This window comes from Danaus plexippus (assembly GCF_018135715.1).
Source record: "Danaus plexippus chromosome 9 unlocalized genomic scaffold, MEX_DaPlex mxdp_24, whole genome shotgun sequence".
NCBI lineage: Eukaryota > Metazoa > Arthropoda > Insecta > Lepidoptera > Nymphalidae > Danaus > Danaus plexippus.
Genome location: NW_026869847.1, coordinates 4,494,177 through 4,638,355, shown reverse-complemented (window position 1 = coordinate 4,638,355; position 144,179 = coordinate 4,494,177). Strand labels below are relative to the sequence as shown.

Sequence of the window (144,179 nt, the reverse complement as noted above, 5' to 3'; positions counted from 1 at the left end):
AGTGACTCGTATATTTTAAGTAAAGCAAACTTCTACTGACTAAGTTGTATTAATTTTGCCAAGTTATTATTAAGGATTGAATAACACTTTTATTTATAATTAAGGCAACTGTTTATTTATAAGCTATTAAATAATTTTTAATTTCCATTTTCTCAAGAGTTTTAATACAATAAATTTACACGTAAACCTCCTCTTAAACATCTCGAAGCAGTTGTAAATATAAAATGTTAATAATGCAATCAAAACGTTTATTACACGTGCAATAAAATGAATCGAACGAAGTAATCGATTATGTTTCGGAGCTTGGGAATCTGGATAGAATAATATTGGCAGCTTCCTAAATAATATCGATTAACCCGCAGCAGATGGCCGGCCGCGCCATCCCGGTCCGCAACCCCCGCCAGTGAACCTCTCCCCCGATTGAGATTTATACCGGAACGTCCCCTGCACAATACTAGATTATTCGTTTTATATTAAGTTTCCGCAGTTTTCATTTATATTGATGAAATATCAGGGCTAGTGAACATTTGTGCGACATGTCCTTTGTTAATACGTCGCTAGGGGAGAGTCATTAATAATAACAAAGACACATTAGATTCTAATACAAATCAACAGAATATACCATCTGTTGCTTTAGTACCTAATTAATTATAATGGTTTTTGGTATCAGTATATTCTCTAAGTATTAATTCGCTGAGTTTGTCTAAGATATTAATGTAAAACATCTCTTTGAGAGCAACGCAACGTTCTAATTAAGGCAATAAGAGTAATGCGATCTTGTTTTTCCCTCCTCGTTGAAACCCTTACATCACAAATAAACCAAAACAACCAATCGACAAGATAACGAGCATAACTGTTCGAAAATCACGTAACAGAATAAAACATATATTCCATATCAAAGAACGCAAAGCAAATTCTCTATTTGAATAGAGGCAAAATGAATCGAAATCGAAGAGGAACGTTAATGGAATTGAAAGGCTTTAATTTTTTTAAATAATCTTCGTCTAGACAGAAATTGGTCGAATGAGTCTCATTGGGTGTTATAATTGAAATTATTATCATATATTTTCACGGATTTCAACAGTTTTTAATTCCTCTGTATTTTTTCGAATTATATTCGTTACTAAATAGTTTCGTAGTAAAAGGAATTAGGTAATTCTTTTAGTTTTATATAAAATCTTCTTGAACAACCAGTTGTTGAATGAAATCAAAATATTTTACACATCTTTTCTACATATTTCTATACTTCATTACATAAGTAATTAAGAATTATAAATTAATAAATAAAATAAACAAGGAGCAATAGATATAAAACCTTTGCCAAGGGCAAGAAAGGATCTATCAAATTACTGAAAATCTTACCCCTGCTAAATAAGGTTTATCAGAACTTTTTAATATATATTTTCAACTCATTGATGAAATCGATTCATAGTTTTTTCAATATTAATACTGTTTTATTTGTTTTTGATATTTAGCTATCGCTGATACTCATTTTGTAGGCGTCCACATAAACAACACTAAGTTGCCTTTTGTGCACAATAAATTTCAATATCAATTACTTGAGAATAATTCAGTTACAAACTTCAAGATTCCATATAGATAGGTATTTTATATTGGAACAAAAATTACAAGTTAAATAAAAGCGTGAAAATGGGTCCAAACATAGTTAATTACACGAAATGTAACGGTCCAACGAACGAATTAATTGGCATACATTTCGCAGCTTACGAAGTAACTAAAATTTTTATAGGATTTTTTTTTTATATAGGCACTTTTTACATCACGTTACATCAAAAATATCTCATGTTTTATAGAAATAAGTGACTATCAGGACTTAAAATTCCAGTCGTGTTAGAAATCTTTTATAATAAACTTTGATAGCTGGAACTTAATTTACTGACATAAATCTATTCTCCGTATTAAAAAAAAATCTAAATATGGGTGGCGGCCGTGTTTCATATTTCATCATGTCAACGGCTCCTTCTGTTGATCTCTCATTAATTATAATTACAGCTAAATGTTTGAATTTCAAAGGCGGTCAACCCTTTGAATAAACGAAAATATGTTCACCAACATGATATACATTACGTTAATTAAATTTTATGTAGTCGTCAATATCTAATGTTAAAAACAAAGAAATGTGTGAGCAAAAATTTCATTTTACTTAGTACGAATCCCATAGGCATTGACATACTCGATTTCATGGTCCATCGCACAAAACTTTCTAACGTTATCAGTATCTAGATATGTAAACTTTATCAATAAATTTAATCACGTTTTGATATTCAATATGACGTACTGATATTAAAAGATTTTCATAGTAAGTAAATGTAAAATTACTTAAAATACTTTTGTGTAAGATATATTTTATTTATATTTAAAGAAAATGAAACAAATGCAACATGAATTATCAGCAAATAAAATGGTTCAGCTTTACTTACGCCGTATATTCATGTGTCGGACACATTTGGTAATCGTTTGGACTTCCGTTCAGCTCTCATGGTTTTTACATAGTGTTTATCGGATGAAATTCAAAGAATTAATTTAATTAAAACATTAAGGGCACAGCGAGTTCTTTTCATCAAGACTTGAATACTTCAGACTAAAGAAGTTAACTTTTAAACTCGTTTATGGTAGTGACATACTTGTTACTGCACTGAACAGTTTATGACTACATAATGATAGATTAAAATTAAATTATAGTTAGAAGCTATGTTTTAAAGCTCTCATTGAGTGTTTGATTGGTAACAATTAACTGTATGTTGGTATAATAAAATTAATCCCAAGAATTTCAATATTTCAAACAAACAACACATATATATACAAATAATGCATTTAGATAAAGATATTTTCGAATTCTTGTAAAACATCATACAATATATTTTATTAATGACTATCGTATTCTTGTTCACAAAAACATAACATTTATATCTTAAGTAAGAATGCTGTAACTAATTTATATAATAAACATCGGGCATGTTTTTATTTAAAAAAAACTCCACTACACTTCAATACTTGTCCCGTCAACTTTAATTACGTTTCTGATATTTCTCATCCTTCCACTACGCGAAGTACAAACAATGAGGTGGGAATGTAAATAACGCATACTAGCATAGGATGTACCGTAATCGAGTTAGGGTCATCGGCTCATGAAGATTCATGGATGCAGTAACATTTTAAAATATATAATAAAAGAAATATAGAAATTGTCACATTAACAAAAAACTATCAATGGTATGTCGCAGTGATGCAAAACATTTAAGTAAATTGCCAATAAATAGTCGCGAACAATATGCAAGTACCGCAAACACCTCCCGAATAGCAACTTCGCATGTCGTCGCAAAGCAGTTCTGAGCTCCCGCCATAAATTTTCTTCCTTGAAAGGCCAGCCTATAAAATTCCGATCTTCACTTTATCTTAAAATACCTATCCAATTAGAATTAAGTCGTCACCAAGCGATTTGGTTTGGCAGCATATTACGATGTTAGTCTTATTTCACCGTCGTTATAAGAATCGATTGATACGAAAAATATTACTGTAATAGCATGTTATGAATGCCATCTGCAGTGAGGTGTAAGTTTCTCATAACCTGCTCATCATTCAATCATAAAAGGTGATTTATCGCTAGACGCAGGGCTGCCTATTACCGCGTCACAATCAATAATCGCGGAGCGCTTGCACTCTGATGAGTTTCCTATTTCTTCCACAACACTATTACCATCGCCGGTCAGAAAATATCATTAAAATATAAGACTACTAATATTTACGCCTAACAAGTTTCCCCTTTTTAAAGTTAACTATTTACAGTGTGTCAAATAAAAATGGTTATTTATTAAGGAGGTCATATTTTTGTTTCTGCAAATAAGAGCGTCTTTTTGACATCTGAAGTGTACGTTAAAGTCTTATACAAGATATAGCATAACACAGAAATAAGTTTTTAAGATATGGCTTATGAACAAAGGCTCGAATAATCTTGCAATCACCAACTATAACTTCGTTTTTTTCATAAACTCTTTTTCTTTTTTATTTCTCTCGCTTCATAAGATGTGTCAGTATTTCTTTTAAAGTGCCATGGAGTAAGTCTTTGATTCGGGACGTCAGATAACATCAACATTATCGGATTGTCTATAGTTGAGTCTATCGAAAACTATTTTGTAACTTCGATAAGACCTTTCAAGTTCATCTGATCTACAACTCAATGAAAAAAAAATAGATTTATTATAACAAATATTACATAATAATGTAATTGTACGCTTCGATTACTTACTATATATGACATGGTAAAACTCGTAGCTGATCAATTAGGTAACATGTTCTGAGATAGTCAATCATTATTTGAGGAATTATATATAATACAACAAAATCTAATACAAATATTTTATATTAAGGAAAAGAATATCAAAGTAATAAAAGATGTTACAAACAAACAAGAAATTTATAAATAGCATTGATGAAAAAATGTTTGGACGATTGAATCCTACGAATATATTTTTTTCAATATTTTCACACAATAATTACTATATTTAGGCTTTTTTAACTTGAAGAGAAATATAGAACGTTTCCTGCAAAAGGAAAATCATTTTATAATTAAAAATTTATTGTCTGAATCTACCGGACATTCAAAAGAGCCTGCTCACTTTGATAAATGGATTATTACTAATCCTATTATAGACAGTACTTTTAAGAAGTGAATAGTTTAAAATATAAAGGAAAAATTCTTTTACCCAGGGAACTAATTGGTACATAAAACTTCCACACTATTTATTTATACATAAAACTAAATAAAATAAAATAGTTAAATCAAAATCTGAAATAGGTAGATCTAGTAATGAGTGGCAAGAAGTTTGAAAGAAAGACTTATACTTTCCTCAGCTTACGTATAGAAGTCGTCTTTGAAGGGAAGATAAGTGCTTTCCTCTTAGCTATTTGTTTACGCCTCGAAGCAGAAATGTACGCACTATTGTTTCAGTCTGCGGAGTAGAAAACATGCGTGACTACACATAAGTCATAGTTTAGATGACAGCTACTTGTATGAAGAAATTACAAGGATTCGTTAATTGTTGTACGTCATTTTTATCATAAACAATATTCCTTAATTATTAGTCCCCAATTATTAATTCATATCATTTCGAGTTGTTACTTAATTTGTTTTGTATAAAATCATTTGTTCTTAGTTTTATAATGTAATAGATCTAATAGAATTCTTTATTTGTCTAGTAGCTATTGATTCAACTCCATTTAAAGAATTAGGCTTTCGTCCGTGAATACTTTATGTACCCTGAGCATATATTTATATAGAAGTTCTCAGGAGGCTTGTGGTTATGTGCATTACCTACACATGTATGTGGTAGGCAGGTCAAGTGAACGGAGGTCTGTCTCAGCCGCCGGAACGTCTATTTGTCTTAACGCAATACTTGTCAATAGTCGACCCAAGTTCATTGGCATTCCCACTTTGGCGCAACATTGCGTACAATTATGCAGCCACTTCCACCATCTTTCATTAAATATGGACCCACCAAACTGGTACAAAGCACTGAAACATGATACCCAGAACGCCATTAGCTTGTTGGGGCATTAAACAATAAATAATTATACTCAACCCGAGCTACAACCCAAGAACTCAGATTTGATATTCCAAGTGGCTACCATAAATATGTGTGCTGACTGAAGCTATTTCATAACATCACATCCATTTCTAGCACAATGAAGTTTGAAATGATAAAAATAATTTGTAATCTCTTGTTCGCTTAGTTAGTTAGTTAGCTTAGTTATAGTTTAGATCGTTAGTTAATTTTATTCTTATTAAGATTATAATTTATAGAACAATCTTCTTTCACAATTTTAATTTTATAACACCGCTTCAGTCTATCTAGGAGTTCGGCGTCGTTACAAGTCAATATACGAGTAATTTGAAAGTTAGTGCTAAATAAAACTGTGTTCAATATTTTGTAACAAACAAGGGACAAAGGGCGTTACACTCTCAGTGTAAACATTAGGTCCGATGGTTCCAACTTTGGCGACACTCTTGCCGCCGTCAGCGAACATTAAATTATCACAAAGCAGACCACACGTATGTAGGAACAGCGCTAAACAGAGCTAACGAGTCCACAAAAATGTTTGACTTCATTAAACAATGAAATATAGCCACTTATGAGAGTCCGGTGACAATGTGTCAAACGATATATTTACAATTGGCTCTATTATCAATCTTGAACTAATAAAACTTTTGAACGACTTTTAATATATATTTTATATTAATGATTCGAAGAAAACGAAACATAATATACAGGACTTTTTACCTCATGGAAGGCCCCGTCGTTGAGTCATTAATTTCTTGTAAAATGTATTATAATCAGGAATAAACCGCATCATTTTAAGTATGATGTAGAGTTTATTAATAACAAATATGTAGTTTTGTAAATTCAACTGGTCGTTTTTTTAAAAGCACTAGTCCAACTCTGAAGAGGACAATTTTATACAAAATTAATGAAGACCCAACTTCATAGTAAAATGAAGTTACTGTATTTAGTTACTTATAACAAATTAATTGTCATCATAATAACATAATTTCTTTCTATTAATAAATAAATTTGGCTTAAATTTGACAATAAATAGTCATAAACATTGCATTGCTGGTTAATAAATAATAAAAATGTATATGCAATTAAAAATAAAACAATAAATGTATACGACTTATTATAATAAACTATCGATATACAAAACCATTACTTATACTTTTATATCTTTTAATAATTAATCAAATCGATCCCGTTGCACGGAAATAAATACTTTGTATGTATGAGATGCGATAACATTACTCTTATCTAACAAAATTAAAAAGCATGACGTATTATTAATTACACACATCTGAATTTCCTAATCACAAGTTTCCTATGTATGTGTTATTGATGGCACATTTTAAATGTGTCTGGTGTGGTCTTAACAAATTTTGCTCGTAAACATTAAAATATTGCGTAAAATATATAATAAATAAGGTTATGTTCAATGGTCTCCCCACATGGTCAATGTTTTTGTACATCTTTAGACTTATCTTTAGACGATTAATGCGATTAAAGAGTGATTTTTTTATGTCTCCAATTGAATTTTAATTGGCCAAATTTTGAATTAAAGAAACTTATACGATAACAACTTTTGATGAGATATAAAACCATTGTTAATTTCTATGCTGTAATTGACAGCAAATATTAAAGTTTTGATTAATAGCAATCGCATATGCAATGAGTTTCGGATAATCAGTACTAGGCATCAACAAAAGGTAAGCATGTTACAAACGTGAGCGACAGCTGAGGGCAAGTATTCTAAAAGGTTATTTAGAAAGACAATCTCTATGCTGGCATCTGAGTAAATAGTAAAAAAATCCTTTTAAAAAAAGTTTCATAATGGGTAATTACTGTTATCTCTATCATTAAAGGAAGAGGGGAAAATCTGGGTTTTGATATTGTGAAACAAAGGCACTTTTAAATTATTCAAATAATAAATGTGTTTCGCAGAGACAAAAGGATTCAAAATTTATTAATAAAATTTTTGTTTCTCTAAGTAAACAACGGTAATGAAATTTGTTTATTTGCTAGTTCTGTTAATTTTAAATATTTTCTACATTACCTACATTAACGTATATAAGTACGTGTATATGAATGCGTCAGACGGACTCTATAAAAACAACACAAGTGACGTAAGTTCATGGTCAAGTATGAAAATTACTACAATTGCTAAAGAAAAGTACACATAATTTTCATGAAACATACATTAAAATTTATGAATAATAAAGAAATTAAAAATTATCGAATCAAGATCGTTCATAATTTAACTGACAAATTTGTAATGTAATTGTCAATGATAATTTTAGTATAAATCGTACTTATTTTGGTAAAATTTTCATTATTTTTTTTTTATCACTAAAGCTTATATACATCATGTTTACTTTGTTGACATATAATTTACTTTAAACATTTAGAGGAGTATCTAAATATTTAGGAAAATCATTGGTTATAATTCATTACTTTTTCTCCTATATAGTACATTTCTTATTTACATCGAGATTAAAATTTTACTGTATCCGATTTGTAGTAACACAACCATTCTTTAATTTGATACCCAATCACATGATGCTTCGAAAGATTGATTATACAGCTCACAATAGTTTCAATTAAAACTTTCCTGATGATTTTTGTATTTGATTGGTCGTAACACACATTGATAATCTCTGTTAATCGTCTCGGTGCAATGTTAATTGATTAATCTGAACCTACCATCCATTCCAGGGGCAATTAATTATTATATAAAGTCATGATTTGAATTTATCAGCATTAAATGTGATAAACGTCAGCTTAAGATAAGGCTAATGAGAAGACCAGGTCTTAGATTTTGTGATTAAAGGTTGGATAAACAATAAAAGAACTTGAATTATGAATTTATTTATTATATAAAAAGCTTTAGTAACATTTCATACGTCCTTTACTTATAAGAACTTTGTGAACGGTATGCAAGCAAAGTTAAGAACTTAAGTCATGACCTGTTTTACAAATTTGCAATAGGATTATTATTGTCGATGATCTCACGAACACATCTGATAGAAACTTAAACCATAAAAAATATTCAATTATAATGAAAAAAAAAATTAATATAATAATCCTTTCGTATCCATCCATGTTTTTTTTTTATCAAAAATATATTCCAATTAAAAAATAATATTCAGCGTTTTAAACTATATTCGATAATTTTTCGATCAATTAAACAATTAAAGTTATTTGTTGGATAATTTTACTCAGTCTAGTTTAATGATTTCTTTTATAACAAAGTTACGGATATAAAATACTTAAGATTAAATGGAATACGGTTTAAATTTAAATATTATATTGTAATGATTCTATAAGATTGGATAATCTGTTGCATCTGTCTTGATACATAATGCATAATACCATTCAACATCCATTTAGATCACATATTTGAAATTTACAATCATTTTTAAGATATTATAGAAAAATATAAATTTTATTAAGATTATACATCTATATTATATGTCACTGTTTGCTTTTATTTAAGTTTTAAAGTCGCAAACATTTTTTGAACGAATAAAAAAAAAATTATAAATAAACTTCCATATTTATGGTATGAATTGATCACATTAATAGGTGGATGTTAAAAATATATTACGATGGAAAAACAAATTCTGTATTTAAAAAAAAAAAATAAGTCAGAAAGTCAAACAAGCCACAAATATTTAGTTCTAACTTCAGCCTTATATTTGGATCTATGGTCTGGTTCCTATGAAATATTAAGCGTTGTAATTTATAAATGAAATAATATGGTTAGCTTAATTGGTTATTTCGGGCGATCGGTAATTCGCCGTTCCGTGATTCGCGGTCAACGCTCTGCGTCCACAATTTTGAAGGTCGCCGTGCGGCCTTCTTTCGTCGGACCATCGTCTTAAATGTACTTTCAGACACCCTGTGTTTATTTCAATACGCCAACAGTTAGACGATCTTTCGTGTTAGATGTGGGTCACTTTTCTATGTCGATGAGAAATCTGGTCGAAACTTAAATTGAGCGAGAGATTCAATTACATTTCACTCTTGCGTGTACACTCTTGACATAATTATATCTAATCTGTCCTCAAGAGTAATAACACGGTTTATTTAAAATTATTTGATACTAACATAGCATTTTAACATTGTAACAATGACTTAATACAACTTTTTGTGGGAACCTAGGGACTGAGTCACATCACACGCAAAATGAGCTAACCATATCATTTAAAGTGACCCAAGTATAAAATGTTTAAGTGGATATAAATTCTAACAACGTCAATTAAGAGATGTTCGGTTTGGTGAAGGTCAAATGGGGACAATCTTTCTCATCCTTGACTTTATCAAAACATAGCCCACTGGTGTATTCATCCTATACAATATCATTGAAATAAATTGTGAAAGCAATCAAGCTTAATTCAAACATTTCATAGAATAACGACTATGATAATTCATAAATCATATGCAATAAATATGCTTTCAAATGTTATAAGTATGTAATAGGAACATTCCAAAATATAAAAAAGCATGTAACATGCTCCACTGCGACCTCAAAATGAAAAACACCGGCGACCGTTATAATAACGAGGTCATTTATCAACTTTGTATTTGTTTCTGTCTGTATGCGAGCATTAAGATAGAGATTAGATTATAGCTTTGATTCATACGGAGTTATTAACTTCGGTTATTGATAACTAAAGTCCGTATTAGTTGAATACATTCAATTATATGTTCGGTTCAAATGCACATGTAACTTATGTAGATATCCAATGGATATTGTTTTTCTTGATAGCTAAATGAGAGACGGTTATATGTCCGACGATATATCAATGTCGAAAAGCTAATAAACTTAGTTTGTCTAAAAAGGAAATACGTCACCTGCCAATCAGAATCCCGTGGTTGTGCTTTAACGGCTCGTTAACGCAAATGTTATGCATTAACTTTAAGGGCTTAATACTCTCTGATACTAAATAGTATTTTCTCTGTCATGTAAATAATATATTACGAACTGTTAACGTAACTCATATTAACGGTAAAGTTACTATCAGACGGTGTTAGATTTTATACTATCACAATAATTATGAATAAAACTATTACTATAACACTCAATCTTAAAATATTTATAAAACAATCACTTAAGTCGTTGTTTTTATTTATAGATTATTTAAAAATGTTCGGACGACGACGACAGTGACGGAGCACGATATATAAAGAAAAGCAAAGACGAAAAATTAGAATTGTGAAGAACTGGTGTGTAATAGAAGTAAGGACTGTTAGGATTTATAGGTGTAGGTTGTGGTAGGTAATCCAATTATCGCTTCGGATTGCTGTTTTTGGGTAATAAATTTGTATTATAGAAAAAAGATATCAGTATTCCAACGAAAAAAAAATATTAGCAACATCTTCACTATTTCAATAAATGTTATCATCTTTGATAAATACGAGTATGAGTTGAAAAAGAAATTGGAAACCCGTCAAGTCCCAATTATTCCGTAATATCCGAAAGCAAATATCATCATAATCAAGGAAAATACGTATAATTTATTTTTAACAAAATATTTTTTTCTGCTTGTGTATTTTAAGATTTTATTATTACTACAAGAATAGATTTTGGAAAGTACTAATCAATCGAACTGTTATTAATTTTTTTTAACGTATCAGATATAAATCCACTGGCATCCTAGACTTTCGCGACTATTCATTTAAATAAAACAAATATTTTGTATGTAAATGTACTATTTAAATGTACGCGTTTTTTATTATTTAAATGTACATACTCCCGACGTCACCTCGTTTGCCCGTGATCACGGTTGCTGTAAAGTAACCGAAACGTCAGGACTATCCTGTTTAAAATATCTAAAAACACCTTGAACATCAGAAAATATTAGTTTTTTTTAGAAATGTATTTTTCTTATCCAATTTCTATCGTTAGATTCATGCTGAAACCAAAAATTTTCTTGGGTTATGACTTTTTCGCAAGCGTACAATAAAATCGATATTTATTCCACCAAAAAAAGATAACATAAGGTACACATATAAGTCGATTATACGGTGTTTTAAGCATGCAAATAAATTTATAAACATACATATATTACTACATGTATATAGCTGAATATTTTAAGTGTCCAGCCATTATCATTACTGTAAATTTTCATGACCAGCATAGCTTAGACAGTTTATTTAGTAGTTTGTGTGAACATCAACAACCACTTCCATACCTGTAAGCTTCCATAGAATACATTACAACTTATTAAATGAATTAATAATTCCTAATATTTCACCGTCAGAATCGTTTGTTTCGCTTACTTGTGTTTCAACAAGGACAATCAGAGTCATGACTTACAAGAGGTTTATCGTGTACAAACCATTATTTATATTTCATTGATAGAATTATTTTCAAAACATTGAACAAATATTATTTTTTTTATAAACTTGAATACGATGAATGTCGTAATACTAACATTACTGAGCGTGCAACAACTCTTATGAAGACATAAATATTCTTAGCTAACAAGTTTTTAAATTCTTTTAAATCAATGGTATGTTTTATTTTAAATACATTGGTTTGTATATATGTGAACCTTTGGAAAATATAAATTTCGAAACTGTCTATGCTATAATCAGCACGGCTTACACGAGGTTTTGTATATTAACATTAAATTACACTCAGTTAAATCGCCGTCCTTGAGAAGGCCGATCATTTGCCTATTATTTATAGTTTACCGTATAAATTTAAAACCGTAGATACGTGACGTGACACTCCATTATGAAGACCTCTCTCACGAAGTATAAGGAAGTAACCTTTAACTCTTGACACACTGTAAATATACACAAATATTAGTATTTGAACATTAGTAACGCACGATTTCATTAAATTTAAAGGATAAATATTATAAAAATGTTTAGCAAAATTTTATTGTGTTAAAATATTTTTCAGCTATTAATTTAACAACTTAATTTGGTTGAGTGTTCAAATATAAACTAATTTATAATTTATAATTGCTTGACATGGTAACCGTCCGAAAAAAAAACTGTTATTCCCATTCAATAAGCAATATATCCATTAATATGTTTAACATTATTCCTGAAAATTTTATATAAAACCTCTGTTTACAAAAATACTATATTCCATCGCAATAATTATTAAAACAACAATAAATCTCCTTATCTCGCCTTATAAATCATGTTCTTACTAATCATCATTGATTATATACCTAAAGAAACTAATTTTATACACTTAAGGCAACCACAATCTATTGCAAAAGCTCGTATGACGACAACGAAATGACAAGGTATACTTAGAAAGCAGAATATAATGACATATTTTTTAATGCCCAAAAGGGATAAACGCGTTCTTAATTTAAATCGCCCACGATCTTCTGTTGGTTGACGTTTTGGGTATAAAAACTTTTCCATAACATTGAACTTCTATACAAATAAAATCCGACTCGCACTTGATAAATTTACTTGGACATTGCACAATACGAAATTGTTAACGGGAACCGGTCATCTACATTCGACTTTTTGTTTGTGAGCGGACTTAAACTGATAATGTTGGTAATTTGGCATCCGACAAGAGTGCCGTTGCTCGCTATGCTAATGAGTTTATAATGAACATAATGTTATATGATGATATATTTACTGAATCAATGTCTAGGTCGGTCATGTTTTTGATCGCTTCTTATCAAGTGTGTATAATACAAGACGCTGAACCGACGAGAGAAATAGGAGCTTGACACGCGAAGGGGCGAGATAACAAACTAAATTGCAAAATGTAGGTTGAATGACTTTGTTAAACGCTTATGTGAAGTGACCGTAATATTCCTTCAAACAATGTGAACATTTAAATTCGAGTACGAGCGAACACCGCAAGAAAGTGTGAATTATCGAGACTACAGTAAAGCGACTTCATAATAACGGAGTAACGTTGTTACTTACACATCCTCGTCATTCTTACAAGAGAACCGGTATATTTACCTATGTCTAAAATTATCACCTGAAACTTCTACATAACCCGCTGCTGGGAAACTAGATCCGGCCACAAAAAAGAAATCTCAGGCGACTCGTATCTTTTCCATACAAAAAAAAATCCTCTTACGCGTGCATTCCCTGGATAATGTTTTGCAACAAAGAATAATATGTTTGTCCTCGGCAAATGAGTAAACAAATGCCCCATTTAGTTTCTTAGAAATAAATTGTTCTACAAGAATAAAAATTATTACCCTCTCGGCGCCCAATAACAAATTATCCTTATTATGATGTCACATAGCAGACGATTTACTCATAGGTTTTATTGTAAATTCTAAAGCATAATTGTTTGTTGTTACAGCCGCGACATATTCAAAGAAATTATCATTTATTTTATATGTAAAACCGTCCACATTTGCTTCGAAGCATCTAAAAAATCTTAAATGTTTTTGATCTTAACACAGCTTCATAAAATCTAATTGCATAGATTGCTTTCATTATTTAAATAATAATATTCAATTTAATTATATATAGCTTTTATAAAGAATACTTTTTATACTCTTTATGCCAACTTACCGAATAGTAATACGTTTTGCATGTTTTTATTTTTTTTCATGGAATTGTTAAACGATAATAGCAATGCGAAACTTTTAATTACGTTGAAAACGAAATAAAATATTCCTTTATGATACCAAAAGTAAGAGTGAAAATACAAAGCGCTAAGTAACAGATAGTTAATTGAAAGTGAAGGAGCGCCACTTTCAGCAATACGCATTTTATCAACCGTTTAAAATTTAATTTATTAATTTGAATACTTGTTGATGTTGATATAAGTGAGGCTTTGCTGACGGCATAGTTCCTAGATCTTCCTTGTCCAATGACTCATCTCATTTTAGTTCGTGACCCAAACTGCGGATTTTGTTTTGTAGCCTCAAATAACCTTCGGGATGACTAACACTACTAGTTATTATTAATACTGAGAAATAAATTTATTAATTATGTAGGAAATGTTTCCATAAAATAAAATAACTTATCAGATCATAAACCTGACCGTTTTGATTATCTTATTACTATTAAGGTTTAAACTTAAATTCACTTCCTTTATTATAAGTATTTTACGACATATTAGAATTTAAGAAAAATAAGGAATTTTGAATTTTTTATTCAATTTCATTATAATACACCTGAATTTTCACATTAATTTCTTTTAAATAAAACTACATTAACGCCTGTATTATCTCGATTTTACAAGAAACATCCTTACATAAATTTCCATTTAAAACAATTAAAATTCTTCGATTCATAAAAGAAGATAAAGAAAGCGTCCTTCTTGAGACAAATATATTATTACGAAAAATGTTTTAAGTCTCGCCAGTCTAAGTCAAATCTAAACAAAACAATAATAATATATCTACTACAGAAAGCAAAATCGTATGAAAAATACAAATGAAAATGTTTCAAAATAACGAAAGACATAATTCTATCAAAATATAACCTAATACTTTATCTTTAAAAGAACAAAATATTTTTTTTTTGTAAATATTTTGTTTATTTTCATTAAGGATTTATTGATAAAAAAAACTTTTGACTTTGAATTATTCGACGAGTTTAACTATTGAACATTATGTATAAGTGCAGAAACGTGCACTAACTTATTTTAAGAGTAATATTTTACTTAACGTAAAACGCAAATAATGCTAAGAGCATCCGGCTGAGGCAGCCTTAAGATAATACCTGTTTCATACCTAATGTGCTTGTATTAAATTTCATTTTATTACTTTGTATTAACAGAACGTATTTAGGACTCAGGAGATTATTATATATCTAAGTGTTAATTATTGAAAAATAATAACTATTATATTATCTATTAAATCTAATGTAATTGCTAAACGAAATGAAAGTAAGGCTGGGCCGTAATATTAAATGTGAATAACGGAGAATATTTTTTTTAATTAAGCTTAATTCAATAAACTATAACTAGATCTTATCTTCAACTACATTTGAATCGAGTTTTTAAATTACATGTGGCATATGTATAAAATGATTATATACAAATAACTGGGCTATGAAAAGATAAAAAAATAAACTGAGAATTTTAATTGAATACACTTCTTTGACACGATTTCGTCTTGTTACAGAAAATGTAACCAAATGACTTATGTGAAAGTATTTAAACCAATCAAAAATAACGGTTCTATGTCTAACAATTTATTTTTCGACTATGAATTCTAATAAATGAAATTTTCTAGCGCATCCGTATTTCTGTTCAGTGAGCCGATGGTGATGTAATATTTAAACGAAATAAAGTACATTATCTGCGCCTCGCTCAGGTAACAACGTAAGTATATCGTGTTCAATAAATAATGAGGCATCCACTTGACTCACATACCAATAGTTGGAAGCAAATAACCTAATCGTGAGAACTAGGCTTTGGAGCTTCGGTGAAATTAAGCTATTATAATAAAGTAATGTAACAGTCTACAAAAAAAAGGGCAAAGGTTTTTGTGACACTAAGTCGACGACATACTATTCGTATATATTTTTTTTAATATAATTATTAATATTAAATATTCATATAATTAAGACTTAAAGTACTAATGTTTCAATATCGTAGTAACAATTTTATAACAGCCAACCTATATATAGACTAAATCTTTCCTGTCCGCGCTCCGTGCCTTCTGTATGTTAATACGCCTTTATATATAGAATTGATTATTATCGGGAATCATTTTAACCAAGTTACTGCGGTTCAATTAAATCTATTCTATAATAATATTACTGTATGATATCACATAAAGCAAACATTTTCAGTACGCAATTAGGCAGTTCTCATGGGATGATATGGCTTTTAACAAATTAGTAACATAAACAACGCGATTTGCATTTATGTACATCGATCCAATGACGTCAAGATGCCATTCTAATAAAGATGAATTGGTGCTGTGCAATAAACGGCGACCCGTCGATGTGGGCCGGTGACTATAGATCGGAGATCGTCGGATAAGTAACGGCACCCAACTAATTAACTATTAGCGGCAACAATGGTCTCACGTCTGCGGTCGGCGGCGCGGGTGCGGGCTCGGGCGCGGGGCTTCACGGGAGCCGTGCTAGCGGTTGCTTCACGCCTCCGATCACGTCTCAAGAGACCACAACTGACAGACATCACCACGTCAGTCGTTCATCTATATGGATTCCATTAAAGGCACACTCGCCACAACCCGCCGTAGACGCTATAACTCTACATTTAAACAGCTCTAATTATTTTATAACTGTTTATAAACACTTTATATTCCTTCCAAACGTCATTCAACTCTGTTGCCACTCGCCGTACCAGAAATAAATATTTGTTAAGTAATTTTATTTCTATCTATGTAAATTACTGGGGCTTTAAAATTCACAGCTTTATTTGTATTTGCGAGGCGTTCTGCGTAAAAACGCAAAGGTTTTACCTCGCCAAACAAGTACACTATCTGCGCGAGCTATTCCCAGGCAGCGTGTACAAATTCTGATCACACGGCGAGTGAGGCGTCGGGGAATGGCGTCTCACTTTATTGTTAACAATGTAGTCTACTTAAAATCGCTTTTTATACATTTGTACACGTGTATATGTCACTCTTTAATTTACATTTACACAACATTAGAGGCTATATTATACCGTAATTTGAAATGTGTCGACATTATTTTTTTACATTACTTCACTAAGTAGAACTTAAAGCCTCATAAAATGGCATTATTTTATGAATAAGTAATCATATTCATAATGGATTACCTTGAATAATATGAAAATTACATGAGTGGTGGCAGAACAAAGGAGAAAGGTGGGGCGTTTGTAGAGAAAGACTTATTTTTAACATAATTTCGCATTTTTACATCTAATTTCAAACAGGATTATTATTTATTGTCTACATAGTTTAGACGGACTTCTTTGGGATTTTGATTTTTTTTATATAATGAAAAAAAAAGTTTTATTACTACTACAGATATGCACTCACTTTATTTTAAATTGCAGTTCTCATATTTTTTTCTTAAATTAGATTTATGGTTTTAAAAATTCAGTTTTATTTCCAACTAATGTTACTATCCTTAAAAATAAATTCACTGAAGTTGATAAGATATCTTTTGTTTTCCTTTATTAAAATTCAAATCAAAAATATGAATGAGTATTGGAGGAGGTATGTTTAATTAAAACGTTGTTTCGTAATCATGACATCTACATAAGATGCAATAAATATGTCTTATAAGAACCTGACTAAAGTGGAATTTGTTGATCGATGGAAAGCCTCGCGAAACATAACTACTAGCCCACACAGACAGAAGAGTGGCCAGCGGTCAATACTCCCACAATTACAGGAATTTATTCCAAAGTACTGTATTTACAATGAAAACAATTATTATTAACATAGACTTGTCTCGTTCGGTAATTCGGCTTCGGAGACAAGACCTCATTTCTTGCTTAACTCTACATGCTTACCGTTATTATATAAAAATACGTCAACTTTAATAAATTAGGATCATTACTCTGTGTTATCTATCGATATGATTGAGAAGAACTATTACTTAGGATATCCATATTTAAGATAAACGACAGAATCGTTTTTAATATATTACAATAATAATTAATTGTATTTTAAACGTTTAATAAAGCTCGGTTTCTAAATGGGATCAGAGTATTCTCAAGCCTCCGACTGGTAACAAGATTCAAGCGCACACTCTAACGGGACTATGCCAACAGCTTTGCACACAAATTAATGGTTGGGTCTCAAGGCCGCCTACAAGCAATCGACATAGTTACATTAGTTTTTTGACTATGAGAACATGGCGCCTTCTAAACGTCGGACGTTCATGATTGAGGACGAGAAAGTGTCCGTAATGTAGGAACTCATCAACAACCTCACCTTTATACATCGTGTATTGCTATCAAATTTTTTTTCTTACACCTCAGCCGTAAAATGTTATGGAAATTCCCATTATGGTCGAAAGAATCATGAATTCATCTGTAGTTTTAGTAATGGCACCGCCGTTGCTTTTATTTATGGACTAGAAACTTGATTTACGTACCATCACGAAGACGATGTCCGCTTTTGCGGATGTACCATATATGCCTAATTAAATCCTTATCATAGCGCGGATGTAAATCGTGTCTTCGTTGTGATAGTCGAATCATTCAATCACCACTCTCAGGTAATTAATTTGAATGGCGGGGCACAAAAGTGACAGCGTATTTGTCGGCCGAATGCTCGGTTTTTGCCGTGCTTGGTGTACTGTTACTGTTAGCCGAGTTTCGTTTGCCAGCCAACAACTAACCTTGATATGTACTTTCAGTTACGATATCTATTTCGCACTTCTCTTGTTGCCGCCATCTTGCTGTCATCTTATTGTGGCCGAGTAACTGACAAAAAATATCAATCAAAATTCTAGCACATACGCCCGCGGCGCTTGCGCTACATCGTGTAAGCGCAGCCATTTTATGATACAAAATAATAAACAAAAAATAATTGCCTCAATGAAATTTGTAATTAATATTCAAAATAGGTTAAAAGAACATAAGATGCTTAGGTTATTGATATGTTTTTTGGACTCCTGATAGTTCTTTGTGCTTAAAATTAAGTTTTATTACATTCATTATAATGTATATTAAATCTATAAAGCACTTACTGAATGTTTATAGTAACTTTTTTCTGACTCGCAATTTATTCAGTAAGAATATTTTGTTAAATCATCATTATAGTTCTTTATTTCTATTCTGCTAAATGAATTATAAACTAATATCATTCCTAGATTTATTATTTAATAATTATAAGATTATGAAGAAACACGCAACTTAAGTTCAGTGACTTTACCCTCCTCGGCTCCTCGGACTCGACAGGAAGTTATATTCACATCTGTAGAACCTGTTTCTGCACCCTCATGTCACTCGCAAACAGTACTTTTTCGGCCACGGGTCACCGTACTGTAACGACAACATAATAAATATTTACATCAAGTTTAAACTTGGACCAATCCAAAAGTCATGCAAGTCTAAATTCGTATGAAATGCTCGCATTCGCTGTCTCAGTAAACAGTTAGTCCAGCCGTCGTTTTGCAGGACGGTCTGGTGATATACATAGATGAATAAATTTGTCGTTTAAATTCGTGTATCGAATATCTGGATGCTGTAATATTCTGTGTTACATAACAATTAGCAAGCTAGCGAGACGGGCTGCGACCGCGTGGGGTCATTGGCAAAGCGCTGCGAGCTGCCACTTAGGTTCAAGGGTATCTCGGCAGGAACTACATAAGATCTTAATGCACTGTACAATAATGTTTGTGATCTATGTCATAACTTTATACCGTGCGATATAAGTAACTGAAATGCGAGTCAACGATAATCTGTGTTATATTATGTTGTATTCTTTTAAATTAACACATGTACGTTTTATTATTCGATTTAATTCTTCTATTTTTAATTTTCTAATTTAGTTTTATTATATACATTTTTTTTTTAGTTTAATGTACATTACGCGAATATTATAAAAAGCCATCCATTTATCGATTTTTTTCTAGGAAGAAAGAAATTTTGAATTGGAAATATTCTCTCGTGTTTAACTAGTACGGTTCAACAACCTAATTCATGCAATATATTTGTCATACGATTATATTGTCCGGCGTCATGTGAGCCTTGTTTGACATCACAGTTCTTAGTCATTACCGCCGTCTCACGTCCACTGCATTTGCTATTTTGTCATCGCCCAGGGTGCTCTTATCTGACACGATGCTACTTTAAAACAATATCTTAAAATAGTACATATATTTATTTATGACGCCATGATCATCATTATGTTTATTTTAATAGCGTCTCAAAAGGATTTAAAATACCACTTTTAAATTCAGAACCAACGTTTTAAGAATGGGAACGGATATGCAAGACAAATAATTATATATATTTTATTCTGAAAATTAATTGTTCTAATGAGAAAATACTACAGTAAAAATAAAGTTTAAAGAGATAGATACAAATCTTTAACGCTTTTATTACGACTTGTAAACTCACAAACTTGTGACTTGTGAATGCAAAATTATATGTGTAATGAAAAAATTAAGAAAGTAGTCTAAACTAGCAAAAGCTCACACTGTTCCCTTTTTACTTGAAATTCAAACAATGTAATATTATTTAGAAGTTCTCTGAGGTTCTGAACCTCCGAACGCAAAAATGGTACTCTTAAAGATCACAAGGATGTCTGTAGCTAAGTACTTTTTTCTCTTCGTGAATCGAGACCCTACTCCAAGACTGTAATTTAGTTGTATAACTTAAAATATTATAAATAGCTTAAATTACCATCTAATTAAGAAGTGATAAAAAAAACCACCATTAAATCAAAGCTTATTTAAAGATCGGTAACTTTGTATTTTTTTTAAAGCCCTATTTATTTGAAATTGTCATAAAACGGCCATATCATATAACACGACAATAGAAAAAAACAAAAAATCTATGACAACAGACTAGTTTGGTAATTTAGATACTAGCAAAATAATATATAAATATGATTATTACGGAACCTTCGGATTATCAATCAGGCTCGAGTGAAACAAATTTTTTATTTGATAAAGTTTAACAAATAATTGTTTCAAACTACGAGGAGGATATCTTATTATAAATAGATATATTATATTTTTTCTGCTATAACAAATTACAATCCTTTAATATCGCTGTTGATTGACACGAAAATTTGGGTTAAGATGGTATCATCCTTCTTAGATTTCGGAGTTACTTAACGACTTCTACAAAATCCGTAAATAAATTCTACGTATCCATTACAATAAGGGATCAATGCGAATTGGGACTAATTTTTCTACTAAAAACTGCCATTATATAAATCTAATGTAAACAAGTAACAGAAAAAATAATTAAAATATATATGTATATGAAAGAAATAGATACAATATTTTACACACAATAGACTTTAATTCATAACTCTAACACAAACACTTCCAATACAGTTAGTTACTTCGAAGTAATTAATTTGAAAAAAATAATTAAACATTTAAAAGAAAATCCTTCCTTTACTTAATTAATTCCTAGCCCAGTTAAATTTTATTCGAATGTAACACTCTACATAGTTACTTAGTAAAACGGACGTCTCAAAACTAACTGTAACCGAGCTATCCATGAGAATATTTTTAAACAATACCTTAACGACTTTAATGACCGCAATCTCTGTATCATAAGATCTTATTTTACTGGCATAATTATCCTTCTCTTATTAATATTACACTCCAACACGCTATCACAACCAAACATAAATACCGAAAGATGTTGCAAGACTATGGACAGAGTAATATCGAATTTAAAAGTATAATTATATAAACATATATATAATGTATGAAATTTATCATACTAAAAACCAAGTGTCGTCAAATTATGCATAATTTCTTACTCAATACTGTATACACTTGCTTCTAAGACCATGTTTCACCTATAAATATCTATTACAAGACAGCGACCGCGAAAAGTAATCTCCGCAAGTGGTAGTTACTAGACCAAGGCTCATTTTATAACAAAACTCATTAAAAACGATGGCTGCTTTGACGGGGTTATGTATCCATATTCTAACAATATACTATCTTTTGCCTCAATATACATGTCCGTAAATCTATAAAAGTAGTTATAAAGAAATACAAAGAGCGATAATAAGCTCTGTATGATAATCATATCTGATGTATTTAAATCAATGATTAACAATGAACATATAAAGTGCAGTCACCTCTGTATGTTTAGATCTATTTTAGCGAAACTCATTTTCTTCGTAGTTAATTATCGTCTGGCGTTGATATCTAATGTACAGCGCGTAATACCAGCTCGTGACCGCCAATCGCTCTTATGAATGAACATAGAGCGACGAACGGTTGAATGAGTGGTTTAATTTAAAGATGAAGTTTGGCTTAGATTTACTTTAAGAAGCTTTTATATCTTAATATATATCAGTACTTCTTAATGCTTATCTGTATTTTTTTTTTTGTTATTTTCATTGAAGATATAATAAAAATGTCTTGAAATATATATATATTTTTGGTAATAAATTTCTTAAATATATCAAATATTTATTATTCCACCATTTATATCGCGATACTCTTTTCTAAGAGTATTAATTAAAACGAAACTAAATCAATCGTTCTAAATGTATATTATCATTGTAAAGTTTAAAAGTAATAAATTATAGAATTATTATAAAAATATTGTACTTAAAGTCTTATTCAAATGAGCGCGTTGATATTCACCAAAAGAAAAATGTATCTAATCATTCTCGAATAAGAGGACATTAAAAAGAAGTTTGCAGCCATAAACGGATTTTACACGATTACTTCTAACAGAAGAAGTGAGAAACTCTACAAGTAGAACTATTTAAAAATAAAAGTATTGTTATTCCCTGAATTTCAATGAAAAGTAATATTCAACAATAAACAAAAAAACAAGATGAAACTGCTGGTTATAATGAAAAAGGCTTAACCTTAATCTTTTATTAACAAGAATCAAATGGAAAATACAATCTAATTTATTTTTTGTCTGAGTTTAGAAAATCAACCAAAGTAACGAAAATTAATCTCTTCTTCATGGTTTATTTTTCTCGGAAAAACAATATGAAACTATTTTGCCCGAAATATAGAAATGATTTTTATTTCATAAATCATCCTTCCCGTTAAATGAGTAAATATCAAATAACTTTCTTGTCGAGAGTTATTCGTCACCAGTTATTTACCCACCTATAGACAACCTATTGTTTAGTATCAGAATGTATGAGGGTCTGTTCAAACAACATGTCATTTACAACATAATCACTCCAGATCAAAAACCTTTCATGACATTAATTACGATATAGATAATTATCGATTGTTATTACTTCTCCATATCCTGTCTTTTTTATTATAACTGTAAATTTATACGCTAATGAGTAGAAAATATATTTGTTAAATTGTAAAATCATGTTCTTTTTTTAGACTATAACCCTTACACAACCTTCTGTTATAATTCGATGAACTTAATTTTGTACATTCGAGTAGGCCATAACTAATTTGTATAAAAAGTTACTGCTTTAAATTAAATTTCCTGTCTGCATGTCTATACTCTAAACCATAAAAAGATCTTCAGGTTTCAAACTAATAAATGTATGTGTTTAGATGATACTTACGGACAGTTTTGACTTATTAACATTTATTTTTGAATTATTAACATTAACATATTACAGAATTTATTTTATCTATGACCCAATAAATGACGGCATCGTCAACAGCAGCTTGCAGGTCTGTAAAAAACTGAAATTAATTTTGGAAAACACGAGAGTTTTGAACGCTTTGTTTAATATATAACTGACCCAACAAGTTTCTTGGCAGATGTTTCAAGAAACTTAGAAAATACCACACAAACTTACCGCATATATCTAAAATTTAAATTATCCTGTTGATTTTACTTAAACAAGTTGAAATATATTATATTCTCGATATAAGACAAATTTTTGGAAGCATCACTTTCAAGTAGAATATATAAGACCAAAATCTTTAAATGAAAATTAAATTTGGAAAGCACAATTTTAGAAAAACTGATTTAATAGAAACCTACGTCGCATCTAAGGAATCAAATTATAATAATTAAAAAAATAGATGGTCTGAAATTGTTACAAGAAAACATAATTCAAATTAAAACTCAGAAAACTAAATTATAGAAATTAATAAATAAAATATTAGAAATTAATAAAATATTAGAATAATATATCAGAAAGATTTAAAAGCTTATTCTATTATAATTTCGCTTCACTTTTGGTCTCTTATTAAAAACATAAGCAATTTACGGCCACCATCATTAAAATTTCCTCTTCTGCCCAAATAAAAATGTTAAAAAGAAACTTAAATAATTTTTAATACATTTTTAAATCCGATAACTTTCTCCTGGCTTTCAGCTGGATGACAGCCATGTCAAATAATATATGTATATGTATATATATTTTTGTATATACATACATATATTTAAGATAGATTTAAGATGGAGAAAATTTATAAAAATAGGTCTATTAATATAATGTCTTGTTTAAATTCAATAGTTTATCGAAAAACGTGTATTTTAAATAAGATCGTTAAACGAAGTCTCAATCGTCTTTTACTGTTTATAGAAATAAACATTTGGTACATTGGTCATTTGCCCAATCCTATATAAAAAATATGTACAGCAAGAGTTATTTTCTTCAAACTATGCCTTAAAGATATTTAAATGAAAAACTTTGATGACATAGCTGTGACGTTCAACATGTTATTTAAAAAGGGCTCCCACCGTAATAGTAATGAAAGTATGTTACTTCGTACGAACTTATTAAATTCATTTTAAATATTTACAAGCGGAAACATCGTTTCATTTACGTCATAGAAAATGAAAAATTATCTAAGTTTAAAAAAAAAAGGTGATGAGAAAAAACAACCGAAAAAGACAGAATGTTGGCATTTTAATAAAAAAAAAATTGTTGTTTCAAGTTATAATCAAAATAATTAAGTTAACTTGACCGTATATGTAAACTCAGTTCGTACCATTACGAGTACAGAAAATACTTCACCAGCATGGAACCAAAGCTATAAAATCCATAATACACAGCTGGAAAAAATGCAAAGACCTTTAATAGGTTTCTATAATGACAATAAATAAACATGTATGAATATTATTTTGTTGACAATTGAGAAAATAATCAAATTATAAAATCAAATAATACAATCATAAGACTTGTTTGCCTAAAATCAATGAAATATCGCTGGTTAGTTTTTTCCGATTCAAACAAACATAACAACAAAAATAACTCATACATATAGTAAGTACACTATCCTAAACACACGAAATACCTCTTCTATTACTGGGCTATTTATATATTATAATTTATTGAACAACCTTGTTACAACAATGTCTTTGTATTTATACAAATTTTTCTTCACTTAAAAAACATAATGGTTTTAGCTACACTTAAAAAACATAATGGTTTTAGCTACAAGTGTACAAATTTTTAATTCTGTTTCATAGTTTTTGTTATTCATAAGCTGCAAGTAAAGTCTAAGAATTTTTAGTTTTCACGATATACTACAAAATATTATATTATTACGGGAAAAAAATATTGTCTTGCTTTCCCTTAATATTCAATTGATGTTCCGATTAAAGAAATAAATAAATATCGTTCGTAAATTCCGAATAATTTCTTACTTCATTTTGATTACAATAACAAATATTATATATATATGTGTAGATTATGTTAATTATAGAGAAAAGATAAGCGATGCTTATTTAATGGCGTTATTTGTATAGAATCGTGTTCCGCGAGGCCTTACTAACAACGGCTGCCATCACAAAAACCACCCAAATGCTTACCGGATGAGCTAACCCGCCCCGAATCATCGCACGATTCGATCATTACCTTGTAAAAAAAATTAATCATCGACAAAAATTAACGATTCTAGAGAAACCATTGGTATTTAAAATTAAGATAACTAATAAATGTAAAAATAACTGATATTAAGCTTAAAATAATATAGATGATTTGATTAATAAAATAGTGATGCCATCAAATGTTATTATTCATTATAATTTTTTATAACTTACTAAATAGATTGAATATTTTTATACAGTAGTAGTAAATTGAAATCAAAGTCATGTGGAACAAAAGTAAAATATGTAGGTACAAACATCAGTAGTAACTTTAAAATGATTGTAAATCAACGTCTTTGTGAGAAACAGGACAAAAGATGAAAAATATTGATACAATATTATCAAAACTGTTGAAAATCACATTTAATCGTACCATTGAATTTGCAAGAACAAATTTTTTAAAACCCCATTTCTAGGCCTCATTCAAAATTTCATATGGTAATCTAAAATGTTGATGAAACAATGAACCTTATCATATTTGATAACCCAATTTTAAAATGTTTCATCGAGTTATACCAGTTAACATGAACAAAGGGGACGTATGAATCACGTTAATGCAATTAATTTGACATTGGGGAGCGATAAACTCCGATAACGGAACTAACTTTTGAGCTGTGTGAAAACAATGGTTTAAGTTTGAGAGTTTTGTGAAATTATTAACATTTAGCCTTCACATACTATAACATATTTGGTTTAATTTTACAATATTCTCATCCGTGACTTTTTAAGTAATAATACGCTTCCATTCCCGTCTTTTCATAGAAAATTAATATGAGATCTAAAAAGTGTAAACTGACATATAATAAAAAAAATAGGATATAAAATTATTAGAAATACTGTTATGAAACCTATTTATATTTATGCAGGAATAGAGAGTACGTTTTAGGATATTTGTGTTAGGAGGAAAATATTAAGTTGAATAAAATAATAAAGTCATATTTTTTTCTAAAACATAGTATCCATAAAAAAAAACAACAAGATTATCCTCTAAAACTTGGACGAAAAACATCTAGCGGATATAAAAGCGAATCACCCTTTATCTTGTAATCTTGTACTCCTTCAAGATACACTCTCACTGTTTATTTTTACTGATTTAATTTTTATCTGAACTGCTTCGGCCTACCAAACAAAAAATAAATCATTTTTCTTGTTTAACTACTATTCTTAAAAAGATTTTGATCACAGAACACTCAAAATATTGCTTTTCATTAATAACTAGGTTTTCCCTGCGACTTCGTCAGCATCAGTTTTAGAATTAGAAATGTTTAGCTAATCGGCCGAATTCTGGTCCGTCTGTACATTACCAGATTTTGGAATTTATTAAGTTAATTTTTCTTTTTCAATCGAACAGGATAAAAAATATCCTATGTCTGGCTCCTAGTTCCAAGTTACCTCTTCACAAATTTTCAGCCAAATCGGTACAGCCATTCTTGAGTTATAAATGGTGTAAGTAACACGACTTTCTTTTATATACGAGTATACATAGATCTTACGTAACTGGAAGATGTCGCATATTGTTTTACCGTTAACACGACTACCTGTGGTAAAATAATCGAGCCAATTACTGTAATTGGAAAGTAAACCGTTAAAATTTGCTTTTTATTACAGTCTACTAGTTAAGAGCTTAGAGAACTCATTCGTATATATTTCACACGTAACGACAGGAAATTTGTTTTGCATAGATTAATATTTAAATGTGCCGTTAATGTTAACATACTAAAATTTTAATTTTTCGCATTTTACAAATGTTTACAGTAGTAAGCGTTAATCAACTGGACAACTTTGATAGCCTGGCTATAATTGTTTTGGCATTCAAACTGTTTCGATGTATATAAATGAGATTTGATGGGTCTATAGCATACGAAGAGTACCAGTTATTGTGCATAATATAGCGATATCAAGACGAGAGATAGGAGAGGAATTATTGTTATTGCTCATTTTACTGTGACTTGCCAAACATCATAAGTTGCAGGTGTCTCATTACTCACTTGCTTAAGAACATGCAAGAGCATGCATGTCGTATATAGCAGACAGCACCCATAAAAATTTTATACCATATATAAGTTTATAGACGATCATGGATCCAGTAGGATTCAAAAATCTTGAAGATGTTCCGTATAAATGAGAACCATTCAAATATTAAGTACCTGATAATCAAACGATGATGAAAAATTCAACTTATATTGATCATAAGATCGATGTTTTCAGAACAATCAACGATCGATGTTTTCAGAACAAATCTACAAAATTATACAGAAGGATTCACATGCATTACCGCAAATGATTATTAAAAGATTTTTATTGCACGAATAAACTTCTATTACTAATAAAATGTGTTAGTTTAGTAATGTTATATAAAACTATTAAAAATGTCCCGCACGGTAGTTTCCAAAGCAAGATTGGGTGGATAAAATTTGTGCCCGAAGCCTAGACTTTCTGACACTTATTATACCGATATTTTAATACCTTTATCACTGGAGTAAGGTCCAATACGTCTTTTAAAGCTAACGCCTAACTGAACTATCACTAAAGTCAAATAGTGCCAGATTTGTACTCCGTTAGGTAATTAATTGATAAGTTTCTTTAGATTTAGCTTAAATAAACAACGCGAAGTAAATTTTAAATAGAATTGATACGGCAGCACCCTGTGACAGTACAAACATTAATGTATTGAAATCAGATAATTAGGCGAAACGAATAAATGGAATAAGTTAAAGGCTATGGTGGCCGAATGGAAGTCGCTACTTAAGAAACCTAGCGCCCAGCATACCACATTAACGTAGACTTTATAGACAATGTGAAATTGAAATTGACAAAACAAATAAAACATCATGGAACCTATTGATTTAGCGGAAACATGCGAGAGGAACACGATTCCTGAACCTCTCAAATGATAGAGGTTCTGACCTGACTCAGATCCGTTCGGAAATACTTATGTCGTAACGACAAAGAGTAGGACTTTAGAGCATACATTATTTAGGCTCTAGAATGAAAATCAGTACCACTGACTTTGTGTAACGGTTCAATCTCGAAAAGAACTGAAAACTCGAGACAAAAAACTCAATTATTGTTCCACACCGCAGTGAGACGTTCGCGAAAACCCAGAGACCCTGGCTAAACTTTCATGCCTGAATGATAAGTGACACGGCAACCTGTCAGTGGCAGACCAGACGTAGGCAAAAAGTTCCAAAAAATCATTCATAATATATATTTTTAAATCCATACTAATATTATAAATGCGAAAGTAACTCTGTCCGTCTGTCTGTTACTCAATCACGCCTAAACTACTGAACCAATTTGCACGAAATTTGGTATGGAGATATTTTGATACCCGAGAAAGGATATAGGCTACTTTTTACCCCGGGAAAATGACGCATTCCCATGGGAAAATTCAGATGGGAAGATCGCTTTTACGCCTAAACTACTGAACAGATTTAAATGAAATTTGGTAAGGAGATAGTTTGAGACTTAAGAAAGGACATGAGTTACTTTTGACCGCGGGAAAACAACGCATTCCCATGGGAAAAATTAATTTTCTGGCCAAGGAAGGAAAAACAAAAAACATCGTATATAAAAATGTATTGCAGTAATCTATCTTTTTCTTAAAATGTATTAAACTAACCTAACCTTTCACAATCACACTTAGTATGGCCTCATCCCATCTCGGCACAATTCAAACATACGTACAAAAAAGTACAAGTCAAAAGTAGAAGTCACGGGTAAAAGCTATATATTACTAATTCTGAAATCTACGCGGACGAAGTCGCGGGCAAAAACTAGTCAACCTATAAAATTAAAAAGTTATTAGCTATCAGAAATTAGCAGATTCATTAAAAATTTATTTTTACATAAAAAAAAATTGGGAATGCCTTTGAAAAAATGAACTGGTACTTCTGGCGATACTAAGAGTTTTAAACTATAAAAAATTTATTCAATGACGACCCAGGTTTGATTATTAAAAAGCTTAATGATTACTCTATAATATTTGTAGTAAATTATTTCGGGCTAGCTTTTCTCTTAGGAAACCTTTTTCCATTTTAATAAAACTTTACGTGGGTATATTAACTGTGTTGTATTGAACTTTTATGAATGAAATATACAAACACGTGAGCATGTAATTATTATAGATAAAATATAAATATATAATTATTGATTACATACACAATATAATTTATAGATAATCGTGAAAATTATATCATTTTATCTCACAGTAAATATTTTTTCCTTATTGTTGGGTTTGAGTTGCTTACGTGACTAACACTTTTTAAAACATTTTCCATATACGCATACCTACTATTTGTCATGCTACATACCTTATAAATATGGTGTAACAAACATCTTTTTATTTTAAAATTCTTTCTTGAATTCAAAATAAATTGCGACTGCACACGGTTCAGGTATATATGTAAGTTCCTTGTCGTTATGACTCGACTCGGGAGTTTAAAATTTTACACTATCCTTCTACAACGAAAGTAGTATTAGATTATGATAAACAAAAGAGCATCTAGCTCCTACGGATCCAATTTATATATTTTGTTGGTACCGGAATGGATTAACGATATCGGACAATCTCAGAAATTTACTTAAATTATGGAAATCAAAGAAAAAAATAAGCCTATTATTTGTTGTAAGTGTAAGTTGTCGTGATGTAAGAAATGAAATTTATATATATTTTAGGATAAAAACACCCATAACTACAAATATACCTTATTCAAAAACACTATAATAAATAAAAAAAACAAAAGCAAATAAATATGGATAACAATTTTTTAAGAACTTTATTATTCTATAATACAGCAAGAATTAACTTCAAGTTTACTGTTAAGGGTACAATATTCATTGTATTTAGCTATATTTAACTTTACATATATAAAACAATGGTACTAAAATTACGTTCAATTGCATATAAAGTTTATATCTATTTTTCCCTATTTTAAATACACAGTGTTCCCATAAATCGTCAACCCTGGGAAGAAAATAAAAAAAAAAAAACAATGTGTTAAGGATAATCCTATAATATTGCCTCGATAAAACACATCTGACGTCAGTTTTATTACAGTATTTTTGCCTTTTTGGAAAAATAATATCGCGTGACACATATCGGAAAGCATGATATTAATTTTATATAAGATAGATAATAATTTAAATTTATAGAACGACAACTTTTACAGCTTCATGTTTTCGGAGTGATTAACATCCTAGTGTTATTTTATTCAGTAGTAGTGTAGTAGTGTAGAGGCATTTCATGATTATATTCAAAACGTTTAATTAAAATATAGCTCACTGAATATTGGGTTAGAATAAACAAATTAACATAATACAAATGCTGGAAAACGAAAATTTAAAGTTCACACATCTTATTGGATATTCTGACTAGATGTCTGGCAAGATGCTTTTAGAATAATGACTAAATAACGGACAAAACCTTGACAAGCCATTTGGCTCATAACTAAGTGTTCTATTTCCGAGCGGAGGGTTGCACAAACAATTAATTACATAGTAAAAAATACCACTTATGCGCAATTACTATTTAAAGTGATTCAATAATAAGGAAGCGAAACTGACATACTTATATAAAATATTTCCTATGTTGTTTTTCCAACCAAAGGTCAGAAGAGCATCATGTGTTACGTGTCAAATGTCAACAGTAGGTAAGTTGCACATTCTTTCTACGCATGAATACAGAAGATGAGTAAATAAAATATAAACATATAAACTTTGAAAACAATAGATTTAATACGCTATTATTATATACATAGTTAAACTAAAAGAGTCATAATTAGCGTTATAACGAAGTTGTCTTTAACGCTTTAGCTATATCCCAATTGTTTAAAAAATGTATTCGTCAAAGAGATAAAGAACATAATTTTAGCACGACTCGCATAAATTTGTATTATAATAAATGAATGCATATATCCTTTAATTAATTTTTTTCTAATATGTAGTCAATTAAAAATATTTATAAGATTGGATACTAATTTGTTGCAATTTTGTATCTGCTTTGAAAGAATTGATTATAGAAAATATTTATTATTACAAAACATGAATTATTTATAGGAAATCGATAAGCATCTTTATCGTCGTTATGACAATTCAAATAAAATCATAATCTGAATAAATACCAAAAAAGATAAATACATAAAAATTACATTGGCATAAAACAATTAACCGAAACATAAATAATCACTAGACCATTATCCAATTACTTAAAGTTTTTCATAAATATTTATAAATGGCAATATATAATTGGTGTTTCATTAAGGTTGATTCGTTTCCGCAAATAGGTAAAATGAATAAAGAACGCAGTATGATTTATACAGTTCGTGAATCGTGCGTTGAACCATGGACATGCGCTGGCGCATCAATTAAACAGACTTTAAGTTTTAAATGCATACACGTAAGTTTCCGAGTAATTACCTAATAAATGCACTGCCTTCTTCCTATTCATTACTTTAACAAACCATTTCATGAGGACTGACTCAATGGAACAAATAAATAATTTAAAAGCTTTCTCTGTAACCTCTACATACTTTAATGGAAAAAAATATATTTTTAGATTAAATTTTATTCAACCAAATCTTAAAAATAGAATATAAAAGAGGAAAATATTTTACAATAATTCATATTTGATAATATCCTAAATCCTAGAAAACTAACTGTATTAGTAAACCTGTGTTGAAAACTTAGAGAAATAACGCTGGATGTCTGAAGTAAACGGTAAGTCACGTTGAGTTTTAAGTAAAAGCAAATTTTTGGTCTCAATACGCCGGATATAAAGAACATATGTATATTGTATAGAATGTGTAAAAATTACTTTTCTCCCATTAAAAATAATTCAATATTTTTAAGTCAATGCATAAAATATAAATAATTCAAGCAGATGTTGTATCTTTTATCTCTAAACGGTACAAGAAACAGATACAATTTGGCATAGTTAGAGCCTGTTTTGAATTATGATCTGGGTTGGATAGGATGCTTGGTTTAGATTGAAATGAATAATACATATGTATATATACATTAAAGGGTTGCATAAAACACGTTGCTCAATTATTTTTCTTTTTTATATTAACAACAATGAATGTGGAAAAATGCATTGACGAAATTACTATGTGGAAAATTATGCTTGTTATGTTAAGGCTTAGGTAGGGATATATACAGTTTTTACAATAAATACTCCTTAGTTAAAAAATCTGATACATACATATAAGTTATGTTGTTTGGAGTACTTTATATTACTAGTCCAAATTGTTTCTACCTTTCATATTCTTTTTATGAATTATTTGAAATATATTTAATCTGTGAATTGATTATATAAATTGACAGTTCATTGCATGTATAAGTGACAAATAAATGTATTTCCGAAGTATTGTCGCTGTCCGGGCGTCGTGTCGTATATTATATTGTAAATAAGCTAAGTCAGAGCGAGATGCGCACAGCATATAAAAATAACGGTGCATTTACAACCTCCGCACCGGTGCGCTCGCCTCGCCTCGGAACATTGCCAATTCCCATTGCTCAATTCTTAACATCGGAATTTCTCACTCGTAAGACCATAAATAGATTTACTATTCATTTTCAGTATAGAAATGCATATTTAATAACACAGTGTTAGTCCTTTGAGAATGTTTTCGTGATCACCGATCTCTCAACCTTTACCTCATTCCGTGGTGTGCGTCTTATTTTATTTATTCAACAGCATCAATATTTTTCTTTAATTCTTTCAATGACCCGTCTCCGTTCTGACCTTTAATATAATGATGCATAGAAGCTAATTCGATAAAATTAGTCAATTATGTACTCGTTGTGTAATAACTTTACGTCGTTTTGCTTGCTGGGTGTTGCTAAATAAAAAACCTTTTGTGGATATATGTAAACGTAATGTGAGTATGGGGGAAGAGAGATTAGGTATATAAGAGGCGCTAGGGTGAGATAAGTAATAAAAGTCTGAGACGTCATCAGTGTTTATTAACATCATTATTAAGATAAAAAGTAACAGCATCAAATTTATTTCAAAAATGAAAAAAAAAATTCATTACAATATTCTCTATCGGTGTAATTATTTTATTTTGCAATTCATTTTATATAACTCTTTAATATTAAGGTGAAATATTTTCTTATTATGTAATGTACCGTCAAAATATCTTCTATACAACTAAAAAACGAAATAGAAGAATATGTATATATGTATATTTATATATTTATAAATATATATATATACATATAATATGAATACGTTACAAAAAAATAATTTCATTATTGATATTAAAAGTCTGTATATTTTTCTTTAAATATTTAACAAAAGTATATTTCTCGTATATATTTATAGTGAGATATAAAACCGTGATGGAAATATCTGTTTAGTGTCCTATTTATACAATGCTATAACGCAGTCCTCTTAATACAAAATTAAAATTTCATAATCTTCGGATGCTGGGAGCTTTGATGACAGAGAATTTCATACACTGACGAAATATAGTCACACGTCATGGTTTGAGAATATCAAACGTTAAAAAGCTAGCGTAAACAAGCCTGAGAGAAATATTAGTTCCGTCAATCACAATAGAATACTATTAAGTTATTAATCGGAGACAAAATTTACGATAAAAAGGAATAATGCATAGTTTAAAAATATCACCTAGTTTTAAAATATTAAGGTACACTTAACATATATAACAAAAAAAAAAGAGTACATAAAAAAAGCTCAGCGACACCTACCTGATAGTATAATCGAAATTAGGAAAATAATTAAAAAAAAATTACCGAAAAATATAATTCACAATGAAGAACGGCGCCCAGGAACACGAGGGTGGAATCCTAAAGCTCTTAAAAAAAAAAATGTTCAATCAACATTATATCTCTCTATTGGTGTATTAATTTTTACTTATTCTATTCAATTCCTATCCTAGAATTAAACGCATTCGATTAACGCCTCTGAGGATAAATCATAGCAACTAAACTGATTGTATGCTAAAACTACACCCGCGTTCACAATACATGCGCGTCTCGTCATAAGGGTTCCGTAGCTCCGTTCGGACCGCTGATTCGGACGCGCATGCTCTGGGAACGACGACCGCCTCGTCCCGTTACGAAATCACATCGAGTACAATTAATTAACTTCATAAATATGAGCTGAATGTGTTTTAAGTGCCTCTAACGTTAAACATCGGCACTGCGGGCGTCCGACTTGGGTTTCTGCAACAGAATTTTCATTTTATAACAAATGTATTAAATGTCATATTAATTTCACATAACAGGTGCGGTTAAGGTCGTCTGAAGCTCTATCCGTGTGAAATGAGATATGAAAGTAATTAAATTAAAAAAAATAAAATTCTAAGTGAACCGATTCGTGTTGTCTGTACATACTATTTATGTACATGTATCATAATGATTAAAACACAGTAAAACATATATTTTAGTAGTGAATTTCTCGTATAAATCGTCTTCAAGTAAATAAAAACTAAACAAAAATCAGTCTGAATTCGTTATACAAAGAAGTTAATTAATGGATATATTAATGGAATTAATATATGCTGTGTGAGCAATTTCAAGTGTATGAGACTTTAATTAACTTGTAAGTATACCGTATCAGCGTGCAGTCCCGCCCACTGCGCGAATGACAGCAGGTCCTTGGCTGGCAGGTCTGCCGACAAAGCCTTCACGCGCAGGTTGCGGTCGTCCGTCACCAACACCACCACGCGAACACAGCCGCCGTCCGCCCGGACCTCCGCTAATAACATACATACATACATTGATCTACTATATCAGGGATGAATATTATAACCACCAAAGGTGTGTCATTGATATATATATATATATATATATATATATATATATATATATACTCTATTATTTATTTCTATAAGTTAATTCCAAGAATACTTTTTTATACCAATCAGTATCAAACAAATATTGAGGTCTGGAGATGACGGATCGCTTACGACACATGAAAAAACCGTGATAGTTTTATATTTATAACAATTAATAAAATTGTGATCCCAAATCTTTTTCTCATAAGCATCTGAACGATTTATATTTTACTCGGTACCAGCCCCTGCTTCGCACGGGCTCTTTACAAAAAATATAAAATTGCCTATTTAATTTTGAGAATTATTAAACTTATATTATGATAACTTTCAAATGGTACGCCCGAATTAAATGATTTAAAAATTAATTTACAGATACTCATCTTCTCGTCAGACTTGAAAACGAAGTAATTTATTTTGATAAGACTTAATACCGTATTTATGTAAACAGCTTTCCAATAAACGCTTTAGGAATGCCAATTTTTTAAAGTAAGGTTTAGACATATGCCTTCGCGGACTTTTCTGTAGACCTATATAAAATACACAATTACACTATATATTATTTTGTTATTTATTATATATCTCAAAGACTTTAGGTAGCGTTTTCGCTAAAAGCTCTCAGACATCTTCAACAAATATCGTTAATGTCCACACAAGTAAATACAAAAACTTAACAAATTATATACTAAAACCTTCCTCGAGAACTGTTTGATAATCGATGCAGTAATTTTTCCTTTTATCGTGAACAGACAGACAGATATTGCGGTTTTTGCTTTATAGTATGTATTGATTTTATAGAGTAAGAAATATGGAATAAAAAAAAAATTGTAGTACTTTATAGCAATTCGATATTGCGCTAGCATTTGTTTGAGCAAAATAATTTAAAGACCCTTTGTTGACTTCATAACTTCAGTTTAATCAAAGCTCATAACTAAATTGTTGAAAGTCAACCAAAAACCATTTTTTTACATTGTATTATCAAACACTAAACACAGCTACAGACTCAATTTTTTATCCTTGAAGATGAGGGTAGTTACAGATTTGGTATGAGATACATAAGGCAATTCTGTTTCATTGTTATATATTTTATAGTTTTTTTTTTTTGTTATTGGTCTTACATAATCAAGCTATAACAAAAATCAAATCGCTTCCAATATTAAAAAGCCTAAATAAGGCTCATTATAATTTCTCGGGTACTCTAGACTGTTTTCAGAAAGGACTTACAGACAAATCAACGGATAGTTTTTTGTGAATAATTATTTGCATATCGGTTTTTTTTTCTGTATTACCGAATTGTTTTTTTAATATTTTTAACACCGACACTCGTTATATATAATATACTTAAGTTCAGAAGTTAGTATTTTATTCAAAATATAAAGTAACAAGTCTGTTATATTGTTTGTACAAATCGTCCCTATTTTTTTTATTATTCGTGATATATATATATTACAACAATAACAATATTGTATTCAGCAAACTTATTTATAGCATGTTTACATTTGATATAAAACTAGCCAATTATCTGAGACAAAACATTGCGTTCTTCATACTCGCCCAGAGATGGCGTTACATACGGATCGTTAAAATATTTCATTCATAAATCTTCATATATATGAATATAGTTTATTGAATACGAAACTCGAAACGCTACGTTTGTAGTGTGACGATGCGAACTTGTACTAAGCATACTTATTGACTTACACGTTCACATAACGTTTTTCTATCTCATAGATTTTTATTATGTCAACAAACTCTGTATTACCATTTCCCGTTCTTCTTTATTTTATGTTACGTGTATAATATCTTCAGCTTGATTTATTCGATAATTTGAGTAACTCGTTTTGATATATTTTGATAAACGCTCACTTTTATTATGTTATAAACATTAATATAATAATATATTGTAAGCTCTTATTTAATAAAACGTTATAAAATTTAATTTTTTTCTTGAATTGGAAAAGCAATTATTGAGAACTTAGTCAAAATATTAAATCGACATGAAAATCCAAGATTAATGTGTTTCTGTTATAAATTATTCAGCAGTTTAGAGAACAGTTCAGAAACCGTTAGCAGCAATCAGCGAAACCTCCAATAAAATATACTAATGTGATTACATTAAACCAGATGACGTCATCATCAACATTATTGAAATTTATAATCTGAGATAGGAATAATTTTCGTCTTGGTCATTCAACAAGTTTTTAATGGAACCGTTTAAAACTCAAAAATTATAATTTTTTTTTTTTGTATTTCAGACCACCATTAACCTTATTACATTTAAAAGTGATGAACAACTCAAATTGCATGCTTAAAAAAAATAAATTATCTCAATCTTAGTTGTTCTTATTATAAGTAAAACACAAAGCAAAAAAAATTTCCAAATTCATAGCACACTGCTCTAATAACCTCACTAAGTGGGAGACAACCCTAAAAACTGAATACAGATAACTTGCCTCGATACCTCTGAATGTTATTCTGTTGTCATTTTTGACAGTCTTGAATCCTCATATACCATACAAAAGTGTCAAAAAATATGTAATCATATTCACCTCCGTCAGCTGTGAGATTCGCCTGCAGGTTGAGAGCGGTGGCCAGCACGCGGTCGTCGTTGGTGGCTCTACCCTCGTCCTGTTCGGCCGTGAAAGTCCGTGACGTCAGCAGAGAGCCCCGGGCTGTAGCCAACCTAACAGTACCTCCTCCCGCACCCCCCGCACCACCACCGCACACCCAGGCCAGGGCGTCCCTCGCCTTAACCCCCAAACGAGAACACTTCTTCAAACCCTCGAGCTCCGTTACAACTGTGATAAAGGTCATTAATATATATATTCTTGTAACAAATAATTTCTTCGGACTTTGGACAGACGTAAAATTACTTCATTCACAGCGCTATTATATATTTGTGAATTTTTTTAATCGATAAGTCACATTGTGGAGGATAAAAAATATTATCTTTGTGATACCAAATGAACTAAGTGATTTAATAAAGATTACGTCATACCAACGAGCGGCACAGCGAGGTTGTAAGGCTGTGATGGTGCGCTGGCCACCGCTTGTAACAACGGCAGGTGGTCGATGAAGCAGTTGGTGTCGGGTACCAACCAACGCGGACGAACTTCCACCTCTACGCTCACCCATCCGGTGCTAAGCATCTCCTACATCAGAAAAAATCATATGCAAAAATTTTAATAACTTTTTCATTAACATGTACATATGTATATTGAAAATATATCAAGAACTATGTTTTTTTTTTTTTAAAGAACATCATAAATTTCACAGAAATGACTACCAGAGAAGTACTAAACACTGACACATCAAAAAACGCTATTATTACTAAACGACAATGTCTTCTAAACCAAAAGTTAGGAAATATGCCAACCCTATAATGGTTCTATAATATATATATATATATATATATATATATATATATATATATATATAAAAACGTGCTCCACCTGCATCCGTTGTCGTCGTTTCTCTATGGTAGCCCTCCTGTTCTCCAGAAGGTCCCTCCGTCTCAGCAGGTCCCTGGTGTCGTCGTCCGGGGCCTCCACAGCCTCGCTCAGACTCGTCGGACCGCTGGTCGTACTCACACTCTCGTCGACTTCCGAGTCTTCAGACTGTTGGTATATTATTATTGATATAGAACGCGAACGGCTTTTGTACATTTTATCAAATGGAAGTAGTAAGAGGTACATTTAGATGTTAAAGCAGTTTAAATAATCATCTTTTATTTATTAATTGGAGTCATAGCAGCAGATCAATGAGAATTTTTGATTTGTGAATCACGTCCTTATAAGATACTATAGACAAACCAAATAAATGAGTCTTAGTGTGCTGTTCATTTCTTAGACACAGGCCAGACGAGGACTCAGTTACTTTATTTGTTCATACAACCTTTTTAGATGTTAAACACAGGCATTGTAACCGCTATAACTTATTTAAAGCAAACTTTAATAGGTTTGATGGATGTGGACTATATATACATAAGTTCTAAGCGTCAAGGAACTGTTTTAATCGTAACGGCTTACAAGATGTTGTAATGGTGGGTAGTCTGCTTGTGCTCGCTGTACAGCACTCACATACCGCGGCTGTTCACCGACCGGGTACTCCAGCTTGAGCACCGGAGGCTCGACACCCACCAGGTATCTGCACAGTATCAACATATAGCACACTTAACTTCTACGATACAGATTTAGATTTTTAAAAAAATATACTCCACAATATAAATATCGTGAGAAACTAGACAATGTGACTAATATTTATGTATTTCGATCCTATTTTGCAAATAAATAAATTTTCAACGCTCTTACGCCGAAGCAATAACTTCGGGAAGCACTTGAACGATTAGTTTCAGACATCAAAGTGTTTGCGAGCATGCATGTGTATAATAATAAATTATGTAATAGATATAACATAACACATAAAATTGGTAAAAGACATGGTATTGTACAGACATTGTGTAGATTTGTTTTCCTTTTCAGTTTTATTGATACAATTTTTTTTTATACGCATATTGACAGATTTTAGAAAAAAAAATATATCTCGGAATAATACTTAGATAAATTAAAAAAAAACATACGTGCAGTTTTATGTTCTTTTATTATTTGTTAAACTTCTTTTCAAAACAATAATCAATAGAGAAATCCTGAATATGATTTATATATTAAATAGAGCAGGACTGTTCTACTAATATTATTGGTAATATATATTTCCAATAATCTAAAATTGGAACGCGAGTTATCTTCAATCTAACTCCTGCTCTCATACAAACATACTCACTCGGTTCCGAAGAACAGCAGCTTGCGCATGCGCAGCGCGTGTTCAGCGGCGTGAGGCGCGACGTGCGCGTGCGGCGCCACGTGCGCCAGCGCCGGCTCCATGTACATGAGCGGCGTGAACCCAGCGAGGGAAGCATCCTCCGGCAGCCTTACGGGGATATATCCTGAAGATAACATATATCTTTACACGCCTGTAGATATAAAAATGCAATTTCTATTTTTATGATGTTTAGATAATTCTTTGAGCTACAATGTTGTTATCTATTGTAACAAAATGAATCAAACAATTTAGATAATGTTTTCATGACGACTGTTGTTAAAGGGATGTTCATGAAATAATAAAATACAAAATAGGCTTGAATTACACTATATGAAGTACAAAACTACGTAACCTGTCTTATTATAAATAAAGAAAGAATTTTATAGTTGACTGAACCGCTGTTTAATTCCATTGTATAAAGGAAGTAAAAGGTTAATGTATTCATAAATTGAATGTTCACTGTAATTGCATAGTGCGTGAGGACTGGCTGGTGGAAGACGGGAATGAACACTTACAAGAACCATAACATGGAGAAGATTAGAGAAAAAATGTTCCCAACCAATATAAGTAAATTAAAACTCATTTTATTCATTACCTTCCTTCGGTTCGTTCTCAAATTCTAATGATTTGTCGTCAAGGGCTTCCAATATGTTCATAAGCTTCGCAAGCCAATCCCAAGGATCGTTTTCGCTTCTGTATTATAAATTATTACATTAATTAATATGCAAACTTAGTTCTTATTTGTGAAGATAGGAACAATACTCACTCTAATTCGAAATTGTCAAAACTAGGTGGCGGATTCCAAATACTGCTATGACATAACATCCAGTCCGACCACATCTGAAATATTCTCTTCAGTTAGTACCATGATATAATTAGCACTGCAATGCACTCACAAAATTTTTGAGATTTCATTTACTTGGCCGCAAATACGTAGAGGTAGTTCATTTAATGTAGTGTATAGATGGTGTTTCTTTAGCTTACCTTAATGGCTGGCAGAAGAAGCAATGCATCGGCGTGCTGCTGGGTGTGCTGCGGCTCGGGTAGCAGCGCGCAGCACCTCTCGAGCAGCGCACCGAACATTAGCAAGGATACACCTAAAGCGCATTCTAACCAAGCCGAGCGCTCCTCGCCGTTACTACCTGAATGATGATAACAACATACAATTACCACTCATATAAATATATCGCATGCTATAAAGTTCTTTATTTCTTTATTTCGCTCATAGTCATCAAGAATCATCAGCATGTTTAAAATATTTTCTATCTATCTAGGTAAAAAGTAAAACCTCTATTAAAACCTGTGGTACTGGAATTCCATGTAGGTAGGGACTGGACCACTGGTGGTGGTTCTATTAATAAATTTTATCATCTCATATCGACGATGGAGAAACCGCAATTATCCTTACAATTCTTAAAATAGATCACTGTGGAATATGAAAATAAAAGAACATAGCTCTGAGATAGCATTCCCAAACCTTTTTGTATTCCAGGATCGGTTGAAGGATAGAAATATGAGTATTTGTTTTACAATAAAAACCCTCCTGGGTTGATTTATAAGACGAATGAGCAGAATTAAATTGTCGTGGTGATAAGGCGCAATGGGATGAGTGAGATTAAATATATATATTGAAATTATATAAAAGGAGAGTGGTCCATACAACAACAATGAGGACCTCGAAGTTGACTGACAACATGTCAGAGTAATGGAGCCGGTTCGTTATTAATAGGAACGGATAAAAATACACGGCAGGGATTACACCTGTGTTTGTAGTACATACTAGTTAGGTGGCTATTAAAAAACGAGCTATTTATTATAAAATACATACACTCGAGCGTAATAGCAACCGTCCGGCGTATCCAGTTACGTACGTAAAATTAACGTGAATTATTTAAGCGACAGTTACATCACTTTTTATGGAGCTATTATGTATTAAGTTAAGGAATCTCGCATGGTAGCGATAATTAAATGTAGGAAATCAATCATTATAATATAGATGTTAATATTATTGATGATTGACACTCTATCTATAAGCCAACTATTTTAAATCTTACTATAATTCAAATATTACTAAAATGTACAAAACTGTTTTGGTGGAAAGACAAACAAAATATGTCTGAAAAAAGAAACGAAATTCTTAGCAAATATTATATTTATCAAAGTATGTAGGTAGATATTAGCGTATGAATCTTTGTTAGTCCAGCAGAAAGACTTTGTTGTACTGCTACAAATATGAAATTATATATAGAGTTATTTAACTATGTAGCAGAACAATATAATATAAATATAACATCCGAGTTCACTGAGATAATAATGACTCAAAACGTATTAAAATAATAATCTCATTTGTATTTTGACACAAATTTTATTCAACATCCATGTAACAATTGAAAAGGAGATGAATTAAAAGGAAAACCCTCGTTTTTTAACATTTCTTTGAATACTTCAGAATTAAATTAAATTTATATAATATGTGTGTATTTGTAATAAAAAAATCTATGCACCTTCATTATAACGAGTATAAATATTTTGGATATCAGAATTAAAGGGGAACAGATTAAGCCCACATCCTTATCGTCCGACTGGACGCAGACATAGTTAAAGATTACAGCCGCCTCTAACGTGGCTTTGCGATTGCTATCTCATGTCAATGACCTTGACTGGGGTTTTAACGAATCCTCCAAACTCGGATCATCTGACCTTGAGGTGACCACGTAGAGGGACTACTTTGTCTTTTATCATTTAGGTACTTAATATGGTCCGTAACAAAAAGCATTTATAGAGAATTTATTCATCCCAGTTAGGTAGTTACAATTTGTTACCTTTAAGCTCTTTGCAGTCGAGTCTTATGAAATTATTTAATTTTAGTCAATTAAATTCATTTACATATACAGTAATAATATGTATAACTGTATGTCATATCAAATCTAAATGTTTGTGTCTAGCCCTAAACAGAACATACAAACACAAGCATAGACTATAATTAATTAATTATAATTATTGTGTGTTTGTTCCTGTCACTTCACAGAGGCACAGGGCCCGCACAGGCTCCCCCTTACACATAAATTAATGTACATTAATTACTTTTTCATCTAGAAACATAATATCACTACATGTATATACTTACCGCCAGCAAAAGCCGGGCGAATCGGTGGTATTATATGATCATATTTTATGATATACTAGTTTTTGCTCGTGACCTATCCCGTGCGGACTTCGGAATTGTTGTTTTGCGAGAAATGTATAAAGTATATTAAAACAATGGGTATGATATCCAACCGGCAGCGACACGATAGTTTGTGTCACGTGACTTCATGTAAAATGCAAGGTGATGCCGTGACCACGAAAAGCACACGTAATTGAGAGATAAACTAGAGCTTATGTTTTTTCTAATGCCTAAGCTATGTACTGTTAGGTTCATCGAAATCATTAAAATAGTTCTTGATTAAAAGACACAGAAACAGATATTTGAATACACATATATACAAAACATCCATACATCTTTACAAACTTACGCATTTATAATTTATGTAAAGTAAGTAATGGAAATAATACATTTTCAAAAAATCTTTAAGAAACCTAAAGATGTATCGACAATGATTTTAAATTCAATTCATGCCATCTTCCAATGAATTCCAATTACTTTCGAAACACGGCGTTTTAAGAAACATTTCGTAAATATATTTCCTTCTTTATTAAGATTTCGTACATTCAGTGATTTTACTATTCCAGTTAATTAATTCCGTCGAATTATGATGAAGTTTACAAATGGGTAAGCATAGGTAATATCAACACGAGACTACGTAACGCCTTGAGGCCGGAGTCAGACGTCAACCTTGCGGTGCAACAACCTCAGAACGCAATTACAAAACTTTTATTGCAAACGGACGGGAAATAATTGACTTGCTTATATTACGTCAGTTATCTTATTTAAAGTTAAGATTGAAGACATAAAACCGAGGGTACTTATTACTTTGCAATTTTCACATATATTTATTCGCCCTCATAAAATGCTTTAGACTATTGCATGTTATATATATATCTTTTTTTCAAAGTAATAATAATGTATCGCTGCTATTGTATTCGTTTCGGTTCGCTTGCATGAGAAGGTCACAAAAACAAGGAACCCATGCAAAAAAAAAAACGAACGCGAGTAAAAACCAGCTTTCACGCCTTATGATCTCTAGTAATATTATGGAAGACGCGTAGTATATAATATACATACATTTGTTTATATTTTATTGTTCTAAATAAATTTATTAAAACTAGACGATATCATGATGATGAAAAATACCTACTGCTTAGCCTAGCACCAGGAAGGTGGTATAATTATGAAAGCCATCAAGAAAAGAACGTGCGTTAAGCATTTGAAAAATCAGTTCACTAAATCCATTTAAAATTTATTACCATTGAATGTAAACAAAAATAAATATTTAAGGCGCATGCGATGCAATTAATCAGAACTTTTTTTACGTCCCTCTTGTTCTGTCACAAGGTTCGGACATTTTACTTTATTTATGAGCATTAAATTCTTGTTACATTTAAAACACCTTAGAAATTTCGCTTTACAATAAATCACTTTTTCCAAATCAAATAAATATCTAATTGTTTAATATTAAACTAATATATTTTTCTCATTAAAACTTCAAGTATCATTAATTTTATTATTTTACAAGACAAAAAAAAACTTAATATTTTATTCGCAAAGCAATTCAAGTTTATACACCAATAAAGTAATTGTTATGGCATCTTGAAAAACAGTAGCCGTAACGATAAATTAAAAAAAAAGTCATTAACCCAAATGGTATTTTATTTGTATTCAAATAGTGTGAAGTTAAAAAAAAACACTTATTGGGAAAAATAAAATTATACGAAATTCTAAATATTTATCGTAATCTAAATTAGTGTTGTATTCCAAAAAGCTTTTCATGGTCAATGTTAGTTTTTTTTTCAAACTGGCAACAATTTAAACCAGTTTAATTAAATACCAACCCTTCATTATCACTGCCTCGAGACAGTATCGATTGTCTGTATAAAAATATAGAAGACATATTCGCAATACATAGTTCTAATTTCAAGGATGTCTTTTATGTTATTAATGGAAGATTTTATCCCACAATACACTTTAATAAAGTAATATAACGAATAATAGAATTGCGTTATATGATTTTATAATACAAAAGCGTATAATCAATACATTTTCATAATCTATTCAATGTATATTTGGCAACATGTGTCATATGAAGTATTTGATGTATTAATTTAACGATGTAAATTTCTTACTTATATTTTTTTCTAACTTTCAACGTGTAATCATCTTCGTACATGTAACATCGCCGGGGCAACATCGCTGTTTGGATAAAATATTATATTACCAGTGACGCCGCTGACTCCGCGGAACGAACACCAAGCCGTGTGAACCAGAAGATTCCTGATACCACACAAGCAATGGAATAGCATTGCTATCCTAACATCAGAGCAATCATTGTCTACGGTATAGGTTATAAGTTTTAATATGTAATTCTTATTATAATACACATACGTAAGTTTTGTAGTTTCCCTGGAACCTCTGGTTGCCACCCTACATAATTTACAACTAAACATTTCTGTTGCTAATATTAATATTAAAATGCAAAGACAGAGAGTTGGCTTTGATTACAAATAATCCGATAATTACACAAGAAAAAAATGTATATAAAAAATTAAAAACCTAAATACAAATAGAATACAATTTGGTTATTTAAACAAAAAAAACTGTAGGGTCAACAGCCTCAGACTTTAGATTATATGAGTAAAATTCATAACGATTTTATATAGATTGTCAAGCACTATCGTCTAGAAACAGACTATAAAACTTAATTTATGACTTTTTCTTCTAAATTTAAAAGTAAAATTAGAAAAAACAGAAATTAATAAAAATTTTAATGGTTCAAGTTCATTACTGATTACATAGAAAACATACGATTAAAATTATTTGATTTTACGGTTTTCTAAGTGTTCATGTTTACGCCGATTTTAATAATTCCTTCAGAATGTTATTTTTGTACTACCCATACCTAGCTCGAGAGTCTACTAGATATGTAGATGTAATCTTGAGGTAGATCTTAATTAACAGTTATTATTCGATGTCTGTGATAATAAACGGGACAGACGACTACAGATTCTCGTAAAACTAAGGAAATGTCTTTTACGTGTCAACATGCTTATTTAATTATTACACACAAAATGATAAGCTACAATTATGTAAAAGTTTTTACTATAAAAAATATAATTTTTATTTACCGTTATAAACATGTGGTTTTTTTACTTTTTTATTTCATATTTTTATGGATTCTATATGGAGAATATAAAATAAGACGTAATAATGTGAATTCATTGCTAACTTCGCAGTTTATGAAGAACTTACAAAACCAAAAATGACATAATGGAGTCATTGTTTCCAGCGTGTTAGAACCTATGACTTCCGAGCTATTTTATACTAGTCGCTTTATCAATTGAGCTATCTTGCTTTGCGTTAAGTCTATTCATAAAAATTATATCATTCATATTCAACCAATATGCCTTATAGTAATTTACATTTGGTTCGTCATTAAACCATTGTGATATTTCTTCTATATTATTTCTAAATACGTCTGAAATAAATCTTAAAATAGATATAAGGAATAAAAAAATTCTCCAAACGAGATTTATACCCACTGATTGCCATTCAACATGTTTCTCTCAAATCTCCGCAGATTTCAATAGCTTCTATTCAATAATGTATGAGGCACAAATAATTTAAATACTTTTTAATTAAAGGTCTTAATTAAAATCTTGTAGTTGATCCTTAATGTATAGGATCTTGTTATCTCCTCTTTGCTTCCTTTCAGGACCGAGAATTGGTTTTAGTGCTGATGTATATACCTTTTCTCTATACAGCTTCACAAAAAATTACATATTGCAGGACGTGTTACTTTAACTATCTTTAGATTTATTTTAACTTTAACATGATTTATCTTTAAAAATACGTAATAAAAGTGTCTGTGTTCGTATCTGAGATCTGACATCTTTAAGTTGACGTGTAGAGTACAATTGAAAAATATAAGGGGTTACATTACCCTCGATACTGCCAGCTCTACAAATGGAAAAATTATTATTTACTTAATATCAGTACATATATGTGTTATATGTGATGTTTATTAATTAAAAGTTTAATCTTTTTTGCGACTGGACATTGGCAGTCTCGTGCATATCATAGATGCAAATAAGCACTGCTTACCCTACCCATATAACAACTAAACCTATATTTTTTAATTCTTACTTACATACTTTTAATCATACATTGCAAAATACAAATGTTTACAGACATTTAAAATGACATCTGATTCACGATTTGATAAAACTGTTAAATGTGTCATCTATCAATGTAAAAACTAACATTTCCCATCAGCCGCTGCTAGCGGCTAGCGCCGCTTCCCAGCCGGAGCGGCCGTATGCAAAACTACTCGGTGCATATATTCCATACAATTTCAAGGACGATCTACAAATCTCTTGTTGTATCAGGAAACATTTGCATGTGTGTGTGCAAAAACTATATGTGTTATTGTTTGAGAGGCACTGCTTCTTTAACCCTACTCGTTAAAAAAGTCATAGAAACTGTCAAATGAAAAGGACTATTGAATTTGATAGTATACTGTTCAAATTTTTTTTTCGCCATTAGTTATTATTGTCTTTCAATGTTACTCGTTTTAATAAAAAGTATTATGATAGTTTTAATTAGCTAGCAGGTTGTTTACACACAAATAAGTTATTTTGTTTCCCTTGTTTGTTGTTTTTATATAATTATAAGAATGTTTATATCTCCACTGGATATTCTGATTTAAATAACTTTCATAACCTCATGTCATCATCATATCGTCTGCCCGTGATCACGGTTGCTGCGAAGTAACCGAAACGTCGGCTGTATGTAGTTTATTAAAAATAATAAAATACGCGTAGTAATCCGAAAATATTACTTTCATTTAAATGAATACTCGCGAAAGTCTTAGATCTCATTAACTTTCATAAAGCGGTGATGAACAGATCGTGATCGTTTTAAGGTTCTTGTTCTTTCGTGGCTCAGAGGTGGTTTATAAGTTTATAAAATATATAGATGTTAGTTCTGATCGGAGTGCTGTAACTTTATGTAAATGTTTTAGAGGAGGAAAATTGGTATTTTTTTTTTCAAACATATTCTGCTTATGTGTTACGTATGAGATATGTTAATTAAAAGTTTGTTTTTTGCGACTAAATAGTGCTTGACCATCATTCTGCCCGTTGGTAGGTGGATATTAAGTCACAGGTGGTGAACGCCTTATCTCAGGAAAAACATAAAATCCGTTCTTCATATCCGCAGTCATCCAAAGCCATTTCAAGTATACACACTGTATTATTATATTTGTTTACACCTGTATAGTTAGTATAGTAGTTAATTACCTTTGGCCTGTGCGGTCGTCTCCACAGCGAACATGTTGAGTGCTGTGAGCTGCAGCAGACGAGGCGCTGGCGTCGGCAGCGGCACTCGGTTGAGGAGGGAACGGAACTGACGAAGCATCTGACACGCGCACACGTGGAACGTCTCCATACTGATATACAGAAAGGTGACAAACTTAAATTGAGATAGATATACATATATATATAAATATATATATATATATATATATATATATATATATAATCTGTGATCCATACCTACAGTATATAACTGTTTTTAATTTTATAAGAATTTTTAGAGGTTTAATAGATGAAGAACAATGTATTGTTAAATATATATGATTCAACACTCACCCGATCTTAGTAATGAGCTTCCCGTGAACGTGCAAGTAGCTGGTGATGAAGGTTTTGTTTAACTGAAACAATTAACACGTCATAAACAAATAAAATCAGATAAAATTATCTATTTATAAAAATATATACACGTAATATAGAGTTGAATGTGGTATTTATTTTATGAATAAATAAAAAAACAGAATAAGAAATAATTATTTGCTTAAATAGAAATTATATGAATCTATGGCCAATAATGTTTGCAAGCGCACACCTCCTGCGATTTAAGTAGTTATAAGCTGAGTAATAAAAACACATATCTCTGGATTCAGCACCAGAGACTACCATAATGTCTTTGGCACATTGTCTAGCTGAATTTAAATTATAAAGGAATAATTGCTTCACCTGGATAATACAGAATATTATTATTTAAAATGTAAATCTATTGTTAAATTGTACCAAACGTTATATTCATTAAAAATACATATAAAATATCTAAGGAAATCTTCCGTTTTAAGGTCAGTTAAACACTATTAACCAACCTCGACGGGCGTGATGCTATTGAAGGAGTCCCGCCTCGCGTGGCTGAGTGTAGTGGTGCGGTGTCCGCTCGGTCGGACCCACACCTCGCGCCGCAATCCTCCCCTCACACCGGAGCCACCAGCGGCGCCTCGCAGTCCTCCCCTCACACCGGAGCCCCCCGCGGCACCGTCACCGCTATCACCAGCCTTGGACTCCGCGGCAGCACGGCGCTTCCGCTCCGCCGCCTCATACTACATACATATAATTTAATATAATCAGGTTGTTACATTAAGCAATTTAGAGCTAAGACTCAAATTAAAATTCGAACAGGATTCGAACCTGCGACCATGCAACCATTAAGGAAGATAAACGATTTCTACTGAAAATATACATAGAAATAATATAATAAAGAATATACAAAACAATTTTATTTATAATACATATTAGGTTTCTATTAAAAAAAAACTATTGTAACTATATACAATTGTGATAAATCACCTTTTTTCTGTTTTCGTCGAACAGGGATAGTAAACTCTCACGAGCTGATTGGAACGGATTCGAGGACATTAAGCTTCTCATATAATAATAGACTGCGTCTAATTTTCTTCTCTGCAAAAAGGAAATATATTTAATTAGTCACAATTGTTAGTGATTTCAATTTATATGTAAAATTATGTATTATTTAGGACAATGCTTACAGCGTATATTGCTAATATTGCCAGCTGATTGTATGGTCTGCCATTTTTTGGATTTATTTGCTGTGCTTTCGTGTACCATAATTTGCTTTTGGCGTAATTGTTAGTTTCGTTAACTTGTTCCTTGTATCTGGCTAAGTCTCCGAGAAAAACGTACAATTTCTGCACCGATATCAAAGCCAGCCCCACATAGCCGAGACCCTTGGGCGGCAACACGTGATTGTCGTTCAAATAGTCTTCGGTATTAAATTTATAAGTTTTCTCTAACATCTGTACAAGATTCTCAAAGAAGGTATTCCCTTCGTCTATAATGGTATTTATCAATTTGACAACTTCAGGTTTTTCTTCGGGCGTTACCGTAGCAATACTTTTCCTTAGATTCTCTATAAAATGATAGTATAGAATCTTCCAGAACTGCTGTTCTATGTTATCAGCCTGACAAAATTTCAGATCGGACATGAGCAGTCTCTGAAGAGCTCCTTGTAGAAACTTCCTATAAAAAATACAAAAAACAAATAGTATTACACATTGCAATTGCCATTAAAACTGAACATTTTTAAATAAATTCATCTATAGAATTCTAATAGTTGTTGGATAAAAGCAAACCACGATTTATTTACTACAATAGAGGAGGTATCTTATGAATTCCGTCATTTTTTAACCGACTTTAAAAAGGAGGGGCTTTCTCAATTAGACCTTATATTGCTTTTTTATATTGAAAGCGTTGATCATAATCATGTTACCTGGTATCCAACACGTCTGACCAGTTGGCCGCCAACGCCAGGGGTCCCTGAAGGGTGTGTGTCTTGAGTATAGCGTCCGCTCGATCCACTGTCTGTAGTAAAGCTGTGTGACGAGCACCACGCTCGCCCTCCGAACAACCGTACCGCGGAAACTCCTTCACACCTGAAATAAACATTACCAAGTATAACAATAACAGTCCTTTAACGACTGAAGTTATAATTTTTATAAATTTATATATTTTTTTATTAGTACTACAATACAGGATAATTTTATCCAGAAAAATTTGTCTAATCTCGAAGGATAACCAAATAACCTTTGAATATTTATTTTACCTATACTATAAAGTTCCACATACATGCCTATAAGCCAGTGATACCATATAAAAATACACTGTAATAAATTTAAATGGCACAATGCGTACAGTTGATTTTAGTAGTCAAATTTTAAATTTCACGATTTCTATCATTAAGTTTGGTACATAGTTTACTAACGCATATTTAAAATTTTGTATGTTCTGTTACCTCTTTCCATTCTCATGTCATGTTTTGACGGAGTGGTCTGTATGATAATAGGTTTTGACGGATTGTGATGATCAAATAATGTTTTTTGGGTTTCGTTTGGTGCTCCACGACTGTGAAAGAAAATTAATTGTTACATATACAAATATACATTATAACAATGGAACAGATACATAGAGGAAATAGTACATGATATTCTACTTACATATTTTGGTCTTTCTGAAAATGTGTCATTGAACTCTGTGGCAAGATAATTAATCCGGGCTGAGAACCGGTCTCTGTGACGGACTTTTCAGACAAAACGCTGTTCAGCCTATTTCTGTTATGAGTGCCTTCAGATCTGAAAATAATAAGAAAAAGTTAGAAAACTACAATTAAATAATGTGACATCTTACAGTGTAAAACAATAATTTGATTTAAAAAAAATATTTCTCGTGTAACGACATAGTAGGTCCAGAGGAAAATCCCAAGGTCCCGAGGAAGAACAACAAAATCCCGAAAACAATTTTTCTAACAATGCACATAGAATGCAAAAAAAAATAAAGAAACAATATTTCTCTTTTTTATCTCAAATGTGTTTTATCGATTATTTTATAATATTATTGTGTGTATAACCTGTCATGTTTCTTGGACTCAATGATTTCGTCCCTCCAGTTGATGTTTGCTGATGAGTTGTTTGCTGGCTGAGTGTTCTCTGCGTTCCTCCGTTTCCTCACGTATCTTTTCTTAGAGCGCCGGCCGCCGCCCTCGTGCTCTGGTGACTTACGCTCAGAGCTCCCAGCACGACCGTTCACAGGACCATTGCTCCTCTTCTGAACAAAGTAAGAAAATATATTCAGTCCCTTACATATTTTGATTTTGAATTGGACGTCCTTTCTTTGAAATCAAAGTTTATAGTGAAAATTTCACCCATATGTTACAAATACTAAATTAAACTATTAGACTATACAAGACCCTTTTAGGATCAACTCCCTTTAAAAGGGTTTGGTGTAACACAATAAAATTTTTATTTCAGAAGTATTCTTAATATTAATATTTGTTACTATTAGTATTACCTGGTTTGCTGTGGACCATGTTTTAGCGGTGTTGGTAGGAACCCTGAAACCTTCATTGTCTTTAGGGCTGGTAGCTCTGTTTGCAGACGTATCTCTGCTATTACACTGTGATACTATTCTCCTGAAATTAAAATATGCGAATTAAAATCTTAGTTAGATCCAAAACCACGGAATTTTTATATCTCATAAGATTCGCTCTGAATATAATTTCCCAGAAATACTAAAACAAAGAATTTCATATAGAAGTCATGATCAAACAATTTGATAATACTAATTACGCTAATATTTATTTTTACAAACAGTTTACGCAGAACAGCTGATTCAATACGACCCAAATGTAACACTTTATATGTATATGTAAAAATAAGAATATTATAATATACCTTTCAGAGCTGTGTTCCCGACTGTAGGACCTCAATGACCTCCACCTGTCAAGGTCATCTCTACTATTTCCTATGGTCGATGATCGATTGCTCCTGTGACTGTCCCTTCGTTCCCTCTCCCGCTGTTTGGGACCGTATGAAGCGTCGTACTGTATACTAACATTACTATCTTTTCGACTTCTCTCAGGTTCGTAAGCTATGCTTACATTGCTGTCTTTTCTATTCCGTTCTTTCTTTTCGGTGTTTTTGTGTCCTCTGCTTGAGCTCCTGTCAAACAGAATTTTAATATTTACTTAAAGGAATCATTTAATGAGCTATATAAATATATTACAACCTTCTGTCTCTGCGCCTCGACCTGGCACTCCGTTTCGATTCTCGCGGTTCGGCTTCTTTTACTTCTGGTTTATTGGTTGGTTTCTTCTGGGAGAAGCTTTCACTTTGTGAAAACGATGCTGATGAATTACATACATCATCAAGTTTTATATTTTTCTCAACCTCCTCAGTCCAATCCTAAAAAGAATATATTAATATAAAATAAGAGTCAACATCTTTAGCACAAAATGTATTCATTAATTTGTTTAGTGGAGACTTTTTTGTTGAAAATTCATTTATTTATTTATACATTATATTAGTGTTTATTTTTCATTCATAATCTTTTTTATGACTTTACCCGACTAATGATTTTAAATGTACGAGTTCAGAAGAAAGATAAACTTTCGCAATTTTTTGTACTGTTTGCTATTTCAATCAGAAAATTATGCAAAATGTTCAAACCTTAAGCACATAATCACAGCCATTACAAATTTAAGGCTCTAATAAAAATAAACGTAAACAAAAATTTTCAACCATGAACTGTTTGTAAAAATTGCAAAGAACCTTGCTTGCAGACGCGGATACAAATCCGAAGGTATAATGTACGACCTTCGTGAAAACACTACATCAGATGAAGTAAAGAAAAACAAATTGAATTTAAAAAATACATTATATATATATATTTTTTTTTAATTACTAACGAAAATTTTTCCAAATCAGGTAAAGTAAAATAATAAATGTATTGTCATTACATTCTAAATGTATTTGTGAAGACAAGTACATAAATTTTATGAAACATGACAAGAAAACGAAAAACTGTTTTTTAAGGAAAATTTACTTACAGACAATTTCTATTCCCATAAAAAACTACAAGACAACTTTCCTTAATTTAATATATTCTAGTGTTAAGCTAGTACATATAAGACATTAAATTAATGGAAAAAATATATATATGATTGACAATACTTCATTTACCAAATATTAATATCATAAAATTATAAGAAATTTTCAACGCAAATTAGGTCTCAGCTCGAAATGTAATAGTTTAAGATAACAAAGAGGAAAAATATCGAGATGAAATAAGAAATACATTATATGTAATATATAATACGAATTAATATATATTTTTCAATCTTACCAAATTTGTCATGTCGGAAAGATTTGTTGATAAGTGAGATAGTGATTCACTGTCGTTTTGGTTATCAGTACTTTCCACTTTATCCTCGGATTCCTTGTCGCTGTACTGGACTTCATTTGTGTTAATCCCACTTATTGTAGCTGAATCACAAAAATACCTTCAGTGAAATTATGATTTACATTTACAAATAGTTATAAAATATATATATTTATCCTTAGTTAACATCAACCAAGCAAGGCAGAAGAGTTACATCAAAACATTGCATATTGTGTGACAATGTTAACGAACATGTCAAAATGATTAACTTACCGCCATTATTTAAATTATTTTGGCTTTCATATTCAATGTTTAAGGAATCTAATTTTTCTGAAAGGCTTTTGCTTTCATTGACGGTAGTTTCATACAAATTAATGTACGAACTGCTCGGGGTTGACCTTCTTGAATTTTGTACTTCATAATTTTTTATGTATGTGTTTATAAATTTTTCCCTATCAAAACTTTCATTATCTCTTAAGCGACCCCGGCCTCTAGAGGGAAGGGTTTGAGACCAATTAGTGGTGTTTGAACTGTAAAACTGATTAGGGATATATTGGGACTGAGACATATCACTGCTGCCATATTGGTTTTTATTCAATTGGTCTACACTATCAAAACTTTGATGTCCAGTTGACTCTAAATATTTTTTTCTAAATCTAGGTGGTAAATTGTCTAAATTTATCATATGCTTTGGGCGAGGCTCAGAACAAAACCCTGCTGAATTCCTTCTTCCAGAAGGTGGTTTGCCACCTGAACTTGATTTATGCCTCCCAGCCCATGTCTCCATACTTCTGCTGTCTCTATTTCTATCTAAGGATTTCTGGTCATGTGCACCTTGCATGGGTGACATTGATCTAGCTTCTGAACCCTGTCTATAATGTCTATTATAATTTATGTCATTACTTCCATCCCTATGTTGAGAATCTCTTATTGATGAATCCTTATTATATGATCCTGAACTACCTGAACCATGATTTTCTTGTTTGTTTGATTTTTGTCTACTCCCATATTGACTAGAATTATCACACTTGAAAGATGATTTACCTCTTTTATCAATATCAGCACTTGAGTCTCCGGATCTTGGTACATATAGTTGTTGCTCAGGTTTTCTATAACGATTGCTTGCAGGCACATCTTCCCCATTTATAGACTGTTGGGAGCCATAATGAGATTTATCCCTTCCTCTGGTACTGTTCTCTATGTCAAATGATTCCATTTTGGCGTCCAGACCATACCTAGATCGCCTTAAAGGTCCACTACCAGGTTTGTATAGCTGTTGTTGTGGTTTAAGTTTCTTGTAATCCTTACAATCATCATCCATATCAAAATAGCATACAATGAAATTGTCTATAATACTAACATTTTTAAAACTACACTCCAATATATTTTGATTGTAATATATATACGCTACTTAAGCAGTTAACTAAACATGAAAAGGTTAGGTTAAATTTCCCTATTTAGGAAAACAATACGCATAAAGAGCTTAGCTTTCGGTAAATGATTTTTTTTATAGAATTTAATAATTCACTGTATTATATTTTTAATAATTAACAAAAATAAATATAATGAAAACAATGCATCAATTACTATACGTTTGTATTATTTGCACAGAAGCAAAACAGATTTCAAGTAGACATTTGGAGGCTCTGCAGATAATATTGAGCGCATAGAATATATACATGTATATAAATATATATTGGAGATATTGCATGATAAAATATGTAAGAATGAATAAAAGTAAATCTTGAATCTTGTGCATAAAAAAATATATACTATGTTTTCATTATAACTTGGTCAGTTTTAGAACCTAAATAAAGTTATATAATAATAATGTAATATAATAAATGCCTTTTTGTTATAGTCTGGAAATAACATGGGGAACAGAAATGTCATATTTAGAAAGTTGTCTAATCTATAATTATAGCACGACGAACTGTATTTGGTCTTTATAGTGTTATAGCAATTTAAGTAAAAAGTTGGCACAAGTATCAAAACTGTTAATTTTATCTATGTTTTCAACCATCAAATTGCAATGGGTTCCTAACCCGTAGCTGACGTATTTTATATTTATAAGAACCAGATATTGTACAGATTTGTAGTTTAAGTGAATTATCTGTGTTTGTGATTGAAATTTAGAATATATAATTGTTAATGATTAAGAAATAATGTCCTTCGAGTACTTGCCCGTGGCCGAAGATGAAAATGAAGAACCCATAGAACTTCCAATTGAAGAAGATGGGACTTTGATGTTAACAACTGTATCCGCGCAGTTTCCTGGCTGTTGTGGACTCAAGTATCGTCATCCTGAAACGAAAACGTTTAGAGGTATAAGATTACGAGATGGTAGGCTTTACCCACCACCAGAAGGTTGGGGAAATCAACTGTACATATGCAGTTTTCCGAAAGAAAATAAACGAAAATCTGGTGACAATTCTGAAACATCTTCGGTGAAAAGTAAACGGAATGATAATTTGTGCTCAGATTTAATAGTGTTGGGGTTACCATGGAAAGCAACAGAGCAAACCGTGCGGGAGTATTTCGAAAAGTTTGGCGAAGTGTTAATGGCTCAATTAAAACGTGATCCTAAAACCGGTATGTCAAAAGGCTTCGCTTTTATTAGATTTTCATCTTACACATCTCAGATGAGAGTCTTAGCTCAAAGACATATGATTGATGGACGTTGGTGTGATGTACGGATACCTAACTCAAAGGAAGGTTCTGTCACATCTATGCCTTGTAAAGTTTTTGTTGGCCGCTGTACAGAAGATTTAACAGCCAATGATTTAAGAGAATATTTTTCACAATTTGGTGAAGTAACGGATGTTTTTATTCCAAAGCCTTTTAGGGCATTCAGCTTTATAACATTTTTGGATCCTGAAGTTGCACAAAGCTTATGTGGTCAAGACCACATTATAAAAGGAGTATCTGTAAATGTGTCTAATGCATCACCTAAACAAAATAAAAGTGGTTCTAATCAACGAAACTTACCAAGTAGAAACTATGAAGAAGGACATCCACACAGTGCCTCAAACAATAATTCATGGAGTAGCCGTAATATGGATATGGTGAATATGCAAGCCTTAGGATTGTCTGGCCAACACGGTCAAACCGCCGTGGCCGGTGGTGGAGGGCAAGGCCAAGGTGGAAGTATGCCACTCGGCATGGGTGGTTTGCCAGTAAATCAAGCTCTAGTAGCTGCTGCACTAAATCAGGCAGCAGGCTGGGGTTTAATTAATAATATACCATCGGGGGGATCAGATCAAGGTGCCTTTGCTGGACCGGCTTCTTCTGCTCCACCAGCACCACCTAACTTCCTGTCATGGATGCAACAGGGCAATTCTGGACAAGGACCTTCTAGTCAGTGGGGACAGAGACACCAATCCCAAGGCCACTCCGTTTGATATAGTGTCTGATTTGATAAGCTCACAATAATCTCTGTGATTGTAGCAAGTTTTAGAGAATTTATTTGTCATTATCTACAATACAAATGGGTTGTTCTGTTGGTGGAAAGTGGTTTGCTGCTGATGTTATTAATTTATTTTGGAGTTGCTTGTGTTTTGTTGTTTTTTTTTTGGATCTATTGTTACAATTGCATGGTTAAAGTATCAGGTACATATGAAATAGTAGTGTGTAGCAAATATTGGGTTTGAATTATGAATTACCTTATGTTATTGTGCTTTGTTAAACATAAATATCATATTTTTAGTAATATCTAACAAACTAACAATTGAATTGATATTCTGCATTCATTAAACGCTTTTCAAGAACTTCACTACAATCGAAGACCATTGCTTTTGCTTACATCTATTTAATATTTTGATTTCAAAGTTAGAGTAATATCAAGAGTAAATTATAAATCACTTTATTCATTTCTGATCATCGTTTAACTACCAATTATTTCTTTATTAATGTGGTAATATCTTAATATCACTTCACCTTTAATTATTGGTTTATCATAGATATAATGAGTATATTCTGTTTTTTGGTCCCCCTTAGCTTTTTGTTATATGCAATTGTTATAAATAAAATACTAACATGGATACAAGTCACAGCCTGATAATAATTGACAAAATATTCAAATAATGTGTGGTAATAATATTGTCTGCTGTATTGGAGTTGATATGTATTTTTGATATATAAACACTTTAAACATTATTCCCCCCCTTCCCCCCAAAACTGAGTTGTACCTATAATAGAATAAGTGTACTGTGCTTTGTACGTTAATAGGTATATGTTTTTACAACAGACTGTTAAAAGTTCATACTTGTATAGAAAAGATAGAGGTCTATTGATTGTTATCATTGTTTATCAAATGATGTTGTTTATTATAAATTTATTGTGTGTTTCCTCAGTAAATGTGCAAAATGAGGGTATATGTCTATTTTTAACTAAATAAATGGCTAGATATTTTTGTGACTAAGCAATGTGGAATTGTTCATTGAATGGGATCCTAGCTGTAGATTTAGTGAATCCACTGGCATTGTGTAAAAAGTATGCACTAATGTAGGGCAAATCTAAATGATGTTGGTACAAATTTTAAGACTGTAAATAATTTCCAGTACATAATGTTGTAAACAATATAGATTAAAATTTCATTATATAATTAAACAAATTTGGTGCAAAAAGTTTATGAAACTAATGTCATATAGCTAAACATAGATGGTTAAAATATTTACAATATACTTAAAGATTTTTAAATATTTCTTGCTTTAAAATGAGTGAAGGTTTTTTCATTCACCTACAGACATACAGGAAAAGTCTATATCTGAAATATGTCGATAGTTTTATCAAATAATATGTGGAGCAGTATATAAAATCGAATTTCTTTGTGTAATATTAGTTTAATAATGCATGAATACCTCTAGTTATATCTGATAACTGGTGTGATTTGAGATCGCAACCGACATGTTTATATGCATTATTATTCTGACATATTAAATTATATAAACTAGAAAATCAGCCTTATTACTATATGAAACGAATATTTTTTCACTACACATATAAAAATCAATCATGTAGAGTGTTTTGTAATAATTAATTGGAATATTTAAAAGAAACTTTTATATGTGACTACTTGAATTGGTTTATATTTGTTTATGTTCGCTTTGAGTTGGTCAGTGGATATGTATTTATTTTAATGGGAGATATGGGATGTCTATGCAGTACCAATAACATTTTATATGTAACAACAGTTATGTGACAAAGTTATTTTAAAAGGGAGACAATTCTGTTGACATGAAATATTATCACTAGAACAACATTGTTTAGATAACTAACAGCTATTTATGTATCCACCAAATATCATTTGTAATTGTTTTGTTAAAATATTTTAAAAACATTGATATGTTTTTTTTTCTATTTCGTTTTGGTTTTGTTAATTTGTTTATTAACTTATTTAATGTGGACCAAATTTTTTTGGTTCTTAATTGTACCCGTATAAATATATGTATCGTCCAAATAATCACTTGCATACAATGACATTTTTTAACTATTTTTATGTCAATTTCATTTAATAATAGCTTGGATGTTACAACTGACATGACAGCTTCTTCTGTCGTTCGAAACTTTAATAATAATAAAAAAAATATATAAAAAAACGTGTTAGTGCAATATTCGATCTTGTAAGTCCTATTAGCCAATACTTGCTTATTGCAGTGCAACAAACTAAAATTATTTCGATTGTAACACAACAATCATCATGTGTGTCCTTAGTCATGGTTTGTATAATTATAAAAATGTACAATCCCACTGACTTCAATAGGATCAAACAAACAAGGTGCTAATTGCCGATAACAAACACGTTTTATTTAATTTTTATGACATCATCGCGTAGGGTATTTGGCTGTATGATTGAAACATCAATCTATGATAACATTCGTTGTGAGAACGTTATTATAATTATTTTAATAAACAAACACGCTATTCATTGTAAGCCATTTACATGTAATCATTTCGTTACACTTTAAAATAATCGATAAGAAAGAAAGTCGAATACCCATTTGAGGACTTTTCAAGATTTTTTAATATTTAGATACTCCAAATGCTGACATTTAGTTATTCCTTAGAACATTTCTGAATTGTAATAGTTACCTTATGCATCTACATATTATTTACCTTATTATTATATGGAGAAAATATATTTTAATAATAAAAAAAAAACAGTTATTCTTCATTTGAAAATTTGTGTCTTTATTAATGATATTTATGTACGCTATCATTTACATGTATATATTTCTATTATTGCTTTGTCTCCAATTACATTTTTTTTTTCAATGTTAGTTGAATGTCTTCCACCCTTATAAATTATTTTCATATGCCTATGTAATGGATAATGTATTTATATTTTTTCCTACATACTGTAGATGTTAATGTAGGTATTACTTTTTCCCTTTTAGCTTTTACTTAATGTGACTTTGTCTAAACACCGGTTTTATTGATTCTATTGAATTTGTTTTGTGTCTGCGTTGATTTAATAAAGTACTTAAAACATACAAATTGTGCATGGCATGATTTTACTTTAATTTCTCTATCACAAATATGTCCAACTTTTTAAATTATGACAACTTTATAATATTTTATTATAAAAAATGTGCTTTTGCTAGAGAAAATAGATATTAATGAAAAATTTTAATAAGTAACAATATTTTATACAAGCATTTTATTCTACTAAGGAGCAGTGGTTAGGACCAAAACAAATATTAGTCCAAGTGGATTATATTACACGAAATCCGACTTTTATATTTTTCAATAGCGTCATGAAGTGCCTACTGAAAGATAACATGCATGAAATTCAATTCCTGTATTATTGATACTAAGTATTTAAAAAAACAATCTATTTTTGTTCTTCAATCACAAAACAATTCTTTGTCTCAGGGTCCGTCTAGATTTCGAAATAATATCATAGCTCAAAAATATCTATAACAAGCGATAATAATTCTACGAAGTGGTTCGAATTTGATGGCTAGGGCGTAGCGTTATCATTGTTATATTATAAAAGTTTTTGATGCGCAATAAATAGTCAAACATAACGTGGAAAAACTTTACCAACAGTGATAACTGATAATGTTTGCAATCATACAAATGGGTAACCTGTTGAACTAGGAATTAGATAAACTTTGTATTTTTGATTTATTTAACAAACAAGGTACTTTCTGAAACAAAATATGACGAAGAATGGGACTAAATGATCTGTTGTATCTCACAAAGTACCCAGTACCATATTACGAAGTGATCCACAGTATAGACAAGAGCTGGGACGCCCATACCGCCAGCTCTTAATTCCAGGTTAGATCCCATTGGGATTATCTAAGCTACGTGACCCTGAAAGCCAGTGGGCCTAGCGGCGATTATCATATTCAGGACACCTCTATCCAAAACAAGCCCTCCGTCAAACAAACGTTGGTTTACCCAGGTTTGGGATATCGGTCGCTTGGATAAATAATACAGATAGATCAATACTTGAACACTTAAAACATAGTATACTTTATATTCAGAAGTTTCTAATTAAATTGGGTATAAAGCAGTGAGATAAAAATTCGATTATAATTGACATAACAGCTCCACTATAATTGTTGCGATTTCATTTTAGACGAATACAATTCTATACAGTAAACAAAAGATCTGACTATAAGTGAATGTTTCAATTATTAATAGTTTTATTACCAAACCTAAAACATTTACCTATTACTATTGTTGATTAAATATAACAGCGCAATTTATTTTGAAAAAAAATTCAAATTAATTATGTGAATAAATCAAGAAGACCAGATTTCCTGTTTCTGTATGGAGAATTTGATATATACATAGGTATTAACACAAGCAGCAAGAATGCAGTTTTGCAGCACGTTTTTATTAACATCTCGGTCTATTTTATTGCTTTGTTTAGGTACTTATTAGGTATAAACACTAAAATTTCCTGGACCTCAGAAATAACAAAAAATAGAACTGTTTTTTTTTATTTAAACCGTGTCTTCATCCACGCTGGAATTGTGGAATATTTAGCCAATGTCAACGTCCTTATTTGTAAATAGAAATGTAAATAAAAATTTTCTAGATAAGTTGTAAATTTGACAACATCGAGACGCAGCACATATTGAACTTAATATGAAGACATTTGCTTATCTGTAAAACATTGCACCCTAATGTCCTTGTATCAAATTGCGCTTACCGCTTCAGGAACTGAGGCGAAGGCGAAGACTATTACGAAGACGGTTTAACTTAAAAGAAATGAGCCATATTTCTGATTAGAAATAGCATTTTACAACAAAATATATTCTATCGGACAAACAAGCTTAGTTCTGCAGCATATATCATACGTAAAATTAAAACGGCTACCCGATGTATATTTTTAGTTATTTTGAAATCATCATCATCCAGATTTTATTATAGAATATCCCTGATGATTAATCTTAAAAACTTGTGCTAAAGTTTAGGTCTTAAAAAAATTCCAGAAAGATTATCTAAAAACAACATGTATGTTTACAGTAGTGAGTGATCCTTGATAAAAAGGAAACAAAAGGGATGTTACCATCTTGCTTCCTCTCCTCGATAGGCATTCCTATCGGCAGTCTCCCGTACAAGCAAAAGTATTCCAACGATGAAGATGCTTTAATAAAGGACCGCTAATATAAAAGCGGACCGAACCTACTACTTCAAAGATGCTTCTAGCTAGTACTTATTTCTACTATCTGAAGAGGTGTGACCCTCGAAATGAGTAAAATTTCAAGAATTTTATCCGTCTGATCCTAAATGTCACTAACCAATAGCTTTGACATTAATTAAGATCAACATTTTACAACCAAACGGTTCATTACAGCTTAAAAGGCCGTTTAGTATATAGGTAGATGCTGCCGAATTTCACCTTACAGCTTTGAACCTCGTGCAGAGACGCTCGAAAAGATTTATTGTTGTTCACAACTTCGCTAAAACCAATCTAGACAGTCTTTATACAATATTCAGTCAGCATAGGTGTAACATGTCCAGTCTCTCAGTATTATATAGGATACACTTTGGAAATTAGTGTTGGGAACGGTTGAAACATTTCTTGTGGGTACGGTTGAAACAGAATGTTTATTTTTTGTAGATGCCGAGAGTTCCAGTAAGGAAGACTTCCAGAGAGGAAATTAACTCGTCGAGCTATATATGAGGAGGTAAATGCTTGAGATCCTATCGTATCGCTAATGATAGTATCGTTTTACTCCGGAGGCAGTAAGACCATTACCAAAAGCGCCCCCAAGGAAATGTAATAAAGGGCGGAAAACTAGAAAATCAACTATTTATACTGATACTCGGAGAAAGAAGAGATAAGATAAGAGCATGAAGATGAATTAAACGGACCAAAGCGAAGTAAGTTAAGAAAAGATTAGATGGAAAAAAGGTAGAAAGAAGAACATAAAGAGAGCAGACCCGGAGAAAAGTTGATTGAATGTACTTCGTATAAACAGTGGGCTCATGAAGAATGCACATTCAGAATTCAAAAGAAGTTTTTTGTTTAGTATATACCAGATCTATTTCCACCGCCCGTAGCATGGGGGGACGGTTGAAAAAATCTGTTTTTTTTTTTATTTTATATATTTAAAACAAGAATAGCCCGAAAACTATAATGATACTGCCATATCGTAGCCAACACTTCACATTTGAATTTCATGTATCATAATCATCACTTGGTTTATAAACAACAAAATTATAAACGATAAAAGCTAAATTGTTTCAACCGTACTCAGTCTAGAGTCGCAGATAAGATGAATCAGACCGAAGTTAAAATATATAAGATTGAATTAACATGCTTGTATGACACATGTCAAGAATTTACCAATAATTTCAACAACTTATTCGTGAAACATTTTCAAACTATAATATTAACATTAACACCAACTTTAAGGAGTCGATAACTCTAGTCCAATTTGGAAAACTATTATGAGGGACACAAATTATATATAATGTTTTCTTTTGTAAATTGTAAAATATAAGCGCTGTATAAATAAATTTAAGAAATCAACCTTTTGTTGTAAACAATAAGTGAATATTTGTAGACAGTAATATTTCGTTTATCAAGTTTGTAGTTTGTTCTTTATTTAAATAAAAAAGCTTTAATAGAAAAAATAGAATAACACTGAATTATATTACAGCATCGTTCAGATAGGTATAGAAATTAAAAAATTGTTGGCTTAGTAAAAAGTTTCTACTGTTAGTGCAACTTAAATATTTTGACTATAAATGCTTCTTGCTTGCTTACGCTTAGATTCCAGTTAAAACCTATAAGGATTTTTAACTTCAACAGTGAACTGACACTCACTATCAATCTATTTAAAACTATCAATATATTCATGCTATTAAGGAAATTGTAACGTCTTGATTGTGAGGCTCATAATAAAGATAGTTTGTTGTGTAATCGAGTGAATTCTTATAAGTTAATACAGTTATATAAATACCAGAAAGAAATTCACCCATACATCCTTTAAATTACTTTTCCGCTGTATGACTGCCAAAAAAATACACATTTTGTTTACGGGAACAAAAAAATCATCTTACGTGCTTCCATTATAATCTATATATTTGGGTTATATTTATAATAACATAATCAAGATACTCATTCTACTAATATATTATTACAGATTTCTACTAACATTTTTAATATTTTATACTGTTACCGTCATGCTCAGTTTTATTTCAAATGATGATGATTATCTGATTGCACGAATTCAATCTATACATTTGATTACACTGTAAATTGTATAGTTATGCAATAATTTTAAATGTAAAATAATCAACAGATCATAAAAATGAGAAATAGAAGAAAATAAACTATTACGATACCTTTATTAATAAAGTTAATAGGTGAATGATGAAAATTAATATAGTCTAACTAATCGCGTTCAAATGAAATAACAATAAAACTATAGTGCCACTAAAAACAGTTATCCAATTCAGTAATTAAATAACTTTTGTGTCATTTAGTAATTTAAAAAGTTTCCTATCAGCTGAACGCCGTATCACTCTGTAAATTTGCGTTATGTAAGCTGTAACGCGTACTTGAGCCATATGTAACAGGGAGAAATGGCACTTCTATAGCGACTATTTTAACGGGTAGCGCAATAGTACAGTGAATAGTGAACTTAATGAATTGTTTTAGGACTCTGATATTTGTTTGACTTTTTATTCAAGGATCATCAGCAGTCGTTATACTCACTGTTAGCATATTCGTTCTTATGTCACATACAGACCAATAATTCAAGTTTCCTACATTAACTTAAAACTCATTCGGTCACAAATCATTCAATACGCGACAATCGGCAACGGTCGGCGTTCTTGTTCGAGCAGCCGAGGCGACCATTAAAACCAGAGGAAGTGCTGTTGGTTGATTCTCTGAGATACCTGTAATATTACTATCAACAAGTAACTGATTTGATTTCATCATGTTAATGTAAAATCTCTGTGGAAACGGCAATAAACACTTAGAAATGATTCTTGTCAAATATATTTGTTTGAATTTACTTGAATCCTCTCCTTTTGTACTTCTTATATAACATAACACACATCTAAAACTATTTATTAAAAAAATAAAAAGGTACCTTTATACTTCAAAATGTAGTTCAACGATTCAAGACGGCCACACGACGTATCATAACAAAATTCGGTTGAACAATGATTTTAAATTAAATAACAAAGAAATAAGCAATCTTGAAATAAAATAGAAGTTATGAAACTAACATTTACCAATATAATTAATGGATAAAAATAAGAGGTAATTATTAAATATTTTTGCACTAATGTTATAATATTAATGATAAGAATATCTCAAAATATTGTTAAATGTGTTTTAGCAGTGTAAATGTTTGAATTATGGTTCCTCTTATATAGTTAGAAAAATGTATGTTTTTAACATTATAAATATCTATAGAATGTTAAAAATAGCGATGAGTGTACGTATTCATTATAAATGATGAGTTTACGTATTCATTACAAGTTTTTACATATTTTTACAACAGGCGCATTTCATCCAATCTAGTAAAGAAGATCGCCAAGACTTACAAAAAAAATATCTTTAGTTTTACTTTGTAATTATTTTAAACACTTTCTAATTATATTAGTTTTTGATGGCAAACAAGTTTTTTTTGCATTGAACCGTTGGTATCTACTTGTTTGACTTTTTAAGCAACAACCTGTGTTCGTATAATTTGATTCTTCTCTTTTCACTTCGTTTTCAACAGAAAATGTTATTAGAATTAGTTGATGGTCTAAAATATTTAGTGAGTTACGAAAGATTCAAAAACTTCCTAAAAACGTTTTCTTCTGTGCTGAATATATATTTATAAAGAGTTTAAATTGAAGCCATATTTATAGTTGTATTCACAAAATAATATCCTCCTAAACGGCATCATCGCATTGTCAATGACAACACCATTCACCAGGTTTAGTCAACTCTTCCAGTTCTTGGTGATGAGGTCTAAAAGCGAATTTATTTTGTACACTGCAGATTTGTGACTTTAAAGAGATTAGAGGACATATTCACATTAAAAGATATTTGATGGTAGTACAAGCCGATAAATTTAAACACTTGCTTATCTAACGTTTGTGGTGCACATGGGTTATGCATGGGTATATTCGTGTTCAATTTGTCTGACGTACAAATTTATTTCAGTCATTATAATATGTACCGCTGCATAAGTTATACAATACAAGTCCATAAATGGATGCAACAACTTTTCTTGTGAATTTCGTTTATTTCCTGTGGAACAAGCCCAAATACGTCAATAGATATCCACCTTTTGTTTCTATGTAGCTACGATTTGCGGCAACAGATCTGGTTGAGGCGGCATTTAATGGTATCGTTAGAAAGTTCCGTTAAATATCAAAAAAATTAACTAAAAGTCCTCATTAACAATATCTGGAGAGAGAACTAAACTGGTTTAAATTCAGGAGCATCTATATCACCGGTAATATTTGGTTGGTGTATATCACCATCCTATTTCACAGTCTGGCCTGCCGTGCATCGCTATTGCTACCGTTCGAATCGGTACCATCATTACTCTAATTGAAATCACTTTCATACAGTATAAATTGCAAAAAAACACAGATAACTTAAAAACAATATTTCTACATTACGGCACGCGTGAAAGTGACGTCCAAAAATATTTGACACTGACTTGTTTGTAGATAAGTAATATATTATTTTAAGTTGTAACCACAATTTTTACAAATAAAGTGTATACAATTGATAAATAGTTATAGAAAATTTTCTAAAAAACTATAAGGATCATTAACGTGTATAGTCAAAAAGAACTCTCTTTGCTAAGCCATTTATTTTTGTTTGAGAGAAAGAATATCCACTTTCGGCTTTTTTGCAGACAGAGAAAGTATTACCGCTGGTGAATGAGGTTGGTTTATTAATTTTTTAAAGGGTTTATTACAAATTAATACTCCAGCAAAACGTTAGTTCTTCAACAGTTCGGAAATCTCGGAAAGTTATGTAATCTCTTTTAAGACTATCGCGATTGTATGTCTGTTGAATTTTAGTGAAAGTCTTTTGTGTTCGAATATTTTATTTAGGACTTTTCGAATTAGTATACACTAGCAAAAATTTTATAACTCTTCAATATTCTTTAGTTTTGTTTCGATTTCAATTTTATTTGGGAAGGCGTTACCAATCGTAATAAAAAGCAATTTCATAACTATATTTTGAATAGTTTAACCGATCTTCAGAGTTATCTTTGAAGCGCTTCCGCAATTTTAATACTAATATATTGAATAATCGGCCATCTACAACTTGGAAAACTACATATCTTTTTAGATGGGTGAGTTTCTAATATATTTAATTTGGACCTATTTATCTAATCAAAAATCTATCAAAATAATTTGCTCTTAAGATGTTATGGATGTAATCAAGTATAGATTTAGGGTTCTAGCGAACAATAGTATTCTACGACGTTTCTAAAAATAGCGAACCCTTTTTTAGAATGGTAGAGGAATCTTTTGTCCTATAATTATAATTCGTTGAAATTATAATTATAAGAAAAGAACAAAGTCCTTAACATGAAAGCTTTCTTTTTCTGTGATAGTTGTTAGGAATAGTGTCCAATAATTATTAGAGACGATCTTGCCCGTTCTGTAGCTATATATAGCCAGTTCAAGTATGTATATTATGCATCGGTATTTGTCTTTTAACTTCAAACAAAACTTCTAAGTCCTTAAGGACTACCTTTGCCAGAAATTTTTATACAACTTTAAGAGGAAAAATTTTTTTTCAAGTACTGGTATATCATTGTTAGTAATATATAAAATTTGTTTACTTTTATCTGTGTTTTTAGTGTTTACGTCAAATTATAAATTTTTGTGAGACATTTACCTTAAATGTATTTAAATTAAAATAATGAATTTAACAAAATGGATCCACAGAGGAAAGTTACTGCTGGACCTATGGCCCCGTCCAGCCTAAAAACAGCACGTAAAAGCTTTGCTGTAACCAAGACATATGTGAAAGATATGAGCCCTCAAAAGGAAATTATAACCGTCCACACAAGCACACCTAACATTGAACATAGATCGTTTCACAGTGAACAAAATCAAATTTATCAAGGAGAGGTGAATGTGCTGTCTATAATGTAAATTTATTTTTCAAATAATATACTTTTAAGATTCTTTATATCATAATTAAGAACCATATAATAATGTTTTCATTTCAATGTTATGATAAATAAAAAAAACCCTTAATACAAAACAACGGTTCCGTTTCCTCTTATGCGTGCAAATTTCGTTTAAATATATATTTTTGATGTTAATTGACATCAAAGGATCAAGTATGCACCTATAAGTATAAGGTGGTAGAGCCTCGCTGTAGTCAAGTAACTTCAGCTCGAACGATGATCCACGTGAAACAGCCTTCAATGGCTTTATTTCGTCCGGTGAATGAGAGCGCCGGTTACCCTTTCACTGTTTCCATCCTTTCCCTTTTCCCACTCTTTCCTCTGCCTTTTCCTCAATCCAGGGAAAAACACATCCGCAAAACTATGTTGCAGATGACCATGAACGACGGTTACTACCTCTGTCAGGTATGCCGTCTACTCGTTTGTTCCCTTTAGCATAAAAAAAGTCTGTTACTACCCATTCGGTATCACACCATATTTAAATGTAGATATATATTTTAATAGAACCTTCGAGATATGTATCGAAAACAAAATAAAAATGTTTTTAGAGATACAAATAAAGAAATAATGTGTTGTAAATATACTGAGGACGTTAAAGACATTGCTGCTGGTTTTATCGACGGCACTATCAGACTGTTCGATTGTAACAATGGAGACTGCAAACATATCCTTGTGGACGATGAGTGTAGAGCTTACCCCGGTCCGGTGACTTCTATAAAACACAGGCCGGTTAGCAAAGCCCATCCTATCACAAATATGCTTCTGTCATCTTGTACGTAAGCATTTCTAAACCGATCGCCATCTTTGATATATAGTTTAAAAATAAAATGGATACATATTAACAAAAAACTTGAGTTATTGCAGATGTTAACGGATGTATAAAATGCTGGAAATATAAATATGAACAATGTTTATACACAATAAGAGAGAAACGACAGACATTAGGATTGTGTTATCATCCACGTTACAGCAAATTCGTAACATATGGAGATGACGCTAAGCTAAATATGTACGACGAGGAAGCACAGACGCAAGAGAGGGCATTCTACTCAAGGTAAGTTGGTTTCTACATCTATAATAGAATACATAGCTTATGGTAAGAACAAATCTTTAGTAGGAAACTTAAGTATTTTAAGTAAAATTAAAAGTATAACATTAGTTTCTTATATACATTGGATATTTATATGAACAGAATAAGATTTTAATGTCGAAAAAATTGTTGCAGTCAGCGAAAAAATATAAGAGATGGTCATACTTCAAGGATATTTTCATGTGTTTTTAATCCTAAATCTCACCACGAACTTATATCTGGTGGATGGGACGACACGATCATGTGCTGGGACGACAGGCAACCTTATTCAACGAGGTATTTCTCCGGAGTACACATGTGCGGGGAAGGTTTGGACTTTGATAAACCAGGGAAGCAAGTAAATACATATAAGATTTAATGTACTGTTACTAAGTACTAGTAGAATAGTAGTAGTAGTGGCTATAGTTTATATAATCTTTACCTCAAATACCCACGAAGAAAAGTAGTAACTCCAGTTTGTTTCACAATAACGGTCTTTGTTTGTTTCTACATAAAAAACAGGAACAATCGTTTCGTTTATAACAATTTATTTTAAATTTAAACACAGTTTTATTACCCATAATCTTGCCCACATATTTATAATTAATCTTCAATTTTGACGGTTATGCCCATTAAAATGTGATTACATATGTAATCCTAGACAACAAATAATTTTGTCAAATAACGTCTTTTAAAAAATAAAAATTTACGTTACCGCTATATGAAAGCACATACATTATTATGTAGCAATTGTATCTTGTACTCATAAATTTAATTTAATGTACATAAGTACACGAAAATAGACATTAGTGATTAGTGACTTTCCATTTTGGATTTGGGTTAGATTAATAGGGTATAATATACTCACTTTTAAAAGCGTATCCATAGCTCTATATAATATACAGACTTTCATAAATATTCAAATATAACTTGTGTCAAGACCAAGCTATATTTTAGTGTATTAAACTTTTTTATAAAAAACATTTTTTTAGATAAAGTTGTAAAAATAATCTTTAAATCTTTTAGTATCCTCAGTCAATTCATTAATTAAAGAACAATACTACGTGAAGGCAAAGAAGGTACTGGGTGCAATTTTGAATCGTCCGCCATTTTGGATTTAGACTGACGTCACTTATCTAGGCTTATATTACGTTTAGAAATATGAGCGAATTTTTAACAACTCTTTTTACTATACATATTGTATTGTTATAATACTGATTTAATTTTTTTTAAGATTCTAACATGTTCATGGCAAGAAAAAGATACTATTCAAATTTGGGATTATGGATCCTGTAAACTCATAGAGACGATAGAGCCAGATAATCATCACTCAAAACTGTATTGTGGAAAAATGGTTCCACAGACAGGTTTAATTATCTGCGGTGGCACTGAACTAAACATACTAAGAGTTGTTGATATTAATATGAAGATTGTAAGTATATTTCATATATGTACATACATATAAGAACTACTTACTGTTCTTTATATTTGATAACCGGAGGTGTTTTTGATGGTTACACTATCTTTTGTTTTTGTTTCAGACGGAATGTTCTATACGTAACAATCCAGGTGCTATATACGCATTCGATTTTGGCACGATAAGGAGAAAACAAACCAAAATCCCAGACACATACAAAAAAATAAGCGAAATACAAAATTGTCCACGTGTCGCATTCGTTACTGGAAAGAGATTACAAACTGTAGACTTTGGTTGAAATGGTAATCATATTTGTTATTTAATAAGAAAATACAATAAAAAGATATTTTAAAAGTTGTACATCCGTTGTATCGAATTTATTCTCTTTTAAAATCACAATCTCTACTCACAAACAGCCGTTTAATACAATTTTATGTGATAGACAAATACGCCGTGATTTCATTTTGTAAATAGTATATAAAACTCTAGAAAGATAAAATATCCAGTTTGGCAAGAATTCATAATAAATAAAAGTAATAACTACTACATAGTATTATACACAGGATTCGAACACCTATTATTCGACCGGTTCAAGTTGAGCCTCGTCAACGGATGGGTTTTCCCATGCTGTAATTGTTTTTTATTTTGAGCTTTCGACATCACAGTTGATACCACTACATTAGAGTAGTCGAGGGGAGCGAGCGCGACCACCGTCGGCACCACGGGCGGCCTCTCGCCCCCGGCGCCGCCCGCCAGACCCGCGCAGTACGAGTTGCGCATACGAGCCCGGCTGTCGACCTCAGACGCCAACTTGCACTTCTTGGATACAGACTCTTGAGGCGCTTTCACTCGAATCGGTTCCGCCGCGGATTCGGAACGCGTCCGGCCGGGTTGGTCGTAGCGGTCCACGAGCACGCGCACCGACAAATCCTCAATTTGCGGTTGTCTCGTGCGAGACCCCGAACGCCGGGGGACCTCCGACTCGGAACGAGCCTCGAACTCCTTTTTGAGGTTGCTGACGAGGCCCAGCGCTGGCGGCGGAGGCGGACCGGCGGGCGCGGCTCGTGGCAGGTCTCCGTGCGAAGACGCAGCTAGGCGACGGCGGCGCGGACCGGCGCGCAGCCACGTGTCGGCGGGCGCGGAGGCGGACAGCCGGCCGCCCCAGGTGCAAGCGCCAGAGCGCGCGGCCGCCAGCTCCTTCAGTATGGCACAGGTCTCGTAGAACTTCCTCTCGTTGGCGGCTATGTTCGAAAGAGGGCGGGTGCGCTCGGTATGCTCCCTTATGACTGCCAGGTCTGCGGGAGGCGCAGGCTCCTCTCGGACCTCTCGCGGGCCCACCGGTGGTCTCGCTCCGCGTGTATCGTATGACCCCCACGACGAATGTCGAGACAGGTCAGCGACCACTGCGCTGTCGAACGAGCTCCACGAACTCTGCCTGCTGGGTGGCGGCGCGTCCTCCTCGCCGCCCCTCCTCTCCTCCAACTCTACGTTGCGTTCTAACGAATTGTATATAATGTCACTCAATTTAATTTTGTCTATGATACCACTGTCACTCTTAACTATATAATCACTGTCCGAGACTGTCCGGACCTCCTCGCAACGCGACCAAGCGGTCTCCCCCGGATCCCAGGTGTGAATTTTCTCCACGTCTAGGTCGGGCTGGTTTAATGTATTCTGTATTGGAGATGATTGATTTTTGCCACTAGATTCCACAGGACCGGAGCTCTCTGATGATCGACCAGAAATAACGTCCCCGGAATTTCCGAAATTCAACCTGTGGTTTCTTTTGGGGATATCTTTTCTGTCGCTCGAGGCGGCACTCTCGATTTCGTTAACGATGTGTTTGACTGAAGGTGCGCCTTCCTCCTTGAGCCGTATTATCTGGTTGGGCGAGACGCTGTAGGAGCCGCTGGCGCACGGCATGAGCATGTGTCTAGTCTCGGAGGCGAGATTCTCCAGCGACACGGAAGTAGGCGGCAGTAACTCGGCAGCCAGCTTAGTGTCGGGAGACCAGGACCGCGGCCGGCCCGAGTAGGACCCCGTCAGTGCCAGCACCAACGGCGTCGGCTCCATATTTTTGTTTTCACTCTTTGATGATGAGATCGGAGCTTTTAAGTTAGTTTCAGATTTAGAACGCTGTAACTTCTCCTTGTTCTTCATGGCGTCCAGTATGCCCTGGTAGGTCTCCAGCTGACTGAGGAAATTTATGTTCGGTTTGATACAACTCCTCTTAGTCTTCACGTGCTTCAAAGCCTTATCGAAATTCCAGTTGAAAGCCTTCATGGCGTAAGCGATAACGACTGAAGCCGACCTACTTATTCCCATCTTGCAATGCACGAGAACCTTAGAACCTTCATTTCTAGCTTTGTTTATGTACTTAAATGTGTTATCCCAATGTTTTAGTAGATCAGTCTTTTCGTCGTCATAAACTCTAATATTTAGGTAATCAAACATACCCGGAAAAAAATTATCTATTTCTCTTGTCACGTTGAGTATATGGCGAACTCTGAAATATAGTTTTGACATTGAACTTGATCTGAATAAAATAAGTACACGATATCATCGAAATCGATTATAACCTCACCCGTTTCTTTGCAATTCCTCCAAATTGCTGGCGTTCCACTCGGAACCCAGGTACACGTGGTCGAATATTTCCGTCGGCGCGTCCATTTGTCCTAGTATCGTAAGCATCTCTTGGTCTATGAACGACTTGAACTCCGTCAGGTCCATGTCTAATTCTTCCTCGAGCCGTCCTCTGATAGCTTTGCTTGTAACTTCGTCAAGATCCACACTCATCATAATTTCCTTGAGGGTGCATCTGATCACTCGTTCCGTTTCATCACGCTCTCGCGGCCTGTAAATGTAGTGATATATTATATATATATATATATATATTTACATTCAATTAATATCGCAATAAAATATGTCATAGATATGATTGAGAAAATATAAAATTTAAATATTTGTTGCCTCATAACTAAAAACGGATATCTACATCGCATTTTCAACCAAGTTGTAGAATCATGATATTGAATAATAAAGGAATCATTTCGGTGGAGAAAATATAAAATGTATACATGCAGAAAAAAAAATTTATCAATGTGAAATATAATCTCCTTGATTTCAACACACTGAAATTTCCAGTGCCAAGTCCATTGTTTAAACATTAAAAATATACTACAAGAGCTTGAGAATTGTACAAAGATGATTATTGAAATTTGCATAGTAAATAATTACATATTAATTCGAACAGAGAACATTTATAAGCCTAATTAATTTTGTTTTGCATTTTGCACATATCTAATGCTTTTAATTAACGCATTTGCCAACATCCGATACAATTCTAGGTCAAGAAATGAGGTCTAGGTACTGTACGCGCTCAATATCGCAATTAAGGTTTTCAGTTCGTTATATTTTTGGAGGCTCGCGAATTGGAAGAAGTGATAATAGTGGCCTAGGTCGCAATGACCGCTGTGTAAGAAATATCTTTTCTATTTACTCCGTCGTCTCAGAAACAGAATTATACGAACTAGACTAAGGTTACTTTCTAAGTGTCAAGTGATGACTAAAATTAAGAAGTATATACAAATATGACCCAGATTTTGATTTGCCAATTTCATAATCGATTTTCATCTTTAAATAAAACTGTATTTTGGTATATGAGTCACGTTTATTCTCGTCTTGAAAATTTTTACCTGACAAGATCACAAACAAAAACAAATATGTATCCTACCTCACCTGAGCAATTATTCGTCAGTCTAAAGAATCCTCGATACCTAACCTATATACTTAAGTCTGAAGATCAAACTTTTTGAAGATAAAGTATCTGGGTGAAAGTATATGACTGAATGATAATTAGTGTTCCTGTGTAATTTTGAGAAATTATTCTACTCTCTTCTAAATCCTGAGCATTATTATCTAATCTAATAGGGTATCTACCCTAGATTATCACCAGACTTTTTATCCGTCATGAAAGCCTAACCGTCAAATAGTTTTGATATTTTGACTTCTACGTATGCATAATGAAGAATTTATCAGGACCAATTATTGTGACCTCTTCAATCGTATCATACCTATGCCTGAGCGAGTCAGGTGACGGTGGTCGCCTCGACTCGATACTGTCCATGGCGTGCCACTCGTTGAGGCAGGAGCGGTCGGAGTCCACAGCCCTCTCGTAGTGGGAACACCAGCCGTGGGACGAACCACCAGCGAAATGGTTCAACTCCCGGGCCCGGGCGCTCGCACGGTGAAGCGTTTGTAACGCTGACCTGATCATATGCACATACCTTCAGACACTAAGCGAGATACTAAAATTTGATAGTTATACCTATCGTAAAGTTTGAAGACATTCTGTATGCGAAGACTTTGCTTGCATCGTCACACTACACAAAGCGTTTTACGTTTCTCATTCAAACTATGCGTGACGATGCCAACTTAGACTAAGCATACGGATCATGTAGCATAGGTAATACACAGACAATTTTTTGTTCGCAGGTCTCATACTTACATCATAGCTTTATAAACATTTTGTGATAATAATAATAAAATAAAACTATGTCAAGCGTAATTCAAATTTCCAGTGATCGGTCGCTTAATGCCTTAATACACGCGTGTGTAAAATGTGATAAACTATCAGTAAATACATACCACATGGCCTGAACGGACACTGGTTTGAATATGTGCTGTTGATTGCATACACAAACGCTGAAACCGCTGTGGACAATGAAACATTAATTAGATATTGTTTCTGTACCAGCTGGGGAGTCTGTTACTGGTGGTAAAGCCTCAAAAAAAACTTAACAATTCGATTAACCTTAACTAACACTAAAGAGATTGTGAAAACGACGTTATCCGATACGAAAATTCGTGCTCGTCGATTGGAGTAGGTATTATGCTAGAATGGTATTTAAATGAGACGAAGCTTACGCGGAGAAGGCGACACTAACTTAACGTATATATCAAGGGCGTTCCTATAACTTGCTTACGGCTTGAGCACACTTACTTTAGTCATCATAACGTAATTTTTACGTATGTTATGCTCGTTTATACAAAACATATTGTGGCAGATAGAAATTTATGTCACATCAACTTTCTGCACTAACGGTAAAAAGTTTTTAATTCTATTTTTTCTCAAGAGAAATATTTATGATCACAGTCCGAAACCAAATCTACAGAATTTGAGCATTATCAATGTGATAGTTTGGGGGAAAAAACGTATTATTGAAATAAACATGTCTTTAATGTAACACGAACCCATCACCATCGAGTTTGATGGAGGTATCGGCCAGTACCCTCAGCACCAGTCCCACGGTGGTGCGCTCGTTACAATCTATCCCAAGCAGCGCTGCCTCATCACATCGACAAACCACCACCAGGTAACGAGTACGACCAGCGTGGGCGCTCTCCAGCTTCACCGCCTTAAAAACATCATGTTGAGGAATTCATGAGAATTATTCATAGAGATTATGTTTATTCCTTATTCATGAGAATGTTGTAGTGCAAATCTAATACAAGAATATAATGAACTTTAACTAGATAAGTTACGAACAGACAATTAAGGGATTAATAGACAAATGTAATAGGAGCGATACATATATGTCGTGATTGGTTCTTGTAACAAAATTTCCAGAGTTAGTTAAAGTTTTCCTGAAACCCAAAAAAGCTCCTAAAGGTGATCGTCTGATTCTTATCAGTAAAGATGTTCCATTATTTTACTTTATAACTGTACCATTTTGAGCGTCTCCTCCGGGCGCACCAGATAAAACATGGACTGTAGGTGGTGATGTATGTCGGGCTGCGGGTGCACACGGGCGGGAGACGCGCGCCGGTCTGCGCAACCCTGCTCCGTACTACCGAGCACCAACGCCGCGCCTTTGTTAGCGAAGTAACACTCATTGAGACTGGAAACATGTATGAAATTAAATTTCTCTACATCAAGGAAGCATAGTCGCAATAGCATTAACTAAACTGTTAACAGACTATATAAATCTTAATATTATTTAACTAATAGTACGAGAAAATATCAATAACAACTGCATGTCTTTACATAATACCCAAACCAATTATTTGAAATAATATCCGGAGGTCTTATTATAATCAATAATCCTTCCAATCATACTGATATTATAAACGTGAAACTTTAAACGATGAATGGATGAATATGTCTGGATGTTATTACTCTTGTCACGCAAAAACAACTGTATACCTGGTCCGAGTTTACATCGTCCCAATACATACACCGCGATTCCTTTTTCTCATTCAATAAACTACGTCAAAACTATAATGTGCGAAGAGTTAGGAATGAAAAATTGTTAAAGCTTCGTATAAAAAATAATTAACTTAGATTAAGCGTAATGTTAATGACGTTAATAAGAAAAAAAACAACAAACATTGCCTGTTGAAGTAACACGACACAGACGATCGATGACGCTGATGGTTTGTTAGCATTTGAATTTATTTTAAGCACGCAATATTTTTTTCTCTCTGAACGGGTACAAGTTACTAGCAAAATCTAGTTATATATTAACAAAACACTAAATTGTAATATTTAAGATAAATTGTTCCGTACATCCGAACAATTTCCCTCCTTCTTAGTTATAGGCTCCTTTAGCTACATGCCACTATTAATAAAACTTGTAGAACAAGAATCCATTTTATCCTAACGAAAAAAGTAGCAGCGCCGGATAATGGCATTGACATTCGTTGAAAATATGGCAACCTAAATTGTAAAGTATAAAAAAATTATAACAAAATATCTAGCGTGAACAAGTTGAGAAATTGTACGTTCCAAGTATCATCGCCACGGAGTCTTGACTAGCTGCAACACGGTGCCCTTGAAGGAAGTCGCGATACGTACATAAGTTTTTTCGACCGTAATCACTTTTTAAAATAATGCAACCGCGAAGCGTATGAATGACGCCATTTTTTTGTGAGGTGCTGCAATCCATCTCGGCTGGTCGTTTTACCTTCCTTTCACCGAACGCAACTAAGCCGAGACGCGTCTGACGCGCTGGCTGGCCCTTGAGCCGTGGGCTCGCCGTGTTATGTATAACAGTGATTACTCATTCAACTTCACTGTCGATTTACGATAAAAATACACCTTGCAATCTAACAGTCGCTATATTAGTACTTCCATTTTACGTCTCATATTATACTTGAATATAACAGCACTGATTAACACTGTTAACATACATCTAGTGATTGTATAGATTCAGTTTTTTTTTTTGTATAGAAATTTATAAATATGTAAATTGCTTCAACCTGGCGTATATTAGCTCGTTTGATTAAACTTTATTAAGATCAAAAAGATGTCAATTTAAGCTGTTCATTGAATAGCATCAAATTTACATTGTCACTACCACTACAGAGGCAAGGGCGGATGCCTCAAGGTTCGTTAAAAATAGAGCGGCGGCGCGCTGCCAAAGGCGCGTTCACCGCTTATAGTTGCGCGTGTATTATACCGCCACATCTGCATCGCTTCTTCATACCGCTTTACCCAATTTAGGGCAACGCTCGTCTCCGAAATATGGCGTGACGTGATGGCTCAGAACAGTACATGGGTGTTGTGCCCTAGCGATTAAATATGACAATAAATATAACCACGGCAATTATTAGTTAGTTTAACGTACGGGTCGAACATAGTATTTTAACTGATGTTAGGATTAGGGAACCAATGAAATCATTGTAATATTAATTGCGATTTGTCAAAATATATTGTGAAACGTACTAAAAAAAGAAAATAGAATACATAATAAGATGTCCTTAAATTTTTATTGACAAGCAATATATTGAGTTAGTTATATTAGTCGCAGAGGATTCGATTGTAGTTTGCATGAACCGAACAAATTATCTGAATACGCAAAGGTCTACAGGTATAAAGTTCATCAAAAATTCCGACACGAGAAACAGATAACAAAAGGTTGAATATTTCATTTTCAAAGGTCCCATAGATAGATATTATATTAATTTTGAATCTGTCTTTATATAAAATAAATTTTAAACATGTGTTATTTACTTCCAAACAATTCTAAATAGAGGAAAATTTAGATTAAGTATTGATTGCATACATAATATTTGGAGTACAACACTTGCTTTGCGTGAGCGAAGCAAATCGGAAGCTAGTAATTAATACATGTAATCAGGTTAATTTATTTCATTAAATCGGTTATTTATCATACGTTAAATTACATTATAGAAGAATCAATGAGCTTCTGCAATAATTATCTCTCATTAGCTTCTTGTTTCTATTTCATCTATTCAACTTAATGTAGGCGATTGAGATAACCAAAAATACAATACCATTTACAAAGAAATTCATTATCTTTATATTGGAATTTCGTAACGGTAAGTATTAGTCACACAATAACTGTTAGTTGTAATTATTACAAAATCTGTTTTAAATTATCCTATCTAACTATCGATCGTGAGGAATGTTTTTACATTACGCTTAGAAATGTCATTGCGTCCGCTCGCTTGTTTCAAAATAACACAAAAATGTTCAGCTTTTGCGGTTTAAAATCTATACAGCTAACAGCTATACGATCTATAATTTAGTATGAAATTCATTTATGTACATTCAAAACAAAAATATTTAATTAAAAAGTTCACGACGATAATATTTAAATTAAAAATAATTATGTAAATATTGTTAATCCAAAAACTACGTACTATAATGATATAAAATTAAAAAAAAACAACAGGTACGTACATACTGACACAAATAAATCGTAATCATTTTTGAATTCTTTAAGTAAATATATTATTTAACAATGAATGTCAACAAATACATCTGGTGAGAGAAAACACATAAATCACTTTTAACGGTCACTAGCAACGATGTTGACGGCATGTCAACAATTAGCCGATAACTTTATCAACAGGCTAATGCAGTACAACATTACCTGAATGCCACCATTTCCGAGACAAAGGAAACTTATTCGACACAACACTATCACTAATTATGTCACTTTTATAACTAGAATTAGTTTTTTATATATTAATGAGTTTTTTTAGCGGCATATAAGCCGAAGCGCGCACTACGAGCACCATCCGTCGCTGTCTGATACACAATACAACACGCGGTCTGATCACGGAACGTAGTGAGACTGGCATCAGTTCGATATCCCGGCTTCCCTCGCACCGACCAGTGTAAATATAGACGCGACTCTGAACAGGAACTACGATCGAGCCCGATCAAGAACACGATCGGCTCCATGAGATCTGTTGCGTTCTGAATGCGTGCTATATGGCAATGTGACTTGAGTGAGTTGCAATACTAAAATAGTGTTACGAAATTAGATTAAAAACATAACCGATTTTACGAAAACTATTTTCTGCTAAATTAATTGGACTTAGTAAAGGCTGGTGTGTACGGAATTGCAACCGTTCGCTATAAACTTTAACACTACCAAATGAGCGTTAAGAATATAAGAATATTTTACCAACATTCCAAAAATATTTCGTATCGGACTAGTAAAAATTATAAATATATCATTCACTGCTGGTCGAGCTTTTATTGATTTATTATGATTGCTTTTACGTCAAAGAAATGCGTCATTGTCAGATTTCTTGAAAACTATTCTGGCAGTTGGAGGTAATGAAATAAAATGCGCAGTATATAATTTTCACTTAGCATATGACTTACAAGAAAAATTATAAGTTAGGCAAATTATACATTAGTAATAAGCTATTATTTCTCAACACAAAAAGTTTTTAATCTGAAGATATCGATTAAGTATTCACCTCTAAATAATAATAATAAAAAAAATGGCCCATTATAATTTAACCCCAATTACTCTTATTTACTTGTATAAGTATGTGTTGATTGGGAGGACAATTCCGTTCTATTTCAATTAAATGTTATTGAAGAAATAATGCGCCTTTCAAATCGATAAGAACAATTTGTTCATGATTAATGACTGAAACGCTGTCGACTACTAAATGAGGGTAAAATGTGGATTTTCCATAGAAAATAGTAGTATTAATAATAATTAAGGGCTACGTCTTAAATAGAAAAATAATATTGCTTAAGTGATTATACCCTACGAGGGTGACAACACCTAAATCTGAAAGGATTTGCCTTCCATGCTCTTTAGCTACCAACGGCCTTGGAAGGCGAGAGATAATATATATATTTCACATTGAGCTGCTTTTAGTTTTTCTCTTGCCTCAATTACGTAAATATACATACAGGTCATAGATCATTCATATCATAGTGCTATTTTATCGATCTATTTAAATGAATTTCTCAAATTAAAAATATTGCTTAAAATTTTTTTACTATACATTTTGTGAATTAATGTGTAAAAAGTACATTTTCCATAATTTTTGTAACGACGTCTTAGTGTACTTCTCAAATGTAAATCCACCTGTTTTATAACTAAGTAACTAAGATAAGTCTTCGTTGGATGATACTCATATACTATGTGTACTATAGCAGGGTTATGTACTAGGTATATGTATATTTTTTATATCTTTTGTGGAGCAGCCGATGCTAGACCACAGCAGAATCGCCTTGTAGGTCCTGTGGTTTAGCAGAAGAGTCGCGCGTGGGAGACCCGTGGGGTTTCAGTCGGTAGTGCGTCCTTTTCAGGGCGAATGTCCGACATAATTTGTTTTCTTCCTCCCCAAGCAAAGGAGTATGTATAAAGCATTTCCCCATGCACAAAAAAAACGGTATCTGTATATTTATACTATGTGCATAATGTTGGTTTATCTAATTCGTGGTTCATCCCTAGTTTTAGTCCAAAATCATTGACAAGCCTATTATTACTTCTAAATAAGAGCGACCGCTACTCGGAGTACACAATGTACATGTAGTCATAAACACTTAGTACTACATAAACTTCGCGATGAGATCTTTTATCTATAATCTACCAATTAAAGCTAAATGTAGCACAAAAATATTACAACATACAAATAACAAGACCACATTTTACATAATATTATATAAAAAAATCATTAAAATCCAAAATATACCGTTTTTTTACGATTTCATTGATATACATATATACATCGGCCACATTACAAAACGCCTAGGAATTTATAAAATACGATGATATACGATAATTATTTAAAAAAAAAAAGATAAATTTTTTGTTTTTCTTAGTCCATATATAGGCTAAATGATGGGCCATAAATGTGAGGTATGCTAAAGTAACTGGCATTGAAGACGCGATGTGTTGCTATGTTATAATGAATATAGCAATATTGAAAAGAAATCATCAAAGAATATTGAATAAGTGAATCGATCAATTAATCAAACACGTTACATGCAAATTAAATATGTATGAAATTAACTGATGTTGAAGACTTTATATAATAGTATAACATTATTGAATAACATCCTTTATAATGTCAAATTTATGATCATATAACTTGCGTTATTACCTCTTACTGGTTCGATTCCCGACATCCTCTTCTGTGACTTCAGCTGACTTTTCTTCCTCATCCTGTGAATAAAGAAAAATGCTAATGAAATTCTCTAATTATTAATTAACATAACATAGTATGAAAGACAGATTTTTGTATTCAATAAACTATACGTAATGAGTAATTAGTAAATAATATTATTGCTTTTAAATACGTTATGTGTAAATAAGTATATAGTATTTCATATATGTATATAGTTTCTGAAAATGATTTCCATATTATTAACTCCGCTTATTCTACCTATCAGATTCAAAATGTCATCTATATTTAAATTTAATAAGGGCACTTGAAGCCAAGGTCAAAGTTCATCTATAAATTATTAACCTCTTATCGCTTAATTTATAAATTTTTGTTATTTTCCTGTTGTAATACAAGGAACTATCGTTTAATGTAGGGACGTCACATTGTCTCGTTCGCGTTACATATAAATAACAGAGATCATAAGAAAACCAAGCGAGATGAAATAGATCTTATATATTCTTTATTAGATACATTTTCTCTTTTTCTGTTCCAGATAAAGGAGAAGTTTAATAAAACAATACTATTATGGACAATTGACAACGACATGAATAGAGAAGTATTGCACATAAATGACATTTCCGTTCAGGAGTTTAAAAGGAAAGAAATATTTATAACTAATTAAACAAAACAATTTCAATCAAACTAAAAGCTTTGGGTATTGAGTTATCGCCAATACAAGGAAATAAAGCAATACTATTTCAAATATCGCATGTGTATATCTGGACGCTTAGCATAAGTTTGCATTATCACACTATATACGAAGCGTTTCCGTTTTCTCGTTCAATAACACAAGTTAAAACTTATGTGTGAAGATTTAAAGATTAAAAACGTAAACGTATACAATGTATCAGTTATTTTGTAAAGTTAATAAAAGTGTTATTATTTTTTCAATACTATCAAAAGTTTTTAATTCTTAACACCAATAAAATATACATATAACAAAACAATTTAACCCTTACATTAATTAACGCATAAGATTTATTTGTCCCCATATATCTAATGTACGTAAAAGCAAAAACATATCTGTCGCGTCCTCCCTCGTCCTGACGCTCACATATCTCAGGAGGTGATTAACATTATCACGAAGACTAAACCAAAATAGTGGAATAAAGGTTGCTAAGAAAAGAAAAAATATCTGTCCCCCTATTTAAGGTACTCCTATTGAGTTTAATACCTGTTATAAAATACGAAAATACGACTTATCGTCTTAATACAAAACTATATTTATTTTTGTAACCTCATTGGATATTCTTAATATATTCTAAGAACATCTCTATTAATGGAGATATATTAAATAAAGCAATCAAAAGTAGACCTGAATCAGAAAACACTACAAATCATAAAGCTTTCAGAACTTTAGCAAAACATATGCTACCTTCAATTACTTTAGTAACTAACTACACCTTGGTTTACCATATTAGGAATAAAACTATTTTCAACTCAAATATTATTAATTGTCCCCAAAATACGAGTCCTTAAACTGTTACTCCAAAAAAATTTCAAGAGCACAACAAAAAAAATGCACTTTACTAAATTTAAATTCGATATTCATGTCAATCAATATATGTTATATCATTAATTTAGAATTCACCAATAATGAATATAATTTAAACGGACTTTCAAGTAAAACAATATTTAAAATATTAGTTACTGACTTGCCTTAGCTTCTCAACACAAATATTTTAATCATTAAATAACTTTAAAAGTATACAAGATAAAATTTGGCAGATGTTGCCCGATAACCATTAATACGAAAAATGTAATAAAAAATTTTTTTTAATCAGTTGTACTCCAGACTAGATAGATTGACATTATTTTTTTTTTAGTATGAAAAATTATTACATTTCAAGAATTATCAACTTGATATTTCTAATTTGCAGGTATCTTTATTTCAAATGGTGTAAGGGTATCCTATGTCGATTATTAATTCTGACAGGAAATTTCTGCTTTCGTAATGTTGTCCTTATAAAAACTATATCTGATACTCCGCATTTATTTAAGATAATAACAATTTTAAAATTAAAATGACATTTAAAAGTTTCTCACAATAATAAAAAAAATTCTAATAACCAATAGGCTATGATCTTGTACATGAATTAAACATATATAGGAAAAATTTAAAAGCTATTTATTATGGAATTTTATATTTCATCAATTGTTAGTACTGTATATTATCAATCAACATTTATATAGGTTTCAATTGCTTCTCATTGATGCAATTGCTGAAAAAATTTTGGCAATTTGAAACAATAACAATTAACAAGCAGTATAGACTTGTAGCTTATTGGCAAAGATTTTTTTCTTCATAGGTCTGGGGACAATGGTGGGAGTCTCAAGATATTCTAATCGCAGCTTAGAAGATAGTCAATCATAGTATAGATACTATGATGACCGTTTGTTAAACCAGCACTCAGATAGAGCAATTGACCAGCCTTTATTGTTAAATGATTCCTACATGATTTGCAATTGTTAGTGATACAATGTTGCAATATCATTAAGGCAGCGAGTTTAAGACACAAGTATAAAACCTCAGCACTGTTCCACCAAAACTTAAAGTACCTTTTTCTGAAGGCAGCAATTGGCCCGAGGTTCACATAGGTTCAATCACCATCATCATCATCATCATTTCAAATCCATTTATTATGAAATAAATCAAAATTCCCTTATTACTATAATGAGGAATTAATGTTACGGAACACTATTAATTTCATGCAGTTCCCATTGCTCAAGTTTTTCACCTTTCTAATTGTTTTCAGTGTCACAATCATAAGGAGTGGGTTATGTAATATCTTTATTTATATAAAAGGAATAAACTCCAATAAAACATTTCAATAAAAGAAAAACAAATGGCTCCAAGACACTTCAATGACTAACTTAAAAATGCACAAGTTATAATTTTTTGAATTTATAGTGCAATTTTTAATGAAATGCCATATTGCATAAAATCAAAGAGATCAATTTGATGACAGAAGCAATTTTTATAAGTAATTAATGCAGGAGCTGGAAAAAAAAATAAGTTCTTTTTAATAATCTGTTTGGTTAACAAGTAACACACAGCCCACAAGCCAAATAGTTTATCCTTTAAGGAACTACATATCAAGACATAGATAACTGAAAATAATGTAGGCATATTCGATGATTTGACTGAAGCCACAGACACTGTAAACCTTAATTTCACTGGGAAAGCTGGAGTAATATGGGATTACATTTATTAACCTTATCATTTTTAGAAAAATCTTTCTGAGGGTTCAGCCTTAATTTACAAGATAAATTTATGCCTGACATTTTAATTCTTTCATATCTCATATCTCATAAAAAAACTGTCAATAAACAAGTGTGCCAAAGTGCATTGAGATAATGGAAAATTGTATTGTATACTTAATCAAATAATCCTATGCCAAAATTGCATTACATCATTTTAGGTGAGCTGATATTAAAAAAACAGCTGAGATCCACCACTGGCTGTTTGAGAGTTATGATGCCAAAGACAGACACACACAGACACTGACATCAAATTTATTATATCTTAAATAAAATATTTATAACCTTATTTTACCACTCTTTGTGCCTTGATATTTTGTACAGGTTTTTTTATTATTATTATGTTAAATAATTTGCCTGTGTTATTGGAACCCAAATCTGACTTAGATTAAATAAGGTTCTTTACTTTTGGTGATACAAAAAATAATTGTCAAACAACAACAAAATTTATGTCATATATATGTTCTATAAATTTGTCAATCTTATGTATTTCATTAAGCTATACTGGAGTTATGAGCTCCCGATGTGAGAGGTCTTTGATGTAACAAGATCTTTTTTGGTGACTCGTTCAGGTTTTTATCGAAAGACATATGCAAACTAAATTTTACTTTGGAAGGATAACATTTTAAGTGAATATTTACAGTCAAAACTAACAATGACCTAGAGAATGTTTACAATATCATTTGGGAATATTTTTTTATAAAGCAGGTATAATTTATTTACTTAAATGTGGTTATTTTTACAGATTTATGTTTTATCCGAAGACAGAACATGGTTTAATATATTAAATATTCTAAACAGACAATATAGTAGTAGCTCATATCTTGTGGTTACAATACCATGATTTATTTCATGATAACTCTGAATAATAACTAATCGACACACCTGTAACAGTCCCGAAAAGTAGAATATTGTTAGCAAACAATTAACAAAAGTAAAAATAATTAATATTTTTTGTAATCAACACCAAAAACATGACATATAATGTCGGAAATAACATATATTTGTTCAAATTAAAATTTCTCAGTAATAGAATGATAGCAATTAACAGCAGAATAACACTACCATATGGTAACCATAGAGCTTCCAAGAAATATTATTACAACAATTCAATGAGAAATATTACTGAATGGAAGATAATTATGGAAATCTTATTTCAATATTATTATTATTATTAAACATATAGCAATATTATTTATTTTGCAGTATTAAAAACATTATCAAATATGACATTATATATATATACTTACATATTCATTACCATATATGAGACAATACCTGATATCTTGATGTAAAAGTAATAATATTCTCTTAAAATATTTTATATAGATTCATGGTTATCACAGTTAGGGATATCCAAAGGAAAAGTATTTAAAATGTCTAAGATTATAAAAACAGGAGATTTTGGAGTAAAGTATAAAGTTAAACATGTCTTTCACACATAATACTGTGTGCTATTTAATGAAATACAAGTGTTGTTTAGAAAAGATAAAAGACTTAGAGACTCGAATTATATGAAGAACTGCACAATCACAAACATTATATATATAAAAATATTGAGTCAACTAAAAAATAACTCATTATAAGGAATAACAAGAAACATTCACTTTGTAATGAAAGGTACCCATAAAGTTTAATGTCACAATAACAAAAACTATAACGTTAATTAAAGACTTCTCCTGAATCCTGCTGCTTAGTATGTGTGCTAAATTATTGACCTAACTTTACACATCCGCTATTGTTACTCACCGCTTTCTTTGGTGTTTGAACACTCGGAGTACGACGAATTGTTACAAGTGCCATACCACATTAGTCCTAACCAATCATTATCGAAGTAATACACAATCACAAACATAAAGTGAATTAATATCGACTTATCATAATACTAATCTTCAGATGAATCATAAATATAATGTAAAAGCTATCTAATTTACTGTACACTCGTGTAGCACTCACGACATATTGAATATGCTTAAACAATTTTGTTATTATTTAACGTTTCAAGCACTTTTACGAACGCGGAACATCGAAAATACTCACTTGCATTTGCAATGAAAATTGAAATGCAATGGACAGACAATTATTAAGATAAAATAAATTATCTTAATATAGATACAAAATATTATCCTTTAAATGCCAAATTCGGCCCTGCAGACGCGGCTACCTAAAATGTGTAAACAAATAATATGCAGCTTTTAGTTGTCAGGAAATTAAAAACTAAACAGTAGTAATAATTTTATAAAGTTACTTTTAATAATATGAATTAATCCTATTATTAAGAGTGTTTATATTATATTTCTAAAAATATAAATTCCTGTAAAACATTGTATTGCTTTTGTTTCTTTTTTCTTCTTTTATTAAACTTTGTATTTATTTCATTGAGTGAAATTGAAATATATATAATTTTACAGCAAATTTTTTTAATCAGCTTTTTATGGTTTTACATAAACTTATATGAATATATATATTTTTTGGGTAATGAAATATATTGTTTATAATTTATGGATCCTTTCCTGAGGAATTTTTTTTTATTATTATAACCAAAAATATATTTAGAATGACAACCTTAAAATAGCTTCTAAAATCAGGATGATTTTTTTGTCTGTATAATTGAAAAAATAAATTAAAATTAAAATTTTAATTTCAAATCGGAGTTGAAAGAAAAAAATATATATGAAATTACATTTTGCAATTATACCTAATAAGATTTAAAAATATTACTTTAAAAATTTTATTTGTCTATCACTTCGATGAATATCATCATTTAGAACTTATGCACTTCAATATGTTGTACAATTTGCAATATAAAATTAAATATCATAAGTTTCTTAAGAAAAATAATTGATTTAACTGCAAAAATATACAACTGCTGCTTATGCTATGTAAATGTACGTTATTTTCAAAATTCTAGTTTACATTGTAGGTACTTCTCACCACTGATGCTGTTTTCTTTTATTCAATGCTTTGGCATAAAAAAACAAGTTACTGTATAATGTAATTTTTTTAATAAGTGTGTAAAACTTACTTTGGTAACTTTTAAATCGTGTTTTTTTGTTCTTATGGCAAAGTTAACAAAGGCAACTAGTTAATTTACTATTCCATTACGAGCGTCCACCTTTTATACAATACCGCTGTTTATTCAGTGCTCATGTTGCCTTGCAATTATTTATTTAACTCAATAAAAAACTTCAAAACATAATTTCCCTAGTTTTTCCTTGCAGCCAAATAAATGGTTTAAACAATAGAAGCTAAACTCTACTATTATTAATATTGTACACTTACTTAATAATTAAATTAGGTTTTCATAAAAAAAAAAGAATTATTTATTGGCGATGGGCTATAATTTGTACTCTTCTAAAACTAAACACTACTAAAAATTACTTTATAAATAACATTAAATTATTTTCATAAAAATTATAATTAATTATCATCACTGCTATTTTTAAAGAATATTATTTTCGCTTTTTGCTCGACTGGAACAGGAAGTTGTACGATGAAATGATCCAAAATTATACAATGGTGTATTGAAATGAGGTTCAGATCCTTGCATTGAGGGGGTTACACTGTGAGTTGCGCTTGTGGGTTGAACTGGTCTTTTCCCAATTATAAGAGGAAAACATTCATCTGGAATACATGATAAAGCACTTTGTATCCTATTCAACCTATTAGAACATTCCTCAAAATGGTCAGTTAAATATTTTAGTTCTGGAACAAATTTTGCATTTTGGTAAGTTTTTAAATTTTTGTCTATGACTTTTAAACCTTCTGTAGATGTAAATGTAACTTTTTCGTTGTTATAAAAAAACATTTCAATATCTGTGCCATTTTCCATTAGTTGACATTTAGCTAGAGGAGTATAAAGAGTTATTTTGGGTGTCTTTGCTTTCACTAGTTCCACAAAACGAGCTGCATATAAATATTTTTTCCAATGTTTCTGGGGTAAATTGTGATATGTAAACACTTCATTAGGATTGGGGTTGTGTTCGGTTATAAAAGCTTTATCCCTTTCTTTGTCTACTGAGTAAATTACTATTTTCATACCATCTTTTGATATTTTACAAACTTCAGCTACTCTTTCCTCTCTTTCTTTGCCTTTTCGTTTAAGGAATTCAACAGTTACTTCAGATGAATCAATTTTTAAAATAGCATTTCTTGTCCTGTGTGAGATAGTGGGCAGTCTATCTGCACAAAGCGGGGGAACACTTAAAACATTTGAAGTGATTTTACATGACTTTGGCTCTGTTCTTTTGTCTCTGTTAATTTCACTTGAACTACTCTCTTCAGGTTTGACACCTTTAATGTCCAAGTTGTTCTTAGATGGAATCTCAGTAGGTTCACATGAATTTACATAGTTTTGACTAGTTATTTGTGGCTGTACATTTTGAATACTTAACAGTTTCAGAGGTTCACAAGCGGAGGAAGCACAGTTGCTCTGTGGTTCAAATACATTGTATGAATTATGTTCAAAACATTTACTTGATAATAAGTTCTCCTTATTATATTCTTTGTTAAAGTTGTTAGGTTCATTAAATAAGTAATCCAAATTGGATTTTCCTTCAATTCTTGGTTTCTGGCTATGTTGAGTGCTATGCAATGTGGTCAGAAATCCCGAATCCCTTGATAACTCATGTTTGGGAATGCTGGTATAACTGCTATTTAAAAAAGGATGTTCCATAATGCCTTTCAAAGTAATCCTTTTTGAAGGATCTTTACATAAAAGCTTTTGTAACAAGTCCTGAGCTGGCATCGATATCTCAGATGGTATTTTGTAATCAGCATTAATTACTTTATTTAAAGTAGTTTTTACATGTTGTGTATGAAACGGTGGGCTACCCACTAAAAGTGTATATAGCATACAACCTAGACCCCAAACATCAGCTGGAAGACCATGCATAGCTCTCGATGCAACCTCAGGAGATATGTAATTAGGTGTTCCACACATAGTAACATGTTTTTCGTCTGGAGCATTCAATTGAGTTGCTAAACCAAAGTCAGCGATTTTCACATTCAAATCTTTAGTCAACAACAAATTGTTTAGAGATAAGTCTCTATGAATAATATTATGAGCATGAAGGTATAAAACTCCACTCACAACTTGTCTAAATATATCAGCAGCAGCCTTTTCTGAAAGGCCCCTCGTACCCAATTTGAAATGTTTAGCTAATTCACCATTATGTGCTAGTTCTAAAACTAAATAAACGTAATGTACATCTTCAAAGAATGTGTACAACTCTAATATAGCTGGATGTTTTAAGCGAGAGTGTATTGTAACCTCTTGTCGAACTCTTCCAATCATACCAGCACTAGCCATTAAAGCTTTATCTATCATCTTGATGGCAACAAAAATTCCGGTCTTTCGACATTTTGCTCTATATACATGAGCAAATCCACCTTTGCCGAGATGCTCAAGCAGTTCATATTCTTCTATTCTATCTCCAAACATATTTCTTAATTATAATATTTGTTTATAATAATATATATAATACTTTTTATGTAATTTAATAAAATTTATTTTTACAGGTTTTTCCATTATTTCTTTGTATACTGAAAATAAAACAAAATCACATGTTATATTAAATAGCAATTCTAGCAAAATCTTTAGTAAACAATGATTATATTTTGTTTATTAACCTTAGCTACAATCCACTTAGCATCCTCAACACTTTTTTGTATTATATCCTTAATTCTTTCGGGATCAGATTCAGTTTTATGCTGCTTATAACTCTGTAATTATAGAAGTCTTTAGAATATCATTATCAAAAATATTTTCTAATAAAAACATCTATTTTACCTGTTTGACAGCAAATTTATAATGTTTACATGCATCCGGCGGCAACTTTTCACACTCTCTTAACAAGAATTTATACAATAGTCGAGATGTCATAACAGCTTTTGAATCGGAGAATTGTCTAATTATTCGACCAATCATTACAACTTTCTGATTCCGGATTGTTATATTTATAAATTACATAATATTCTCAGCATCAAGCAGTTATGAACATTAACTTGACATGCATGACGCATCTTATGTACGGACTACAGACGATACATGTAAACATCAAATGATATACAAATCTTCCAGATCATTACAAATTAATACAAAAACAGTGACAATCAAACAAAGTATACTTCCTACTTTATAATTTAAATTCTTAAAATTCCATGAAAACTAAAATGTAGTTTTTTTGTTACAATTATATAACAGGTATGGGAAAAATATGTCATATGCAGAATTCAGTAAAAATGTGATATATTACTTACATACCAATAAAAATTTATTCAATTTTCAAATTTCTACATATTACAACAAACGTTTTCATGGCTATTACGGTTTTTATATTATGATACCGATATAGTTAGACTTCATGTTATTGTCTATGGAAAACTTGAAGATTAAAAATATTTTGTGCATGTGTCAAAATTTTTCATCTGGCAATTAGGACTAGTCTCCATCTTTTTGTCACGATGCCTCCTAAGAAGCAACCAGAGAAATCCGGTATGTTATATATTTTCTAAAAGATTTTCTCTGAGAAAGTGTTCGTTTTAAGTTTTTAAGCAATAAATAAGCATCTGATTATATAGATTACTGATAGATCATGTAAGTTAATATTTACCAATGAAATTCCTTGTACTGTGGTATTCTGTAAGCCACGCGGTATGGACAAAATATATCAATAGTGTCAAGTGTACATTTTCACTTAAAAGTTATTCTTGGTTAGATATTTACAATTCTATACATTCTACTTTATTTTTATAAATAAGGTCAATAAAATGTAATGTATAAAATTATATTGATTTTAGTTGAGGTTAGGTCGACGACATAGGTTTGATGTTTTATTTTTTTTTCATTTATCAATCGAAGTTATAATGCCTGCTTTTTATTATTTAGCCTAATAATTAATTATCGAATATATCTTTAGGGGCGCCAGGGGCTAAGCCCGCTGAAAAGAAACCCGCTTCCGCTAAAACTCCAGCGGCGGCACCCAAGGCTGCATCTGCAAGTAGTAGCGCTGCTAAACCAGCATCCGCTAAAACACCTGCACCTGCGCCGAAAGCTGCAGCACCTAAAGCTGCATCTGCTGCCAAGGCTGCACCAGCTAAAGCGGCTCCCGCTGCCAAGCCTGCTGAAAAGAAACCAGCATCTGCACCCTCCGCTAAGCCAGGCTCTGCTAAGGCAGCAGCTCTTAAGGCTAAGTCTAGTGCAAAGCCCTCTGTGAAGAAGGCTGCATCCAAAGCAGTCAAGCCCAAACCAGCAGCGGCTAAACTTAAGATTGCACCCAAGCCTAAGAAGACTGGCATCAAGGGACAGAAGAAAGTTGTTAAACCAGTTGTAAAAGCCCTTAAAGTTCAACGTAAGGTATGAGACCAACTGACTCTAAATAATTGTAGTAATACTTGAATATAACTTCTATCAAATTTTGGATTGTTCATCAATGTGTGTATTGTATAAAGGATGACATTACTAAATTAACTTTTCAGGTTGTCAAAGGTGAACATGGAAAGCGTGTACGTAAGATCCGCACATCTGTGCACTTCCGCAGACCCAAGACTTTTGAACCTCCAAGGAATCCTAAATACCCAAGGAAGTCATTACCGAAGAGGAATCGGTGAGTTGTTTATTTGTTTTATTTACTATTTAAATGAAAGGTTAACAATGAATTCTCCTCCTTGCATATGGAAATATTTTATTTAAATTATTTTCTTCTGTCTAAAATAGCAAATGTATTGCTTTTCAGTATGGATGCATACAACATTATTAAATATCCGTTGACATCTGAAGCCGCCATGAAGAAGATTGAGGACAACAATACCTTGGTATTCATTGTTCACACCAGCTCCAACAAGCACCACATCAAAGCAGCTGTGAAGAAGCTTTATGACATCAATGTGGCTAAAGTGAACACCCTGATCCGGTAAGATTATTTTACAATATATTTATATTACAACTTTATAAAAAATATTACAATTACAATAATTTTAGTATTCATATTAAATAGTTTTGCAAAAATTATATTAGGTAAACTGATTTTTTTCCTTAATATAACACATTTAAAGTATTTATTAGTACTTTTTCATGTAATTTAATTTTTTTTTGTAACAAAAAAATATTTTTTGACTAGTTTTGAGTATTCTTATATCAGTGTGATTTACAAATCCATAATATAACCTAATATTATGAAATGACAATTGTTTTGGTTTTGATGATACATGAGAAGTAATATGTGAATGGAATATAAAATTTATATTGTCTATTTTGAGTGACTTTAATGTGTATGACAACTGCTTTAAAACAAAAATATTATGATGATATGTTATTGTGGGAATCTCTTTGATTGAGGATGAAATCAACAAATACAAATTTCTGAATTACAATTACTCATAAACACAAGTGTCTGAATTGTAGAACTATTCTAAATCGTCTGTTTTTTTCTTTTTAGACCTGATGGCAAAAAGAAGGCGTATGTACGACTCGCAAGAGACTACGACGCGTTAGACGTTGCCAATAAGATTGGAATCATATAAGCATATGTACAATATTTTCTAAGAATAAAAAAAAATAATAAAAGATAAATTGTTTTATTAAAACACTTGTTTCAGCCTGAAGCTTAAAATGTGCTAATTCAGGTATGTTTTATTTTTTAAGTTAAATAGTAATTTTATAAAATTATAGCCGTTGTAGCAAACAAAAAGAGTTATTGGTAGACAACTAAGGAATCTACATAGCCTGCCGAGGAGTCTGGAATACAGAAGACCTTGTCGTGCACCTGTAATGAACCTAAGATACACATATTTAAGATTGTATTAAGTAACTTGCACCACCATTGATGTTTTTTTTATTGGTTTTATTGTTTTGGTTCCAATGAAGTTGCAAATTATTATTTTTCTACTTATATTGTTTTAAATTTAACCTTACTCTTTCATTGACAATTCATACAAAATAATGAGGTTCTATACACTTTCAGCATGCAGTAATTATAGATGTAAAGCGACATATATGTACCTACATTTAACGCCTCGGTATTTATTTTTCAGAATAGTTCCAACAACCAGGGAGGAATATGTCACACAAATAAACCTTGTTTGGTAAGAATCAATTTATTTTACATTGTTATTAAGTTATAAAGTACTCTGAATTATTTTCATATGTTACTTAACAATTTTAGTTTAATAAAAATACTATGATGACATGTTTTTGTGGGAATCTCTTTGATTGAGGATGAAATCAGCAATACACACTTCTGAATTGTGATTACTTGTACTGTACACAATGGACATATGTATTCAACAAACTATAAAATCCTTTTTTCTTTTTTAGGTATGGTGATGTAAATGGCTGTATATGGTTCATCTCCATGACGTGATTAAAAAATTTAATAAAATATATGTATTTAATAACTTTTATAAAATATAAAAGAAACAATTGATTTTTTTAGTTTATTTTAACTACACCAACAGTTTAAGAAATTCAGCCAAATATAAATTTTTTCATAACTTCAGTTTTTTATTGGACCCTAAAAATAGAGCTTAATTCTGCTCTAAATTTATGCAATTGTCTTTTTCTACAAATAAAGATTTTTCAAGAATTATGTAATTTAAGTAAAATAACACCGATATCCATAATTACATACGGAGACATTGAAAATTAAAATCTCGCAGTTTTGTTTTTGCATTGTTTAATAATGAGCCCTTTTGCTCTAATCTCTAGTATCAACAGTTGTCATTAGACTTATTCGCTTTGAGAACGTCACAGGGGAAGGATCCAAAAGGATCTACCCTCGAGATACGGGCTTAGAGCCTAGAGGATCCGAAGGGGTACACTCTTTCCTAAGGGTACCTTAATGAAGAAGGGTGACTACTCGCAACATAATTCTGCCAACGACAGTGGTGATTACGTAGTCGGACCTTGTCTTCGCCAGCGTAGGCGATGTGGGTATGTTGTGGTGTCATTTTGGGGCATTCGTGTCTGTGATGTCAGTCGTTATTTCACCATAAAGATCTAAGAATATCGTAAAGAGACCTCCTTCCTACCGGGGAGTAATCGGACGCTACCACCTACATCTGGCATGCTTGTGAACACACGATAGATCTCTATGTGATATGTCCCGCCAGGCGAAACTTCGAAATGTTAACGGTTTGTGTTGGGTTAAAATCTGTCTTAATTAGTGTTAAGCTTATTCCAAATCAGTTCTATTGGGTTGAAGTATGAGGCTGATATCTGATCACTGTAATTTTTTTAAAGCCTATCCCCTAAAGGTACCCATTCATGATATTTGCGACGTCTGTTTGTGACTTTAATCCACTCCAATCATTACAAGTAAACCCTTCAAAGCGCACAACATATTCTTTAAATTGTTTAATCTGGTCGTTTTTAGCGTTATGCATGATTCCCAATTATGAAAGAGCAACAAAGATACTGTCACTCCATATCATTATTAAACCTCTGCAAAGACTCATCGTTGGAGAACCTACCAGTAATCATTGTATATTCTCACACATTGCTTTTCGGGTGCATTTCCAGCAATCCTACACTCTTCTTGCATTTTAATTCCTTTCACATGTCTCGCAAATTATTTCTTATTAATATACAACTTAAAAGCTAACTACCACTTGAAGAATCACTTGAAATTTACGGATATACTATGTCAATTTACGGATATAGGCGTAATAATGACACGAAAGGCTCAAAGATGATTCCAAAATTACCTATGATGAAGTCTTTTTCAGGAAATAGTATAATAATTTATTTTTCAAAGTGTAAACTTAATAAACATTTAAAAAGGAAGAAACGTTGAGTTAATTAGTTATTAACGATTTAGAATTCCATTTTTAATAATAATAATAAAGTAAATAAGTTATTCAAATTACTTGTCGAAAAACAATTTCAAAAAAAAGAATTACTAAAATAATAACGATGCTATCTAGTGGCCTTCAACTTACAGGTTGTACAGAAATAGTTAATAGAAAACATTATATTACAAAGGCTTTCTCAAATGTTCAGATAAACACAAACATTCAATTTTATTCTTAGTTGCTATGTAATAAATGTAATGACTAACTATAATAGATGATATGGAAAAGTTGAACTAATTAATACGACGAACCTGAAAATTTAAAAGACCTTTATGGTTTATTGCTAGAACATTTATAGGTAAATTTTTGAATGATACTTTTTAAGCTCACTAGTTGAAATGTGGTCGTTGTACATATAGGAGAACCCTTAACTTTTAAAAGACTGTGTCCCAAGCCTCTAATACAAGAAAAGGGCCATTTTAATTATAAATTAAATCTAATAAGTTCACAAAACAGTGACATCTGCAATAAAAAATTCACTTGATTTGTTGAAGTTATCGGCTCACTTTCCAGCTTTACGATATGTTTGAACATATTGTTATAGTTATCTAATGAAAACTTTTTTTCATAATATATACATATATTTCCTAAAAATACCTTTCGAGATAAAGAGGTCCAAAAAACTATTTTCTTAAAATGCACAGTTCCTACCGTTCCATGACAGTAAAGATCATACAGTAGATTTATTTCGGGATTCGTTTTATAAAATTCCATAGACTGAACTTTGTCATCTCGTTTTAGGGAGGATTAAGTCTTACGGGAATAACAATTTTTTAGAAACCAAAAGCTTGTAGAAGTCATAAGTATTCTACGTAGATGCACTTTCGATAAATTAGAATTTCGGAAGTCTTAGATCCCATAAATCACTAGCTGGACTGTCTTCACGCTCCGGTATTTGTCGAGTGGTCACATTAATTTGATTTTGTAAAGAGATTCCTTAACATGTCCATTCCAATTATATTAATATCACTAATTCCATTCTTGTAAAATATCTGCCCCGTGCCCTTCCTATTCATCACAAAGTGAATTTTTAAATAATAAATTAAAACAAGTACTTCAGAACAGGAAACACGGCTTACCATACCTGCTATTTAAATAAATTATATTGCGACAATATTATCTTGTGCTTTACATGGCATGACCTCCATTTAGTACAAGTGCGAGTTAGTACATGACTACTCGCTGTTAATAAAAATGGGACATTATTTCTTTCTCAATTACTTGCTATAAAATTTTCCCTTAAAACTTTTTATTACGCTTATCTTTTTGAAACCACATTCTACTTTTAATCTATGTAAATTATTCTAGTTTTTAGTAAGTACGTGTTAGACAAATAGTTTAGCTTGTTTACGTGAGCTATTTATCCACTGTACTTATAAAAATGAAGAATGTCTAGCTAAAAGCGGACGAAGACAATTTTTCATTTATAAAAAAAATGATTATCTTAGTGTTACCAGGTTGGGGAGACAAAAGAGCTGTTTCGCGACACTCCCCACCGGCCCTCACCTTGAGTGTCTGACCCCTATTGCGTCATCCACTTACACATTAATATTAAGTGCTCTCATAGTATCTACATGTTATATTTGACATAAGGAATTTTTTAATAACATTAAGTGTTAAATTGCTTGCGAGGAAAACAACAAACTTTTACAATTTTAAAAATCAATTCATAGAAATCAGTATCTAATTGTTCTAAAGTCTTAAATTAAAGCATTTACTAACTAAACTTCTTTAAAATAATAATATGAAAAAATGTCTTAAGATTTCAAATAGGTGTTTGTGGCGGGACACACTTCTGTTATTTGATGCAGACTTACGTATATCTGATATAATATATCGATTGACTATAATTGCCTTAGTTATAAGAAATATTCTAAACTAACTCATTATACCTAGTTAGGTGATGTTAAAGTTTTCACAAACGGCACAAGTAATTCACTAGAATGATAATTAATAAATTGCGCAACAACTTTACTAGAAGTGTCGGTTAACTTCATGAGTAGCCTTCCATGACACGTGTGTAGTTCTTCTTGCGTTATTTGTAAAACTTAAAGTGTATTAACAACGACGCGGGAGGGCTCACGTTCTATTCGCCTGTTCGTTCGATGCTCGTTAGTCGTTATGTCCGCCGAAGAATGACGTCGTCGATGTGATAGCTTGTTCTCGCTCACTCAGTTCGACGTTATTCGGTCACGACATCAGATAATACGTTGCAGGCAGATACCGCCGCTAGGAACACCAGTTTTATTTGGCTTGTGTTAACAGTAAGTCGTGTGGTCAATGTGTGGGTTAAGTTAATAAATTTCGTGGCGGTTCTATACACTTTATAGTCACATTTTATGTAACTAATGTCCATATAGAAACAAATCAAACCGACGCCATAACAATGTCAGACAATACTCAGGATATCCTCAAGGAAGCAGCAGCAGCGGCTGCTGTTGGTGGATCTTTGTTTAGTACATTTGATATAATTATGCTTATATTTCTATTCGGAGCGGCTCTTTGGTGGCTTTACAGTTCCAGAAAGGAGAATAAAAAGGATGATTTACTTCTTAGCAAATATTCAATTCAGTAAGTATTTTTAAAATAATTTCAAATGTATGTATTCTTTATTTTATATACAAGCATGACTTCTGCATTCGCAAATCACGGTTTAGTCTATACATGTCGTTCCTTGACAGATTGAAAGTGTTGTCATATTTTAAATATTATCTCTGACTTATAACAACAGGATCTGGAATGTAAACCATATAACTTTAATAAATATTTTTTGAATTTATATTTTACCCTTTATTAATTAAATAGATAAGAACAAACATTGCCATTAAAGAAAACATTATTTGTTAAACACCATCTAGAACACGTTTATTCCAAAATAACATTAATATTCATTTTAGGTCCCCACCTCTAATAAAACTTTTCATAGTTACTTCTCGATAAATTAGAGCTTGGGTAAAAATAGCAGAATTTAATTATCATTATGCTCTATGGAACTATGGATGTTAGTTGATTATAAATAGTTATCAGATTTGAGTAAATTAAAACAATATTACTATCTCAGAGTACCTACCTAGTATAGAGTACCTAGGTTCTTATTAGCAGTAAAATTGATATTTTTATCATAAATAACACTTTACAGTAAATGAATTTAATACAAGCATAGTAACTGAATTTTTACACAGAAACTCGCCATTAAGGTGTGTTACATACTTTTCAATATATCTATGCAAAATGTAACTTATTTTTTATACAGCAGGAGACGTCGTACCTATCAAATTTATTTATGACTACAGCAATTTGTGTACTCGACTACGCGCACAGTCAGCTTCCCCCTGTCAATTGTTGGATCATTAAATTAGGCTGAATTAGGTTTTTTTTGATTCGAATTCTTTTAGTAACATTATTTTGGCTAATCATTATTTTTGATCTATGATTTATTGATTGCTTAATTAAAATAATATAAAATAATGCAAATTCCTAGTCTAAATAAGCTTTTCATTCGTCACTTCTGGAATATTCTATTCCAACTTCTTTCCTTATGTGCCTTTTGTGTTCTTACATAAGTATGTGAAATGAGAATTCTATATACCTATTTTACTGATATCATGTAGCAGCCGCTGTGACGCGATATCCCGGAATTCTTATACGATTTTTTGTCGTGTCTGAAGATTTTAATTATTGATTACAATTTAAGTAATAATAACTAGTTATATGACAGAAATACAACAATAGAAATAGCAGGTCCGTAATTGGCATTTTGCGTTCGGAAATTCACAGAAATTTAGTGCTTATGATGTAATTAGATGTATTGTGTTACAGAAATGTATGCAGTTTTCTTAAAATTTCCATCATGTTGAAAAATAAATTTGAAAGCTTATATTAGTGATTCAAATAATTTTGCTTTACTTTGTTATTGCTAATGTAGTAAACATTAACGTCATCCTAATTAGGAAGAAAGTCAATTATTTTTATCAATCTGCTAATACTGAGAAGATTCTTCGCATTATTTGTTCTTTTATCAACAATTTATTTTTATACTTATTGTTATTAATTGAAGTAATTACATTAAAGTGTTTTTTTTTTGTAACATAACATCATTTTCTTAATCAAAAGAAACAAAACAATCAACAAGCTGAGTTAATAAAAAAACTTTCATTTAAAATCTCGTTACATTCCCTGTCTACTCACCTACATACTTATATATATGAAATCATTTTGTATCTCTTAATACATATATCTTAAATTTCGTAACTTAAAGAATTTTTTTTGGTTTCTGAAATAAATGTTGCAAATCTGCATAGATTAATGTAAGCGGATATAGATATGATTTCTGTCTAAGAGCTCTTATATCTTTAGTTCCGTTTCAGATATTCAATCCAAATACACTCGATTCAATAGTTTTATTATTGTTATTAGTTATATTCTTAATGATAACATTTTTGTTCAAGTAATAGGAAATAAGCATAGTAAATAAGAAAGATAATAATAATTTGATGATTAAAACATGTCACTGACGGTTAAATACAGAAAAAAAAAACTTTTTTGTATATTTATTTCAAAGTTCAGTCTCGATTCGATCACTAGGCCTACTTTATTATATTATGGGTATGATTTTCACCTTTGGTTTGTGAAAAAAAAAAATACTTGGCACCGCGAAAAAAAATATTTTAGTAAATACAAACAGATTTTTGTAATTTATGTTTTAAATGTTCTTTTTATTACCTGACTGCAACCTTATTTGAAAATTTATGGAGGACTGCCTACTTGATACATTAATGCTGGTCTATTGAATAGATTCTATTCGGGAGTACATTAATATTTCAAAATTTCCGTATTGTTTAAGAATATTTAGACTAAAATGTCGTGTCTTAAGGAATTAACCGTATTTCTATTTTACATTTATCAAAACTTTTAGTTTTGTTTAGAAATAATATGAAATAAGTTGGTTATAGAAATCTTTGTTTATAGGTTTTTGTGGGAAGATTTATATCAATTGGAAGAGCAATTAAAGTTTTTTCACCATCATCACACCAACTTTGGGAATGCCCACAGCTGGATGTAGACTTTCCCCAATTTCTATCACGATCTCGTTCTTGTGTCTTCATAATCCACCGAGATTCCTTTTTACTTACTTGATCGTCGGTCCCTCTGATGGGTAATGAAGTTGGATTTACGTATCTGAATGGTTTGGTCAAGGTAGATGTATACGTCATCAATTTCGAGGACAGAACTTTCTAACAGCAACTAAATGTGAACCTGACCTTACTATTGTCCATAATAATTTTCGATTGTCAGGCCTTTTCATTCAATAGGTTTGCTGACTTGTTTTATGAATACGATATCATCAGCGAATTGAATCGAGAGAAGATTATAAACATTGCTTAAATTCGTACCGGGTCTGTAGGACTTAAAATTTAAATTCATTATTATCATACGTTTACACAACAAGGCACCACGTTTCTTACTCCATCATTGAGGGCTTCTTCTTTTGAGAACGACTCAGTTGAATAGTATTTTAAAGATATTGAGTTTTTCACCACAGTAATGTTGTGCTGTAACTGCATAAAGCTTTAACAAACAGTTTTGTTGGTCGTTATTTTGCTTCGACCACCTATAGTTAAACCTTCAGATATATTGTCTTCGTGTGGTTTAGTGTCATTTAAGAAAAAATGTATTGTCGTAAAAGAGGAAGAGACCTGATTTCAGATTTCCGGTATTTAGGGCAATGATAAAATTAAAGAATACTCAAATAGCTACAAAATAGAACTTTTTTGTACTATAAATTATATAACTATATCGCAGAATTGTTTCAAATACACTCACATTAATTACAACAAGGCATTTTCAACATAAACAAAAAAAACATGTTCCTTATTTCTTTATAATTTTTCTTTACTGAGCAGCTGTGCTTTTTTCTTTCTATGATTCAATGAATTCACAAATGGATTTTTAATTTAAAGACATGAAGTAAATATTATATTTCTTCTTTATAGTTTAAAATCGACTCACACAGGGATATCAAATACGTTATATTAAATTTACGAACACGTCAAGTACAATTACCACAAAATTTGAGGTGTAGGAAATGGCCACAATAACAATTTTAACATTATTTTTCAAAAGAATTATATTTATTTCAAGAGATGTCTTTTTCGTCTATTTTATAGCTACTATTTTTATTATAACGAATTTATTATTTATAATAAGATATGAGATTATCGACGTCGTAATTCTTTTGCAATTTCAAACTCTCTTCCGTATATCCAAAGGTGTGTAATCACTTCTTTATTAATTTCCATAATCTTTAGCAACAGTTAAATTGTAATGTTTTTTAAATAAAAGAACAGAAACCACAACGTCTTGCATTGCTTATTCACATAGAAATAATATTAGATTTATTAGTAAAAATGCCACTTTTACACTGTTTTCGGATAAATCTAAAAGTTGAAATTAAAAAATAAATATTTATTAATAGATCAATAATAACTAAATAAGTAAAAAAGTAAGTCATACTTGTTCCATTAATTAATACATCGGCTAATTCTTCGAAGGTTGAAAGGTTGACTGAAATTTCTAGAAAGTTGAAGAATTTACTAACTGCAACAGAATTTCTTGCTGGACACGATGGAAAAGTTGCAACATAAAAATTATTCTTATTCATAATATTTCATTAGTGACTACACTCCTCTGAATTAATATAACGAAAACCACAAATTTTAGTGTGTAGTGTAATAAAATTATTTTAAGATTAGACCTGGTTATTGTTTTGACGCTTTTTATTTTTAAATTTAAATTACTTTGCTCATTATGTTTATTTTATTTATGGTGTGGCTTCGTTCGATCTGGCTTTATTCATACTGATATGAATTTGTGGAATACTTTGCCAATGTCATGCTTTGTCATTATATATCAAATTAAAGCACGGCTGTCATTATTCTTGAAATATTCTTTACCAATTATTATTGCTATTTAATAATAAATGCTGTAATATTTGTAATATAAAGTTTAAAACTACATATAATGTTGAATGAATTGCGCAACACCATATTCCGTTTTCAATTCAACATTGAAAAGACAACCTTGTTAATAATACATTTTTAAACTCGGCTTGCAAATTCTATACCGCAAAAAATTTTATTATAGGTTTTATAACATATGGGTATTAATTTTAATTTTAGTCCTTATTTTTTCGGTTAGCCATTTATTCCAAATTTATTTTATATAAAAGATGACTGCTATGGTATTTTATATATTTTTTGTGTGTTTGTTTTAATACACAGTTTTTTGCCCGTTGCTCGAACTGCGTAAATGTAATTCGAATAAATAAATGATTTACTTCCTTAAGGAGTATCATGATAAAATTGTTTTAGAATTTATTATTGAATGAGCCAATGTATGCAAATAAATTATAGGAAAAAAATATATTATAAAAAATCCTTTACATAAACATATCTTCGATTATGTTCTAGATTCTTTTTAGTGCAAACAAATATAATTATAAAAAAAACTAATGTTCAAGGAGATTCCAGTGAAACATATCTGCGTCAGGCATAGACAAGTATTTAAATGGTTGTTAACCTAAACTTATAAAACCTGTTTGCAATGAATAAGTAAAATTTCCATCTCGTAAAATATTACGTGATGCATGGAATCATGAAATACTTTTGCTTATGCATTGTATATACGACTCTCTTGGATATATATATGATTTTTTTCTTCATTTATTTGAATTTTTCCAACCATAAGGAAGCATCCGTGTGACCTAAGAAACAAGATTCATGGACAAGGAAGTAAGACGACCTTCGAAATAATAGATTTCCGATTTTATTTTATAGCCTTAGAACAGTTCCTTGCATAGTTTCTTTTAAATCTACAAATGAGATTCGTATTTTATCGATAGCTATGATAACAAACATTTTAGTGAGATTATGATGTTTAAAATACAACTTTTGAATGATATCAATAATTCTCTTATAAATTCCTTATTAGATTAACATTGTCTTTTCCTGGTAATCAACCCTCTCTTTTACACAAATCACAATCAACATATTTCAGATTACTTATTGCATCCGAATACTATATATTACAGGAATAGTGTCTATTAATCCATAAAAGTAGAAAACCTAATATCCAAAACAATAAATTTAAAATTGTTTAAAGAAATAGGGTTTCTGTATAATTTTTAATTTCAGAAGCAACCATTTCTTTCTTGATAAAAACAAATGTAGAACTATGAAAATAAGAACGTCCTATTAACATTCAACATAACTGAGATAATATCAATTAGAAGCGTCCTTGTGGATATATCCGTGATAGAATCTGTTGAATCAAATGAGTTTAGATTGCATATCATCTAGTCCAAATGTTACCTACCAACACTTTTTAAATTCGTTTTTTTTCAAATTCAATTAGATTACATTATTACACCGTTTTGTGCCTTAATTGCTGTCATTACGACCATAATAAACTAATATAAAAACTAAGTTAGTTAAAGGTTTTTCATATATGTACTATACATCTCACAGCTCACACCATCGTGATCACACTCCTCTAGAAAAACCATCTTAACATCTATTCCCTCGTCCTTAGTCTGTATAACATTGCTTTGTAACCGATGGTCTATCATCACCATCCACTGCTTTTTTATAATATAAATTTTTTATCCTGCCCAATATTGTCCAAGGTTCTCAATAACTTCTTCTTGCTTGACTCTACATGAGGTCCAGTGTAGTTATGTTGATTTAATTGTATTAGCATTCAGTATAAAAAGCTAATCGCCATATAATCCCTCATTTCCCTTAACCATCTTGTTATAAATGCCATTTTGAAATGATGATTGTTTCTTGGCTTTCGGTTTTGGGCTTTAAAAATTGTTTCTTAAAAATTTGGCTTGTGTGATTTTGATCCTACTTTTTTTCCACATAGAAGATCTATTAGCTATTTAAATATCCCTCCCGAAAATTCTATATTTACTCGAAATTTCTTGTCCTCAGCATATGTGAATGTTGTTAAAGACTGAGGTAAACAACCCTAAAGCGTACATGTAATATAATTTTTAATTTGTTATTCAAACCATAGCATCGACACAAAAGCAAGATAAGCTTTGTGATGACTTAACATGATTTCAAATAACACGTGTCATGTATCGCAATAGCTTTATTTATAAGATAATAGTATTATAATTTCATCCCCATATTACGATTAAACAAAGTCAAAATCAGCTATAATTTGAAAATAATATTAAATATTTTCCTGAGAGTAAAGAATAGAGAAATATTAAATTAAAATGTTTTTACTATTTAGTATTGTATTTGTGAATTGTAACTAAACAAAAACCATTGAAAGGTTGCATATTATTACAAAATAATTGTATGTTTTATTTTCCCCTTAGGCCAGCCGGTTCTATACAAATTACAGAAAATTCTTTTATTAAGAAATTGCAATCATCTGGAAGAAGTCTAGTGGTATTTTATGGGTCTCAAACAGGTACCGGGGAAGAGTTCGCAGGGCGATTAGCCAAAGAGGGTATACGTTACAAAATGAAAGGAATGGTAGCCGACCCTGAAGAGTGTGATATGGTAAATTGAGTTATTTTTCTTAAAACGGTTTTTTATACTATTTATTGAATATTGTAATTCTCATTTAATTTATTTTTCTTTAAAGGAGGAATTAACAAAGCTGAGAGATATCGAAAACTCCTTAGCAGTATTTTGTTTAGCAACATATGGTGAAGGAGACCCTACAGATAACGCTATGGACTTCTATGAATGGTTAAAAAGTGGTGATCCGGACCTAACAGGACTAAATTACGCGGTGAGTACCATTAAAGTATCTAACTAAATTCAAGTGATTGTAATTTTTATATAAATTGTATTTACTCGGTGTATAATGTAGAATTTATTTTATTTAAATGAATTAATTTTATCTTTCTTATTAATAAAGTGATAACATGACGTATTACATAAAATGTAAATATATGATTAATGTTTCAATTGTAAATGTTTAAAACTTAGTGGAATTTTTCCACTAAATCTTTTTAATTTTAATAGAGATGAAAAAATATAATAAATTTAATTCCAAACTTACTTCAAGTGTGAGCGTAGGACACAACATCGATAATAAAAGAGTATCTAGTGTCAATGGTCGCTGTCTATGATAAGTTGACTGTAGCTGTCAATGTCAACAACATTTAGATTTAGTTCCATCTGATTCAGTAAAATGAAACCAAAGATTAGCTGTTATAATACAGCTAAAGACATTTTTAATAATGTGATTTGCTGTGAATAAACTCAAATATATATTTTTTTTATTAAGTACTATGTATATACTTAACCAATATTGCATATGTATTTTAAGTTTTCAAATATAAGCGTCAAAGTTGTAATTTGTAATAATGTTTTCATCGTTTATAAGTCTTTCTTTAAAAAATATACCCAGTTATGTCATCAGGAGTATATATAGGAAAAGAATTATATCACCTCTATTGAAATTACAGCACATGGTACGAAAGCTATTATTTGGTAATTGAGATATTCTGTTTTAACCTGTTGCAGGTCTTGCTTTAATTTTAAAAAAGTTAGGAAAGCAAGTATATTAGTAATATTAGTATTTTTTATTATTCTATTATGTCTTTTAACCTTCTATAACTTTTAAAAACAATTGTTTTATATTTATTACTAATGCTCATAGGTATTTGGCCTGGGTAATAAGACATATGAACATTTTAACTCAGTCGCGATCTATGTAGACAAGCGTCTAGAAGAACTTGGAGCTACAAGGGTATTTGAACTTGGTCTCGGAGATGATGATGCTAAGTAAGTCATACCATTACATAGCTACATTTGCTTTTTACTTAAAGTGTAATAAATTTATTAAACTGTATTTTAGTATTGAAGATGATTTCATCACTTGGAAGGAAAAGTTCTGGCCGGCTGTTTGTGAAAAGTATAATATTGAAAATACGGGTGAAGAGGAGCTGACACGCCAATTCCGACTCGTAACACACGCTCCTGATGAAATAACTCCCAATGAAGTTTTTACTGGAGAAATTGCTCGGTTACATTCCTTCCAGAATCAGAGAGTGTGAGTACAATTGTTTTATATAACATTTTATTAAACATTTGTTATTTTGTTCATGTAACTATGACAGGTGTTCAACAATTAATTAAATATGTTAATATTGAACTTTGAACTTTATTTGTAATACTATTAAATTCATTTCCATTTGACAGGCCATTTGATGCTAAAAATCCTTTCTTAGCTCAAATAATTGTGAATAAAGAATTGCACAAAGGTGGTGATAGGTCGTGTCTGCACATTGAATTGGATATTTCAAACTCAAAGATGAGATATGAAGCAGGTAATATATTATATTATATATTTTTTTTATGTGAGAGGTGGAAAACAAGCAGGCGGCCTACTTGATTGGTAGTAGTCACTGTCGCCCATGGACATCTGCAATATCTCTGTTGCCTAGCTTGGTTGTTTAGGAAAAGGGAGGGATGGGAATAAGAAAATGGTAGGAAAGGGCAACTGGCTCTCTTACTTATCGGATAAAATGCAGCCATTAAATTTGCTTTACTCCCACCTTCTGTGAGAGGGTGGTACTTCCCCGGTCGAGCCAGCCCCTGTTCGAGCTGTAGTTACTTGACCACAGCTAGTCTATACAACATGTTCTTAATTATTGAATTTTATTAAACTGTTTCAAGTATATAAGTATTATGCAGTGTGTTATTTATTACTTATACTTTCTTGATTTTTTTATATATTAATATGATGGCAAGCGTATTGTGGGTAAATCATTTTGCTATATTAGTTTCTGTCATTCAGTCTTGCTACTTAACACAATACAAACATACATACGGATTTAATATAGTTTCATAAGATAATACAGTCTGAAACTGTTGTTGGTACATAATTTTAATTATTTTATTTATCAGGTGATCATGTGGCTGTGTATCCGATTAACGATAGAGGTCTAGTAGAACGTCTCGGGGTTTTAACGGGTGCTGATCTAGATGAAGTGTTCTCTCTAATCAACACCGACCAGGAAAGCACTAAGAAGAATCCATTCCCATGCCCCACATCATACCGAACTGCACTATCACATTACATTGAAATAACAGCATTGCCGAGGACCCATATTTTAAGGGAGCTTGCTGAATACTGTATGGAAGATGAGGTTAAATTTTAATTCTTTATATATTAATATATGTCTTTAAAGCACATAAAAATTATATATATTTTGCTTATATAGGATAAGAATAAGTTACTATTGATGGCGACCAACTCTCAAGAGGGGAAGGCTCTGTATCAGTCATTTATAGTGGACTCGTGTAGGAATATAGTTCATATTCTGGAAGACCTGAAGTCCTGCAAGCCACCGCTGGACCACCTCTGTGAACTGCTGCCTCGCCTCCAACCTAGATATTATTCAATTTCATCAAGTCCCAAGGTATTTTCTATATTTTATAACATATCTTTTCTTTAAGATAGTGTTTCAACGTCTTTGTATGTACGAATAATCACTTATCTATAGTTAAACAACAGCTTACGATTTTCGTTTCTACAAAATAGAATTTTAATGGAAACCTCTTAAAATCTGCGGATAAACTAAATTTATTGGATAATGTTGTATAAGAAGCTTTTAAAAGGAAATTTTTTCAATATAGAAAATCTTTAAAAATTTAAACACCAAAACCATTTTTTTGATAGCGCCTAGTGACTGAATAGAAATTAATGGTTCTGAATTGGAAGTATGGTTACACGTTCATATGAAAAAAATAATTATTCAATAGACATTTAACATATATAACCTCATTTCAACAACACAATACATTAAGATATTGAATGTATTCCGATAACGGGATCTAGCACGATGACTTTTAACTTTTCAGCTCGCGTAACACAAGTTTTACAACGTCACACTACGTACGAGGCGTTTCTCGCTTGTGATTCAATAATCCACGTACATACTACATTTTATAATAATTTGTGAATCGATAACTGTTAACGCTCCGTATGTAGTGTGAACGTGCGGACTTATAGTAATGGTGATAAATGTCGTTTGACTTTGAGACTTCGGTCTCAGTATAGCTTGGAATTCTATTTCTGTGATAGAACACTAAGAAAATCGCGTGTCAATGGACACTTTGTTTTATTTATATGTAAAAATTATAATTCATATAAAAAAAATTTAATACAAATCATTTATTAATATCAATTAAAACAATATTAATACTTATATATAATTATAATAGCGCGGTCACTAGATCGTGTTTTCAATATAGAAGCTTGTTTTAGTGACATCGGTGTCTGAATATTTTTGCAACCGACTTCGAAAAATGAGGAGGTTATTGATATCTATATATCTAGTAGTTAAATACATTTTTGTAAATTCTTTTACTCTTAAAATTATTATTCAGGTTATCGTTGATGTTTGATAATGTAAATACTTTTTCGGCTACACTCCATAGTTACCCCGAATATTTGAGCCTATATAGAAAAAAACATTTATGAATGAACGAATGGTGTCTGTTTATTTTTAAACGTAGTCAAAACATTCCAAAAAAATTGTGTTATGTTTTCAAACGTAGCGTCACGTTTTTGTTCTCGGTGTTACATAATAATGGTTACAATTAATACGCTAATTTATAATAACCTCGCAACTTTATGTGATAAATCTTATCTATTCGAGATATAATTACAACAATAATGTCAAGACAAAATGGTCTTAATGGCAGCGGTGCTTAAAATTCAAATTAAATCAATTGTAAATCGTTTTTTTATATTAAATAAAATAAAGATTACTCGATTTTCACCCGATTTTCTAACTAAAACTATTTTGTTTCGTATTTGTATCCTTAATGATTTTGCGTGTATATAGATTTAATGTAGCCTGCATTTGATACCAAATTTTCTAGGGCGATATTATTAGTCCTTCGTAAGTCATTATTAAATTTAAACAGACAGAACTACAAATCTCAGTAATATTTTTTGTAATATAGGTAGGTATTTAAAAAATGAACCAATAGTAATTTTTCTTTTTAAACACCAGTAGCTTCTTTAATAGTAAGAATCGTTATACCGAATAACACCAAGGTGCAAATTTAAAATCTTAAATCATTGGATACAGTAAATGCAATATAATAAAACGTACGAAGGACGATAGAAATTGTTTCTGTTAGTGACTGTTATCATTTTTCTCAAAAAACTTTCCACGTGTCGGATTTGTATATACATTTTTTTTTTAACCTAAATTAAATCTGCATATGTGACATAACTTATACTGTCTTCTGTTATACGCACTTTATGATTATGTTACAATCAACATCGGAGTCGTATTGATTATCAAATTACAATCTTAGTTGTACCCGGAGACTGTTCACGTGACGGCAGTGGTCGTTAAGTACGAGACTCCGACGGGAAGGCTGAATAAGGGAGTCACCACCACGTGGCTGGCGGAAAACAAACCCGAACCAGGGAAGCCCTTCCCCAGGGTGCCCATCTACATAAGGAAGTCGCAGTTCAGGTAAACAACGCGCTAACAAACACTAACATAATGTATACGCAATGTGACCAACAGTAACATCGTAATGTTATAATTGAACCAAAAAAAAAATTATCACTTAGCCTCGTGAAATGTGATATTTTCGTTATATTAATTGCTTGTTTATTTAAAGTAAGTAATACTAAATGTAAGATTAGAACACGCATATATATTATGAAATATAGATAAGTTTATACAGAAACGTGCATTTAGTGTCGATAGAGTTGGAATAGCAATTTAATACCGTATGTGAAATATATTCCACTCGTATTTAGGAAAGGTCGACTGGTTCTATATGAAACACGTGTATTGTTAAAATTTTGTCAAAAAAAAAAAAGAAATTTGCGAATTGAGTTCAATTATTTTATCTTAAGGTAACACCAATTATTCAAAGTCTCAAAATCTACAACAGGTTTATCGTGCCTGTTAGTTATTACACAACTGTAACCCAGTTTTTGCTTAAAAAATTTATTTAATTTAATCGTTAATTACAAGGCCGTACTTAAATAAAATATTTTAACTTTAAACACCTACGTCTCAGGGTGATAGTTCTTTTTTTTAGTAATCACAAAATAATGTATTGTAATGTTGCGATAACTATATCTTATCTGAATCAGTTTATGATTTCATATTGTCAAAGCACCTGACACGTCCTGCCAACGTGTAACGTATGTTATCTTAGAGTATCCCTAGTATGCGTTTATATCGTTCACCAAAATACTTACAGTTTAGACGTTCATATATCTAGAAGACGAATACATTGAAACAATGATTTATATGAACTATGAGTGTCGTGCTAAGGTTATATTAAGTAAAAAATAATGTTTGAGCGACGCAAACTTAATATTTATCATGACAAATTGATGTTACCACATTAATATGTAATGGCTAGTGTTACAACTGTAAGCAGTTTTAACAAAAATGCTGAATAACTGTAATTGATGACAGCCTCCATAGACAAATACGAAAAAGATAATTTTTTTTTATCACAAAACTAGTTTAAGACTGTATGAAAAAAAAAACAAGCTATAACCTTCACAGTAACTTGAAAAATTATTTCTTTAATATCCTTTTACGACTACAGGACATTTACTCCATGTATATTTGTTTTTTTTTTAGTTAATTACCCAAATTCGCATGATCTGTAATTAAAAAATATCCTTTACTCAATTTTTTTTAACTGCATATTTTTTATTTTGCAAAATTTTCACGAAACCTAAAATATAAATTCGTCACATTGACATTCATGCAAATTATTAATTAATATTTATACGGAACCAGTGGCATACGTAACCAATTATGTACATAATAGATTAAGTTATATCTATATTTATTTAAAACGTAATTATAATACTGTACATAAAACAACAACCTAATGACACCTAATAATGAAAAAAGATTAATGACGTTGTTTTTTTTTCCGGACAAAAATTACGTGTTATTTACTCGGCGGCTTAGTTTCATGGGATGTACAAATGTTGTGTAATTATTGTAATTGAAATATGAGATAGTAACGTGGAAGCTTGTTAAAGGCTGCCCCTCCAGACCCAGACGCCGGTGCTGATGGTGGGTCCGGGAACGGGGTTGGCTCCCTTCAGAGGTTTTCTACAAGAGCGATCCCACGCTAGAATCAATGGCAAAGAAGTCGGTGACACTATATTATACTTCGGATGCAGGCATCGCGACCAGGATTACATCTACCAAGAGGTATTATATAAAAAATATATATATAAATCTATATAAATATTGTGAAATTATTATTTTTTGGACAATTTAAGCTCCGACGTTTAATTTATTTGTCAAGGTCACAATTCAATGTCGACGCCGTCTCGTGTTATTATAAATTATAATTTATATCAAAAACATTATTTTTGTGTGTAATAAAATGTGTTATCACCAGGAACTGGAAGAGTTCGAGAGGAACGGAGACGTCACGTTACACGTGGCCTTCTCACGCGACCAGCCTAAGAAGGTCTACGTGACGCATTTGCTGGAGAACAACTTGGAACAGATATGGGACGTGATCGGCAATAGGAACGGACACTTCTATATTTGCGGGTTAGTTTTTTATATTAAGAACGTAGGTTATCTATTGGCATACAGAAATTTAAGACGTTTTTGTTCATAACAAGCGCTCCAGCCGCCAAATGTCATATTTACGACGTAAAAATGATTACCTTTATAAAATATAGTGGTTATAATAATAGAAAATTGATATTATAATGATAATGTATTGGCTGAATAGTTTATTATATCCACCTTTATGGTTGTACCAAAAAAAAAAAACTAGCAGCGTTTCAATAAGTTGAGACCTTCAAGACATAAATGGAGACATATAGACAGTGTTCGTCTTAAACTATTACCGTGACAGCATTTTCCTCTATGTACACTATGTACGTCTAAAGTTAGAAATGATGTCCTTTGGAACGAATTAAAATGCTGGAGACATTTCTTAAACGACATTCCAACCAAACAGATAATACTTTACATTAACTTACATTCGACAAAACTGAATGTAGGTTACATATTTTATATCACCCGTGAGCGGTGACCTTGTGGAAACAAAGTACATTTTATGTATTTTAAATTTACAGCGACGCTAAGAACATGGCGGTGGACGTCCGCAACATTGTCATCAAGGCCGTCCAAGAAAAGGGAGGTCGCTCTGAAGCCGAGGCGGTGCAGTTCCTTAAGAAACTGGAATCCATGAAGAAATATTCAGCCGACGTGTGGAGTTAAAACTACTCGGATGCGTTTGATGGAAGTGACGGATTAAATAGCAGTACTATCAATTGGCGGGTCGCCACCACAAGCCAGACGTTTATATTCCGACTCCTCGGCGTGTTCGCTAAGTCCTACGTCATGCGACCAGATTCATTATCGGGGCCATCGCGTTAAGCGTCGGTGTTAATCAATTACATTTGACCCTTACATTATTATAATTCGTGAAACTTGCATCGAATAGTTTATGTTAAGAAGAATTGTAATCTGTTTTTAAAAGAATTTATGATAAATTAAAGGAAATGTTTTTTTTTTCTTTGAAGTTATTTATATGATAAATTATATAAACCCGTGTGTGAGATGCAGACGACGGGGATACGGCAGCAGCTCGAGCGAGTCACTCATGACTTTTGCACTTCGTTATGTTACGAATATTTTTTTCTTTTACTACCCGTCACGTTGTCAATCTCACACTATGGCCATTGTTATTTGTAAATCTACTAAATTATATACAAATATGTCACAAAAATAAAAAAGTGACAAGTCTCTAAAACGAGATGTTTGTATCGGGAAGTCATTTTATCTAAACGTGTTATTGTTGTGTGTAAATTTCGAAATGTTAGTGATTAAATATTATATAATATAAGCGGACTGGGATATATAAGAACACAGTAATACATAATATTTGAATAAATGTTTTATATTTAAAAGTACTTTTTATTATTTTAACCTTTATGTTAACGAAGCAAAGGTCGCTTTAAACGTAACGAATAAATAAGAATTTTAAACGATTGTTCCAATTTATTTATTTTTTATATAAAAAAAACTTGAACTGCTCTTAAATACTTGCTGACAAACTTTCCTACTTGGCGGCTGTGACTAAAATCAAACTAGGAAATTTTATATAAAAAATGTAATTTATTAAAGCTTCAATATTTTTTTAACAGTCGTAAAAAATACTTCAAAAAGAAAATAAATTATGTACGTTCATTAACAGTTAACCAAATATATAGAACTAAGTAAACAATAGTAATATGTTAATATATTCACACATTAATTATACTTGACGCATTTCCAATTAGTTTTTTTAGAGATAAAAATATTACTAAAAGTTATTTACTTCGAAGTTATCATTGAACCGTATTGTGTATTCACAGGTAAAGTGTATACACAGGAAAAGTGTATACACGGGAAAAGTGTATACACAGAAAAAGTGTATACACAAGAAAAGTTTAGGTGTTACGTCATACTTCATTTTATCCGGTATTTTCATTAAAATTTATTCGAATACAAATATTTCAAAAAACTTTAAAATTTTGTTTAGTTAATACCCGAATGATACAGCAGTCTTACTTATTAATAAGTAGAAAAAAAAATTATTTAGCAGAAAAAATATTTTATTCAAATTACTAATCCATTGTTTTTGTTTTTAAACAGTCAAGTTCCAATCGACATCCAGAACGGTGAGTTGAACGCTGAGCCGATTTGATTATTCTAACAAACAAGTTTTTATATAATTTTACCGGAAGATACGAGATTTGACCTTAGTATGTTAGTCCGGGTATGGTTATAATTTTAAATGACTGACGCAACATATGAGCCTGATAGGTAAATCATCGCCTTATGACGTCAAACGATTTAATGTAACATGCCAAACCAGTTTGGAACAAATGAAGTAGACTATCATAGACAAAAAAGGTACTTTTTTATTACACTCTGATATTTAAGTAAGACAATGGGACGGAATTCAAATATATACATATATTTATTTATAATCTTTATTTAACCAATTTTGTTTTTTCGGAATAGATATCTGATCATAGAATAGACACATTTACAACATAAAATTTAATTTGAATTAAAAAATCATTCATTATTTTTAAGAATAGTTTATTTTGGTTTAAATGTACTTATTTGAAAATAATAATAAAAAAAAAATGAAACGAGTTTGAATATGGATACCGAGAAAGTTTTACAAAGAGAAATAAAAATGCGTGACATTTTAAAACGATAATTTATTGATTTAACCGCAAATATATTAGTTTATATACAGTAAGGACGTCAACAAATGCAAACGGAGAGCCAGCTACATAACTTCACACTGTGATTTTAGCAATTCATTGCGTGAACTCCGAAAATGAACAAAACTGTCGGCTGATTTCAAAGCGAGTCGCTCATCGCGCGGGCCCGAAGCTAAACTACAAATGGTTTCTTCCTAAATTATCCATAGCCAGCGAGTTCACTACGACATTATCATACGAAACTCAAATCACTAACAAACACCTAATTTTCCAACTTATTAGAAAATACTGAATAATTTTTTAGAACACAAGTATCAAATTGCTTTTAGTAACTACTTAAAATTTCTATTATTTACATTATTACACTATAGTCAGGAATAATGACATGCTCATTATAACGGCCGAGTATCGCCGTTCACTAAAGCACAAACAGCGGTGTATAAAGAAAAAGACAATGAAACCTGAATGAGATAACTAGAAAATATGTTTATATGGTAACAGTATAGGAAAGCAAAATATTCAGCGATAATCAATGTGGCTATTGTTGATGATATATGTACAGAAAAAAATAATTCAACGCCCTTTGTAATACCACAACATATCATCACATTAAGCAGTCACACGACAGTACATTGTACCATACAATTTATACAATTATTTAACAATATTTCCTAATTATTATTAACACTTGTACGAAAACTAATTTGTCACAGTCGGCTACTGACAATCGACGATGTATCAGTAGTATAAAAATTATATATTTATAAAATGCATACAACATGCACTTTGTGAAATTCAAAATATACAATCTGTATTAAGAAGACTTAGTAAATTAGTTTTTTTTTTTCCTAAAAGGCCACGATTTACTTGTCGAAGTCGACGTGTTACAACGGCCCGTCAATTCAGGTCCATTATGGTGCGTTCTTGGCACTGCATATGATAGAAAATTACAACAGCAATATCGCAATTCAGTCCAAATAGTAGCAAAATGCAGACGGCAGTGCTATTATGTATTATAATGAGCATCCTGACCAATTCATTAGATTACAACAACTTATGAATCTCTAAAACGCAATATTTTGATAAACTTATACAAGCGTCAAATTACTCCTAATTTAACTATGAGATAATATTTGTCGTTAACGCGAGTAATAACAAGTTGTTTCGTTACTAGTATAAGTATGTGTAGGAGAAGAAACGGGAAGATAATATGGTGAAGCAATAAAATAAACACATGAACCGGTAACTGAGGAAGTCGGTAAGTTAGTCCTGTGGTAGAAACCAGTCAATACCTAAAATTTAACATCTGACATAAGTTTTTACATCATACAGCATCAAACACAAGTCACTGAAGGAAACTTTAATTTAATCAGCCCACTAGTGCCGGTCGCTGACGGGCACACGTGACCCATAATGAGAGATCGCGCTTCCTCGTGAGTCAACAGTTGTAGAGAAATGCAATCTCATATTATGTAGGGAGTCCTTCACGAATCCGCCGGCAGGTCCCACTCCGCCAGCCCGCGGTCCACCAGCTCGCGGTTTAGGAATATAACTTGCTGGAAACGTAGACACATATTACTATAAAATATAATATTCATAGCCCTAATATCTAACACTCTACACATTGAAACAAAACTGTGTCTCAGATTTAAGTAGAAATTACTACCTAATATTTCCTACAAAATTTCCATATACACATTTTTATTGAGAAATATATGTTATATACAAATGAATAAATTACGTAATACATATTAAATATATAATTTTAATAATTAACATCTATACAAAGATCTATTCTCGCTTTTTATCGCTAATTGGGATTTCATTCAAATAAAAACATTGCTATTTTTGATCTGATGATCACTTAAGCTATGAAATTGTAAACGCCTCGTCAATACTATGAAAACCTTAGTGAACAAATATATGACATTATAAAAGTAGAGCACATTTGGCATAACACTTTAATATACCTACAACTTAATGAATTATTTTTATTACATCATGTAAATATGATTTTTATTTTAATACACTACCCTTGTCTCTGTCATGGAAAAAATAACTAGATGGATGTGGATGAAACTCCAGTGATGTAGATAAGATATAGGCTAGAAAAAACCGGTACTTTCTATCCCCAGGTATCGTAGCTAATATTTAAACACACTTTATACATTTCTCTCAAAGAACAATTCTAAAGTTCATAGAGGAGAGGTAGCGGGCAAAAAAATATTAATGTATATACCTGTGGGCTAAGTGTTAGATAAAGATGTACTAGCGGCAGTCCTCGCTCGTCGTAGCCGGCGACCTGTGCGTGGAGGAGTTGACCCGCCGTCAGACCAGCCATTATACGAAGAGCCTCACCACTCCATTCGCTCTCTGGAAGATAATTAACACATGTTACAACACTCAAAGTACATAATTATATAAAACTATACATAGGTTTAGTTATAAATGTGTCATATATATGTACTAAATAAATATATATATATATATATATATATATATTCAGGTTAGTGACCTCTGGATACATATTAATATAATGTTCATCATATTTAAATTGCATTAAAATGAATATAACTGTTAGAAAATGTCTGTTTAAACGATCATACATAAATGTTTTAAATATGTGGCTGGGGCTGGGGCTGGGTGACAAAATTTGAATTTTTTGAACCGTCTTTCTCATTATCATGTCTATATATATGTAGGTTATCAAACATAAAGGTTATATAGGTGGAAAAATCTTTATAAATGAGATAATAGGGGTTACTTTCATATTTATTTTTTTTAAATGTATGTTTTGGATAAAAAATATAATATTTAACGTGTCATGACATACTTGTATAATCACATAGGTAACATAATTTAAGCCAATAAACGAGTGTGTTGGTACTTTAACCTACATTAATAACAGCAGAAATTTTATTTGTGATCTAAATACTGATCACAACATTAGCTCTTAGCAACAATAATATTATTTAAATTTTTTTAGGCCATTGAATAAAAATAACATTGCTGATGTCGGAAACAGTAATACGTTACAAGGTCGCCAAAGAAATGGTGTCAAAAAAAAATTTTTTAGTATATTAATATTATGTATAGTTCAGCACCATTTTGACACAATGTTATTTGCATTTTCAACTAATATATCTGCCAAGGCTGAGATTTCTTAAATATGATAATGTAATGAAAAATTTATAATACACAAACATTAATAAAAGATTTGTATAAAATTAATATAAGGTTATTCGGTCAAAACGGATTAATTGATGACTGTTGTCCTCTCTACCAAGGGTTATATAAAAATGTAATTTTATGAACTATCATAAAAATTCATTAGCTTAATTCAGTATTAAAGGAATTTAAAGCAAATTACACACACATACATGATTTAGTATCAAATATTATAAAATCAGAATGTGAGATCGCGATCATAAAGTAATAAAATGAAATGACATATTTACCGCTATTGGCGGGTTTTACAAATGCTAGCAGTGCTTCGGTGGCTTGGAAAGGCAGCGTCATGAAGTCCGAGCGGATCTGCTTAAGCTGGTCATTGTCAACTGTGAGGTAGCCACCAAAGTCGACCAATTTAACAACGGACGTGTCATTCTCTTCAGATGTGGATATTATCTGAGCTCTGTACCAGTTGTTCTCCGTCGGAGCGGCACAGATCGAACCCTCTGTAATGTTAATAATCACTTCTTAACACGAGGTGTCACTATCAATCTTTGATAAGGAAATCATTTGACGTGTTCCAATAATGATATCGTTTTAATAATTGATTAATATAATTAATTTAATTACGGAACTACAAATGGTTATGTTTAATAATGATAGTTAATTAAATATCATATATGAGCGTACAAATTTTTAAATCATTCATATTTATGCCAAAGTTAATTAAGAAATGTCTTAATCTAGCAATGAGAATATACCTTGCTAACGATAGCAAAATCGAATCATACGGAATATGACATAAATTTAATTAAAAAACAAATTCCAGCCATTATTTAAATATTTAGCGTAAAAATTATGGAATTGAAGTACATATTTGTATGAGTGGTAATTATGATACAGATAAAATGAAGGTATAATTAGCTATCTCCATAATTGAATTTGCCAAAAACGAGTCCGCTCAAAGGTCAATAACACCTTTCACCGGCCACGTTATTACGAGCATGGCCGAATCCTTTATGCCGTCGCAATTAACTCTTTATAAAGCCTTTAATAGTATGATGGAGGACCTTTATTTTCCGCTTATTCAAATTTTTACAAATTTACATAGAACCTTATGACCAGATACAATTTTACTAGAATGAAATTTAAAATGTATTTTTTTTTTTGCAAAACATTATCAAAGAAAAATAATGAATACCTCACTTTAACTTTATATAATAAATTATAAGCAATCAAACCGTTTTGAAGGAGTGATTTAGCTATATATATATATATGGAAACTTATACCTCTGAGTAAGTTTAAAGAGATATAGATTGATTTCATAAGTACACCTTCCTCTCTAATAATGTAACTTTTATGCAAATGTTCTAGTATTACTAAGCTTTTTAAATAATAACATACAGCCATTTTCATAATGAAGGCTTAAAACAATATTGTGAATTTTCAAAGTAAGGCTTTTTGATTATCTAATGAGCATTTTGTCACAGGGCGGGTTTTTCCGTCTATCTGGTAGCAGCAAAGATGAAACCTCATTGAATCAGTACCTTGGACCGGTTTTGGCAGTGCTGGTACATCCGGGCTCTGATAAGTGGCGGCCATGAGGCGGTGAAGCGCGTGGAGCGACGGGAAGGTTGGATGTAGTGGTTGCTGCAGGAAGAAGTGACCAGCGCTCACCAGACACGTCAAGATAGTGTCGTTGTTCACCGACTCCACCAGCTGCAACTGATTTGTTGAGCATATAACGTTCGCTTTGTTCATAATACAGATCATTCATATTGATTAGAGTTCAAACTTTTTTAATTAGTTAAAGACAATGGCATGTATTTTTTTTATAAAATATTTCTGATCACACACTTTCAATGACAGGAACATCTTATTAAATAGAATTTCAACTAATTTGAAACTAGAATTAACATGCTACTTAACAGATCTTAGTAATTATTTTACATACTAATCAAGCAAAATATAATTACTAGTTATTTTAACCGAAGCGTTGTAACAGAAAAAAGTAGCCATATAACAGCATGATAATGTTGTGATAATTAAGCACAGATTACATTAAGGGGATTAAAAACGATACAGTTGTAGCAGGAAAATAACTATTACAAGCTTTGTATGAAACGAAAAAACATTCTACACCCACCATTCCGCTCCACTGTGGTTGCACATTGAACAGTAAAATATATCATTTAATTTTCTTTTGATTTTATTACATAATTAAATATATATTTTTTAAACAAATTGATTACTTACTTGAAGGAATTCTGGCACTACAGGAGTCAGTCTTTGATATAATTCTGCACTAATTTCTTGAATTGAAAAGTGGGGGAACCTACTTTCGGGGAATTTTTCTTTTATCATTTCTAAAGCTGCCTCTATTTCACTCTGAGTTCCTGGTGAATAGGAAAATATACAATAAAAAAAAATCTATTCAATAATTTAATAGTTTGTTTTGATCATTCATATTTCATACCTTCAACTGCACAAATTTTTTGTTTAACTAAATCTGGATGCCTTCTCACATATACTGTTGCTCCAGTCTTTGCCTTTATTTTAGTCACAAATGATCCACATTTTCCTATTAATAGACCAACTAATGTCTGTGGTATAATAAACTGATGTATTCTTAAACCCGCCTCAGCAGAGACTATGTTAATATTAGTTGGAGGCGGACTGGCAGCCTCTGAACAACCTTTACCACTATCACTTGATCCCTGTCAAAGAAAATTAAATTGATATAAAGATATAATTATATAAGACAGGTAATTCTGAAATATTATTGAGATGTAACATACTTCACTATGGTTATCTGAGAAGTGACACATTGATGGGCTCGCTAACATTGGGTCCACAGGACTGTGGTTCGCAGAATCTCGTTCTGAAATCCGCCTATTCTGTGGAGCTGAATAACTGTTATCGCTGCCGGGAGCCTCATTTGTTTTTTCCGTTTCATCATCATTGTCATCATTTTGATCTTCATTATCACTTTCAGTGGTCTCTTCAGTCACAATATTCTCAGATGCCGTTGCATCTAATTTTATACTATCTACTTGAGAATTTGTATCCGACCCAGTTGATGAGTCATCATTCTCATCAATTTTTTGAATATCATCTAATTGTAAGTTAGGATTGTTTCTAATGCAATTCAATTCAGTTTTAAAAGAAGAACCTAATTTGGATTGACAATCTTGTTTAGAAATGGTAGCATCTCTCAGACGAATTTCTTCCATCTTATTCTCAGTGTGTAATGACAATCTTTTCTCTATTTCAAGAGATTTTTTCTTGATAATCTTTTCTATCTCAAGATCAACTTCTTCGTCAGTCAATTCTATGGGAGAAGACCTCTGGGAACCACTTCCATTTGGGATTATGTCAATAGGTAAGGACTTGACTAACGAATGCTCCACTTTTCCTAGAGGAGAGGTTTTTAATAATTCTGCTTCAGCATTAAGGGCCTCAGCAAGTTCTTCTTTTAAACTTTTTATTTTTTCTCTTCCCCCTGGGTCAGATCTTGCAAACTCTCTCTTTTTCTTGAACCAGAAGATACCAAGTAAGACTGCTATTGATGGAACTGACCATAAGAGTAGCTGACGACAAGGTGCCATTGTAATAAGCCACTTTTACCAAGAAACTATAACAAAATATACTTTCGTTAAATTTATTTATTTATAATAATATTATAAAAAATTTATAATAGACATAAAAAAACCAGCAGTGAACTCTGTGGTTTTAAAAATCATAGAAGCAGTTTCGTATAAAATTGTTATGTCTATGTTTATGTGTCCCATTTTTATTACTGATAACCACAAGTAGTGACAGTTTGTAGCTAAGACCGATAAAAGATAAGCCAAATACATATTAAACTGTTATATTAAATATTAATTGCTTTTTATCGATGCTTTCAAATAAGAAAATATAGAAGAATAAAATTACCTCAGTAAACCAATTCATTTGTTTATATTTGTTTATACAACACTATGAAAATGAAAATTCGAAAATCACATGGCAACAGTATATACTTATATTAAGTTATAAAATTATCAACGTGCCACTGTACAGAGCCGGCCAACACCATACGGAACTTGGTCCAAAAGCATGCACGAGCTATAAATGTATGCCGTCCAATCACTCTGCACCACAATTAAAGGGATCTACACATGTTTTTTTCACAATTACTTTATACATAATGATCATCTACTTATAGATTTCGATATTTAAAAAATGTGTTACATTATGCAGTGAGGGTCACGAGCGCGGTTTGGGAACCTTCACGGACAACACGTAAGCATTTGTACCAAATTATAAAATGAAAGGTTACGCAATTAGATGTATGTCAAAATTTAGATTAAACCACGAGTTGATGAGCAGTTACATTTTAATTAGTTACTTTAATACACAAATATTCTGGCATGGCATCTAAAACCCATACAAGGAAATACTTGTGGTGGAAATCTAAATTGGTAGCCGGCGAATAGCGACAAAACTACTTACTTTACTTTAAAAACAAGGATATTATCACTTCTGAACAAAGAAAATTAAGCAAACCAAAACACAACATAAAAATTTAATATTTTACTAATAAATTTCGCTCAATATTTAAGAATCCAACTATCCACGTGCTCACAATGTTTTCTACAAAGCACAACAAAATTCAATATGGCGAGGATGGTTGCAAGCTGGCAACCTTCAAAAACAGAAATATGTTTTTAAATTATATACAAAGGCAAAGGTTTTTAAGTTAAAGACAAAATTAAGATTGGTTTTAATAAAAATAAAACAACTAATTTCATTGATGATATAATAGGTGTAGATTAAATTTAATAGAAAAAATTACGTAAAGACTATTATTAAGTGTCATAGTACAATATTACTATTAATGTAATTTAATAAATGTGTCAAAATTATCAAATCAAGAAATACGAGCTGAATATTGAAAAAATCGTATTCCATATAACTGATAATTCGTAAATATTAATTTATTTATGAGCAACATCTATTGCAAAAAATAAAATTTAGTAAGTAAATTTTATTTTTTAGTACCACTACAACCACCTAAATTATTGTATACATAAGCAGATGAAAACGAATACATTAAAATTCTAAGAACCAATTCTTAAACAACATTTCTGTATTCATAGGGTTTTATATTTTTTACTTTTTACGTTAATTGCATAGGTAATGTAGAATTGTAATATACATACTTTCTAATGTACTAAATGTCTACATCTAGATATAAATGATCCAAAGAAGCATGAAAATAAGTATAAATTAACAGAAGCATCCTTGCTGTTGATAATAATGTCCTATAATTCCTAAATATATGTCAATAACTGAACTTAAATGTTCCAAAAAATCGCTACTGCATTTTTTGAGTTGTTATAAATTTACTGTTTTGTTGTGTTTCGCCAACTTACAATTACGTAGTAGTTGTTGCTTTGTATAAGAGTGGAGTTCCAAATTTGTTGCTGTGTTTACATGTTTGTTTTGTTTGAACTTCCTTGTTTAGGATTTTAGTGAAACCGTAAATGAAGAAAATTACACTCCTAGGGTTACCATGACAATAAGCTCATAGGAATAATGCAGTCAATATTCATTATCTAATTATACAGCGATTTTCCATAAACCTACACCTGACATAGGAGAGCACTTTTTTAAATGTGTATGACAATCGGAATAAACAATGTATTACTGGTCCTCAGTGACGCTTACTTTTGAGAACTTTACCTTACCGAGTAGTGCGTGAAATGATATCTTCTATGAGGTTCTTCACAGTTAAGGATACTGAGTCTAATGGCCGTCACTTTTATATCCTCCTAAATTTTGCTAGTGCCTAATTCGAAATTTCCTGGCTAACCAAACAGTGGTATTTGTTGACAACAAAAACGCTGTAATTTTATGGTACGACAAGTGGAGTTATGAGCTTACCCTCAGAAAAACAATAATTCTCTTGACCTGGGAAACTTAACAGAACGATAATTGGAACCAATATTCAGAGATTCTGAAACATTGTTGGATTAACGGTATGGACGTTTAAAGGTGTGAAGTCTATTGTCCCAAAAAAAAAAAATCCGCGATTTGGTATATTATTCTGGAAAAATTACGGTCACTGAAATGGTTTCGTGTTGATTGAGCAAAAGTCTCTCAAGATCAGTATGGTGTATCTCAAAATCGTGAAAGTAAACTTAATTAGAAGAATATGCTAAATTCATATGAATAATCATAATTTGGCAACATTTTTTTCTTGTTTTATGAAAAAGAGATGAAAGCTAAGTGATGTATTTATCTTTTTACAAAAATAAAAAATGACCATTATGTATACCTACCAGTTCCTAAAAACAAAATGTTTATCTTTAATTTAGTTCATCTTTAGTGAGGTATATATTCTTGTAATTTTTATTATTGAGTAGCACAAATAATACGTTATTTTTTAGATATTGTCTATGATACGAAATAAATTAAAAACAAACATTGACTATAGTCATTCGATATAAAGCCTTCTATTTGACAATGTAAATGAAACTAATATTTTCGGATCTAACTACGCGTTATATTAATATTTGAAAAAATAACATAAACTAAAATTTCTTTGGGATTTGTATTAACATTATTTATTTTTGATACAATGGTAATAATTTTGAACATTGGGGAAGAAATTTTGTATTGGTATAAAATATATTTTATGATAAATAACTGGCGATATAGCTAGAGTAAATTTAAAAGAGAAACTGTCAATTAAGAACAAATGTAGACCTAGTTTTTTTTGTCATTAATGAATGGCACAAGAGTGTACTTATTTTCATTCTAGTGATGCACAGTGAAAACTCTTACTCAACTCAATTAATTCAGAAGTTGTCAGACAAAAACAGTCAATTGTACAAGTATGATACATAAGGGTATACTCTGCTTAATGGTTTATCATATTGATTTCAAGACATCTTCTCTGTGGTGATAGATTTTACATAGCACAAAAAAGTTTTTGCAGGCCTATATTTTATCATTTATGCAATATCTTTTGACTCTTAAATATTTCAGGATTGAAGTATACAAAATTCTATTCGGTAATTATCACAAATTTACACAATGGTTTCCTTTTATGAGCCACACTAAGATGGTATAAAAGGTTGAAAAAAACCAATTGAAAAGTCTACACAAATTTAATAATTGGTTTATACTAGAGACTTCAACCTATAATGTTGAAAATATTAAAAAAAATTGCCATGAAGTGGAGACACACACAAGCCTTATAAAATCTTTGTTTCTTAAATTTTGTATAATTTTATACAAATTATGATATTGCAATGTTTTTGAGAAAATGGTTATATGTAAAAGAAATTTCAATAAAATCTATCTATATAGTATTTTTTGCATTCATGCCTGCTTGATGTCAGACCTTTATTATTTTGTTCAGAGATGAAATTTATATTTTAAGAGTTATCTAAGACATTTAGACAATTTTATACAATTGACACATTCTTCCTACTTGTATTTAGTTACAATCTCTCTAAGCACAAATTCTATTCAACCAATAGATATGGGTTGTCTTTACCACAGTAAAATATTTGTACTCTGATTCTCTCTTATAATTTCTCAAATATTTATTTACATTAAGATTATTTCAAGAATAAATAACAAATCTTTCTTTATTGCCAAGATTTTAAATATAACACATACAAAACAATTTCAGTTATTATAAAGCTTGTTTGAAATTCATGACTAAGTAAATGTGGTATTTCAAATAACTTCATTGAGATATCTCCTACAAAAGTCTTAATTCTGCTACAGTATAATAATAGATATTGTATTATTTTCGGTAAAAACAAGGGAATTTTGAAATAAAAGAGAACTTTTTATCAAAAAACAAATACTTTACTTATCTGGAGATGAATAATTAAAATAAAATATGTACTAAAGAATGAGGATTAGGGGAATATGAATTCCCCATTTATGTTTTTTGCATAAATGATCTGTTATCAATAAATAACATACAGACAGAAACTATTACATACATACATCCCGACACAAGTACAGACATGATAGTTAATAATGCCGTTTGAACAACCAGGACAATTAGTGATTAGTTTGGATATCAAATGTATAAATAAGCTTGTAATTAAACAAAGATAATATGAAATAAAAACAATGGAATCTTTTATAATTATTTAATTATATACATTCCTTACAATTTTATGTTTGAGAAGTCATGGGGTCCGAGGAATGTTGTGCAAGATTTACTATATAGATGTAATATTTTTTGTTTGGTTTAATAAATATTCAAGACATTGTATACTTGCATTAAAGGACAATACTGGGTGTCTGCAATAGACATTTTACTATGGACTGTGCTATATTTTATAGTAATTTTGATAACAAAATTGTAATCACAATATGTCATTTAATTTTTAATAGAAAATAATTTTCCATTGACTTACTGTAGTTGTTAAACATATCAAAATTATTTATATAGCATCAACAGCATCAGCCTCATCTTCCGAGCTGACTTCGTCTCCGAATTCGATGTCTTCATCGAGACCATCAACAGAATATACAACAGTCTCATTGATGCGAACTGTTTCAGGAAATTCTCCGTACGTTTTAAGATTTCTTGCCTCGTCAGGGGTGTATTTCAAAATTACGTCAGCTTTGGCGTCTTGATAATCTCGTAAGCCAATAAGTATGATGTCTCCTTGATTTATCCATACTTTTTTTCGTAATTTACCTCTGATGTGGCAAAGACGTTTTATGCCATCAAAGCACATGGCCTCTAAGCGGCCATTACCGAGCATCTTTGTGACTTGGGCGTACTCCTGGCCGTCTTCCTTAAAAACTAACTCACGTTTTTCTGTTTCATTTTCGTTCTTCCCCCTCCTTCTGTTTTTACCTCCTTTTCCTTTATTCTTCGGCATAATTTATATAATCTTGAGTAGAAACATATACAATTAAGACTACGAAAATCTCATAAATTAATATAGCTGTGTTGACAGGCTCGTCTGTCAACTTTCAACAATATGACCACAGTTCCAAGAGTCAAGACCACAGAAAATGAAAAATGTAAAACACAGATAAAAAATTATACAGTTACATATCGATAAAAATAAAAACAGTGTTGCAAGTCTATATAATTTAATTGACAATTTATAGTCTTAGTTGATTTATATCTGTTTATGGTTTTAGTTATGTGTCACATCAATCTTACTTTATTAAAAAGTCGATGCAAAAAATTTAGTGAAATTTATGAGTATATCTGTATTTTTTGGTCTCACGAACATGAACAATAAAAATTTTGTTTATATATTAGCATAAATGATTTAAACGGTTTCACTCTTACCCAGTTTTTTCATAGTTAACATCTTTTTCTTCATCTATCAGATACATTCGATTCCTCTAAGTAAAAATTAATAATTAAAAAGTAAAAAAGTAATAATTTTACACCTAAATTACATTGGTGTGAAAATAAAGTATCAAATGAAACTTGATTTGTGTTAATTTGGTTGTTACTTACTATATTTATTGAAGTAAGTTTATTTTTTTCTATGAATAGCTGTTTTAAGCCAATTGTACGTTCCGCCATCTATGGACTTATTTTAAAACTACGTATAATTGTACCCAGCGTATGCTTAAGACCAGTTTCCTTCGTCACACTACATACGGAGCGTTTCCGATTATTCACTGAAATATCTTTAGTATGTACAGTATAGTATGTAAAAAAAAAGTTTTTGAGTGGAAAACGATAAATGCTTCGTGTGTAGTGTGACGATGCAAAATTGTGGTGAACATATTTGCTATGTAATGTGTATTACCTGTAGGCTATATCACTAACTCCTGAACTTGACGAATTTGATATATACACAATTAATCAACTTACAAAGTTAAAATCATTCTCTAAAAGTCATACTTTATTTATTTTAGGAATATTTAATTAGAAGTTATAGATAATTATTTAAGGAAAACTGACAAAGTGCGATCCAGAAACGTACAGTAAGACTTTAGACTCATCCAGATATCATGGGACAGCTTTAGGTTTGTGACATAACATGCTAAAAATCTAACAACTCAATATGTAAATAAACAATCTTTAAATATTTAAGACTTAAATCTTTTTTGGTTTCAAAGTAACTGCCTACGATTTAAGGCTTGTGTAGGCTTAAATCATAGGCAGTTGCTTTTCTATCGCTTAGCCGAGTATCGTCTCAAATGTAGGAATAAAATTGGAAAATGTGTGACGTCACATCCACGGAGGGAGGGGGGTTCTGTAAATGTGACAAAGACGGTGGGAGGGACTAAAAAGTCTTGAAATTCGTCTGTCGTAATTTTGGATTTATAAAACCCAACAAGATATGGAAGCAACTTAATACTTTTAATATTTATTTCATAGTATTTTATAGACACTGGACAGCGTAGTCCTAAGGTCTCGTTTCAGTCTTTGGGTGTAAAACTTCAAAAAAGTTTAGTTTCATCGTAATAGATAAATCAATTATTACATAATAATAAAAATTACTTTGGCGACACGACGTATTGAAAAAATTAGACGACATGCGAGATATCGCTTTTTTTAACCAAATTTTGTTGAACGATAAATTAACGATAAAATGTAATTTAATTATATGAAGCTTTATAATGTATCTTCTCTAGATATATAAAAAAAAACCACACCCACAACACAACTATATTTACCACGTTTTTCCAAAAACCGCAAATTGAAAAGATCTCTCCTCCAGGCTCCAGTTCATCACGGCATTCATCATGGTGGTTTTAGAAATCACGACCGCGAATTGCCCGAACTAGTTTAACCTGTTGTTAAAATGGCACATCAAAATATTGAGCTATGACAATTGGATCGACCGCAATAGGGAAGGGAAATGATTATAGCTTTTTACACGTCTCTTTTTATGTTCAAGTTACATTTTCTTAAGGTCCTTGAATTTCGGATTCTCCTACTGTAATTTGTTTTTTAAAGTTTATAAATTTTTAAAGTGGAATTATTATGTATCCAATGTTAACAGTCACATAAGAAGATGATTCGATTGCGATGTAAGGAATAAAAGGACTTAAAATTTGTAATTTTTGCGATCAACACCATCGAAAAAAAAAACTATACCTCGAAAATTATTTGTATGAAACTTAATTTAAAAATTTTGCATCAATTTTAAACTTTGTACTAAATAACGGTACTGTAAACTATACCACCACTAAAGGTTTATTATCTGATGTAAACACAAGTATATTATATTAAGTTATGACTAAAAAGCATCTAAAATAAATGCATCACTATTGACTACTTGTTCTTTTTGGTTAGTAAGTGTAGGTATTTTTAGTCTGGTAGATCAGTTGCAGTATGGGCTATGGCAGGCGTGCAGTCATGTCGGCGTCAAGGGGCGAGCGTGGGTGGACTGTAGGGGTGAGGCCAGACGGGGAATGAACTGCAAGAAGGGTTAATGTTCGCTACCCCTGCAACGGCCTGCGCTCGGCCACCTACGTTATATGATACTCATTATTTTAAATGCTGAAATTAGAAAATTTTTCGTATATTAAAAGATAGGTTTAGAAACTTATTTATGTTGACATGTTTTAGTAAATGTTTTACAAGCTGAAATGATAATGTTTAATATTAAATGTAAGTGTTTTTAATGTAGTGACTTTATTGTGAATGCTGCATTCGTGTATATTAATGCTTTAAGGAGCCTTTTTACAATGTAAAATTTGTAAATGCTAAAAATTTTATCGCGGTTTAAGATCAATGTTAATAAATTTTGTGAAATAACTCATTGGGTATTTAACAATTTGAATGAAAGAGGTTTCTCTACTGATTACTTCATAAGAAATATATATATATATATATATTACTTAGTACGATTTTTGTGACAAATTATATTTAAAAAAATAAATAAATTCATTTGTTATTTATAATTAACAAATTACATGATAACATTCAACATAGGGTTTTGTGCGATTAAACGTTTTAGAATTTTTTATTATAATATAATTTTATAATAATCACACACTTTATGGCTGACGTTGACATTTGTCTGTAAGTTAGAGATAAAAAAATCCTTGGACGACCTTTTCTTAACCAAAAGATTATTACAAAAAAAATTAAACGACACTTTTCTCACATATTTGTACCGGCTGGGTCTCATAGCTTTATAATATATTCATTGTCAACTAGAAAACGCTGGTTTTACAGTTTTTCATTATTAATGTTTCGCAATACGAATGTATCCGATGATATACGAGTGGGAAATGTTCAGAGCTGAGTCTATTTTTTTTTTTTTGTAGACTATGAAAACACGTATTAATTAAAACATGTAGTTCATGTTTTAATTAATTTAACGGATACTGTGTTGCCATAATCAGCAATCATACAATGAGATCTATGAAAATAGGTTTACTTGTAATCGTTTTATCTTCTAATTATTAAATTAATGTATCTTTACATATCAACATAGTTATATCAACATAGAAAGTAAAATTATTTTTCTTAAGCAACTAAAGTGAGCCGATAATAGATGTAATTTTAAAATTAATTATATATATTTTAAATATTCCTTTTTTAAAATAACTGAAGTGAAGAATTATTAAACATAATATACATATGTATATATATATATATATACACACTAAGAGTTTCTGTTCGTGTTTATTAAAATTATAACAGAAAAAAAAATAAGATATGTAAAAAGACAAAAAAAAACATATTTTCAGTTTCCTTACCACTAGTTTGCCTTTTCAAACTAGATATAGATAGTATTCAGCTTTTCTTACATTAATCGTCGCACATGCCATCAAAGTTGGTGTATGAAAAAATACTGCTAACTCTCTGTGTCTAGTTTATCGATGTCTCCTTTAAAGAGTATAGATTATTCATAAGGATAATTTATTCGAAGGCTTGATGTTTTTTTTTATAAATATCGTTCATATATCGTTTAGTTTTTTCCGAGTAAAGTGTTAGTAAATGTTTGAATTCATTGATTTAATAGGCGATGTTGATTAAATAAAAAAATTACATATTATCAAGTAAATAGTAACAAACTAACAAGTTACATTCACAAAATGCTTGTATAAAATATATTTCTTTTGTCTTAAAAATATTAATTCAATTTAACGAAATTAGAAAATTATATCTTCAAAGCGATTTCCAAAAGAATTTTTTTATAATTGGTGGTCAAGTTGTCGGTCTGAGATTGTAACAAGAAATTAAGACTTTAAATAATTCGCATTGTAAATATTATTGTTTAATATACTATTACTTCTAGGTTCGAACAAAAATATTTTTTGTGAAATAAATATGTTTGTGTATTTCACGAAGCGTTAAAAGTTACATCATTTCGAACTAGAATATCAATATATAAAAGTGATAAATTACTCGTATTGTAATTATACAATGATTCTAAATGTCTACAGTTGTGAAATCGACAAATACTAGCATGATCATTATGAGAGAAATTTTGTTTCTTAAATTGTTAGCCAATCAAAAATCCGCGATCCGACACAATCATTCAATCAAAAAAACACACCCTTGGAATAAATGCTCAGATTAGGTCAGGTTAGCAACGTCTCTTTGTATGAAATTATTGACCAATACTTCTGAGAATATTAAGATTCAAGTAAATATAGAATATTAGTACATGTTAAGTTAATATTAATTACACGAAACTAAGAAAAGGCAACATTGAATAAAACATTTTCTTCTTATTTGTAGAAAAGGTAATAACATTTCCACGGAATGCTTTATATAGGCCTATTCTGGCTTAACAAGGTCAGGATATTAGGAGGAAAGGCGCGTGCGCGACGAAAGGTCACGGTCAGATGCCCTGGAAGATTTTCATTGAGTTCGCCGACCTAGGTTCGTGTTTCAGGGCAAGAAGCTTTGATACAAATTGGGATGCGTGACCTTCACCACGTTGACCGAATCGAACGGCACGTGTATTTTTTGAGTAGGCGTTTATGTTGTGGAACTAACAGTTATATTACCGAGAGGTAAATGTATTGTTCGTCAGGAATTGGACCTGTTGCGAAGCGTAATACTGTTTTATGTTTACAATACCCTGTCAATGTCTCTTTGTTTGTTCTTGTTACTTAAATGGACAGTTCCTACACCGCATTGTAACTTCTAAGGTGACCCCTACGAGTGTGTAATAGTCTATTTATGTAAGAGAAAGATTCTGGCTTATATTTGTTACCTCTGTACCGTTAAATTTTAGATGTTATCACATAGTTAATACAACGTTTAGTTATTATAAAATTTTAACTTTAAGAACAATATTTGGGTCATTTATTCTTTATAGAAATATAGGGTTAATAAAAAAAAAAATTTGTGATTTAACAAAAATTGTATTTTCAGTTCCAATTCTCGTAATTTAGTTCAGTTTAAGAATTACAGTTCTCGTAAAATTGCTTGATTGTTTCAATCAAATCTTCAAAGTACTATTTCTTAGTCACTTGTCAGGAATCTAAAAAAAAATTTCGATATCATCATTTAATACGAAATTGTACAGTTTTAAGAAAAACGTGTTTTTATGACCACAGAACTACTGACATTTTTATTATTGGACATTGTAAACTTTATAAATATAGAACACGACGCAGAAGTGTTTTCTTTTAATGATATAAAGGTAGAATAATTTTTAATTATGGCAACTCTTTAAACTTTATCGAAGGTTCCCATAATCATATACGTTATTGTATGCATGTATAAAATTGATTAAATTTTTATAGTTTCTAATGATAATCATCATTGACTAAAACCAAATAGAAACTTGCATTTTATTAATTTTTTTTCTAGTCTTTAAAGTTAATGTAATATGTCATGTAATATTAAACATTTGTCCAGAATTTAAAAGAGATACGATCTAGCTTTGTAATACATAAATATTTATTAGCGAAGTATAAAAGACGTTTTATTTTCTAATGTGTCTCTAATATCAGAATATGAATTATACGACTCTACTCGTATATGTCAAAAAAATCGTCGGTTATCACCAACATTAAGAGACGGAAACGATAATAAAAAGTCGGTTGAATTTTTTTTTAAAACAAAAACCGGTGCGGTAATAGATTATTACAAAATCAAATCCATCCATTCCATTCCATAGTATACATTGTTTACACAATAGAAGCGACTGTGGTGATTATGTTATGCCATTATATTTCTTATATAGTATATAAGAGCGTGTACATAAGGTATTATTTCGTGTTCTCGTGTAAGCGGTATATAAGCGCTCGCGGTCACGGTCGAGGTCGTGGCCTTGACACCGCCAGCCTCCCGCCCGCTCCGCATGTACGTAATTACGTTCTAACGTTTACGTTACTTATATTGATTTATTATTACCGACAGCAGAGTAAATATATGTTATCAAAAGGTTTTATATATCTAATTATTTGTATATCAATGTATGTCAATAAATTTATAGATATAGGTATATTAAATCATTTTAGTAATGATATGTAATGTATTTTGTTCCAGATTTTATTCTAAAAACAACAATATATTATAATTAGAGTTAGTTTATTTCTTAAACAGTAAATCTAGTCACAATTTGACAATTCAATTACAAATGTTATATACTCTGTGATAGTTATATTGATTCTAAAATTCTAAAGTGTTTTCGTTTAGGGAATTGGAATGGTACCAATATAAGTATTTATAAATACAGATAATAACACACTTAAGTGTAAAGGATTATATAATATATTCCTGGGTTAATGTATGCTATTCTGAGCATAATGCTCTTTAAATAACAATAGTTTTATTCTTCTATACAAACTGAATTATTTCTGAAAATATTGAAACAATTATTAAAATAAAATATTTTTTATAGTTTGTCCTTAAGCACTTTTACTTGTTCTCTGTAGTATATAAGTTGCATAACAGATGGCGCTAGTTAAGTCTAAACAAAATGACTGTTTTATATGAAAGAAATATGTGACTATTTCTATGTGGATAATTATTTTCTTCATTATATTTAATTATTATAAATATTTGTATAGTTATTTAGTTGAGATGATTTTTGGGTATATAGTGTCTGATTTTATTTTAAATCACGGAAAAATTTATACGATAGAGCTTGGTCGCAAATTAAGTGTTGCTCTTGGTGGTATGGGTAATTGTGGTGCCACATTTTTAAAACAAATCCTACGAGAACAAATTTCATGATACGGAGGGCCAGCTCTTACCATCTTCCAATAGGTAAACGATCTATTGACTATTGTTTTGATATTGAAAGAACAAATACTAAAAATAAGACAATAGTGTACAGTAAATAAACCAATTTAATCTATCACTGCCAGCCTCGGGAATATTAAGGATTGTGAGTTTGATATTCAACACCCAACCAATATGGGTTACTCGATTACATAATGAGACTATTGCGAGCATTAATTTAAATGAAACTAACATTTACGGGTTACTACGCGTATTTTATTGTTTTTAAAAGCTGAAATGGCACTTCTCGTCTGCCCGTGATCACTGTTACTACAAAGTAACCGAAACTTCGGGAGGATGTTGTTTTTAAAAATCATAAAGTACGCGTAGTAGTCCGAAAATATCAGTTTCATTTACTCGATTACACCTCTAATAGGCTTGCTTTTTTTTACTTTAAAAAAGAAATGCATTGCTGTATACAACTCGGCCCTAGCCTAGGCCTGATGACCGGGGTGGCCGAGTTCGGCTCCCAGCAAGCAAACTTTTCCGTGTGCCTGCCGATTTACCCACTAAAATAAACTACAGACGAGATGTGAATGTCTGCCCGTGATCACATTTGCTGAAAAGTAAACGAAACGTCGGGAGTATGTAGTATTGTACAAAAATAAGTAAATAATATGTAAATAATAATAATAATAAACTTTATAAAATACTCGTAGTTTATCCGAAAAATATTAGTTTCATTGAAATGAATAAAACTCGCGAAAGTCTTAGATATCATTTTTCATTTAAATTTCTCGTATTTCTTTAATGTTGCGTTTAATTAAGTTAAAAAAAATTATAATAATTTTATAACATTTTCATTTTGACAAATAGATTTTTCCCTGAAAATAAATTTGAGTTAACAAATTTTTAACCTAGACTTATAATTTCAAATTATAAGTTTGTAATCGCCAATCTGCTTTGAGCAAGCGTGGTGATTAATGCTCTAACCTTCTCCATGTGAGAAGAGACCTTTGCTCAGCAGTGGGCTCCAATAAGCTGATGATAATGATTTATAAAATTATTTTAGGAACTCGTAATCCGAAATAATATTGGTGTATTTTATATAACTTATAATATCGTATATTAAATTTGGGATCACGTCATACTTACTCATAATTTATATAATTAACTGTCAGTACTCTATTTTGGTGCCATTATTATTTTGTAGGTTTTTTTCGCTTACCGGTTTGCAAGGGCAAGATTAAAATAACGAACAAAGGGATTCTTCTATAGAAGAATCGTTAAAATCTTTTATTATTCATTCCATTTAAAGATTTTTAAAAGAAAAATATATTAAGAAAAAAAAAATGTGCCAATTGTCATTTTATAATTTTGACCCAAGTGCTGTCTCTTACTGTATACATTATAGCCAGACTATTTTATAGGCTAATGTCAAAAGTTATATATAAATACAATCGGAATACTGAATTATTCATAGATAAATTTGTTCAAAAACCATTATATTTTCAATAAAAAACCATTTAAAATATAAATACACGATCCTTTGTATAAAGTTAATACAATAACAAATAAACGAAAGGAAATTAAATTAATTTTAATTTATTAAACTAATTAAACTGTTAACAATGTGTGTACTAGACATAAGATGTAAAGTTTATTTATTAAAATGAGTTGAATCTGTCAGCATAATTCAATTTTGGTAGCAGAAGATAAGGCTAGGAACACATAGTATGTCAAACTTCGATAAGACGTTTCCATTCTCAATCAGCAATAAAAAGTCTAATAAGTACGTCAGAGATAGTAATCCAATACAATAATTAAGATTCATTGAGAGTATAAATGAATGCAAAAATAAAAAGCTACGGCGGCTGTCACCGTCTCGGGTATGCGACTTCGTAATCGCTCTCATTAATGTAACAAATCAACAACAAACGCTAAGGACGGGGTGATATAAAAACCGTCATTCACGGCGGTCGGATACGGGTTCCCAATGGATATGGAGTGAGGGGGAAAGGTGCGGGGGGAGGGTCTGCCGGGCGAGGTGCGGGGAGGGGGTCGGTTTGCGGGAGTGCATCGGGACGTTGACTGTCTGGCTCCTGACTGCGTTATCTGCAGTTGCCCTTTAGTACGATGCACCGGGGCCCTCCTTCCACCCCCAGCCGGGGACATCAGACAGACTCCTCAGAATTATAGAATTTGCTATTGACCTGAAATAGCACTCCCGTATTCACAAGTCATTGGCTTGATTCGGTTATTGTTTGAATAAAACGGCTTCCTTCGGTCGCGGATAGCTTTGTGTCGGCTTTGTTTAGTACAACATTATACCGAATCGACATTTTGTTCCTCGTGAAATTATCCTTATTAATTTAACAAATTAATATATTGTGTATACATGAAAAATACAAAACAATAAATCTTGAAACAAACTTAACAATACATAAAACAAAAGACTTACGACATCGAGGTATTAGCAACATTTCAGGAACATCGAGGTTTTATGAGAACATTAAAGTGAAGTCATAAAATATTTGAACGACTAAAAAAATCCGTTAGAATGTTTCCTACAAATATTTACAAAATTATTATCGTGTAAATTCTGCAAGTAAACTAAAAAATCGACGTGAGTTCATATAAAATAAGAGCTATTCACTTCTAATGGACTTTTTTCTTAAACATTAAGATGAAAATTAGTGCGATGTTTTACGATAAATCACAATCTTATTTTGCCCACGTTTCTGTCAACATGGATGTTGCTCCCAAAAGTATCTTAACTTATGGCTTTTTAATTCAATATAAAATTACTAAAAAGTTATAGATAGAATTACTCATACTTTCGCATTTTTAATATTAGTTATAAAGGTTCAGATACATATGTGAAATATCAAACATGTATTGTATATAATAACAGTGAATCATATTTTAGTCGGTCTAGTAATAAAGATAACTTATAAAACAATTATCCATTTCATCCTTGAACCCTAAGTGTAAAGACCTTCGCATGCCTTTGCCATTGTTTTAATGAACCCTCTCACTGTGGCTGTGTACTTATACAAATGTAGAGTAAAATATAATAGGTTAGGAATATTAACTCATTATCTTACTCATAAAATTTTGTTTCATTGATGCTGTTCATTTCATTATTAAATTATTTATATAATTTTTATATTCAACAAAATATGAACGATAGGAAATATAAAGCTATAATGCTAAAATAAACCCAGTAACTTTAAAACCTCCTTAGATACGTTATCATTTTTTAAACTATCAGTTTTCTTGAAATACCTGAGTGTTTAAATATTCAAGTCACATGTACACCATACTTTATTCACGCGACAAGTGCAGTACTAAACAAATGAAAATTAACTTTAAATTCTTCAAGGTCAGTGGGGTAACTGCTTTTGACATTGGCAAGGACTTACGCTGGTTTTGACAAATGTCAGAAAGGACGGCAATTTCTTCATTTAACAATTAACATTAATATTTATATCGTACATTTTATAAAATTGATACTAAAACAATAAAAAATATGCATAAATTTTCGTATTATTATTTAACGTTTTTATAAATAAAATAAAATATTACGAAAGTAACAAAAATACAACACTTATATTAATTGAACTATCGAAGACAATTTTTTAAATTATTTTTAGCTCAATAGAACTATAAAGAAAATTCTACAGTGATCTTGAATACATCGTCTTTTCGGAGATCACTGACATATATTATGTGACATTGACACATGAACTGATTGAAGTTACCTACCCGTTTTATATTTGAAAGCTGTATTTAGGCATATTGACCTTGAAGTGCTGTCCTCGGGCTGTGTCAATGACAGCGGTTCCCTCCACCTCCCCGCATCACATCCCCTGGACGGTTTGCTAAAGTTTAACCTCACCGCAAACGGGCTTCTAATTGTAAGTAAATTGTCAATCGTAAAATCTTTATTGACTAGATTATTTAAATTAATTTTACCGGTTGTTATTCATTAATTAGTTGTAATAAACTTGTAACTATGGAATTATTTACCATAGTTTAATATTTTTACTTAACATTACATCTGTTTAAATGAAATAATAATATATAATTGGTTTATAAACATTGTTCGAAACTCAATGTTTGAACTGGACTGATACCTACCTATTATTCACTTTTTCGAAGGACACAATTGCTCAATGCTCATTAATTAATTGATTTTATTTATTTTTATGGAATTATTTAATAGAAACTAGTGCGATGTATAAACTCATTGTAGAAGATGTTCTAAACGGAACATAAATACAAATTGATTATTAATTCTATAAAATTACACAAGTTTTCACAAAGAACATAATTACGTAATAAAATCCAAATTTAAATTTTTACATTTAAACTGTCAAAGTGACGTTACGCGGGAATGAAAATAAAATATTTTTTTTGCGCCTCGTAAAGGAAGAAAAAAGTATAATCAAAGATAGTAAACCTACATGGTGGAAATTTGAGTAAACAAATATTATAATGTACAAATGTTTATAGGTAAAACTTTACAATAGCAGGGTTGGCCGTGTTATTTATTCAGTTAGATGCACGGTTAAAGTTTTTGGAATGGGTTATGGAGGCGAGGGCGATGACTGCCACCTAAACTCCGACATTGAAATACCCTTGCAAGGGCATTCCACTGTTGCAGTCTTAAGGCTTGTAGGGTCGAAACGCTAAAGGACTATATACCAAAATTCAGTTTTGATAATGAACAAAGTCTATTAATATTTATGATTTTTGATATCTCAAGTGTAAAGTCTACCTCGTATTTGGTTTTATAAAATGGTAAACACAACTTGTATGCTGCAGTTGGCTATTGTATTAAAAAATGTTTTCGTTAGAAGTCTCTAATTCATATGTACATTGGAAATAGTAAGATTTTGATCGTCATTTAAACTATATTTTAAAACTGAAACATATAACAAATAATTAAAAATAACTTATTAATATATCGATGAAGAACAATGACTTGATTGAATGAAATTAACACCGTAATTTTAAAGAGTTTCTTCTCTGAAAATGTTCGTGTCATTCCTTCGGTTATTATGAATATCCATTGTAGTCACTCATTTTCCATAAAATTAATTGTGAAGGATTCAAAATGGGATCTTTCAATCATTTTAACTTCCGGTAAATAACTGTTTTCTTACATCGGCTGAAATTTAATTTTGAATATCGAATTGTCTATATAACAGTAAATTTATTACGTTAAAACAATATAACGGCCTTGTTAAGAAATTAATGCAAATAAGTACTAATATATATTTGGCTGACGGAAAAACAAAAAAAATACATATACATATTATTTGTTATATATTCTTTTAATGAATTAAACATATCCATTATATAATTCATGCTAAAATACTTATTACTGTGTATTGACGATGTTGCCATAAGCAATTCTTTTATAACTAAAATGCGCTGACACGAAAATAAATCGCGCTGTATTCAATAAAACATGGTGGTATGGAATGATTCAGTTAGCTTTGTCGGTATCCTTGTATCCAGGGAAAGAAATACATGTCTAGCCGGTGCATATCGATCGTCTGAGGTCTCGACTACGGCTGGAGGGTGCATTTACACCGTTGCAGGATATAATTAATAAATAATTTAAACGAACATTAATTTCACAATAACATTCCCAAAAATTTGTCTGTATGATAAGATTTATGTAGTTCCTGAAAATTAAATTGTCATATATATGTAATGTACTATAAATTTTGTAATTAATGTCGAATTATCTAATTTTTATTTATATCAGTTCGATAGTTTTTTGGTGAAGACGTTTTTAACTATTTTTGTAACCGTTGCATTACAAATATTAGTGATAAAGTCATTTAAGTATAATTAATCTAAAGAAAAATGTATGCGGTTTGTGTATATAGCTATAGGTATAAATAATGTCAAATAGGAGACTGACAAAAATTTAAAAAGATTTCCTTATAAATAATGTTACTGTTAAGAATACTAATTTGGTTTGTTTAAAAAAAAAAAACAAAATTTAAATTGAACAAGGACTTAATTTTTTTTCTTAAAAACTTACGATAATATATAATATATGGATGCTGTTATGTAATACGTGTTATGTATTAAAAAAAATATTTAATATTATAATCCGGTGTAAATCAGGCACATGTTCCAGTGCAAGGCTGCATGGCGCATGCGCTCTCCCACCGGGACACCCTCGCTTGTACCGAGTGTCCTCGTGCCCTTCCCGGGACAGACTTTCACTGCCAACATCACCCTATAGCTATCACGCAATGCGTACAATGCGTATCAAACAGCTTATCGTGAGACATTGTCTTTGTATAACATATCATGATAAACTTATGGTCTGTTATTAATTATTTCCTGCAAATATTAATCAAATTTTATATATATGTTTTAATTTTTTTATTAGCTAATATAATTATTATATACAAGCAAAGCTCTAACCATCGATTGATTAACACATAACTTAGGACTCATAATTTTGATATACCTCGTAATTTTTTGTCCAATAAAAATTATCAAATTACATGAAACTGAAATGTAAATGATTTTTTATGACACAATTAAAATGCATGAAAAATGTTAATTAAAACAATAACACATAAAAAAGATTATAATCAGCAGTTACTACTGACCTTGCCCTAGGATTCTCAGAGAATTTCTTGAATAATACAATCACGTGTCATAATAATATAATTACTTAATACATATACAATAACAAACAAAAGATTTTTTTTTAAATCATATGTATATAATGACATATATTAAGGCTAGTTCATGTGTATATGTATAATATGTAGGGAACATATTTAAATGTTGTGATGTCTATGTCGAAAAATATGCGATCATAGTCGGCTGAGGAGTCGGTGGCAGTGACCCTAGCCGACAGCCGTGCACCTCCCGTCGCGACAGTTCACCCACACCCCTCACGAGCTAAAGAAGAATTTGGATCAAACCCTTGAAGAAAGGGTCACGTCTGAATTGTTTATTTCCATGTCAATACTAAGAATTTCGTCACACTCTTGTCGGGTTTCTTGACCAAAAGGCTTCCTTTTCTAAGAATTTTCGCAATAGAATTCAATTTTTATTAACTGCTTCCTTTTGAAAATTTATTTATAGCCTGTGGGCTACTTACTCTATGACTTATCGTGAGTTCTGGGTAATAGGACAGATTTTGATGTTTTAGATAAAAAATGCGTGTACTATCTTATATAAACGATCATATGTGTATAATGTTTTAAGCACATCATGTAGATTTGTCGATGTTATCTGAGATGATAATCAATTGTTATCAGCAATCGTGCCCAAACTCCGTACAGAACTTATCGAGTGGCGATGAGTTTTTCCGGGAAATACATTAACCGTATACTATTCTAAGTTATTGCACGTAATTAGTATCAAATAAAGTAGATTTTCTTATAAATTACAAATATCACAGATTTGCTTTAAAATTTTTGTTTCTGATTAATAAGACTTTGTACTTTCAAACATTGTTTTTCTGACCGACTATAAACATAAAGTTTTTTATTTCACCATAATACATGTTTTATTGATGAAGGTTTTTTTCGGTCACAAAAAAAAACTACATAATATCAAAAAATCAATGTTTCTAACCAGTATCAAATTGAATATAATATATATTTTGACTATTTAACTATCTAGAAATTATTTTATTAGATAAAAAAAATGTTATTTTTATCAATATACATAGTTTTTTTTAACGTTCGGACTTTTATGAAAACTTTATTTAATAATTAGTTGCCAGCATTATAAAATAATGTCTATTGAAATTGCACTGAAAAACTTAACACAATATAATGAATCAAATTTAAAATGTGTATAAACTATTCAAGGGAAGAAATAAAATAACTAGTACGGAGCGAATTATGTAAGGAGTATTTAATTTAAGATTACGTATACAGAGCACTGGTAACCGCGGAAATTACGAAGTGTGTGAAGGTTGAAGAATTGTTTACTATACTTGCACATATTAAATGAGCTAGCGAGTGCGTAGAACAAATTACACCGAGTTACCAACGACGCTTAGGTCCGATACATTTCAAGGTAATTTATTACAAGGAAAAATTATTTACGGTATTATTAATAGACATTTGCTATTAATGG

General features: G+C 31.2%; 9 protein-coding genes and 1 long non-coding RNA gene across 22 annotated transcripts; 4 read left to right on the top strand and 6 right to left on the bottom strand.

Moving 5' to 3' along the window:
* Positions 1-33,886: 33,886 nt before the first annotated feature.
* On the bottom strand, positions 33,887-56,352 carry LOC116767714 (telomerase-binding protein EST1A). 3 transcript variants are annotated; one of them, XM_032658168.2, is made up of 24 exons: positions 55,023-56,352; positions 54,714-54,853; positions 53,598-53,773; positions 53,264-53,530; positions 52,881-53,001; positions 52,441-52,637; positions 52,031-52,165; positions 51,829-51,938; positions 51,307-51,469; positions 50,567-51,056; positions 50,367-50,477; positions 49,889-50,119; positions 49,368-49,429; positions 49,017-49,165; positions 41,547-41,704; positions 41,329-41,402; positions 41,158-41,255; positions 40,524-40,686; positions 39,773-39,890; positions 39,197-39,361; positions 38,743-38,896; positions 38,294-38,542; positions 35,523-35,668; positions 33,887-35,133 (listed from the first exon to the last, which is right to left on the bottom strand). In XM_032658168.2, exons 1-24 carry the CDS (start codon positions 56,068-56,070, stop codon positions 35,098-35,100), a joined length of 4,761 nt encoding a protein of 1,586 aa, XP_032514059.2. In that variant the 5' UTR covers positions 56,071-56,352; the 3' UTR covers positions 33,887-35,097. The 3 variants fall into 3 exon arrangements, with proteins under 3 accessions (XP_032514059.2, XP_061383203.1, XP_032514060.2); XM_061527219.1 differs by having other exon boundaries at positions 52,441-52,634; XM_032658169.2 differs by having other exon boundaries at positions 55,794-56,351.
* Positions 56,353-56,659: 307 nt separating this feature from the next.
* On the top strand, positions 56,660-61,244 carry LOC116767716 (TAR DNA-binding protein 43-like). The gene has a single exon (XM_032658170.2). The coding sequence runs from the start codon at positions 56,915-56,917 to the stop codon at positions 58,148-58,150; it is 1,236 nt and encodes a 411-aa protein (XP_032514061.1). The 5' UTR covers positions 56,660-56,914; the 3' UTR covers positions 58,151-61,244.
* A 5,114-nt stretch (positions 61,245-66,358) lies between these two features.
* On the top strand, positions 66,359-72,306 carry LOC116767253 (uncharacterized WD repeat-containing protein alr2800-like). Of its 7 annotated transcripts, none has more exons than XM_061527184.1 (7): positions 66,359-66,492; positions 69,144-69,349; positions 69,940-70,163; positions 70,256-70,445; positions 70,617-70,818; positions 71,695-71,892; positions 72,002-72,306. In XM_061527184.1, the coding sequence occupies exons 2-7, from the start codon at positions 69,165-69,167 to the stop codon at positions 72,173-72,175; spliced, it is 1,173 nt and encodes a 390-aa protein (XP_061383168.1). In that variant the 5' UTR covers positions 66,359-66,492; positions 69,144-69,164; the 3' UTR covers positions 72,176-72,306. The 7 variants fall into 7 exon arrangements, with proteins under 7 accessions (XP_061383168.1, XP_061383169.1, XP_061383167.1 ...); XM_061527185.1 differs by lacking the exon at positions 66,359-66,492 and adding an exon at positions 67,103-67,159; XM_061527183.1 differs by lacking the exon at positions 66,359-66,492 and adding an exon at positions 67,945-68,125.
* On the bottom strand, positions 72,224-88,651 carry LOC116767252 (protein phosphatase Slingshot). Of its 2 annotated transcripts, XM_032657502.2 has the most exons (8): positions 88,339-88,651; positions 83,266-83,327; positions 77,606-77,777; positions 77,131-77,294; positions 76,525-76,590; positions 75,951-76,145; positions 74,462-74,731; positions 72,224-74,383 (listed from the first exon to the last, which is right to left on the bottom strand). In XM_032657502.2, the coding sequence occupies exons 1-8, from the start codon at positions 88,390-88,392 to the stop codon at positions 72,421-72,423; spliced, it is 2,946 nt and encodes a 981-aa protein (XP_032513393.2). In that variant the 5' UTR covers positions 88,393-88,651; the 3' UTR covers positions 72,224-72,420. The 2 variants fall into 2 exon arrangements, with proteins under 2 accessions (XP_032513393.2, XP_032513394.2); XM_032657503.2 differs by lacking the exons at positions 83,266-83,327; positions 88,339-88,651 and adding an exon at positions 80,778-81,111.
* A 1,257-nt stretch (positions 88,652-89,908) lies between these two features.
* On the bottom strand, positions 89,909-92,610 carry LOC116767461 (serine/threonine-protein kinase PLK4). Its single transcript, XM_032657787.2, has 3 exons — positions 92,381-92,610; positions 92,221-92,313; positions 89,909-92,133 (listed from the first exon to the last, which is right to left on the bottom strand). The coding sequence occupies exon 3, from the start codon at positions 92,030-92,032 to the stop codon at positions 90,032-90,034; it is 2,001 nt and encodes a 666-aa protein (XP_032513678.2). The 5' UTR covers positions 92,033-92,133; positions 92,221-92,313; positions 92,381-92,610; the 3' UTR covers positions 89,909-90,031.
* A 318-nt stretch (positions 92,611-92,928) lies between these two features.
* LOC116767539 (large ribosomal subunit protein uL23) lies at positions 92,929-95,161 on the top strand. Its single transcript, XM_032657906.2, has 5 exons — positions 92,929-93,085; positions 93,510-93,946; positions 94,069-94,196; positions 94,326-94,502; positions 95,028-95,161. Exons 1-5 carry the CDS (start codon positions 93,055-93,057, stop codon positions 95,110-95,112), a joined length of 858 nt encoding a protein of 285 aa, XP_032513797.1. The 5' UTR covers positions 92,929-93,054; the 3' UTR covers positions 95,113-95,161.
* On the bottom strand, positions 95,037-99,512 carry LOC116767197 (uncharacterized). Its single transcript, XR_004353297.2, has 2 exons — positions 98,525-99,512; positions 95,037-98,448 (listed from the first exon to the last, which is right to left on the bottom strand). It is a non-coding gene; the product is annotated as an uncharacterized LOC116767197 (long non-coding RNA).
* A 166-nt stretch (positions 99,513-99,678) lies between these two features.
* LOC116767196 (NADPH--cytochrome P450 reductase) lies at positions 99,679-115,419 on the top strand. Of its 2 annotated transcripts, XM_032657405.2 has the most exons (12): positions 99,679-100,011; positions 106,832-107,018; positions 107,104-107,253; positions 108,130-108,254; positions 108,328-108,522; positions 108,672-108,799; positions 109,380-109,621; positions 109,697-109,894; positions 111,807-111,970; positions 113,521-113,695; positions 113,889-114,046; positions 114,583-115,419. In XM_032657405.2, the coding sequence occupies exons 1-12, from the start codon at positions 99,827-99,829 to the stop codon at positions 114,725-114,727; spliced, it is 2,052 nt and encodes a 683-aa protein (XP_032513296.1). In that variant the 5' UTR covers positions 99,679-99,826; the 3' UTR covers positions 114,728-115,419. The 2 variants fall into 2 exon arrangements, with proteins under 2 accessions (XP_032513296.1, XP_032513297.2); XM_032657406.2 differs by lacking the exons at positions 99,679-100,011; positions 106,832-107,018; positions 107,104-107,253 and adding an exon at positions 107,781-107,941.
* Positions 115,420-116,708: 1,289 nt separating this feature from the next.
* LOC116767331 (A-kinase anchor protein 1, mitochondrial) lies at positions 116,709-124,559 on the bottom strand. Of its 3 annotated transcripts, none has more exons than XM_032657601.2 (8): positions 124,397-124,559; positions 122,701-123,536; positions 122,379-122,619; positions 122,159-122,298; positions 121,450-121,627; positions 120,189-120,407; positions 118,970-119,103; positions 116,709-118,286 (listed from the first exon to the last, which is right to left on the bottom strand). In XM_032657601.2, exons 2-8 carry the CDS (start codon positions 123,508-123,510, stop codon positions 118,215-118,217), a joined length of 1,794 nt encoding a protein of 597 aa, XP_032513492.1. In that variant the 5' UTR covers positions 123,511-123,536; positions 124,397-124,559; the 3' UTR covers positions 116,709-118,214. The 3 variants fall into 3 exon arrangements, with proteins under 3 accessions (XP_032513492.1, XP_032513493.1, XP_061383173.1); XM_032657602.2 differs by having other exon boundaries at positions 121,450-121,621; positions 124,397-124,558; XM_061527189.1 differs by lacking the exon at positions 124,397-124,559 and adding an exon at positions 123,839-124,185.
* Positions 124,560-128,050: 3,491 nt separating this feature from the next.
* LOC116767626 (eukaryotic translation initiation factor 1A, X-chromosomal) lies at positions 128,051-128,926 on the bottom strand. Its single transcript, XM_032658036.2, has one exon. It carries the CDS (start codon positions 128,806-128,808, stop codon positions 128,362-128,364), a length of 447 nt encoding a protein of 148 aa, XP_032513927.1. The 5' UTR covers positions 128,809-128,926; the 3' UTR covers positions 128,051-128,361.
* Between the last annotated feature and the right edge of the window lie 15,253 nt (positions 128,927-144,179).

Excerpts from the sequence above, each read along its gene's own strand:
- LOC116767539 (XM_032657906.2), top strand. The coding sequence starts at position 93,055 with ATGCCTCCTAAGAAGCAACCAGAGAAATCCG. Across the intron at positions 93,947-94,068 it reads CCCTTAAAGTTCAACGTAAG|GTTGTCAAAGGTGAACATGG; the intron begins GTATGAGACCAA and ends TTAACTTTTCAG. Across the intron at positions 94,197-94,325 it reads TCATTACCGAAGAGGAATCG|TATGGATGCATACAACATTA; the intron begins GTGAGTTGTTTA and ends ATTGCTTTTCAG.
- LOC116767461 (XM_032657787.2), bottom strand. The coding sequence starts at position 92,032 with ATGTTTGGAGATAGAATAGAAGAATATGAACTGCTTGAGCATCTCGGC.
- LOC116767331 (XM_032657601.2), bottom strand. The coding sequence starts at position 123,510 with ATGGCACCTTGTCGTCAGCTACTCTTATGGTCAGTTCCATCAATAGCA. Across the intron at positions 122,620-122,700 it reads TCTCAGATAACCATAGTGAA|GGATCAAGTGATAGTGGTAA; the intron begins GTATGTTACATC and ends TTTCTTTGACAG. Across the intron at positions 120,408-121,449 it reads ACTGCCAAAACCGGTCCAAG|AGGGTTCGATCTGTGCCGCT; the intron begins GTACTGATTCAA and ends TTAACATTACAG.
- LOC116767252 (XM_032657502.2), bottom strand. The coding sequence starts at position 88,392 with ATGGCACTTGTAACAATTCGTCGTACTCCGAGTGTTCAAACACCAAAG. Across the intron at positions 83,328-88,338 it reads TTCAAACACCAAAGAAAGCG|GATGAGGAAGAAAAGTCAGC; the intron begins GTGAGTAACAAT and ends CTTTATTCACAG. Across the intron at positions 74,384-74,461 it reads GAGGAATTGCAAAGAAACGG|AGTTCGCCATATACTCAACG; the intron begins GTGAGGTTATAA and ends ACTATATTTCAG.
- LOC116767626 (XM_032658036.2), bottom strand. The coding sequence starts at position 128,808 with ATGCCGAAGAATAAAGGAAAAGGAGGTAAAAACAGAAGGAGGGGGAAG.
- LOC116767714 (XM_032658168.2), bottom strand. The coding sequence starts at position 56,070 with ATGGATGATGATTGTAAGGATTACAAGAAACTTAAACCACAACAACAG. Across the intron at positions 52,638-52,880 it reads CATGGTCCACAGCAAACCAG|AAGAGGAGCAATGGTCCTGT; the intron begins GTAATACTAATA and ends TACTTTGTTCAG. Across the intron at positions 39,362-39,772 it reads ACCCACCATTACAACATCTT|TCTGAAGACTCGGAAGTCGA; the intron begins GTAAGCCGTTAC and ends ATATACCAACAG.
- LOC116767716 (XM_032658170.2), top strand. The coding sequence starts at position 56,915 with ATGTCCTTCGAGTACTTGCCCGTGGCCGAAGATGAAAATGAAGAACCC.
- LOC116767196 (XM_032657405.2), top strand. The coding sequence starts at position 99,827 with ATGTCAGACAATACTCAGGATATCCTCAAGGAAGCAGCAGCAGCGGCT. Across the intron at positions 108,255-108,327 it reads CTCGGAGATGATGATGCTAA|TATTGAAGATGATTTCATCA; the intron begins GTAAGTCATACC and ends ACTGTATTTTAG. Across the intron at positions 108,523-108,671 it reads TCCTTCCAGAATCAGAGAGT|GCCATTTGATGCTAAAAATC; the intron begins GTGAGTACAATT and ends TCCATTTGACAG.
- LOC116767253 (XM_032657504.2), top strand. The coding sequence starts at position 69,132 with ATGGATCCACAGAGGAAAGTTACTGCTGGACCTATGGCCCCGTCCAGC. Across the intron at positions 69,350-69,939 it reads GTGAATGTGCTGTCTATAAT|AGATACAAATAAAGAAATAA; the intron begins GTAAATTTATTT and ends AAATGTTTTTAG. Across the intron at positions 71,893-72,001 it reads TTGATATTAATATGAAGATT|ACGGAATGTTCTATACGTAA; the intron begins GTAAGTATATTT and ends TTTTTGTTTCAG.